General features: G+C 41.2%; 3 protein-coding genes and 1 long non-coding RNA gene across 5 annotated transcripts in view; 3 read left to right on the top strand and 1 right to left on the bottom strand.

The window, feature by feature from the left end:
- The window catches only part of LOC146556705 (immunoglobulin superfamily member 3-like), an 8,535-nt gene extending 4,770 nt beyond the window's left edge, over positions 1 to 3,765 (top strand). Inside the window, exons 7-11 of one of the 2 annotated variants that reach the window (XM_085249426.1) lie at positions 806 to 1,177; positions 1,278 to 1,661; positions 1,782 to 2,195; positions 2,677 to 3,069; positions 3,165 to 3,765. In XM_085249426.1, coding sequence (XP_085105552.1) covers positions 806 to 1,177; positions 1,278 to 1,661; positions 1,782 to 2,195; positions 2,677 to 3,069; positions 3,165 to 3,364 — 1,763 coding nt within the window. In that variant the 3' untranslated portion in view covers positions 3,365 to 3,765. Of the gene's footprint in view, positions 1 to 805; positions 1,178 to 1,277; positions 1,662 to 1,781; positions 2,196 to 2,676; positions 3,070 to 3,164 lie in introns of those variants that run through there. The other variant, XM_085249427.1, reaches the window with a different exon arrangement.
- Positions 3,766 to 39,846: 36,081 nt separating this feature from the next.
- igsf3 (immunoglobulin superfamily, member 3) lies at positions 39,847 to 114,132 on the top strand. The gene is made up of 10 exons (XM_085249106.1): positions 39,847 to 40,514; positions 40,604 to 40,761; positions 57,848 to 58,228; positions 85,968 to 86,387; positions 89,383 to 89,769; positions 95,859 to 96,266; positions 98,667 to 99,092; positions 109,842 to 110,252; positions 111,985 to 112,431; positions 113,598 to 114,132. Exons 2-10 carry the CDS (start codon positions 40,722 to 40,724, stop codon positions 113,846 to 113,848), a joined length of 3,171 nt encoding a protein of 1,056 aa, XP_085105232.1. The 5' UTR covers positions 39,847 to 40,514; positions 40,604 to 40,721; the 3' UTR covers positions 113,849 to 114,132.
- A 13,111-nt stretch (positions 114,133 to 127,243) lies between these two features.
- Positions 127,244 to 131,420, bottom strand: rpe (ribulose-5-phosphate-3-epimerase). Its single transcript, XM_085250048.1, has 6 exons — positions 131,231 to 131,420; positions 130,804 to 130,883; positions 130,587 to 130,726; positions 130,272 to 130,406; positions 128,019 to 128,105; positions 127,244 to 127,916 (listed from the first exon to the last, which is right to left on the bottom strand). The coding sequence occupies exons 1-6, from the start codon at positions 131,350 to 131,352 to the stop codon at positions 127,794 to 127,796; spliced, it is 687 nt and encodes a 228-aa protein (XP_085106174.1). The 5' UTR covers positions 131,353 to 131,420; the 3' UTR covers positions 127,244 to 127,793.
- Positions 131,421 to 135,955: 4,535 nt separating this feature from the next.
- LOC146556702 (uncharacterized) overlaps positions 135,956 to 138,878 on the top strand; it is a 4,595-nt gene continuing 1,672 nt past the window's right edge. The window contains exons 1-4 of the long non-coding RNA XR_014888974.1: positions 135,956 to 136,457; positions 136,565 to 136,657; positions 138,095 to 138,391; positions 138,520 to 138,575. This is a non-coding gene — a long non-coding RNA (uncharacterized LOC146556702). The remainder of the gene's footprint in view (positions 136,458 to 136,564; positions 136,658 to 138,094; positions 138,392 to 138,519; positions 138,576 to 138,878) is intronic.

The raw sequence follows: 138,878 nt of genomic DNA, 5'->3' as shown, positions 1-138,878 counted from the left end.
GTGTTTGTGTAGTACAAACTATTCAAGACATATGATATTACTTTCATTGTTCTTATTGAGTGGTGTGATTTGTTGAGCTTTTCTAAAACCACTTTGGGAAGGTTTAACTTTCTGTGAAGTATGATTTGTTGGCTCTGTCAAAACAGGTTTGATGATGCTAATGTTTTCATTGCATCTTGATGATGGACAGAATTACAAATGAGTATATCACAGGGGCAGCTCAGGATTAGCTGTTTCTTTGGACATATAAGTTATAGAGGCAACGGTGACCAGCATATGTGAAAAGGAGGGTAGTGGTTATAATAGGCAAACAATGCTGAATATCAGACTAATAGGCAGGATGGTAAAAGGAATTATTTTAATTTCTTTGCATTTTCATAACTATATGACAGGAGACATTAACACTCAGCGGGTAGGTTACACATTAACAAACCACATGCACAAATGGGGTTTTTTGCCAAGCCAGGCTTTCAGGCAAAAAAAGCTATCCTTAGAATGTTTGTGTTTGACTGAATATTTTGTTTTAGGGCAAATGTGGTTTAGGTTTCGCTTACAATTTTTAAAAATGACACGTAGCTGCATAAATATATGGCTAAAGCTGGCTAATGCATGCATTTATAAGCTTGAGACATAGATGTCATGACACATATTGGATGAAAGTCATTTTTGTGTATTCAAGCTAACCTTTTCTTTTTTAAAAGATGAAATGATGCATGATTTTTTTTCTTTAACACTAATGATTGCTTGATCACCAGCTTCTCCTTTCTTACTTGCTGTCACTGACCATTTTGGATTTTTGTATCAGACACGCTGATGGGAGTGTCTCTAATCAGTCGCAAGACTCGGGTGATTGTTGGAGAAAAATTGGAGTTGATGTGCCGGGTCAAAGGTCCACACATGCCGGTAACAGTGACTTGGAGCGTGCAACGTGAGGCTAAAACACCAGACACCATCCTGACACTTTCCCCTGATGGCACCATCAGTTGGTCTGCAGATCAGAACCACTACCAGCTACGAGTAGAAAGCAGAAAAACTGAAGTCATGTACTATCTGCTGGTCATTGGTACCAGCCACAGAGAAGGAGGAAGCTACCAGTGTAATGTGTCTGTCTTACTGAAGAATGTGCACAAGGAGTTGAAAGCATCCAATCAGCTTTCTGTGATAGTAAACAACCCAGGTACTGCCAGCTGCAGCCATTTTGGGGCATCATTAAATAGAAAGAGTCATTTTTTTCCTGTTTCCTCAGAAAATAATGAAAATGTTGTCTCCTTTTCTAGTAAGCAGGCTTGATGTGTCACCTATTCCTGCGTTGACAAGAACTATAAGCACTGACATAACAATAACATGCTCCATCGTCAAAAAAACGTCTGAATCATCACTCTATTCGATCACCTGGCTGCATGAGGAAAATGCCGGAAATAAGACCATTGTAAGCTTGGACCGGAATTCCATAGTAACGGAATCCCAGGTGGACCTGCGTCAGCGAATCAGCATGAGGCGCAGCAAAGGACCCACTTTTGAACTGATTATTCGGCAAGCTCGAATCTCAGATAAAGGTTTATATACATGCAAAGTGGGCGAGTGGCTTCAAGATCCTCGTGGTGAATGGTATCTGCTCTCAACAGTGTCCAAAAGCACAGTGCTAACAATTACTGAGCCTGGTGAATACATTTATTTTTCATTACTTTATTACTTCACATGCCATATACAGTAAGCACAAAAATAAATGAAACATGCCATTTAGAAATATATAACTTCATCTTCTTATTTCTATTTTCTAGCCCCCAACCTTCGTTTAGATAAGAAAGAGCAGCAGCTGACTGCCAAAGAAGGAGAGGAAGTCAAGCTCAACTGTAGCATCACCTCAGGAGCTTCTGGTTCTTCGGTTTTCTATCGAGTCATTTGGCATTATGCTGCACACAGTTCTTCTTTGAAGAAAGCCTCCCTGGTGGAGCTTGATCACACCGGCCTGGTGAGTTACCCAGAGAACAAAGACATCAGAGGCCTGCAGGAGCGGCTACGCCTGTCCAGACCCACTCAGAAAAGCTTTTACCTAAGTATTCAGAAAGCCCATGAAGAGGATAGTGGAACCTACTGGTGCCAAGTGGATCAATACCAGCTGGATAATGAAGCTCACTGGCAGCTGAAGGCCTCAGACAGTGGTGGTGCTATCAAAGTCAGTGTAAAAGTAACAGGTATGATCACAGTTTTAGAAGTGTTCTGTTGGAATGTTAATGTTCTTAATGTTGTAGCTTATGTTTGCATGGATGTTTTTCTCCTCCTCTTTCCTGATTTTTCCTGATTTTTTTTTCCTTCATTAGCCCTATAAGTCTTTAACACCCAAGGTGACATTACTAACGCATTCTAATCTCTTTATTTGTAATGAGAGATTATATCGAAAGAAGAGTTCAGATCAAGGAGCACGAGTATGTTTAAGAGCCTAGAGACAGCTGACATTAGTAAATCATTGGTGATTTGATCAGAACTGTGTCTATACTGTGAAGTATCTAAAAGTTAGAATTAAATATTTGGTAAGGTGAGAATACATTTATAAAACAACTGGAGAAAAACATTTTGAAAGGGTTTACATCAAGTTTCTCAAGAAATGGAATTATCAGGTCTTATCAGGTCTGATACCTTGTTAAACAAAAGTTTTATCCTTGTGCGTATTCACAGAAAACAATCTCTCTATTCCAAAGGAGGAAGCAGAGATGAATACAAGCAGAAACCAGGATTTGACTATCCCCTGTAACATCAACAAACAATCCAGCAATGAATCCAAGTTCCAGGTCACATGGTTTTGGCAGAAAGAAATAGAAACGAAACAGCGCCCCATATTTACAGTCTACAGAAACTCGACTCTACAGGACAGGTTTGGGGAGAATGTTCGCCTGAGATACGACCACCCTGACCCCAGCCAATTCAGCCTCACGTTCTTGAATCCTGGTCCTGAAAATAGTGGCCTGTATTTCTGTGAGGTAGAGGAGTGGCTGCCTTCTCTGTCTCGTGGGTGGAGAAAAGTTGCAGTGGAAAAGTCAGGGCATTTCAATGTCAGTGTTCTCACAGAAGGTAGGCATGTCTTGACACACTTCCCTTAACACGTCATTTTTCTCAGTAAATATCAAAAGATGTGGAAATACCTTTCTTTGTCTTCTTCTTTGCAGGTGATGCTAATGCCGATTCTGAATGTAGCACAAGGACTTATATAATAATAGCTATTGTAATTCTCATCGTCTTAGTTTTAGTCCTATTGCTACTCGTAGTCACAATGTGCAGAAGTAAAGGCTCACTGGGAAACAAGTCAGGGCCATCTCTCTGGGGTGAATCAGTGCCTATGAACACCAGTCGAAGTGGAGATGACTGAACAGCAGAAACTTTTTTTTGTTTTTTTTAAACGTACACATGCAAAAGTTTTCAGTTGGACTCCACCTAGTTTTAGACAAGTGGTCCACCACACTTGTTTCAGAACTCGAGGGGACTGATCTTTCCAAGCTGTTGCACCCAGACTGTTGAATGCACTTCCTTTGTACAGCGTTTGGACTCGGTGGAGACCTTCAAAAAGCAGCTAAAGACATTTTTATTTCGAAAATCTTTTAATTAGACCAGGGCTTGTATGATGTATTTATGACTGTATTGTGTTTTTGATACCTCTCTTGTGAAGCACTTTGCGACATCTGTCTGTAAAATATGCTACATAAATAAACTTTTACATTTACTTTACTGTTCTTTTACTTTCTGCCTTTACAAGTGTCCACTTTATTTGAAATAAACAAACAAAATTCATCTATACATGCAGCTTACATTTGTGGATCTGTGCAAAGTTGACAGCATAAAATTTGCTTGAAAACCCCACGTGGGCGTGCGACATCATCTGTGAGTACCAGGTGAGTGGTGCACACGTATTCAAGGTTTTGTGAGCGAGGAGAGGTGTTACGTGTAGTTTCTGACATTTGTATGCACAGAAAGGGTTTTTATAGAGAAAATTATCCATTTGTGAGCAGAACTTAACTTGTGCGTGAATGATGAGTATTTATTTAGGTTTTCATGTACTCATTTGTAAAACAGTTTAACATGTGGTCAGATTGCTTTGTATTTGTGTGTGGATTGGAGCACACGACTGTGAGTCCTCTAAAATTACATAAAAATCACTGTACATTGGTGTAAATCTTAGTCCTGTCAGCCTTGGATGTAATCAGGGCCATCCTCACACACATGAGGAGGTGCTCATTGATGAATTGAGAACTATATCTAGTTTTGATTATGTTAACTGTGAAGAAAACTGCCTCGCTTTTGTGTGGAGCCAAATATAGTTGAAATGCACAGGGGCACTAAAAGTGGAAGGGTCATCTCACACAAGCTGCTCTTTCAGGTCCACATCATCTTCAAGATTAACAAAGTGCATCAGGAGAGCCCCAGCATTTACTCATTGGTCTATTTTCACTCTACTTTTCTACTGGCAGAGCACCATTTGTTCCTTATTCTTTCTTTCCTTTCTTCGTGTCACCTGTATCTTTTTTTAACATTACTCATTGCAGTCATCTGTATTTCTCCTTTCTTCTTTTTACATCACTTCTGTCTACTGTCTTTTCATGTGTACCTTACTCATTCTGTCTGCACTGTAGAGTCAGTGTTTACCACCTGGAATGCACTGAGTTGATTGGCTGACTGGTATCACGTGGGATGGCTTAACTCGCATCAAGTTGGTCTGTGCATTTCTTCAGCCACCGAACCTAGATCATAACCTTCTGTTTTGGCTGTAGGTCTGTATAGGATAGCAGTCTGCCTGTTGGTGACCTCTGGCCAATAACAGTCCATGAAATAGCTCTACCGGTTTACTTTCAGTACAAATACGAATACTTTTGAAGAATAAAATCAGCACTTTGATAAACTAACATACCAAAATAAAATGTGTTGCTCTGCAAATACTCAGACTGCAATGCACTGTATATATATTCTCATATATTTTTGTATAAGTACTAGTGAGATTCTGAGTGTCTGCTGTTATTTGCCTTGGTTGTATGGTTGCTGCACTGGCACAAAACTGTATAAATCCAATCAAAATTTTAATGCTTTTCCTCCATCTGTCTCACACTCTCCTTCTTTCTCTCCTCCTCTTTCCTGACTCAATTTTTTTCCCTTCATCAGCTCTATAAATCTTTAACACGCAACCTGTGTAAGAAAATGGAATAGAAACTACTTTTTGCTTTTGAGGGAACAGCCATAGACATCAGATTACTCTCATATGGAGGGAGGCTCATGTGTGGTGATTGTGTACAAGTTGAGGTAAAACTTGCAGTGTTTCTCTGAAAGATGTGAGAGACTGAAAGAACACTCAGGAACTTTATGGCAGACTGTAGTTCTCTCAGCCCCAGAGAGATGATATTGTGCTGCCTTTGGTCTTGGGTTTTATCATCCTTTCACAGCCTGGTGGACTGGGCTCCTTGGTACAGCTACCCTTGAAAATTTTGTCTAATTTCACTCCCTTGTGTTTCCATGGCAATGCTTGTCAGTGCAAACAAAGAAACACTGAATTTGGGAGGCAATGCTTGTAACTATGCAGTAAAGGCTAGCAGAGGCAAAATCGCATCCACAGCAGCAGCCATTTGACCTCCGTCTTCATGTTATTTGTCTTTAATATGCCAATGTTTGAGTTTTTAATAAACAGTCAGTTCATACATCTACAGTACAATCCCTCTCTTTTCTCAACTTGTACTTTTTGCCTGCATGTAACTGAACACATTGAGCTGGGTATCGTTATTGCTGTCGGACTCATTCCAGACCTAATTTGACATCAGCTTGATGTACCGGCCTTCATCTGCTATGAAAGTTGATTTATGACAATTGTGCAGCCATTTTTCTATTACAACTTTTCTAAATACAGGAACAGCACTGCTGTGAACTTAAAACACACAAATGCTGTAGTGAAATCAGTGATTTAATAGCAGTAGGCATCCAGTGTCTGGCAAGAACACTCTTACAAAAACCAGTCTCTGTTCATACTCGTTTACATGACAAACTGGCAGTTGTACACTCAACAGTTATACTCTACAGTATCTGGTTTATCAGCATACCTGAATGGCACGGTGACACAATGTATTTTATTTTCACTTTTACTTCTGTTGATCCTGTGACCTTTCTAGCAACACCATGGGGACATTTTTGGTAAAATGTCTCCACAACAGATTTACTCACGTGAACCAGGCTCCCAGTAGTTGGATAAGATTTGGCGTTCATATGAAATAATTTCTGTCCTGTAAAACACACACACATGCTAAAAAGCACAAATGAGCCAGATAAATGATCATTTCTTTTTTTAAACAATAATACACAGAATAAACAGTGGGTGAGGGGGCTGAGTATGGAAAAGGCATCTGACAAAAAAGGTTTTGCCAAATCAAACATGTGGATCATCAAAATGAGATTTCCATACCAGATTGGTTGGAGCCCTGATTAAGGAATTTAAATGTGGGGGATATGGCTGGTATAGAGATAGAGACCTGGCTAATATAATTAAGAGAAGGGAGGAAGCTAATCTGTGTGCAGAAGATCGGGTGGCAGGGAAGCAAAACCAGGTACAGTGAAGAGGGATTCAAAGTGTTCTACCATAGTGCAGATAGGAAAACAAATAGGGTAGGGTATTCTTGAAGGAAGAGTGTACTCATGGTGTTGTGGAGGTTAAGAGTATCAGACAGGATCATGAGTATGAAGCTAGAAAGTGAATGGGGGATTTGCATTTATGCCATGCTACCAGATTGGATGGCTGTCTTACCTGTGACAAAGACAGCTGTACCAATAAGGTGATGTCTTCACTCGCACATCCTCCTCCCAAGTAAACAGAAATGATGATCCGCTCTCAGCCTTTCTCATATGTAAGGCACAACTCGTGTTTCTAATTAGCTAACAAGCTATGTGCTGTTCCACAAAGGGGCTGGCACAAAAGTAATATTAAAACTCACCACTTCGCTAGAAAATTGTGTATATAATATCAAAAGTAAAAATAATCAATCTGAAGAAAAACATTCCTCCAAAGCAGGGGGGGGTTAAGCTTTAGCTTTCAGCTATTGTTAAAACTGATCAATTTTATTCAACTCAATTGAAGTATCTCAATTTAATTATGACATGTTCAGTAACATCATGATGAATTACAAAGCAGCACTAACAAAAGTAATGGAATGAGAATGCTGAAAACAAACAAACAGTTGTTGATTTGCCGTCCTTAGATTAAGTTCTCTCCTCATGTAACAGTAACAGAAATGATGCATTTACAGGTAAGAATGCAGCAAGGAAAGATTAGATAGTAATCTGTAGGATGATTTTGAAAAAGGAAGCACATGAAGGTAGCTTCAATGATTAAATGGTGGGAAATGAAGAAGCAAGAATGTTGCACAGAGTACAGGGAGGAGTTGAAACACGCTCTGGGTTGCAGGAAAAAGTTATCAGATAACTGGGAGAGCACAAATGAAGTGCTGAGGGAAACTGCCAAGAAGGAAAGAGGACGAGGAGATTTGGTGGTGCAATAAGGAAGTACAGGAGAGTATTCAAATGAAGCGGTTAGCAAAGACAAAAGGGGAATAGTCACTAGATGAAGAAAGTAGACAGGAGTACTGGGGGGCTTATCCTTGAAAACACAATAAGTTTCTATCACGAAAGTTGTGGGGCGGGGGCCTTTCCCAGGCACCACAGGGCGAGGTGTACCCTGGAAAGGTTGCCAGCCTGCCACAGTGCCAAGGTTTTTAAAAGTAGAAACGGCTGCTAAAGCTCTTTATGCCTTTTCAAACATCCTTAAAATAACAATCAGAGGAGAGACCGACAAAAATTGAAAACGTTATTGTCTTTATTTTATGAGCACTTCATGTTTCTACATCTAAAAGTAAAGTTCCCCTCTATTTTCAAGCAGCCTGGTTATTGAATTGCCAATTTGAATATGACTGGTTAAAACTGCATGTCTTTATCTTCTCCGCCAGGTGGCACTATTGCGTCATTAATATACAGCATCATTCAAACAAATAAATTCAAGCTTGCAGAGTTTGCAGAAAGGGTCCAAATTTAGATGGAGTGGTTCTAAGCAGCATAATTAGCTACTTTCTCTCTCAAGCTGCCTTTGCAAGAATATGATCATGGATGTAAATACGTTTTTTAACTGAATCGACGAATAATCGAATCCAAAAAATCTAAAAGTTACAAATTATTTTTGTATTTGTATTTATTGTCAGAGAGGAAGTAGCTGCAAAGGTACAATCTTTGTGACAAGGACAGGGGGACTGGGGAAAATTATCTTTCTCTGAATTTGTCAAAAACTTGCATCACCTGCTGGAAACAAGCAAAGTCGTTGATTTAGTTTACATTCAGAGTTGAAAATGTCCAGCAGGTTTTATTTTTGATTTATTATATTTAATGCTAAGTCTTGCAATGGTCAATTTATGAGCTGGTCTGGGATGCCCTTCTCTCTATTTGATCCCCACTCCTTTTTGTCCCTCCAGTTTTTCCACTTCTTCGTACGTTTTCTCACGTCCAGTCCCACAGGCTTGGCAATTTCATTGGATATGTATCCTACGAATCCTTTTATTGAGTTCGGGAATGCACAGGAGCGATCTGAACAGGCCAAATCACAATATTTGCCGTCTTCCTCAACGGGACACAGAATTACATTTTCCCATTTGCAGCGGGAAAGGTTTCAGAGGGTTCGTAGCCTGAAGTGCAGGTAAATCAAGGTGTGAACAGACAGAGGGATTACACAGATTACACAGTTGCATTAACCAAGAGCTTGATCGCAGCGGAGGACGTACAGTGTTGAGCCTGAAGTTGAAGGTTCACGATGAGCTGTTTCCTGCTGTCTCTTTGGAGGGTCAGAGTGATGATCTGCCTGGGTCAACTTTTACATTGTGGTAAGTAGCAGTGAATTCCTGTAGTTGCATTTGAGCCTGGTTGATGATCATGAGGAGTAATGGGAAATGTCAGAATATTAACTATGACCAATTTATAAAAGTCCAATATGTAAAAATAGATGTAAATGAAGGTTAATGTCTATGATAATTCTAAAATGCCATCTGTGCTTTTTGCAAAATGATTTTCAAATTTTATAAAATGTCATTTAGCAAAAACAGAGTAAACTCACTGATAAATGTTCATTCCTTCTTGGTCTCCATAGTTTTAATATCAGTTTAATTGCTGCATGAAAACAAATTGGCTGTAAATTACTTTAAAAGTCTCGTTCATGAAGAAGTTGTAAAAAGTGTTTGCTTTCTTTGGGGAAAAATGATTTCCCACATCAAATAAAGTGAATCAAGCCAACATACCACAAAAAACAAAAAAGAAAACAAAAAACGAACAACAATAGGATTGGTTGAAGAAAATAGATGTAAGGAATGTAAGGAAAAAAACAAGCAAAAAAGAAACCAAACAACAAGATAATGTCACTATACTCCTGACAAGCTCGGTCTTTGTCTAGACTTGTACACATTATCTCATATAGTTTATAACAGGAACTCCCAATTTTCAGAAATAGAAAAATTGTGACCAAGATACAGATGACATTTCTGACAAAATGTGCAAACATTTTTTTAATCAGAATTACAATTAAATATATCTTTTTGAAAATATTCTTTATACCTGCAAAAATGGATATATCAATAGATGTTCAATGCACAGTCTATATAGTGTGCCATAACCTACAGTATATGATACTTTAATACTTATAAATACATGAGTGACACTTCAAAGTTTCAGGATTCAGATGACTTCATTTGTGTTTTGTCTCTGCTTTACTCAGAGTGAAAACTGAAGCACAAGCTGGGCCTCTGTATCGTGTGTTAGGCTCTCCCCTCTACATCACCTGCAGTGTGAGTGGCTTCAGAAGTGAAAACACTGACAAACATTTTGAATTCCGTATGACGAAGCCTTCAAACCCAGACTTTGAGATCCAAATCATCAGTTCACATGAAGATACTTTTGGATATTCTTCTCACCTAAGAAGGTTCTGGTAATTACACGAGAAACTGCATTTTGAACCATTTGAATCCTATGGAGAGATTTCTGTGATTATCCAAAGCAAGGGCGTAGATTTGGCATGGACGGAAGGGACGTGTCCCCACCAATATCCAGCGATTATTGAATTGTCCCCACCAATAATTTGATATCTTCGAGTAAAGAAAAACAAAACCTAGAGAAAGAAAAGAAAAACGATCTGTCAGCGTCTCATTCACCCAGCGGAGCAGAAAGAGCTAAATTACGTTCTTTACTGGAGTCCTACGTCATGTGACAAATATGGCCAATGTGATTGGCTGTGCCTTTCAGGGAGCTCTGTTTAGTTTTATCAGTGGCAAGCCTTACTGCTAATGTATCAGAGATGTTGGTGTACTATAACTGAAGTAATGTTGTTAAGTCCTTAAAGTCATATTCTTTTATTGTTTTTACTGTATATGAAGCTGTTTTTATTTTTGTATGATACCTGATTTATATGGAATATGGCTGAAGTAAACTAAAGCCTAAAATACTTAGTCAGTCATTTATTTAATAGTAATTTAACATTATATAATTCACATATAAAACTATGAATTGTAATTTTAAATGGTTTAAAAGCATGTAGAATAGCATATGTAGGCAAGTATATTTCTCCTTTTTTTTCTTTTTTTTTTTTAAATCAAGAAGCAAACACAAAAAGGAAGAAAAAAAAGAAACAGGGCAGGGTTCGGTGGTTGAATTATCCATCCCCACCAATGTCAAAACCAAATCTACGCCCTTGATCCAAAGTAAACAGAATCATTATAATCAATAACCACATAACCAGCGCATTTTTTCTGTATGAAAAGTGCTTTATAAATAAAGATTGATTGATTGATTGATATCATTGTTATGAAATGTGCAGCAGATATTAAGGGAGTGCAGAGAATGAACACGAATTGCTTTGGTGAGCACCAAAGCGATTAGTGCCACCATAAGGTGCCACCATCAGGTTGGCAATAAGGGTCTTAATAACCTGCCACGAAGCTCCTGAGCTGCATAGTTTGTCATGAACTTCCGAACAGCTACATCATTTATGACTTCTGTGACCTTTGACAGAGTCATCATCAGGTCAAGATTTCAATGTTTGAAACCACAAAGCTGCAAGAAAGGACATTCCCATTAGTGCTAAATACAAATATCAGCATGCAAATTCACAAAGAGACAGTGAACATGTTTAATATTAAATCTGATAACGCAACAGGATGGAAGCACAGATGGAAGTTGACTTTAGATTTCCCCACGTGTACCAGGCTCCCAGTAGTTGGATAAGATGTGTTGTTTGTATGAATTTATGTCCTGTCAAACACACACACATGCTAAAAAGCCAGATAAATTATCATTTCTTTCTTTAAACAATAATACAGAGAAAACCCCAACAATCAGAACACGCTCTTTGAGCCAGCACTTGGCAACGATAGTCCATATAAACAGTCCAGATAAATGTGTTGTTGTTTTGCACACGTCTTTCCTTGTTTGTTTCAAATGTGAATTTTCCTTAGGGACTATTGCAGTCTTTCTAATACTTTCTTAACATTTCTCCTCTTTTTCAAACATCCCAAAAAATAAAGCAACTAAAAGAGAGACTGAAGAATTTAAGGACACTGGGTAAAACTGTACTTCTTTTGGTTCTCCACCAGGTGGCACCATTGCATCATGAATCTACAGCATTACTCAATCAAATCAGTTCAAAAGGGGCAAACTTGGATTGGGGAATCAGATTAAATACCCACTACTACTTTATCTCTCAAGCTGCCTTGTATGAACATGGTCATGTTATGTAATTAAGTTATAAACTGAATCGATGTGTAATCGAATCAAGAAAACGTGAAAGATGCACATACAAAGTTACAAAGCTATAACTTAAAGCTAAACTTTAAGATTAGGACGGGGGGCAGGGCGGGGGTCTTTCTCTGGACATTCATGCTATGATTATAATTTATTATACTGATAATATGATTGTTTTTCTCTCACTAATAAATTCAAAAAGTGCACAGGAGGAATCGATTATACTGAACTGCAACACAACTGTTGCTGTCTGTCTCACTTTATGCCGCAGGGTTTTGTGGGGGGAGCCCACAGTGGAAGATTCAACACAGAAGTCTAAATCAAGGTGGGAAAAGGCGCAGACAGATTTTGATACAGCTACACTGACTGAGGAAATATTGTTGGGCTTGTAGCTGAAGGTTTGGATGATGAGCTTGAAAAGTAAAAATTTAAAGGAAAGAGTTAGTAAGTAGTGCTATTGGTGCTATTTAGTAAAATATAGATAAACACAGAATCACCATCAGTAAATATGTTGTCTGTGTTGTGTGCAACTTGCCTTTTCAAATTTTATATGATTACAACCCTCAGAGATTAAACTCCCTGTTTCATAAATGAGAATTCTTCTTTGGTCTCTATGTTTTAATATCAGTCTAACTGCTATATAAACTTAAATTAACTCCAAATTATTTTCATGAATCACTGTTTATGAAAAAGTAGCAATAAGTGTTTGCAATCGTTGGGGAAAACTGTTTCCTGCATGACGGAAAATAAAGTGAATCATGCCAACACGCTCTTATTACTTGCATTGAGAGAATCATGAACATTTTATTAATTTAACACCATGTTTTCTGAATCTACTGTAGGATTATCCTCTTCTTTAAACAGTAAGACTGAGCCTTGGAGCCACACTCCAAAAGAAAATGGTTAAGACATGTACACACTGCCTCAGCCACTTCTTCATGATGGTAAACCACAGTATCCTTAATAAAAAATTAAACATCCACAGGTTAGAAGCATTTAATTGATTTTACTCAGTCATGCTATATTAAAAACACATCTTGATATTGGTCAGCACATTAATGTTTACTTATCCTATAGACACCTGTGTGGATGTCTCACTGTTTTCATTTTTATCTTGATTAGAGGTGGTAGAGCCATCGTCTCCGTCTCTGGCAGTGGAAATCTCAGCACAGCCAGCAGCACTGCAGGAGGGGCAGGAGCTGATGCTGTCCTGTGACATAAACACAGAGGACGTGGAAAAAAGATTCTTCTCTGAAGCATGGCTGAATGAAAGTGTGGAGCTGGCTCTCATTGGTCCCACAGGTGTGTTCACTGTGGCGCCAGAGTACAATGTTCCTCAGAAAAATGTAGAGTTCAGAGCCGCCCGGACTGGGAACAAAGATTACCGTCTCATCTTAAAGCCTGTGAGAACTGAGGACCAGGGAGAGTATATCTGTACAGTCTGGCCTCAAGAGAGAGGCCAAGATGATACTTTTATTGAGGGAGAACCCAAAGACTCCAGCCCACAGCGGGTCAGAATTAACACATGCACATTGGGTTATTCAGGGTTTAATTCAGTGTACTTTTTACATTGTTAATTTTATCTGTTGTTATTAAGACTTACACAAAGCGTTACTTTGCTTATTTATTTTGTTTTCTGTTAGTAAAATTACTTTTTCACGAGTAACTTCTCAAACACAGCAGTACTATTTGTCTGGTACCTCATCTCCTCACAGAAAACAGGATGACAGTCAAAATGCAGCAGGCTGTAAATGTCACCGAAGGGGGCGGGCTGCATCTCTCCTGTAAAGTGGATGGGGTTCAAGGTCAGCTCTCTGTCACCTGGCAACACAAACCAACACCAATGGCCTTGTTCACCAAGATCATCAGTATAAGTCGGGAGGGTGTTACAGAGATAGCAGAGGAGTTCATGAGTCGCAAAGTGAGGGTGATGCGTCCAGCAGCTGATCCTTGAGCTTGATGAGGTCAAAATGTCCTGTGTACCCGTGTCTGGGCAGAAACCCAATAGCAAGACTCACAGCCAGGCACAAACTACCAATGTAACAGTGATTTTTATAGGTACGATGTGTCTCTGGTAAAACAGATTCAGGCACATGAAGTTACCCATTTTGAGTTAAAACAGGATACATTTTTGCATTGTGAAGGATGCAAAGCTATTTTATAGAATCACTTAATAAACATGGAGCTGAAAATGAGCGTAAGAAGCTATAATTAATCTCATATCTTCTTGCTGCAGCTTTGTTTCAGTTGCATAGCATTGAGAGTGACTCTCAATGCTGATCATCTGATTTAACTCCTTGTAAAAAAGCATATTTCCCAAAACCCAGCAAAATATGCCACCTCTCCTGGTCATCTTCTGGGCAAAGCTGATGTATGCACTATCTCTCTTTTTGATGTTGATGGAGTCATTTTTTATTCTGTCTCTATCCTGTCTGCAAGCTGCTTGTGTTCTGCCTATTGTTAAATTGTTTTTTTTCCCTCAGTTTGGTTGTTTACAAGTCCTCCTGAATTCTCTTTTATCTCTTTTGTCTGCCAGTATAACCCAGAATAAGTCTCACTGACTGGTCTGTTATTAAAGGTCTGTTAAACTAAAGTTTTACCCTTGTGCTTATTCACAGAAAACAGTCTCTCTATTCCAAAGGAGAAAGCAGAGATAAAGCAGAGGAACAAGAAAGCAAAATTTCATCATCCCCTGCAACATCAACCAACAACCCAGCCATGAATCCAAGTTGAGGTCACATGGTTTTGGCAGAAAAAAATCAGAAACTAAACAGCGCCCCGTATTCACAGTTTACAGGAACACAACTCTACAAGACAGGTTTGGGGAGAATGTTCGCCTGAGATACGACCACCCTGACCCCAGATAATTCAGCCTCACGTTCTTGAACCTTGGTCCTGAAAATAGTGGTCTGTATTTCTGTGAGGTAGAGGAGTGGCTGCCTTTTCTGTCTCATGGGTGGAGTTGCAGTAGAAAAGTCAGTTAATTTAAATGTCAGTGTTCTCACAGAAGGTAGGCATGTCTTAAGGCAATTATCATTAATGTACCTTAATTCAATGTCATTTCTTTCAGAAAATATCAAAAGAAGATCAAGTGGAAATACCTTTCCTTGTCTTCTTCTTTGCAGGCAATGCTAATCACATCTCTGAATGCAACATGAGTACCTATAAAATAACTATTACAATTCTCATCGTCATAGTCATGGCCATATTGCTACTGATGCTCAAGATGTGCAGAAATAAAGGCTCAAAAGGAAAGAAGTCAACTCCATCTCGCTGGGGTGAATCGCTCCCTTTGAACACCAATCAAGGTGGAGACGACTGAACAGCAGAGACATTCTTTCTATGTGATGCAATATATGCAAAAGAATTTAATAGCTTATCTTCTTTTAACTCATATTTTCCAATTAAATCACTCTTGTTTCAATTTATCTGTTCAGAGCATTTCATGGAATAGCTCTACCAGTTTACAGTGCAGCTGGGAATAATTTTAAAGAATAAAGTCATACCGTGGTAAACCAATGTGCCAAAATAAAAATGTGTTGCTCTGCAAATACTCACAGACTGCAATGTACTGTATATATTTGCCTATAAATGCTAGTGTGGATCCGAATCTCTGGACTTGCACAAAACTGAATAAATCCAATCAAATTTTTGATGCTTTTCCTCCATCTGTCTCACACTCTCCTTCTTTCTCTCCTCCCTTTTCCTGACTCTTTTTTTTTTCCTTCATCAGCCCCATAAATCTTTAACACCCCATCTGTTTTAGAGACTGAAATAGAATCTACTTATTGCTTTCACTTTAGAAGAAACAACTGCAGACATCTGATTACTGTCATACTGAGGAAGGCTCTTGTGTGGTGATTGTGTACAAGTTGAGGTAAAACTTGCAGTGTTTCTCTGAAAGATGTGAGAGACTAAAAGAACACTCAGGAACTTTATGGTAGACTGTAGTTCTCTCAGCCCCAGAGAGATGATGATGTTGTGCTGCCTTTGGTCTTGAATTTTACCAGCACTTCACAGAGTGGTGGACTGGGCTCCTTGGTACAGCTTCCCTCTTAACTTTACTGTAATTTCACTCCCTTGTGTTTCCATGGCAATGCCTGTCAGTGCAAACAAAGAAACACTGAATTTGGGAGGCAAATCAATGCTTGTAACTATGCAGTAAAGGCTAGCAGAGGCAAAATCACATCCAGAGCGGCAGCCATTAGAGCTCCCTCTTCATGCTCTTTGCCTTAATAAAGTCTCAAACATTTGCATATTAAACAGTCATTCCATCCATTTTTTTCTTTCATATTAGTGCTGCTGCATGCAGTGTAAAGTAAAAGCCCGGATTTACTAAAACAGTACAATCCTTCTCTTTTCTGAACTTGAACTTTTTGCCTGCATGTAGCTGAATACATTGAGCTGGTTATCGTTATTGCTGCAGTCTCGTTCCAGATCTAATTTGACATCAGATTGATGCTCTGGCCTTTGTGTGACATGAAAGCACTTGATTTATGACAATCGTGCAACCATTTTTCTATTACAACTAAATACAGGGAGAGGACCAAGGTTGCTTTGAAAGGTTTCCCACATAAATGTAAATTATAATAGCAATAGTAACAGTGATAGATAGTTATAGCAGACAGTAATAGAGATAAAACAGCAGCGGGCATACGGTGTCTGGTGCTGCGATAAATACGTCTTTTTGGGAAAAGAAATCAAAAGAGCACTACTCTTACAAAAACAACACCCCTGTGCTTACCTACATACATAAACAACGAAAAGCCAGTTGTGTACTGTGCCTGTGTAGTTTATCAATGCATGTGAATGGCACAGTGGCAAAATAAATGCTAATAAATCCCCCAAACTCTTATTTTCACTTTTACTTTGCTGATCCTTTGACCTCTTCTCTGGCGAAACATCTCCACAACGTTGTCATAAAATGTGCAACACATAATCATGATGTGCACAGAACACTAATTGCTGTGCTGAGCCCCTGACTTTTAATCTAGTGACAAAAACTGGATGCAAAATTGGATTTTTTCTTCTAGTGCCACCATCAGTTTCGAAATAATGACCTTACTAGCCTGCCTATCTGACAGATGAAGATTCCAGGTCAAAACCCCAAACCTGCAAGAAAAAACATTCACATTAATGCTAAATACAAGTGTCTTGCATTCTATTTCACTAACAGTCAGAAAGTGAAGTATTATATTCGTATTTTATCTGCTAAAACAACACAAATTTGAGTTGACATTAGATTTCCTCACCTTAACCAGGCTCCAAGTAGTTGTGTATGACGTGGTATTTCCGTAAGTGTATACATACACACACACACACACACACACACACACACACACACACACACACACACACACACACACACACACACACACACACACACACACACACACAGAACAAATGATCAAAGTTAGACCTAAAACACCCTCCTGAATGAGAGGATAATGTGTCCTGGCAGAGGTAGGGATATAACATAGGGAGGAGAGAGAGACACTCAAACTGCCATCTGCACAAATTACGTAACGCCTCTCATCGACACTGAAAGTCTTCTCTGAAGCACTGCCTCCTTTCACCTCATCTCGCTGAATCTCTTTGCTTATACCCCCAACTCCACTCTACTCCCTCATGACTCCTGTCTTGCCTTTGATATTCCCTTTTCTCACAAGAAGAGGACACAGCCTGACAGCGCTGCCTTCTGTTCCCAGTCTGAACCAAAAGCTTTCTCTCTCTCTCACTTGCAGACACTTTTCCCTCCCTCTCTCTTTCTCTTTCGCTCACAGTCTTATTCGTCAGCACCAGAGGGAGCTATTGTCACCCAGAATGACAGAGATCCACAGCAGTCATCCCGTCACCATAGAAGTGAAGTGCTGGCCAGCTTGTCATTGTAGCACCCAATCTGAAAATGTAAGACTTTGAAAACTGTCAAGTACTTTCTCTCCTTTCACTTGTTGATTTGAGGTCTCTTGGTGCTGCGAGCTTTGTGTGCAAGTTTTCTGTCTGTGTATATGAGAGAATAGAAGAAAATTGTCTGCAAAGTGGCAAAAGAGCATGAAGCAGAGAGACGTATAGTCTCTATAGCTGTTTTCACACATGCACTTCAGCCCTGAACTTTTTTAGACCCTACCCAACGGACATGCATGAGTGAATGCAAAAGATTCCGTTAGAAATGGCATTGAGCAGTCTTTAACCTGTCAGCTCCCTGCTCCATTGTAAAAATTGTGAAGGTAATAGTTCTGTGTATTCATACAGACTGAGTGCTTTTTTTTTTTGCAAGCCTCCAGCATACTTTACCCTAGCAGCACCCTCGCCTAAGCCAAACGGTGAGAATGCATCTGAAGCAGAGTGTCTCACACTGTCAGCTACATGAGAAACAGGGATAGACATCTGAAAAATTACCTCTTTCTACTGACATGGTCTGGAGTTCATGTGTGAAAATCCCTTAAGAGTCTAAGGATGTAATGCCACTTCAAGCTGCACATTGTCTTCTGATACAGCATTTAGGAAAGTACTTGCTAACGGAGTGTGACTGACAGGTCTTTTCACACAAGCACACAGAGTATTATCTCATTTATCCAGGCCCACCGCTCAACACACAGATATGTGGGCACACAAACTATATACAACTCTCTAAACTGTTAAGAGCTGTCTGCTTTTTCTTGTTGAGGCCTGATTATTATCCCCAGAGACTGTGCCGGCTGGTAGAAGGAGCTGGAGAGTCCAAAATAAAAACAGCTTAAATGGTGCAATATGAAGTAATAGCCTGTTCTGCTCCCTGTCAAGGGAGCTCTCAACAAACCCAGAACTCACTTTTTTTTCTTTCTTTTTTTTTTATTTCTCAGCTTTACTCTCACATACTGGAACTGCATGAATGAATACCCCAAAGCTGCTTTATCTGTGTGCCTCCTGTTATTATAGTATAACTTACCAGCGTGTGTCTGTCATGTTTGCCTGTCTACATGTATGTGCATGTGCTGTCACTAAAACCTTTAATCATGTTAGAAATAACTGAGCCTCCCCTGACAGTAGATATAAAAACAAGAACGAAAAAAAAAAAAAAAAACACATCCAGCAAATTCAAAGTTCATTATAACTGCACCACGAAGCATTGATTCATGTGTCAAAATGAACTTGAGTTTGCTTTTTTTTTTCTTGGCAGAATTTTTATATATTTATTTTTGTTATTGCTTCCTTTGTCATGCTGTTGGCGCATGAATAAAACAATGAATCCTAACTGACTCTTGATAGAGCATTTTTGTTCTTTATCATTCCATCTCGCCTATTCTCTACAGACCACTTCACTTAATCAGACATTCCCTTCCCACTGACAAACAAGAAATAGATTTGCTTTTTGGGGGATTATATGCTACATACCCTCCAGAGCTGATAAAATGATAACGCTTGCCCTGTCATTGTGCCTTTATAGGACTGCTGGGGCTTTCCCTCTGGTGCGAGCCTTGCAGCTACTCTTGGTTGTTATTGTGACTATCAGCATTCGTGCTAGAAAATGCACTGCTTAAAAAAACATTAAGGGACACGCAATCCTGAACACAAAGTCAGTTAAATTTCAGAGATATTCGTCTCTCCCATTAGGGAGCGTAAACCATTGTGAATCCATTTCAGCTGCTTAGGTGCAAATAAAAGTGGCGACAGGTTTACTGTAGAAGCAAGAACAAGACAACCCCTAAAAAAGGAAGTGGTTTTGCAGGTGGTAGCCACAGACCATTGTTCTCTTCCTATCCTAGCTGATTTTTCTCTTGTTTTTCTTTTTGCTGCTGTTTTTGTCGCAACTGGGAACATGAGATAGCACCTGCAGGTCACACAAGTTGCACAGGTAGACCAGTTCCTCCGGGGTGGCACATCCAGACCTGTTGTCTCAAGAGGGTTTGCTGTGTATCCTAGCACAGTCTTAGCAGGCACACCAGGACATATGCCACTACACGAGGAGAGCTGGACAAGGTCGACAATCCAGCGGCAGTATCTGCTCCTTTGTGTGAGGAGGAACAGGAGGAGCGCTGCGAAAGCCAAAAAACGTCCTCCAACAGGCTACTCATGTAGCGATACCATGGCATCTCCAGATGTTTACCACATCTGTCACATGTGTTCAATGTGAACCTGCTCTCATCTGTGAAAAGAACAAGGTGCCAGTGGCAGGCCAGCCAGTTCTGGTGTTCGCTGGCAAATGGCAATCAAGCTGCACAGTGCTGGACTGAGAGCACAGAAAGGACGTCGGGAGCTCGTGCCACCATCATGGAGTCTGATTCTGATAGCTTGGCCAAAAGTATGCAAGAGAGTGATATATTTGAAGTTTTACTGGGTTAGTGAGGCTCGACTGTTCCCTTAATATTTTGGGCAGTGTACTAACAAAAGTCTGATTAAATAAGGAGACAGAAGGCCCTTACTTATGAGATGAGATGTCATCGACGGCAAAAGTTTTTTACATTTAAGATCATGGCTTAGAAAGCCAGAAGAAAAAAAATGAATGCACAAGCAGATTTGTTACCACATTAAATTTGTCTCACCTATGATCGATCATTTAACCACGCACTATATACTGCATAGAGTCTGAGTATACATACATATATACTCCCTCAATTCTCTCCGTCACCTGCAAACTCATCATTCTGATTAATTGAGATTTTTGGCCAGATTTCTTCTTTATATTTCTTTTATTTTTTTCACAGTTCAGATTTTCTTGTGTATTTTTATTTCCTTGTGTTCTTAGTGGAGTTCTCCCGGTGTATGACCTTTTGTCTCGACGATGCACTTTGCCTGCTTCCTGCTGGAACTAGTTGTCCTACTGACTGCCTAATTTAGATCTAGGATTTTGCTCACCACTTCCTCGTCCTCCTACACTTGGGTCCTGTTCTCTACGAACCTTTACATCTTTAGAACATAGAAGCCAATCTAAAGCACCTCGAGATGACCGCTGCAAACACGTGATGCATAAATTCGACTGATTAAAAAAGTGTAAAAGGATCAGGGAAATTTAAAGAAAAGGCTCTTAGCAAATTCTAAACATTTAGCAAAAGCCAACATAATGGCACACAATTGGATTCTGACTGAAGTTATTAAATGAGAACTCTCTGTGGTGAGAAAATGGGAAAGCGGCTAAGCTGGTTCAACACTGTCTGTTTACAGTTTATCTGATCTCAATACTGACAGCAGTGCTACAGAGAAAAGGCCTCTTAGCTATAAGGGATGAGAGCCGAGAAAAATGTCAGCTGCCTCCAAAACATTCGTTCGCTGGTATCTCAGAGCGGGGCAACAAATGCAGCTATCAGGGAAGCCTATCAGCAGCGGCCTTCCAAGCTGGCACTCATCACCCTCTGGCACTCAGGCTTTCCTCATAACCACTGTCCAACAGGGTCTCGCATCCAAAATGTTTCCCTGAAAGGTAGCAAGGCGAGAAATGTCATGGTCAGTTTGACTTTGACTACATGCTCCAGCTTCAAATTTTCTTAGAGGAATGAGAATGAGATTGCTACCACCGTTTTAGGTGTTAGCTGCTAGGAAAATCTGGCACCTGTGGTGTCTGTTTGCCATCTTCTACCACAAATTATGTGTGAAACCTGTCTGCTGCTCTATGCAACTTAATATAGCTCCCTTTTACCGAATATATTTCTTTACGCCCTTCTTATTTATAATTTCAAACCCTATGTTTTTTCCTTCAGGAATACATAATTATTTTTTCACCATTATGTGAACCTACATCAAACTGAAACTCACACTTAAGAGATGCAAGAACTGTTTCCTGTACTCTCTAAATTGTCATAATAATTCAAAGAGATAAGCACAACGACAGCCACCTGAAACTTAAAAAAATAATAGAAACTTTCAGTTGCCCTTGCTGCTTATGAGCCACTCTATTCCAGTCTTTGTGGATTATTGTATTTGCCTGTGTATCCAAATTATGCAGCAAAGACTGAGATGACACAAATTGGCTCAAAGCTCAAATCAGACGGATCCATCGAGCAAACAGAGCCAATCTGATTGTATTTACTTTTTTCTTTACTTTAGTTTTGAACATTTGAGTAGCTGTGCATTGCCATCAGGACACCAACACCCCTACTGGAGTGGGATAATTGTGTGCTCAGAGGCACAAATGTCTCTGTTCTCCTCATTGGCATGTTGAATGTCTGACGATTCTGCGCTGTCTGAGCAATTTATTTACGCCATAATGCCAGTTTTGACGGCTGCCTCGCCTGTGACTAAGATGGCTGTGCCAACAAGCTGATGTCTTCATTAGCAGTGGTTTAGAAGCATTACCCCCCCCACCCTCCTCCCAAGTCACCAGAAATGATGCTCTGCTGCGCCCATCAGCTCCCATCAGCCTTTCTCTGCATGTGAGGCACTCCCCCAACTGCTGTAGCACTAACTCATGTTGCTAATTAGCTGACAAACAGTGCTGTTCCATGGAGGGGCTGGCATCTTACAACACATATTTGTATACATCAGCAACCGCATGCAAATATCCAAAATGTGCACTTACTTATGGAACTCAAGTATGCAGTGTCACATTCACATGGCAATAAAAGGTACGGCCATGTGCATTCATACATATGCACATAGATTTACTCAGTGTTTATAGGGTTTTTCCTTATTAAGTGTAAACACTATAGTTCTTTGATATTCAGTATATGCATGATCATCTCTTCTGTGATGGAGAATCTGATTACCATCCCCCATTTTAAATCACCCAGTGGCTACTATGGTAACCCACTCCTTGAGAATATTAAAGGTAAATGTGAAGAAAAAAATCATAAAGTAAATGAAACAGTTATTTATAACTGACATTTATCTTAGATTTATCTCATCTATGATTCCTGAGATTCCTTTGTTTATACCCTGGACTACTGGTCAAATAAATGGAGAAATATAAACCATTATATCTTTTAATATTTCTGTCACTGTCTCTTTCACTTGCACTGACATTTTGAGCAGCGGGTTGATGTGACAGTGAAGCATGCAGTCCTGTCAAACATTGTAAAAGTCTTAAAGAGCAGCACAGTAGAGCTTTGGGGCAGAGACATGATCTGGTCCAAGTCCACATGTAGGTATATCATATTTCCTAGTATATGGAACAGGATTACTCAAAGTCCTAATGGAGCTAAGAAAAGATCACATGATACCTTTATTACTTGTTTGTAATACATTCCTTCATTATCAGCTAGGTAAAAATGTGAATGTTATATTAGCTCATCTATAAATTCTATAGATCTATATTTTCTCTCTTTATTGTCATTATAATCCTTCCTGATTCACACAGGGAGGAAGGTTGGCAGTGCAGGGAAAGTTTGAATCGCTTTACATCTGTAAGCAAACTGCAATTAGAGATGTAAATGTGGTTGATTTTCTTTTTGCTGCTAATTGAAAACATTACTGATTGGGATGTGGCCAAGAGTGTAGCAGCTTGACAGTTTAGCCCACAGAGAGCATTTCAGCAGCAATTTCGACTCTCTCATTCAGGGTGAATTTCTAAACAAAGTTTAATTCCTTAGACACATGTCCTGAACAATTTAGACAAGAATAAATGTTCTCATCCTTTCTTTTCTCTTAATTGGAATTTAATATGGTGAATATGCAGACTAGTTATGTCATGGTCCTGGGCCATGTGGGCCCAGTATTCTTAGTTTTCATGTATTTTTGTATTTTGTTCTTTATTTAGGCCATGCTTCCTGGGTTGATCTGTTACGTTGTTCCTTATGTGTTTTCCCTTCGTGACTCTTACCCCCTGTGTGCCCCTCTGTGTATTTATGAGCCCTCGTCTCTCTTTGTGCTTTATTCTATGTTTTCCCCAGCCCGTTATGTCTACGTTCTCCCCGTGCTCTCTCTCCTCCTGTTTGAACCTCTGTGTACTTCCTGCTTTACTTTGCCCATCTCCCATCAGTTCACTCCTGCCGTGTCTTGTTATGATTATCAGTGTCACCTGTGTTCCCCGTGTGCATCCACTTCCCCTGATCATCCCTCATGTGTATTTAGTCTCTGTGTTTCGTACAGTCTGTGTCGCGTCGTCTGTGTTCTCACCTCCATGTTTTCACGGTCAGTCCTTGCAGTGATCATCATAGTCTGAGTTTTCTTAGTTTGTCGCAGTATTAGTTTTCCCAGTTTAGTTATAGTCTAGTCACGCCATCCCTGCTTTGTTTGTGCACTTTGTCTTCAGCCATAATAAAGGCTCGCTTTCTGTTAAGTTCACTCCCGTCTACTCACTTGTGTATGCACCTGGGTCCATCACACACACCACCGCACGGCCTGTCTCTGCAGACCGTGACAAGTTAGTTATTTACAGCTTGCCTAAGAGGGTTTTTATTTTACCCCCCAACCTCAACGGCATGAGAGGAATGTAAAAAGAGAATGCAAGGGAATAAAAATAAGCAACTTCAAGAAGAAGCTGAGCTTTTAAAATGGGTAAACTACTCTGAATTTACTTGAAGTAAAGTAACCAAACCAGCCAATTCATACATTCTGAGTCAAACCATTACTACAGCTATGAAGTGAACAACAAAGTTCTTTGGTACACTTCTGTCGGCTTTCATATTGTTTATACAAAATTCTAACACTATGAATGTCTAAATGTCACAGGAGACACTGAGACTCATCAGACCAGGCAATATTTTCCCAACTTTATGTTGTTCTATTTTACTGAGCCCGTGTGAATTTGGTTTCCAGTTCTTTACTGGGAGGAAAGACACCAGGTAGTGTCTTCCCATCTGCTTCAAGGTTAGACCTATTGTTTGTTCAGAGAGGTTTTTCTGCTTTTTTCTACTGTAGAATTAACGAGTTGTTATTTGAGCTACTGTAACCTTCATTTTAGCTCAAAGCAGTCTGTCCATCATTCTCCATCAAAAATGCATTTTCACCCAGAGAACCATCGCTTGCTGGATATTTTTTGTTTTTCTGACCATTCTTGGTAAACCCTAGAGAGGTTCGTGTGGGCAAATCCCAGTAGATCAGCAACTTCTGAAGCAATCAGATTAGCCTGTTTAGCACCAAAAACCATGTCATATTCAAAGTTGCTTTTGCTCAGTTTGAACTTCAGCAGGTCGTCTTGATCATGTCTACATGTCTGAATGCTCTGAGTTGCTGCCATGTGATTGGTTGATTAGATATTTACATTAATATTAATTTAAACAGGCATATCCAATGAAATGGCTAGCGATGTCAGCAGAATCAAACAAATAAATCTAAATTTAGCATACAGTTGCAACAGCAAAGAAAATTAATCTAAATGTGGTAAAGATGTGGGATAACCCAGGCACCTGAATTTATGATTTGTGTTGTTGACTGCAGGGAGAGTGCATGGATATGATCACATTTTTACTTTGCTTTAAAGCTGTGGATATATTTGATAACCTGTGTACAGTGGAAATAGCGAAATCTTGCACAGACACAGCTAACATAAACAGCTTACGCCTGGCAAATCTCAAACAGGAGATATGGCCCCATAGCATGTTTGTCATGCTTAGCCTCGCTTTTCTGGGTGAAAGTATTAAACCGACAAAGCTCATCCAAGTTTAAATCCTTGTCTAACAGCAAATGCTGTTGTTTAAATGAAGCATCTGTAGTATATTAGGGTTGTATTCGTGCTGGACAATGTGCCATAAATATATATTGTATATTATACAAATAAATCAACCCAGCATGAACATTAGGTTGTTCAAAACCATAATGCCAGTGGTCTTTAAACACCTTGGTGAGGGCTGGGATGCAGGTTTCACCGTAAAAGAACTTAGAAGCTTTTCATCCTGAGCATCTCTCCACCACAGCAGGCCCATTAGGCATCATGATGCAGTGTGCAGTAATTGGTATTTCTGTTGGTAAGCAGCTTCCTTATCCCAGAGCTCAGCCTCACGCTGTGCTGGAGACAGTCTGATATCAGAGCTGCAGAAAACACACGACTGAACCTGTACAGTGAGCAACATATCACTCCGATAAACACCTACCAGGATTTTTTTTTTTAAGACTCCAACACTTTACTAACAAAATTCAATCATTCTGTCGGGAAAGAATTTGTTTATTTTCCAGCCACACTCTGCAATAATATCCATATTGAACATAACAGCAATCCCTCCCTAAAAGGTAATGGCTTTTGGATATTATGAGCATAGTTAATAAAATGACCCTAACGAAGCTAAAGGGAAGTTTAGAAATTACAATTTTTAAATGGTCCGTGTCATCAAAATTGGCTGCTCACTTTCCACGAATGGCACAAGGGTGGTCGCCCCTTTGATGTGGTAATAGGCTGTTTTGATTTCTGTGTGTCAAGCATGTTTTAAACGGTGAGAGGCATTCCCAACAGCTACTACTTCAAAATCAATTAAAACCTTTTTGCTAACAGCCCTGCCTGGTTCAAAAGGAGGAAAACTAATTCTCTCACTCTTCCCTCCCTCTCTCTCTGCCTCTTTCATACTCATACACTCAGTCATTTGAAGAATGTCGAAGAGACGAGATATACAGAGTCCTGAGGGTCCTGGATTCAGATACTTTCTTTGCTTCGTGTGTGCAGTATGCTTACAGTAAAGCATGCACGTATGAGCCATGAGCTGAACAATGCCCTGTTCTTGATTTTTTTTACATTTTATTTTTTCAGTTTTTACAAAGGTTGAGAGCCTGTTTGTAAGTTTGTTGTTGCCACAGGGATTAAGTAAATCTACGGTCATTACCTCAGACAAAAGCTGAAAGGGAAAGGGGATTTTAGTCTTAATCCACCATTGATTGTTGCAACTAATGCTTATCACTTGTGCAATCCAAGCCAAATTTTTTCAATGACAATCTGATTAATTACTCATCTGAACTTCCTGTAGCATTTGCAAGTCCTTGAACTAACATCCCCTGGAACATTTAATATGCTTACACTAATATCATGTTTTGCTCATGCTGATCTAGAATCATATTTGCTCATTTAATCCTAACCTATAATTACCTTTAACTAGTATAAACTGTCATTATTTTCTTTGAAATAACACATTTAGTGCAAAGGGCTAACAAATCGAGTTGCAAATAGAAAATGTCAAGGCGTGCAAAGTGTTTTACGTTATGTTTCATTGGATTAAGGGCCCTCGTTGCCCTTAGTGCTTACAGTAAGAAGGCTTTGAGTTTTGAGGTGTATTTGGGCAAGATCAGATTTTGAGCACAGTCAACACATTCTTGTATGAGCCTGTATGTAGCCATGCATGAGTGTTTGTGGGTCTGCACAAGATGGTTACATGTTCATATTTTTGCACCCTTTCCCTCCTCCCTGCAGAACACTATTTCACCGGGAGCAAAAATACAACATTGTGTGAATCTGTTTATGGCTGTGGAGGGACATGAAAAGCACATGTGAACGTGACTAATCGATGCTGGAGCGAGGAAAAAGGGGAGCAGGCTCAAAGGCATGATCGGGAAGGCATTTTTGCATGCAAGTGATAATATGAGATAATGCTTGCATCAAAGTTGTGTTGTGGTTTTTACAGCTGATGTACGTGTATCCCTAAACGTCTGCGCACCATGAGTCTCTCTGTGAATGTCCGTGCAGATAAATATGCAAGTGTGTTTGTTTAAGAGAGTGAAGTGCATGACTCAGCCTGAGGTAGGCAGACAGCTCATGTTTCTTCTGCTTGGCAGGCAGCACAGATAAGATCGAACTGAGCTGACCATTTAAGAAGCCCTGGGCTTTACCTCTGCCAAAAAAGAAAACACGGCCGACTCAGAAATCCTTATCTGCAAATGCTCAACTCCCGTGTGACTGGTTTGATTAAGTATCAGTTCACAGATTCAGATGAACTCAACCAAAAAAAAAAAAAAATATATATATATATAGATATACGGACAGATAGATACTACAGTGAGACCGTGGTACTGTCATCAGTCTACCAAGTCAGATTTCACCACTGATGATGATGTCACATTGTTTTCTGGCTGGCACAGCCATGCCCTTGCAAAATTTGTAACTTTTGTGGTTTTAGGTTCAAAGAAACTCAGGCAGAGGCTTTCCCGGATAAGTGAATGCATTACTGAAATCTGGTTACTATTAAGTTTCCCCCTGAAAAACCTGCTAGGTTAATGCTGCCATCTGGGCCCAGGGCACTCTTGCAAAATAGTTTTTGGATCTCAAGAGTTTCACTTACAAGTTAATGATTAATAAATTAGTAGTGTTTGAATTACTGCACAGTTTTGTTTTGGGCTTTCTTAAATAATATCACGACTGAATATTATTTGCCTTATCTATGGTACAAGAATGGCATAAGAATGGCCATAGTGCTAAAGGCAGGTGGTTCCAGCCTGTTGGCTGGCTGGGTGGAGTATATAGATACGTCAACTTATGATTCAAGTTGTGTGTCACCTCTTCCGTTTGTAGTCTTGTTGTCACTTACTCATTGTCCGTTGGTATGAGGGAGTGGATAATTGATGCAACCTAGTAGCTCAGTGATAAACACACTGTCACCTTAATAGCTTGACAATTTAAGTCAGTATTCATTTTGCTTTTTTGCAGAGATAATGGATTGATGCTGCTCTCATCTTTGCATGCTAAACATCAAGCTACAGGCAGCAAGCAGTTTGCGTTTCTTAATATTGCAACCAGAAGCAGGGAGAAACAGCTCAGAAAAAGTTCACTAATTAGCTAGCACATTATGGCTTGTTTGTTTGGAGGATTAAATCATCTGTTACTTACTCTGCTCAGCGTGCTGGTAGGTTGGTTTTTTATTACCTTTTGGATGGAGCCAGGCTTTTTCTTATTCAATGTTTATGCTAAGCTAAGCTAACTGCCTGCTGGCTTTAGTCCTCTTTCATTTCAGGAGAGAAGTGTTTGATCAAGAGCAACCTCCAGGGCTGGAAAAAAGAACCACCGCTGAAGTCCCAAAAAAACAGATTTCATCAAATGTGCACTTGAGGCTGACAAAAATCCCTATTCAGTCCATTTTATTGTAAACTGCCCAACTTTACAACAGAGATAATCATGACTAAAATCTGATATATATATATTATTTTGTATTTTTTTACAGTCTGCTATAAGATATAGCAAGCATGATTTTGTTTTATTTGTGTTGCTGGATCATTTTAATGCAATTATCAAATGCTGAAACAACAGTCCATCTGCAAAGTCTACTTCAGTAGTGAAACACTAGTATTTATACTAAGCACTAATTAGCGGGTATCTGTGTCTGAGCCACGCATCTCTCTAAAACACTTGCTAGCATTGGTTTTGATAACTTGAGCCACCTCAGGCTTAAAACGTTCATTGTTGACAAGGTTTATAGCTAGTCCTGGATTAGGTGGCCCTGAAGCGCCCTTTAATTTTGCTGCTATAGGCTTAGACTGCAGGTGGACCTCCCAGGAAGCACTGAACACTTCTCCTGTTTTCCACTCCTCAGTTATTATATGCCACTACTGAATGCCATTCAGTTTTGCTTTCTCTCTCACACAGTTTGCATTTTAACTTGTTTGTTGTCTCTCTGTGCTCCTCTGCCTTTTGTTTCTCTCCACCACCCAACCAGTTGCATTAAGGTACGGACACAGTAGAGAAAACAGTGTTTATAGACCAAGGGCCCGTTCTTCGTACCTCGCTAAGTAAGTTAGCTGGATTTGATTGTTGACGATTTCGCCTGATCTTGGATCGTTCGGTTCCCCGAAGCTCATCCGGGACTTGCTGTCATAGCAACAGAGCCGTAAGCGTAAACCTGCTCGGGAGCAGGTTTACTTTATATAAACAGGATTAGATCGCGGCCACGCAGGTATGTCCGCTTCATTTATACGAAAGCAACAGCGATATTCCACCACTGTTTCACCATAAATAAATAACATCAATGTAACTAAAGACAATGCAGCACCTGATCCATTTATTGATTTCACACAGATACATACAGGTCATTTCCTAAAAAAGGGAAATGTACTATTAACATTCTATTACATGTATGTGATTATTACAGATGTAATTCATATTTCAGAGTAACAATTGCAAATTACTTTGTGTAATCAAGATGAGAGACCACGGCTATAAAAGCGAAGGTGGATTTGGGAAGCCTGTCGCAGCCATGTCCGTATACGCGAGCCACCCATTGCGGAAGGTGCAAGATTGATAAGGAGAGTCCTCAGAATCCAGCGTATATTGCGGGACAGACAGGATCCTTTAGCTCAGCGCGACAGTGTGCTCATAGAGAGATATCGATTTTCCCGTGAGGATACTATTTACTTATTTACTTATGTCCTTCAACGCACATATTAAACAAATATGTAAGACTGCTTTCTTCCATTTGCGCAACATCTCTAAAATTAGAAATATCCTGTCTCAGAGTGACGCTGAAAAACTAGTTCATGCATTTATTACTTCCAGGCTGGACTACTGTAATTCATTATTATCAGGATGTCCAAAAAAACTCACTGAAAAGCCTTCAGCTAATCCAAAATGCTGCAGCAAGAGTCCTGACAGGGACTAGAAAGAGAGAGCATATTTCTCCTGTTTTGGCTTCCCTTCATTGGCTTCCTGTTAAATCCAGAATTGAATTCAAAATCCTGCTCCTCACATACAAGGTCTTAAATAATCAGGCCCCATCTTATCTTAATGACCTTGTAGTACCATATCACCCTATTAGAGCGCTCCGCTCTCGCTCTGCAGGCCTACTTGTTGTTCCTAGAGTATTTAAAAGTAGAATGGGAGGGAGAGCCTTCAGTTTTCAGGCCCCTCTTCTGTGGAACCAGCTTCCAGTTTGGATTCGGGAGACAGACACTATCTCTACTTTTAAGATTAGGCTTAAAACTTTCCTTTTTTCTAAAGCATATAGTTAGGGCTGGACCAGGTGACCCTGAATCCTCCCTTTGTTATGCTGCAATAGATGTAGGCTGCCGGGGGATTCCCATGATGCATTGAGTTTTTCCTTTCCAGTCACCTTTCTCACTCACTATGTATTAATAGACCTCTCTGCATTGAATCATATCTGTTATTAACCTCTGTCTCTCTTCCACAGCATGTCTTTATCCTGTCTACCTTCTCTCACCCCAACCGGTCGCAGCAGATGGCCGCCCCTCCCTGAGCCTGGTTCTGCCGGAGGTTTCTTCCTGTTAAAAGGGAGTTTTTCCTTCCCACTGTCGCCAAAGTGCTTGCTCATAGGGGGTCATATGATTGTTGGGTTTTTCTCTGTATCTATGAAGCGCCTTGAGGCGACTTTTGTTGTGATTTGGCGCTATATAAATAAAATTGAATTGAATTGAATTGAATTACTTAACCAACTTGTTGACGAGGGGGTGCAGGACCACCACCTGTCTTTTTTTTTTTTGCTCTGCCCTTTTCTTGGTTGCTGTTATGAACAAACAGATTATTTCAGGGTCTCTTTCCAAGAGACGAAAAGCAATATAAGTGATAAACATTACCATTCTGTAGAATATTCTTATATTTCACTTTTACCTGTTCCCATGTTCTAGTGGGTCCTGTTGTGGCTCTAATGTGAAAGGGGATATAATATAACATATTATAATATAATATAATGTAATATAATATTGGATAATATAGTGTGATATGATAAATCTACCCTACCGCCTACTGGTGTTGGCCAGAGGGGCCGATGGCGCGATATGGCAGCCTGGCTTCTGTCAGTCTGCCCCAGGGCAGCTGTGGCTACAACCGTAGCTGCCTCCACCAGTGTGTGAATGTGAGTGACTGAATAGTGGCATTGTAAAGCGCTTTGGGTGCCTTGAAAAGTGCTATATAAATCCACTCCATTATTATTGTTATTATTAAATTACTTACGAGTTTAATTTGTCAGCAACTTTCTGTCAGCCCTCTCTCCTTGCTTTTGCAGCCTTTGCAGTGTTCCCTTGCGTTCTGATTAAACTCTGAAACTCCTGAAATCCCTCACTCAAGAGTTCTTGCTCTGCTGCCGAAAAATACCGAGCCGAGCGCGCTCCGTCGACATTTTCGCCGACCAATCAGAGGGTTGCCGATCAATGTTTCCACTATCGATGCGTAGCCCCTTTTACGACACCCAGTGATGTCACATTACTGCGTCCAGCTGTACTAATCGTCAACAGCAGGTGTGTTCGGGGAACCGGATTAGCGAGCTCACGGTTAGCGCGATGGTTTGGTCTTGGATGTGTCATTTGATCTTGGATGTAGTGAGCGACGTACGAAGAACGGGCCCCAAAGCACAACCATATGCAATCCAATCACCTAGAAACCGAACATGGTTCAGTTGTTGTGCTGACCAGTCAGTCAACACATTTACTCCCTTACCACCAGTTTATCTTGATCACATGCAGGTTGCTGTTTTTAATTGGACATAGGTCTTTGGTGGCTGTTTCTACCGGGGAACCTCTTCCTCCACACCACAACCCCAGTGATCCAAACCTCATACTTGGATTGTTGGAGTTCCCTTTTTAATATTACCTTTCACATAGAATTAAAAAAATGTCTCGAGATTATATTGTCGCTAACTCACATTATAAAGAAAATAAAGAAATAAAGCTTAACTAATTAAAAAATTAATTAAATCACTCATCAAAATATTGTCCCTTATTGCACGTAACATACAGCATGGCAGTGGCAAATATGCTAATATGCTTTTCTCAGTGGCTACATGGGATCTTTTAAATGCAGTGGGTTTGATTCCCAGCCATTGGCCATTGTGTCTCTTAGTACTTTGATGGAGTGAAAATCTGACTGGAAAAAGAAATCACAGGCAATGATTGCCAGAATTGTTTGCACCGCCCTTATAATACAAACAGGTATTAAACATGTGGCAAAATAAAGATACTGACCTGAAAGCATGCTGTTTGAGACAGAAGTAATTGCCATTTCACACTCACCAATTATATGCCAGCTTGCTATGACATAATTAGTACTTAATGTTCCTGCTGTCAAATTAACCCCTTAAACCACTTTCATGCACAGACCCTTTATTTAACTCTGGATTATTTGAAACCAATTTGACCAATTTACCAGTGGAACTGCTGTCAAGGGTAGGCGACATAACTCTAATGCTCACCATTGTTCCATAGAGATAATTACACACAATTCCCATACCTATACCAAAGTGTTCAGCCAGTTAACACTGAGTGCTGCATCTTTATTTCTTAGATATTTTTAAGAATTATTTTATTCTTTTCATCTGTTAAAAAGGCCTCTAAAAACCTGTTAAAATATGCAACAGTAACAATTATGGTTTAGATGACCAGCAGCAGACTAATACCCTGAAGGTAGAAGTGCTGCTCTGTTAAGCACATATTAATCCCATAATTATTGTTTTAACATGTGTTAGCACCTTTTCATAAAAAGTAAAACAGTGTTAAATGCGTTCAATGCCCAATATGTTAATATTAGAATGAGTTGTTCATTGTGAGACATTCAGATATTATTAGAAATCCTAAATGTGACTGCTACTTCTCCAACAACTCTGAAGAATAACCTGCAGTGTACATACAATTTATTGCTTGGTTTATACTGAATGTAGGTAGTAAACACAATATAGAGTAAAGGTAAATGATACATGTGAATGCAGCTCTCAGGATGATCCTCAGTGTCTATAAAAATTAATAAAATTCTGCATGGAGTGCTGCTCCTTTGTTACCAGCTTGGATAATGATGTGATTCAGTAATCTGGTGCTGTATTAACTCTGCCTCCAAAAGCCTTTATTGCCCACATGCTTTCTCTTCCAGCCATGAGTCATGTCAGTTTTACATGGGTTGTGCGGTGTGAATGAGTTACCTTGCTCTGCAAAGCAAATGCTCCAGTAAACGTGACCATGACAAGCAAATAATGTTTTGTAGCCTGGAGTTGATAGATAACATCTGCCTTTGTTGCTGTTACCCAACAGCAAAAAAAAAAAAAAAAAAAAAGAAAAGAAAAAAGGAAAAGTCTGTACCTGCGAGGGATGATGATGAAACGCGTGTGTTGTTGTGTAATGTCGTTGGTGTTTTGGGGCGGAAAGTCGAATGATTTCCCGAGCTCACCTTGATGCTCCTGCCTTCATGAGCTATTCCGTGAGAATATCTCGCCTGCGTGTGCGTCAGTTTGTGTGTGTGTGTGTGTGTGTGTGTGTGTGTGTGTGTGTATAAGAGAGAGACGGGCATGAACCAATGAATAATGCATGACATTCATCTGTGTTTGCATGTTGGGCAACACCCACATAATCAAGAAGAGAAAGAAAGACAAAGACAGACAGAGAGAAGAGAAGAGATGAATGCAACACAAATGCATGAAGCCTACTACAATTACTTTTAATGAAGATCCCAGAAAAAAAAAAAAAAGAGTTCTGCTGCCTGCATTGAAGAACGAGTGTGCACAGCTGTCCTTCACTGAGACACAGGAGGATTTTTTTTTTATCCACACTGCTGCCAGAAACTACCGTAATTGTATTTGACTTGTTCTGCTGCTGACAATGTGTGTATGTGAACACCTGGTGTAACACTGTGTAATTTTACCTACAGACTAGTCTAACCAGGCTGGCTGAAAGCATCTACTGTGGTGTCCAAGGATTTGTTCATTTTATTCAAAAGGAACAATCATGATTCATATATATATATATATATGTATATATATATATATATATATATATATATATATATATATATATATATAAAATTCCCCGCCTGCCCCTGCAGGCGGGGAAATCCTTCAAGCTCAGGTTGAAGGAGGCCTGGGAGCTTGAGGGTCCTGCGCAGTATCTTAGCGCTTCCTTAGACTGCACTCTTCTGGACAGAGATCTCCGATGTTGTTCCTGGGATCTTCTGGAGCCACTCACCTAGCTTGGGAGTCACTGCACCTAGTGCTCCGATCACCAATGGGACCACCATTACCTTCACCCTCCACATCTTCTCGAGCTCTTTTCTGAGCCCTTGGTATTTCTCTAGCTTCTCGTGTTCCTTCTTCCTGATGTTGCTGTCATTCGGAACCACTACGTCGATCACTATGGCCGTCTTATTCTACTATGTCTGGTTGGTTAGCCACCACCATTTTGTCCATCTGTATCTGGAAGTCCCACAGGATCTTAGCTTGGTCAATCTCCATCACCCTTGGGGGCATCTCCCATTTTGACCTCTGGACTTCCAGGTTATACTCGGCACAGATGTTCCTGTATACTAGGCTGGCCACTTGGTTATGGCGTTCCGGCTTAGCGTACAGCCTCAGGGTGCTGGACTTGGGGTGAAACCCTCCATGCATGGTCAGGAGCTTTCTTGTCTTGATGTCAATGGCTTCTATCTTCTCCTTTGGCCAGCCTATTATCCCAGCAGTGTTCCTGATCACGGGCAGGGTGTAGGTGTTGATAGCCCGGATCATGTTCCTACCGTTCAGCTGACTCCTCAGGACTTGCCTGACCCTCTGCAGGAACTTGGTGGTTGCAGCTTTCCTAGCGGCCTCTTCATGGTTTCCATTTGCCTGTGGGATGCCCAGGTACTAGTAGCTGTCCTCTATGTCTGCAATGTTGCCTTCTGGTAGTTCGATCCCCTCAGTTCTGACTACCTTCCCTCTCTTTGTTACCATCCAACTACACTTCTCCAGTCTGAACGACATTCTGATGTCATTGCTGTATATCCTGGTGGTGTGAATCTCGTTCACTCTTAGCATACAGCTTGATGTCATCCATGTACAGGAGGTGGCTGACAGCTGTTCCATTACGTAGTCGGTATCCGTAGCCAGTCTTGTCAATGATAACACTGAGGTTAAGGGGTAAAGGCCTATGCAGGACAGCAGTGGGGACAGAGCATCTCCTTGGTAGATCCTGCACTTGATGGTGACTTGTGCTATGGGTTTGAAGTTGGCTACGCCACATCCCCATTGAGTTCCTGATGAAGGCTCTTAGGGTCCTGTTGATCGTGTATAGTTCTAGCCATTCCATTTGTGGGGCATTGAGTCATAGGCCTTCTTTAATCAATCCAGGCAGTGCACGGGTTGGTCAGTCTGGTCTTGCAGTCTCGGCTGATTGTTCAGTCTACCAGTAGCTGGTGTTTTGCACCTCGGGTATTCTTGCCCATCTCTTTCTGTGCCCCACTCATTTATTGAGCCATGTGCCTGTTCATCTTAGCCGCTATGATGCCTGACAGGAGCTTCCACGTGGTGCTGAGGCAGGTTATTGGTCAGTAGTTGGAGGGGACCGGTCCCTTCTGGGGGTCCTTGAAGATCAGGACTGGCCGGCCTTCAGTTAACCATTCTGGGGGTCTCTCGTCAACTAGCAGCTGGTCCATTTGTTCTGCCAGACGCTTGTGGAGTGCAGTCAGCCTCACTGGCTGCAGTATTCAGCCAGTAGGCATGAACCATGTCGAGGCCTGGTGCTGTCCAACTCTTCATACTGGAGACCCTTTCTTGGATGTCTGCCACTGTGATGGTTACTGGACCCTGTTCAGGGAGGTTGCTGTGGTCTGCCCCCAGATCCACCCGTTATGGGTTGCGTCCTTCTCCCATATGCTCTTCCAGTATTTTTCAGTATTGTTCCAGCCTTGGTGGTGCTGTTCTTATATTGTTCCCCTGCCACTGAGAGTACACCTTGGCTGGTTCTGTGGAGAACAGCTGGTTTGTTCTCTTGCCTTCTATCTGTCCGGTGTACCTCTTTAAGTGGCTGGCCAAGGCTGTGAGTCGTTGCTTGGCAGTTTCCAAGGCCTCAGGTATGGACAGCTTCCTGTATTTCTTAGGCACCTTCTTCTTCGCACCTTTCTGCAACTCCGATAGTTGGCTAACCTCCCTCTGTGCTACCTTGATCTTAGCCTCTAGCCTCCTTCTCCATGGAGGGTACTGCCCCTTGTGGCTGTTCAACTTGTAGCCAAGCATCTCACTGATCACTCATTCCAACACACGTATAAGCACCAGTACATATTATCAAGCAATCATGGCATCAAAGCAAGTGTAAAGAAGCGAGGACATAAAGTCCCACAAGTAGAATGCAGTAAGGGAGAGAAATAGTCTAAGAAAGCTGAGGGATGGAAAAGGAGACAGAGATAGAATGAGATAGAAGGCCCAAAAATTTGGTAGCTTGACAGTCATTTCATATTAATACTCTACATTAAGAGCCCCTATGATGAATAATTAATCTGCTGGAAAATGTAGTGATTTGTGCTCCTGGCAGGCTAATGCAATGTAAAATAAAGCCCCGTGAGTGAGTCTGTGGATGTACACAGAATAAATTTGATGAGTACTAAGTTTGAGCATAAGGCTGTATATTTGCAGACCTTAGCTTGGTTTAAAAAAATAAATAAGTCATGCATTACATTTGGTTTATAACACAAAGGTAAAATTACATCTTTAACTGCACCAATCACTGCGTGGTATAATAAGAGGTTATCTGACAAAGCAGTATGCAATCTTTCAAGCCAATGTGAAGTGTGGCATGAGAAATTGAGTAGTGCAGTGACTCAACCCACATTAAATCCAACATGGAAGAGTGGCACTTGAATCTAACTGTTTTGACCAAACTGGAGAGCTTATCCCCCTTTTTCCTCACTTGAACCTGGGAGCCAAATATTACAAAACACATTCTTTTTTTTCTTTTTTTTTGGCATACAAAATGCTAGAGAACACTTTCTCTGTTTATCTTCCCCTCGATCTTAACCCATCTGGATTATTTCCCCATTCCCCTCCTGCTTCGCTCATTGTCTCTGTCTCGTTCCTCTTAGGGAAGCCTCTCAAAATAATTATAAGCAGAAGTAGTTTCAAAAGTTTACTGCACATGCTTTCTGACTCCATCAGCACCCCCCCCCCCCAAATTCCCATTTATGTCAAAGATCATTTAGGTAACCAGATTCAGTGTATCCTCTGTGTACCCCATATTACAGTCAGGATTCATCAGCAAGTTGGCTGGGTGCACATCTGATTCCATGCTATAATGGGACTCCTCTTTTCATATGCAAGTTTATTATCTCAAAAAGCAGCTTTCTTCTGTAATTTAAAGCGACAACGACGTCTGCGCGCCTGCATTTCCATTTAAAGGATCCAAATGTTTGCGTGCACGTGTGTGAGCGAACTGCCTCTTTTACACTATCATCTGTGCAATACTGACGCATTCATATGTTGCAGTAGGAAAAAAATGCTCAGAGAAACCTAATAAATCATTCATATATTTTCGAGACGTTGTATGAAAATCTGAGTATGATGAAATAAGTGAACAAAACTCCCTCGTTCCCCACAATGTGCCTCTCAGCCATACAACGTAACCTTGCTGACACCACCTCAATGGATAATGCCACAGGGTACTGAAATAGTAAGTCCATATTAATAAAAGTAATAATAAGTGGGCCTGTACAAGTGTCACACAGTGCGGAACAACTGAAAGATACTAATGAGAAAGCTGTGGCTCTCAAGGCATCATCTATAAGGGCCCTGTTATGAAGTACACATAATGCAGACTTCTCTGTTTCCATGGAGACCTATTGTGATCCCTAGCACACACTATACTCAACATGCCCCTCAAGCTTTTATTCTTCTATAAGCACGTGTTCGACAGTTGTGAAAACAGGTGCAATTGGGCCAAAGGTGAACTTGTCTTTAGCGCTGACATAATGCTAGGCTCAAACAATGCTACTCTGGCTTTAGCTGCCTGTACAAAAACGTGGCCTCACTTGGCTGTGCAATAAGGGCTCTGCGGAGAACTGAGCTAATTTTAAGTGTGGAGCAAAAATGTAGATCAGGAGTAACACACATGCCCTACCTAGCCTGCTCTTTTTGGATGTGCATTAACTCAGCAGCACTAGACCTGGACAAACCTTTGGAAAAGCTGAGGCAGTAGTCCACATGCTTCATAGCGGTGTTTAATCCCATTCTCACTTACATTTTCTTGGCAGCAGCGTCTGCTAAAGCCTTTGTTTGCTCTATAAGCAGTCTAAAAGATGTATCTTTTTTCCCTCTTAATATCATGGCACACAGAGGGAGAGACAAACAGATGTATTCTTCCCATTAAACTCTTGTCTTTTAGATGTCATGTTGCGGTTTATTGACGCACGTGTGCTCTGTAAACATCTCTCTGTCTCTGGCTGTTGTTCAGGGCCCACACCGTGTTCGTTAAGTTTCATTTGAGCTCAAATCCGAAGGCGAAAGAAGAAGAGAATCATTTTACTGCTTTCCAAAAAAAATTTTTTATGTTACATTCAGGCGGTTTCGGAACTTGCAATTCCCAGCTGATGAAGAAAATAACAGATGGGTCCACTGCAATTGCATTTTTTTTTTGTACGCACATGCAAAAGGCCTACTCATTTATTTATGTGCTACACAGGAGGGAGCTTAGAGTTTTACTAAGTTAGAGCTTTTTGGGCTTTTCAATTCAATTTTTCAGAGAGCAGCTCTCTCACTTCACAGCTTCTCACCCGAGCAGTTTTATTTCACTTGTGCCTGTCTCCCAGCAAACTCCCATTCACCCTGTCTATTTTAGATCCTGCTAATAATGGAGCAGCGTCACGAAAATCAATAAATCTGTGCTTATGTCAAAGCGATGCGTGGTTTATGTTCTCATAATCTGATTCAAAGAGGGATGGAGTTTCAACCCATGAAAGGTGAACTGCGTTTTTTTTCTCAGATATTTTTCTGCAGTTCCCAAACAGAGCGGCACCTCATTATGTTGATTGCCAGTTGTGTGTAACGCAGGTGGTGTATGGAGAAGTGGGGTGAGGGGGGGGAAGGAGAGGTACAAAATCTGTCTATAACACGCAGACTGCTTTGTAAATTATACATGAGAAGGCGACATTTGTGATCGGCGCAAAATAAACAAACACCATCAAAGAATAGCCTGATATTTTATTTTTCAAGTGATAATCATCGTGCGTTTATGCAGTAAACAGATGTTGCGCGAACAATTCGTGTCTACCTCAAAAAAGTGGTTGAACTCTACCCTGCAAATAAAAAGCTGGGAAAACTAGTAGCATAAGGGGCTTAATTGCCCTCCACTCCGATTAACCTATTCAATCTATCAACGGCCTGAACTAGAATTTCAACAAACAAATGCAAATGCGTCCTTGTCCCACTGCACCCCAGACCCACACGGCCGGGGCGTGGTTTTAGGGGTGGAGCAAGGCAACACGCTTTCAAGTTTTCAAACTGCCAAAGTGCTTGGTCAGGCAGAAAACAAGGAAATAACCTCCAGAGAGGAAAAGCAACGGGTTGGGTCGTTTCTTTCTGGGGATGAACTGCTTCATTTTTTTGAGCTCGTAAAATCTTTTAATAATCTTGTCAAGATTTAGACGCATAGTGTCTTAAATTAGCACACAATGCCCACTTGAATTGGCAGTAACAACTTCAAATCACTTATTTTGGGTTAGAGTATTGTGATCAATCTGGTGTGATTTTTTTTATACAGAGTATAAAGCCTTGCTTGCCTCATCTGGAGCGCCCGCCCATTGGGCTTTCTGCGGAGCGATAGTGGAGAGATTGATTATAAGGTCTACGGGATTTGCCGTGGAAAAAAACAGAGCCTGCTTGGACTGCTTGCTCGTGATCCTGCGCTCCCATCAGTGAGGGGAAGGAAAATTATCCGGGACTTATTCCAGTCTGACTCCCAAAACCGTCAGCACTCCCCGCCTCCCTTCGTGTATCCAGATACGCAGGAGTCACGCCGGACTTTTAGTTTTTACTGAGGAGGCTGCGAGTGCGAATCGCCTCCGCAGTCTCGGATGCGTAGTGAGCCGGTGCTGCGAGTGAGTGGGTTGGGTCGCCTAGGCGCTGGGCATACGCACACTTCATCGTCAGCGATAAAAGCAGATAGGTGAGGGTAAAGGCGAGAGGAAACGACATCGGAGGCTTTTTATTTATTTATTTTAAACAGAAGGACGTTGTAGAGAGGTGGGTCGCACATTTGGAAAGCCGCCAGCTGTGGATTTGACTCTCAAGGAAGCTTTTTTATTCTTCTTCTTGCCTCCGGGGTTTTGTAGACCTCCTTATTTTCTGGTTCAGGACCAGCAGCTGATCACACTGTCAGACGCCACCGGCTTCTCATCTAAAAGGAGGGGATATTAAAAGTGGATCAGCGGAGCAACACACACACATACAATGGCAACCGGTGCGCTCTTTCTAGTCTGCGCGCTGCTTGGTAAGTCATCTGAAAAAAGAAGGTGAAAAAAGCTTTGAGACTGCGTTTGTTATCTGATTTTTATTTATTTATTTATTTATTTTTATCAGTGCTCAGATTTCCGAGATAAAATCGGCATCTGCTGTTTGTCTGTCACGGCACACCTGTATGAGACATGTCAATCAAACCGCTTTACAGGCAGGGGAACTGGGCTAGTAGTCATTCTGAGTCAGGTGGAAGTAGACTACTTCGGTTAAATCGCTGCAATAATAACAGATGCCCGTGAACAGCTGTGTGTGTGTGTGTGTGTGTGTGTGTGTGTGTGTGTGTGTGTACGCGGTGAACTAGGTTAATGTGATATTTGGTCTTTAGTTAGAGACTAAGCTTATACAGTCCTGCAGTGTTAAATGGATTGATCATATAGGCAACCAGCTGCTGTCACCACACACACGTGTATCAATACATCCCCTATAGATGCACATAATATAGACACATCTGGATCTGTGCATAATAGATTCTGATGTCACCCAGTGCCTGCTCTGCTTTACAGTAAGTCATCATCATAAAACCCATTTGTCACTGTATGAGACCTTCCTGCAAATGCAAGTTTAGACACATTGATGACACACACACCACACACACACTGATACAAACATTCATGCAGACATCACTGCTGACACACACATATACATTTCATCCTGCCTGTGAACTGTCCCAAACAAACACCAGATGGCTTTTCTGTTCCTGGACTGGGTGGCCTGTCAGCACTGCTGAGGGGGGGCACAAAGGAGGGGGCGTGCGGGAGTGGGAGTGGAAGTCAGCCTGCTGGAGGCCCCCACTTGGCTTACCAGCCTGTGCCTTGCTTCTCATCCCCTTTCAGCACATCGTGAGTCACTTTCACTAGGATCAGACCTCTGTGCAGGTTTCCCAATTCGAATGTGAGATGCGCTGGCCTTCACACGGTCACAGTACAGATGAGATATCGGTGGTAAAAAGGGATAAGAGAGGGGTTTTCATGTTGCATAATCATGATTCAATTTGGAAGCCCTTTGAGGTGGCGAAGAAGCTTTTGGGTGCAAGGAGGGAGACAGTAACAACTGTCTGTGTGGCTCTTGTTGAAGTAACAGTGTTTAACATGATACTAATGCTATTATTGCCAACATTATCAGTAATGTGAACCTGACAACTGGGACGTAGTCCAAACCAAAGGCAGAAAATCACCACAACTGAAAAATTATAGACTCAGAGTAAATTATCTGGAACCAGTGTGTTAACAAAAGTGCAAATTCTCTGGCTCTGGCTCTTTAATTTGGAGTCTTTTCAGACTATTCTGATTGTTCTGTAAACAATGTCTGTGGGATTAGACTGCTAGTCAAACAAAAGCATGACATGTCTTTAGGCTTTGGTAACTTGTGATTGGTATTTTTCACTGTTAGCTGACATTATAAGCCAATCCCCCTCGAGAAGACAGAAAAAAAATATTGGGGTGGCAATCAACTGGCAAGCAGTCAAGTTCAGTTATTCCAAAATAGAAGTGGTAATTTAAATCAGCATGATGGCATCAGGAACTTTTTTAATTTTTTTACTTGAATCATTTCTGTTCACAATGATTTCAAATTCTATACCTGTCCTCCAATTTTAGAGCCATGAGAGCCATGAACTAAATAACTAAATAACGTGTCTGAAGGAAAAATATGCTTATATTTCATATTAGCAGCACTGGTATTGCTATATTGATAATGCATCACTAGCATATGCACTGCCACATACTTTCATATCATTTGTCTATCTGTCATCTACTTGCATACACAAGCAGCTGTGGTAGGTTAGAGGTACTTGTCTGGCGGTGTGTGATCAGCTGTGTGATTCATTCGCAGTGTGTCAGCAAGCACATGTTTGAACTTACTTTTTTTATGTTTTAGTGCTTGTTTGTTTGTGTGTGTGTGTGTGTGTGTGTGTGTGTGTGTGTGTGTGTGTGTGTGTGTGTGTGTGTGTGTGTGTGTGTGTGTGTGTGTGTGTGTGTGTGTGATAAGGAAGAACATAATAAAGATGGCTGACAGCTGTGATAGATGAAGGCTGTATCAGTCATTATTAAAGACAGAGGTGCCACTTACACATTCTTTTGGCAGGCAAATCTTATATTGGCTTATTTATGCTGCTGAGTTTGCAACCAGGTACGTGTGTGTGTGTCTGTGTGTGTGTGTGTGTGTGTTTATTTGTGGCACCAGGGTATATGATATAAAGCTTATAAAAGGAGTCCCCTGAAGGAACGAATATTTATTAGCTTTACAAACAGAATGTCTTCCTTCTCTCCTTCAGCGAGCGAGAAAGATGTCATGCTTTTGGTGTAAAAGTGTGTGTGCTTTGTGCGGGCATTCTTCTGTTTGTGTGAGTGTGTTTGAAACCGGGCAGCCAACTTGCTATCCAACATATTCCAGTTTATGTAACTAAACTGGAAGTGTGATATGTGCGAGGCTGTCAAGTTTAACTGCGAAATGCCTCAGTGGTTTCCGTTTACTGGGTTGATAGAAGAGCGGCCAGTGGATGCTCAGGTTCTGATGAGCTGCCATTGGTTCTGTTGAGCTCGTCTAAGAGCAGCTTCACACTGTTTAGCGCAAAATCCTGACGCCTGTGTGTGTGTTTCACATTTTGTATCTCTGTATTTGTCGAATATCTCTTCCAACTTGCATAACAAGATCTGTTTTTACCTTGTTCTCATGACACTTAAACGTGTTATGAATGAATTTGCATAAACCTGCATGAGACGGTTAGTTATGGGGATGGGAAGGGAGTAATACAGGTTTTTAACGTGTAGTATACCTAGTATAGCTATGTAACATCGATAAAATCAGGTCTCATATCAGGCACTACAAACTCTATACCAATGATTTATGTTTTAGCTCATCCCTTACAAACTATGAAGAAGTGGATCTATACTATAATGGTTTAAGCATTTGTGGTTTACACATTGGCCTATCAAGTGTGCTATATAGCTCAGATATGCTGGTCTAGCGGCTGCGGTGGGCCCTTAAGAGGGAGCACTTGAACGTAGCTTGCTACAAAAGATTAAACGTATAACCCTGCTGTAGCATCACAGTTTTGTGACTTTAGTGTTTTTCTATCTTTTTCTTCACCTTTTAATTTTTTTTCCCCTAACACATTGGCATGCTAATCATGTATTGTCTGCATTCATTTTTAAACACGGCCAAGTAGCTTTTCAGGTCTGACTACAGTAAATTGTCCTTACTGGAGTGTAATAATGGAGCTTCATTCACTCAACAGTCTCTTCCTTTTGGTATTAGGATTGTAAGGAAAACACATTAAAAAAAAAGCAGAAATGATATGCTTTGGGGAAAAAGGTCAGCAGAAATATGAAGTTTTAGTGGAGGAAGTAAAACTTTCAAAAGTGACGGTATGGTGGTGGTGTGTGTGGTGGCTGTTTTCTTTTTTCCTTTGAGCCATCTCCCTTCTTCTCTTATGAGGATTTTGATGCTATTTTTTGATCACTTGTTTCAAGCCTGTAGAGAAACTGAAACCATAGCCTGTTATCCAGGCTCATTACAGTGCTATTGATCGAAAAGAGAAAAGTTTTAAGTACTTGTTGTAGCACCATCAAACTTTGAGCTTATCAGCCGACCCTTTATCAAGCTGGCCCTCTAAAACCGGCCCAATCAAAGAAAATGAAGGTACTTATAAGCTCATTATCAGTTTAGACATATCTAATGTGTAGTGTTCCTTTTCCCCCCCCCCTGTGTTTTTAACAGAAATAGAAGGGCGGTACTTGCAGCCATTCAAGTGCAGATTTGATTGTCCATATGGTGCCGTGACAATTGTCGCAAATGCTTGAAAGTAGTTCTACTTTGATCTCATTTTTCATTCCAGACAAGCTCATTACAATGTTTGCATTTCTTAATGTGAACAAACTGTATAATTAACAGAGAAAGAAATTAGGAATCTTGCATATGAAATTGACTCATCAAGACAATTGCACATAACTGTTATAAGTGATGTTATGATGCAGGTTTCAAGGGGACCCATTACTTTCTTTTCCAGAATCTTTGTGTCATTTTAAATCACACCTCTTCAGAGTCATCCTCCCTTTTAAGCCAACTTTATTCTTGCAAACAGAAGATTTGAACAGCAGATACACTACTGTGCAAAAGTCTCAAGACCTCAGTCATTTCTCTATATGGAGACATGAAGCCAGACTTTCGTGTAGATTTTTTAAGGTGTTCTTGAGCAATTGTTCACCAGACTTTCTGAAGGAATTTCAAAGTTTTTCTCTGGACATTGGCTGTGTTTTCACTAATTTCAGTCCAGTTATTGTGCCTGTGTTGACTTTCAAGCTTGTAAGAATTACACTCATTATTTGAAATCTTGGTCTTTTTTACTATAATAATGGGTTCCCTTTGAGGAGAAGTAAGATGCTACATCATTGCGTCATTAATATAATAATAATAATAAATAAAATTGTCAAAAACAAAAGTTGTCAGAGGAATACTTGATTTACTGGAAAAAAAGTTTCTTTTTAGTAGAAAAATTGATAAAACCACAAAATGTTTCATGTTTTTTTTTTTTTTTTTCTGTTTTTAACCATCTCAACCATCTATATTAAGAGCAAAAAGAAAAGTCCTTGGATATTCATCTTTTATTCTTGATTCATTCAAATTATCCTTACAGAAGCAGTATTGTTACATTATTAATCATCATCATCAATTAATAACAATGCTTTTCATGAAAAATGGACACATTTGAAAGTAATCCTTGATCATATAAGTATATTTTCACAACACATCTTTTGCAAATGTAATCTTCTCTCATTAAACAGATTATACACATTGAATGTGATCCATTATACTCCCACGCTTTCAAGGACCATGCTAATGTCACTGATGCTGACTCAGGCATTTCAAATTTTGTTGGGATTCAAAGTTTGTCGTGCCACTCCCTGATGCACACCCCGCCTCTCCTCTGTCCCGAATAAGAACAACAGCTGAAAGCCCCCCACCCGAAAATTACGCGCATTACAGCTTGTTTGCGGTCAAACCAGTGCGTCCTCATGCTGAGCACCTTGAGTCAGCTGTTACAGCACGGGGGAATGCATTTCATGTGTGTTTAAGCCTCAGCTGACACAAGAGACAGTGCCGTCTAGACACTGAGGCAGAAAGCAATAACTCATCGGCTAGCTGTTTGCATAGCTGATCTATGTTTATGGTATGGGAATTTTTGGTGCGAGTCCCAAGATTTGTTCCTCATTATTATTATTTTTTTTCCTGCTGTTGTCGCCAGAGTCAGAGGACCAATTTCTCTCTGTTAGGGGGAATACGAGCTTGTGCAGCTGTCTGATTGCAGCGCTGTTTGCTCCCCTTGTTATTTTCTGTGCCTGCTGTATTCTGTAGTTGCACGCACGCTTGTTTGCATCATAAACACCAGACCCATCTCTTTGTGTATACCCATGACAGGATGCCTTTTGTGCTATTGTTTTTTCATATCATAACATTGTTGACTCGACAGAGGGGGGGGGGACTACCAAAGCAGAAACAAGACTGACAGCTTGGCTATCATCCACAAACTGTGTGATAAGTTCCCAGTAAATATTCATTAAAGTTGGGATGTATAATGACAACAGAAGCTATTCGTCGGTCAACATTATGACTGAGATGTCTCGTTAGGCATGGATCAATAGAGCTGCATGAGTGGTGTTTTGTGATTGTGCCAGTATGGAAATGTTTTGTCTTCTGGGAACTTCCTGTGTCATGTGTACCTAAAAGCAAGTCAGATACTGGCTGGTATGCATGTCCTCAGGCCAAGGAATTGTTGCCCTGTAGTAGACGCCAGTCTACTACCCATTTGCTCGCACCCAATTGTGACCAGAGTTTTCCTACAACACCATGACCTGGATGACTGAAAACCTTCACAGACCTACAACACCAGTGTTGTCTGTTGTCATTCGCCCTCCTGTCTGCATCGTCTGAGTGGTGAAAAGCTGCAATTAAACTCATGTTTCCTTCTAAGGGAACATCCAGAAAACATCAGGAAACTGAGCAAACTTCTAGTGCTCACAATACATTTAAAACAAAAGTTCCTTATATGTACCCCCACCTCCCCATGACCCACATCGGAGTTGTCTCTCTCCAACATGGGGAGATAAGTGACTGAAGACAACCAGAGTTCTTGTAGGAGACTTCCTGCCTGCCACGGCGAATGAGGAAAGTGGCTGGAGCTGGAGACAGAGAAGAGGCAGCGTCTGCTTTGTGTCTGATCTTAACTCTGCTGCGGTATCTCTGGTAAACTGTCAGGCCTTTCCTTACATCATAACTCTGCCACATTCTCATTCCCGGGCCTGTTCGCTTATTCACGCCTCAGATCCAATCTCGTGCTTTGCGATAACATCCCAACTACATCCCTTTAGCCATTGAGTTTGTAAACTGTTTAGGTGTTCTTTGGAGCTGATTTGCATACGTGCCCCTGCTTCTCCTCACTCACACGCTTAAAAGGTACTCCAGCATGCCTCCCCCTCCTTCTCCTCCTGCTTCTCCTCCTCCTCCAGTGAATAGCCCCTGACCTCCATCCCCCACTCATTTTAAACAATACTGTGCCCAGCCCACCCCTTCTTCAAAGAGCACTAATTAGAAACTGCCGTCAAGTGTGATCCAAACCAGATATTTATCTTTGGAGTTTCAGGGGAAGGTGCTAAGTTTAACAATCGCATTTAGTGGGTGTATTTACATGCACCATTCTTGCTTAGTTATAAGACCAACAAACCCCCACCCCAAATCCCTGGGGGTTTTGCTGACTCCTCCCGTTTTCTGTGTTAGGAGTCATGATGGCTGGTTGACAAGAGGATTCCACTTCACTCCTACACACACACACACACACACACACACACACACACAAACAAACAAGCACTAAAACATAAAGTACCCACAGTACTGAGTTGCTGTCCTTCCACGCTGCTACACTCCCCTGCTCCCTGCTTGATCCTCCACCCAAGCAGATCCCACGCGGGTGGGATGCACACCAGGCGCTGTAACTATGGCGACCACTCCCCCCACCCCCACGTCCTCATCGTCTGACAGACACTCATCTCTATGCCCGCGTTTAAAGAAGCACGTGCGCATAATTAAATGTCTATATTAACGTTTCTTTGCCTTCAACATTCCCCTCGCAAAAAGCGCTTGACTCACTTTACCGCTATGTTCTGTTACGGCGCTCGCTTTTACACATAAAACCAAAGATGTGCTGGCGTGTGTATGTGTGTGTTTGTGTGTCTAATTGCTTATGCATAAATGCATGAATTTACAAGCGCATGTCTTTCATTGCCTGAGAGGCAAAATGACTGACAATGGCAGAAAAAGTCTGTTTGAAGTAGAGTAATTAATAGTTAATTAGTTTTCTTTCCAATCTGCGGCTTAATGCACAAACGTGGGAACTGATAGCAAGTTGCCAGTCATACAAAAAAACCCAAACCTAACCAGTGTACATAAAGTAGACGCAGCTGTCAGGCATAATTGTACACAAGTACAAGATGGATAATGACCAGAGATAGCTGTGCGGCTTTTATAGCTACATTTTCTTTTGCGACAATTAACGTGAACATTCGACTCTTCTGTAAGAGTTAGTCACGACTGCATATATTGTGTACAGCTTTATTATTATTTATATATTTCCTTTAGTCTTATTTCTGGAGGAATAGCTTGGTTTGGGCGTAGCTCTGAGACCGCAATGCTTTGTCATTCAGACCGGGTGGGGGATGTGTGTGTGTGTGTGTGTGTGTGGGGTGGCAGGTGGGGGGTTGGGAGGAGGGAATCAGGTTGGTTATGACTGGGGGGTTGGGGAAGAGGAGGTTAGTGTGGTAGCAGGTGTCCACATAGAGTTAATGCATTTGGGGTGGGGTGTAGATGGAAGCACTAAGTGCACTGAAGGTGTGTTCGTGTGTGCACGTAGAAATGATTGGCCCAGACAGACTACCTCTGTCCTCTGTCCAGACGCCTTTGTCTTCCTCACAGTGACAAACAGTAGTTGGGATTATGGCTGTATTTGCCATGGAAAAATTGTCACTTTCAGCTATTAATGTAGACACCTCAATGTGGCACAGACGGTCCTCCTTCAAGTTCTGTTCATCAGTCTACAGTGACTGTAGCCATCTGTTACACTGTATGTGTTTACCCTGCCTTTCAGTAACCCAGATTCCATAATTCAGGAGTCGCACATTTCCAGAAAAGCATTTCAAACACCTGATGTGGACCTGTTATATTTATATAATTTCCAACGGCATATTTTTATTCTTAGACTCTGCTCGCATTATCTTTAATATTGTTGCAGCCCCTTTCCCCCTCCTTTTCAAGTTAACGGTCTTCTGATTGGCTTTCCCTTGGAACCAAGATGACCATATTAGGACGCTCTCTGTCATCATCTGTGAGCCAAGAGTAGGAAAAAATAAGGGGAACCAAACATTTAGGGAAGTTTGAAGCTTTTGGGTCACAGGGATTGCTTGTACATAGGCTGGTGTGAGTAACTGATACTTTGACCACATTAAACACCATCATCACCAGCAATTACATGTTACAGCAATTATGTCATGAGATGTGTTAAAAATCCAACTTTCTGCTCTTTTTTTTTTTTTTTTTTTTTTTTTTTTTTTGTGATATAAATCATAGAGTAAAGACACCTTGACTCATTAGCGATTCGGGAGTCACTGGTAAACAATGCTTTGGCGGGGAAAGAGTTTATGAGCATCCACTATTATACAGGTTTATGACAGAAATTAGGAAATGCCTGCATAATAGGTTCCTTTGAATTTGCTGTAGCCTTGGCTGGAGCGTGGAAGACAAAGCATTACTAGCCAGCTCTGTTTTTAATCATTATGCGCCGTTGTTAAGGAATGACCTTCACGCACACGTTTAAGGTTTTAATTAAATTTATATGTCAAGCTACTGCTCTAGCTGTGTATGTCACAGTAGTGACTGTGTGTTGATTATCCGTTCCGTATGATCTCTCCGGATAAAACAATAAAACTTAAAAGCTCTTTTTCCGACGTGGTCCAACAAGAAGGCGAAGCAGCTGAGGGTGTAGGAGGGAGGATGAAGAGGCAGCTGTTCTGTCGAGAAGGATAGATTATGATCTGCTCTGCGCTGTTGACACTACTGACGAATAATGCCAGCACCGGAAATGGAGAGGAGAAAATATGAATCAGCCCACACACTGAAAAATTACATTTCAGCTAAGCAGGCGTATCCTTAATGCTTGGTTCCATTTATAGTGTAGTGGCCACTCACACTTCGAGCATTCAGCACCATATTGACGCAGAAGTAGGAATTAGGAACCCCCCTCGGCTTCCATCCTGGTCTCACCAGCTGTTACGAGCAACAGCGCAGGTGAGGTCATGACTGCTACAGCCCAGGAGGCCCATAAATTAGAACTAGTTAGCATAGTGAGGCGCGAGGACAGCATGACCCAGGTGTGATTCAAAGCAGGAGTCCTAGTTTACACCGAGATTTGAGAATTGGATGGGAGTTACAGAAATGGAGACTATAGCATGATTGATTTGAATGCAGTGAGACTTGAATGGCATTTAAAAAAAAAAAAGATCTATTGTCTTTGAATCCAGATAGACTTCGGGATGTACTACTAACATCACCTCTGTCTCTTTACTTGACACATACAAAGACAAGATGGTGACATACAGTTGAACTGCTGTTCTACCAACCCCGTGGACATCCTGTACTCTGTCGTTGTCGCTGTGATTAGAAGTGTGTGGGTGTAATGGGCAGTTGTTGTAGCTGTTCGTCAGCAGTTGGATTGACCAGCCGGCCTATGTAACTGACCTCTCGTGGAAGACGTAACACTTGCTTTTTCTTTCTTCTTTTTTTTTTTTAGCCATCTCTCCCTATCACTCAGATGTTTGTTCGACAGTGCCTTGAGGGAAAACATTTAGTTTTTCACTTAAGTACAAAAGATAAGATGCTCCCACTTAATAACTGAGGCTGTCAATATTAAAGATTCTGAAGCTGGAACAAGGGTCAGAGGTTTTTAAAAACAGCCCTGCTGCAGCGACTTCTACAATCTGACACACGCCATGATTATCGCTGCAGGAACGACACGGATGGCAAGAGGAGTAAGAGGACGAGGCCTGAATTGCAATATTCGATGCTGTCTAGAGTCTCTCCAATACGATGAGAAAACTATAGGAAATAAAGTCGGGTATTGTCATCAATCTATTGCTGGGTTTACATTTGGATGATTACATAGTGCCATGTGGAAAGCCTGACAAGCCGAATGTTAAATTTATTCTGCAGAGGCAACGTGAAGAATTTTAGTCTGTTAAATCACATTTCTTTTGCACAGACACTTTCACGTAAGAGGCATTACAAAAATACAATTCGTGCTCTTTGCGGCGCACGATATGATTTAGCATGTAAAGGTTTATTTTGTTGGACAGTTTTGAGAAAGAAGCTAGAATTTGTATTGTGATCATACCCTTACTGACTGCTAATGTGCCCCTCTTGCATTAAAAAAAATCTCTCTTCATTGATCTTCTTTCCTTCTGTTTTGCCTCATCTTGGAATCTCTCTGTGTCTTTGGCACTCTTGCTGTCTCTGGTAATGATGTTAACAGGGTCAAATGCTTTCAGGGGCCTAAAGGGAGAAATATACAGAGTGATTTTGGAGTATGGTTAATGAGTGCAGGGAAGAGTGGACAGGAAAATATTCGTCATCGCTCTTTGGTCTTTATTTCTTTCTGTAACACAAATGGCAGCACATTATTTAGCAGCATGCCTACACACTCACTGGCCACTTTGTTAGGTACACCTGTTCAACTGCAGGTTAATACAGATATTTAAGTAGCCAATTGCATGGCAGCATTTAGGCCATGCGTTTAAACATGTGCACAACGGTAAGATGACCTGATGAAGTTCAATCTGAGCACCAGAACTGGAAAGAAAGGTGGTTTAAGCAACCTTGAATGGCATGGTTGTTAGGATCAGATGGGCTTGTTTGAGTCTGAAATTGCTGATCTAGTGGGATTTTCCTGTACCACCATCTCTAGGGCTTACAGAGAATGGTCTGAAAATGAGAAAATCTCAAGTGAGCAGCAGTTCTCTGGGTGAAAATACCTTGTTGATGCCAAAGCAAAATGGCCAGACTGCTGATATGAAGGCAACGGCAACTCAAATAACCACTTGTTAAAACCAATGTATGCAGAAGAGAATCTTTGAATACAAAAAGTGATTAACCTTGAAACAGACAGACTGCCACAGCAGAAGACTACACCAGACGCTTCACCTATCAGCTAAGAACAGGAAACTAAGGCTAGACTCACCAAAATTGGCCATTAGAAGATTGGAAAAATGTTGCCTGGTCAGATTAGTCTCGATTTCTGCTACAGCGTTCAGATGGTTGGATCAGAATTAGGCATTAAAAACATGAAAGTGTAGCTCCAGAGTGTACCCATCCTCTGAATGCTACGCCCATCAGGATATTGCATCATGTCACAAAGCTCAAACCATCTAAAACTGCTTTCTTCAACATGACAATGAGTTCACTGTACTCAAATGGCCTCCACAGTCACCAGATCTCAATCTAATTGAGCGCCTTTGGGATATTGTGGAACAGAAGATTTACATCATCAGCTCCTGAGGCAAAAGGGGGTCCAAACCCCAAGGTGTAAAATATATATTCAAAAGCTTTGTGCATTTTGTAATGTTCTGCAACCTGGAGGCAACCGTTCTTCCCCTTCCGCTCTTTTTTTCCCTCTGCTCCCCGTGTAATCCTTTGCTCTTCTTATTGCTGCCTTACTCTGGATCATTTTGAACCTCCCTTGGGCAAACTGGACACTGATGTAGAGCACTTTTTTTTATATGTAGCATGTTCATATGTTTAAGTCGTGTTTCGCTGAATCATTAGACGGTCCCCTGTTCAACTTTCCTAAATAGTTTTTGCCAAAAAGCATTGAGGTGAAGTTTAAGGGCCGGCAGTATCTCAAACACTGGCTATAATCCCAGTTTAAGATTCAAACCACTGTGCGCTAAACTAAAATAGTCACAGAACTTATTTAGTTTTATGCATTGCGTATCTCCCTGTAATATTAATAATTCATGCTAAGTTGCAACCTTATTAGTCAATATTTCATGATTTCTTGTGGTGGAGTTTACCAAATGATTGAAGGTGAAGTAAACACAAGTAAACCAACTTGAAAAAGTGGCAGCTGTGAAGAAAAACAAGGAACTCACAGAGGGGAAACAGCAGTCAGTGGGGGGAGAAGCTAATCAGGGAACTGAGAGGTTCAACTGACACGTTATTAAAATTAAATAATAATAATACATAAAGTCATTGATGCAATGGTGCAGAGGGTAAAAAAATAATTTTTTGCCTTTTTGAGGCTGCTTTTTACTCCTTCAGTTATAGAGATGATTTTCTTGCAGTGAATACAGTATCACAGAATCAGTGTAATGTGATGTCATCATTATTGTGGACATATATTGTCACGCCTTGACTTCTATCGCTACTGAAGAACAACAAAAAAGTCTTCCGTCTGCATCAAGAAATGATTGGAGCTATACAGTAGGGTTGTGGTAGAGTGGAGTTCACATGTTCTCTCTGTGCCTGTGTGGGCTCTCAGTAGGTTATTTTAACTGGTGATTCTAAAGTGGCTATAGGTACGAATGTGAGCGTGAATGATTGTCTGTCTCTACGTGTTAGCCCTGTAATCAAGTAGCGACCTATCCAGGGTGTACAGCTGAAATAGGCTCCAGCCCCTATGCGACATAGAATTGGATAACAGGTTAAGAAAATGGATGGATGGATGTTTGGAGTTGTGACCACCTTCTTCCACTTTAGAAACAACCTGCTTCAAGTGAGAGAAGTAAAACTCTTAACAAAACAAACACAGAAATATAAAAACCTCTGATGTGAAACAGCCAGAGCTTTTATTCTCGCTGAGAAAATCTGATAGTATCTATTCACTCCGAATAAGGCAATTGAATAAATGCATTTACAAGGAGTCTAATCTATTTTTTTTGTATTAGAGCAGTCAAGTGTTATGAATTCACAGTAATTTAACCTCATATATTATATTAGTAAAGCAAGGCTGACACCTCACCTTTATATCATAAACAGAGACATACTTTATTCAGTCCCACACTGGGGAAATTCACTTGTTACAGCAGCAAAAGGGAAGAACAGGTGAATTAAAGATGCAGATGGTTACTATATACAGTAAAATACACCAAGATTTTTCTTTTTGATATATACGTAAAGTACAGTGGAAGTGATAATAATATACATCATTTTTAAACAGTATTTATACTGTGTGGGTATTGTACAGCCTGACTGCGGTTGGGATGAAGGAACTACGTTAGGCTGATCCTCGTTAGGTTGCTTAAACTTTTTATGGGCGTCCCTGTGTGCACGTATAGAATATAATCTGTATTTACACGTGTGGGTATGTAATTAAAAACTGAAGCAAAGTGAGAGTCATTGATGGACAGCTCTGTTCTCTACATTAGCATGTGTTTGCACCGCTGTGAAAATGCCCTCTATATTACTTACGCCCTACAGTGTTTTTTATTATACACCTTTCAAGGTGTATAATTATCATGTGTCATAGAAGAGTGATGATGTGAGGTGTAGGTATGAATGAATGCGAGTGGCCTCACTGCTGTTTCCGCTGAGAATAAGACACTGGCCACGAATGATTGGATTAGTGTTTAACCCCCCCTTCTTCTTAGCTTAATCCTCTTTGCAGCTTTCTCTCTCTCTGTGTGTGTGTGTGTGTGTGTGTGTGTGTGTGTGTGTGTGTGTGTGCGCGTGTGTGCGCATTTGCAATCATTTGCTCCCATTTGCTATATCCTCCAACCGATCAACAGGAAGGTCAGCTTGCTTGTGGTCATTCTTCATCACCTGATGTGGGACACATGTTGTGTGGGAAGCAATGGGCCAGCTATGATGAGGTATGAGATACAGGAAAGGAATACCAGAGAAGGAAAAAGGTAGCAAAGCAGGACATCTGCGGTATGCAGAGATGGAGACGAGCGTTAATAATAGAATATCTGAGGCCTTGTTGAACAAATATGGACACTTGGAGATCAAGGCAGCGCAGCCAGAGGTGAAAAAGTTGGGAGATGGGGGGGCCTCAGGATTACTGTGGAAGGGTGGTGGAATAGAGCGATCAGTTGAAGGTCTGCAGGGTTTGGTTTGTCATTGTCATCCTTTCTAAACAGCCTGCAGAGCGATGGACACTTTGAAGTTTCACAGAGCTGCTTAAATCCTGCTTGAAAAGATGCAGAGAAGCGTGAGGCACAGAAAAGAGACAGGAATATCCAGAGAAAGAGAGACTGCAGGGGCAGGACGAAGGGGAGGGTTGATGATTGGTGAAACATGGAGGAAGGGAGTGAGAGTAATCAGAAATGAGGAGAAGCTTGTTTCATGAGGATGACAGGAGACAAGTGAAGGAAAGCTCTTAGTGCCAACACAGTATGAGTAGTATGGTTTGTTTTTTTGGGGTTTTTTTTCCTCCTTCTTTTTCTGGATGTATGAGTAATATGTTTCCAGCAGTTCTAGGTGAGAAGCTGCAGCGTGAGGAGCACTAATGCAGCAGTACAGACTTGGATTTGGGTAGACTGGGTGCCGCCAGATTAGCACACTGACATCACAGCAAAGAAACACTGGGGGAACCAAGGTCTGAGTCATTACTGATGGCTCCTGCTCTTACATACTACATTCCATGCTGTGGTCAGATAGATTTTGCCAGCACATTTCATTGTAGACGTTCTGTCTTGAGTGCTTAATGCTTTCTCTCTGTAGAAACATTTTTTTATATCAAGTAAAAGTCAGTTGCCAAATTTTTAACAGGTTATGATTCATTGCAGTGTGGTACAGCAGTATGTGCAGGTCCAAAAAGATGTGCAAAGCTGGCAGATAAGCAGAAAAAAGCTGACGGCACAGATTGCATACAAATTGGATAAACAAGTATGCAAGTTTATTAACGAAAATATAATAAATAATAAATGAAAACATGTTGAATTCCCTCTCTGACTGGTGTGCGCGGTTTATTAATCCATTTCTGTGGATCCTCTTCTAATTATTTTTCCTCTACCACATGACCCCCAGGGGGGCTCCACAGAAATCTGGGGATAAATATTTTGCTTAGTGACTTTTTGTTTTTTTTGAATTCCTTTCCATTTCCATGTTCAAACAAAATATGACTTTCCTAAATGGGTTGTGTGTTATTGATTGAATGTGTAAATAAAGCATTGTCGATGCGTTATGAAAAATGACTCAAGACTGCATTCGAAATGTCAATATGCTTATGACCCCCACACACACTGCTTACGAGTGCAGCATTATTAAGAGTGGAATTGGAACACTACTTTGTCATTTCAAGTCTTGTATAGTATTTCTATAATATTCGCACAGGAACGTAGCAAGGCTTGGTGACCTTACCGGAAGCTACAATGAGATTCCGAACTTTTATCTTGTTTCTATAGTAACACAATAATATCACAACATAATTGTGCTGTTTGAACAATTTAACTTGAGTTTTTTTGCGTTTTGTTTTTCATTTCTCTTTGAAGAAAAGGTCAACCTATCTACAGTGGCTGCTTTCATAATTATGAGGGCGTACAATTTTGAAATCCTTGCCTTGAGGAATGATTATTTTAATCAGTTTTCACTTCAGTCTAACTGATTTCATAGAGTACTAAGGTGAGGGACTCACAATAATAGATTTGTAAAACTTGTTCATTTGTGGAAGGTGTTCAGGAATCTCAGGAAGCAAGGAAAACAAAACGACACACGAGCCCCTCATCTAGATAACGATGCTTGCTCCGACTCTATTGGAAGTATTCTCCTACAGCAAAATCATCGTAACTTTTCCTCCCGTTCATCTACGTTTTGCGGACTCTGCGAGCACGATTTGCAAAAGGGCCTTTGTTTTTCTACAAGATTGACCTTGGACAGGCAAACATGGGTGTTAATGGACCTGCGCTCACAGTGAATGAAAGGACGGGTGTAGTGCAAGTGTGAGAGAAAGTTACTATGGTAAGAGTGAGGATGTTAAAGTTAAAAAGCTGTTCTAGTGAATTATTAATGCTGAGCATTGTGCCTACAGACACAGCCTCTTACAGACTTTCTTTCTTACATGCACACACACACACACGCACCCACACACGAAAACACAGCTGCAATCCCCAGTTGCTTGTGCAGACAGGAAACAGCGTACTTGTCACTTTGTCTGGATTTGGGGGTATGTGTAAATGCTCTGTTGTCTCTGGCCCCAATGAGAGGGATGTTTGTAGTTGTTCCCTGAATGGCGAATGTTCTCTGTGTGTGTGTTTGATATGTGTGGTTTTGTGTGTGTGTGTGTGTGTGTGTGTGTGTGTGGGTGTATAAGGAGTTAAGGCAAACTTCACATATGCTGAACGCCTAAATATAGGCTACAAAGAGTGATAATAATCGGTCTTGACAAGGGCTTGGTTTGCTCGCAGTTTGTTGCAGTCCCCTGTGATGGTTTAGTTCACTAATTATTTTTGTTTATAATGAGAGCAGTGTGTAGCCAGGAGGGAGATGTTTTAAAGCTACCTTCTTAGCAAATGACAGGCTAGTAGAATAGCCAACAATGTTGGTACCGGATAAATCTAAATTTCAACCCCAGCTGTAGTCTGTACAGCTTGACACGCATTTTACCAGCTCATGCTGACCTCCGTCCTGACTCCCAGATGGCTGCTTCTCACCACAGTGTAGTACAGCTGCGGTGGTGTCCTTGTGGGGAAGGGTTAACATGCGAGTGTGTGTGATTGCCGTGAGCGTGATTAGATTATAGCTGTGAGCTACTGTGATTTTTCTTTTTCGTTTTTCTAAGTGGTTACTGGTGTTCAGAACTCGTTCAGGTGAGTCTGTGTGCACACCTCGACCTTGGTAAGCACACCCGTGAATGCTTAGTTGCACATGTCACACTGTTTCTGTATTCCTGGGAGATGTGGGGGGCATAAACTCTGTTAATGCTAAATATTTAAAGTGCAGTTTTGTAACCTATGCTCTCTCTTTCCTCTCTCCCTGCCTTCACCCTGTCCACTCCTCCCTTGCTCCCACTACCTCTCCATCTCTAGCCGGTGTCGCTGTGGCTCAGCGAGTGGTAACGGTGCAGAGTGGGCCGCTCGTACGGACTGAAGGCTCACACGTGACCATCTGGTGCAACGTGACGGGCTACAAAGAGGGGACGGAGCAGAACTTCGAATGGTCCATGTACCTCCCTTCAGTACCAGACCGGGAGATTCGCATTGTGAGCACAGCTACGAAAAACTATGCCTATGCCGTATATTCCCAGAGGGTGACTAGTGGGGAGATCTTTGTGGAGAAGCTGAGTAGTGACTCAGCTGTGCTGCACATCACCAAAGTACAGGCCAAGGACCAAGGTCTGTTTGAGTGTTACACACCCAATACAGACGGGCGGTACCTGGGATCCTACAGTGCACGCACCAACCTCACTGGTGAGTCTCTAAGAGCACACGTGTACACACAGAAACAAGCTTATGCACACACACACACGCACTCAAACCACATCTCGGTACCACAGGTACTAAAACTGTGTGTAGCTGAGCATGAGCATGCAGCTAATGTGACATCTGTGATACGCATACAGAAACATAATTGGAAGATTTTATACTGAATTAGCATTCAGCTTAGGGAGAGGAGGTTTGCTTTGCACCTTTCAAACAGAGGTTCATTAGCACTAATCTAACCTTTGCAGCAGTGCAGTTTATGTGCCACTTCACAGATATACAGTACTGTGCAGAAGTCTCGAGTCACCCCTCATTTCTTAATATTTTGCTAGGATGGAAACTACGTGCAGCGATTTGAAACATGTACACATAACATCTTGAAAGTCAGCATTTGGTATGAACTTTATTCTTCAACACAGCCTTTCTTCTAATTTCTTTAAATAATCTTCAACAATAGTTCTCAAGGCATTCTTGAGACATTCAAAGCTCTTCTTTGGCTGCCTTCTGTTTCCATTTCCTGTCAAGATGATCTCGAACTGCTTCAGTAATGTAGTGCTCTAGGGAGGCTAGCCCATCGATGAACATGATGGATGATTTCCTCCTTTGTGTTAGGTGCCTTTTTAATGCTTGAATGATTCATAGGTCAGTTTTTAGTGGCTTAACAAACAAAAAAAAAGCATTCCTGTGAAAAAGATCGGGTACAAGAACTGGATGGAAAATTGGTGAAAAGGCTGGAGAACTTTTGCTCGAGAGCACTAAAAAAATACAAGAAAGTGTTATATCTTGGGACCCAAATATAAAGACATGTGGAGTGGCTTAAGACTTTTTCACATTACTGTATATTCTACTGCTTTCTGCTAGCAGAAATTTGAAAACTTTAATTTATTAAATCAAATTAGCTAAAAAAAAAAAGCAACAAAAAAACATCCATTTTGGCGTAATGATATAACAGTTTGATCAGTGACTGTTAGGATAATTATAATTGTAAAAAAAAAAGCACCTGCGCACACTGAAACATGCATTGAAAGACTTTCCCCTCCACTACATTGTCATGTATTTCCCACCTGTTTTGAACGGGGGGAAAACCAAGACGCATCCACACAGGTATTCCCACACCACCCATTTATCTATTGCCGTGGGCTCTTTCAGTGTACTGGCAGAATGTGAGACTGTAGCAGTCAGTAGTTTCCCCTCTCCCGCTCCTTATTTTCCGGAGTCATACACACATCTACCCAAAAGGCAGTACTGAAGACACAGCTGTCACTCCATTCCCCCCATAACTTCATGCCTTTATTTCTCTCACGACTGACCTTCCTTTTAAGGTCAAAGCAGATTCCGATGGGATGAAAGCACAGTATCACTGCGAGCTGAGAAATGCAAATATTTGCATACTTTTTGAGTCACCATTGCAAAGACATTGTTTGCCTAGAAGATCAATGGTTAGTTTAGCTTTCTTTTTCACCAAATAAGTTATTATTAGGACTTCAGTGGTTTGTATTTTCTAGCATGAGCAGTATGATCTGAATGTGGGGCAGGGCTCAGTTGCAGGGCACTGTGAAACAGCAGTGCTGATAGCACATAGTATTTATAGATCAGTGTGTGAGAGAGAGCTAGACAGAGTATGTGAGCGGAGGTGTTGAGGGACTGTTATCTGAGCCTCTTTCTGTGTCTCTAACCTCTTAACCCAGTTTCTAGGGTCAGGGGTACGCAGCAGGGTCTCCATTTCTTCCCCTTTCCTCTACTGTGCTTTTGAGTCCCTGTGTATTCCCCTGGCAGCTGTTTGCCTCCCTGGACCACTGTGAGCAAACAATACCTTGTTCTCCCTCCTCTCACCCTCCTATTTCTCTTCTATAGCACATTCGTCTGGCTTTCATACTGTCACGTGTCTGTTTCTATTAATCATCAACCCCGGCCCCTTTCTCTAATTTGATCTCCCTCTGATGTATTTAAAAAAACCTTTGCTGATGGTGCCTTTGAGGAATTGTGTTTCAAGGGTAGTGTCAAAGGATGATCGTAAGCAGGGAGTATTATGAAAGACATATAGGCATGTAGGAAGTGAGATAGAAAGGGAGACAGAAGGGATATGTCTGTGTGAGTGTCTGGCAGTGGGGTGGCTGGGTTAATTGTAGGGGAAGAAGGCTGCACAGTAATCTGTGCCCTGAGTACTACTGTATTAAGTCTTACTCAAGGTGATATGTTTCATCCACTGTCATCTTTCTGTACAAAGAGCAGGGAAGGGTTTTAATGTGGAACTTAACACTTGCTGCCTAAAGGGAAGTAGTTTCAGCCATGAACCTGCACATTATTCAGCACGATACTGTGACCTTTTGTTTAACATCCTGTATTGTCTATCAGATGGATACAACAACTGTGTGTTATTGACTACCTGAAATGGGATACCTGCTTCTCTTTTTATCTGAAAGGGGTTGTTTCTTTTTTTTAGGGAGGGGGTAGATAGAAAGTTTGACTTTTTTTTTATCCTCCATGAAGGTAAAGCCATTAATCAGCTGAAAAGGTTTCTCTGCTTGGTCCCAAAAGACCAATATTTCACCTGTGCAAATGATAATTAGCCACCACTGCACACATTCTGGATTATATCCACTAAATTATGGAATGGCTCCAAACCACGGGAAGATCCTTAGTATGTAGGAGAAAAGGTTAGATTTGACATTTTATTATTTTCCTCTGTGCATTTGGATTGGGAAAGCAGCTTGACTTTGACAGCACAATGTTCTTTCACACCTTTGTTATTTAGAAGTCAGATTCATCAGATTACATCATCTCGATCTAACCCAGCTCGGGCGTACATTACATATTTGAAGTAACTGCTGCATCCTTGAACATAAAGCAATCTGACTGTTGGAAAAGTTCTATAGATGTACACAAACTGTAGCATAAAATAAATGTAGATTTTCTGTTTATCCACTAATCAAAAACAGTCTTCCTGTATTTACTTTTGTTGCTTATTTCTGAGACACTTCAGGCCAGTAAGCAGACCGAGTGTACTTCTGTGGGACATTTGTTCACTTGGATTTGTCTTAGTGTGAAAGGATACGAAACCAAGAGGTTAAAGTGTGAAAACACCCTAAAAATATTTTCTTGCCTTTGTTAAACACACAAGCAGAAGTGGATTGTGATCTTGTTTTACATTTGGTTATTTAATGAATTGGTGGTACACTCATCGCAGCTACCCAACTGTGTTAAAATTGTCGATTTTTTTTTGTTGCAGGGTTGAAAATGTGTGTGGGATGTTTTAGAATTCTGTTAGTGAAATCAAATTTAGTAGTTTCCTATTATGATTCGAGTATTTGCTCTTTTGTGTCACCAATATGAATTTACTAGAGTCATGGTTGAAACATCATCTGTCTTTCTATTCAAGCATGTTGCTTATGATTTTAACTCCTTTAAAAAAACAAAAACAATCTACCATGCTTCTCTGTTTTTACCTTAGTCTGTCTTAGCCTGAGTGTTAAACTTAAGTACATCTAAACACTTAAGGGTTTATTACAGAAGCCTAATCACAGCTGTCTGCATGCACTTCACAGTTGCTGCAGGTTCTCCCACATCTGTGATGAGGTAAACGATTTAGTTTCTCTCATCAGTTAAACAGAAGCGCTGCTCACGTTGTTATATGTTGAATGCTCGCCTGCTGCTTTAAACCTTCAGCTTTCAGTGGGCGGCTCTGATGGGAAGTCTGGACAGCAGCAGATGTAAAGCTCCACATGACTGTTTGACAGAGCAATAATTATGATTCACACCGCTTTACTAGATTAGCAAACTGGGTTGAGTGAACCACAATTTGCTATGGTCATCACAATAGAGGGTATATGTCGCATAAATGCATAACCATTTTTCCCTTTTTCCTGTTTTTTAATCATGTGCTTTTACTGTAATAATTGTTGTTGTTGTTGTTGTTGTTGTTTATGCATGCTCCACTGTCATTGTCAAATATTACATAAGGCGTGCATTTAACCTGAGTGATGTGAAGCTTTTTAAAGTCAAAGATCACCTGGCATTTCCCTTTGTACACCTCCGTTCTCTTAAGTTGGAGGCTGACTAAGCTCAGTCTGTTTTACTTGGGTGTATGCTCTTGTGTGTGATTTTTCTTTCTTTCTATGTGTGTGTGCTTGTGCCTGTTTGACTTCCTCCTACACATCAGATTGCAGAAGAAAAGGACAACAGCCTGACATGGCCGTCACGGTTGTCCTTATCCTACGCACCAGCCTGTGTGCGAGCTTGTCCAACAACTAGCAGAACAACAAGCCCTCGCTGAGACATGCTGCTCTCCATATACCCTCACTGCCATAGAACACACAGGAGTCATTGTGCTGGCACATATACAGATTCTAGCCTCCATGTTTGGCAGAAGCCAGGACTGTAGTAACAGAGTAAAAAAGATGGGTAATCAAAGCCATGGTAAGTTCATGAACAAATGGCTTTCTGTTATTCGCCTTCTCTAAATGAGCGAAAAGAAGAACATGTCCATCTTGAGATGTGTGACATCAGAAAAAAATACATTTGGCAGCAAGCAGTTTTGAGGAAGTAAAAGTTTCAATATATGGTGTGTTGTTTTTTTTTTTTTTTTTTTGTTAAAGAAAAATAAAATAAAATAAGAAAAAAAAGGCAGACATAAGGAAATTGGAAAAGAGGGGAATAGGGACAGAAGGAGGCAGTATTGGAAATAGGTAGTGGAGCGATGCTGAAAAGAGTGTGTGACCAATAAATGATGAGCTCTTCGTCTCACTCCGATGTGATTGGTTACGCCTCCTAGAGGCATTACCCACAATACAACTGGTGCTATAGGGGTGCGTTTTTAAATAGTCTCTGCCTGATGTGACTCCCGAGGTTAATGCAGTTACCAACTGCCATGCAACTCCTAAATGCAATTAGCCAGCACAAATTGAGGCGTCTGAGAAGGAAAGAGGAAAAAGTAAAAGACTAGAGCTGAGACCTTGGAGATTCCCATTATTCAAATACCGTTGGGCAAAAAAACCCAAAAACAAATTCATAACAAACCACAGCAAAATACCCAATTTTTCCAGAGTTTTTATTTTGGTTATTTTTATGGCTCATATTTCATTTATTTAATTTCCTTATTTTTTTCTGCTGTGTATTCTCTTACCCAGCTCATATTCTGTTCTCAGGCATAAAAATGAACATTATTAAAAAACAAATAACCAGTATTTGAAAGCAAAATGAATCACTTTATAAGTTAAACCATGACTGAACAAATATTTAAAAAAAAGACTGCCAACATTGCATCTGTGTAAGTGAGTCCATAGGATGCTGAACACTTGTATTTCCTTTTCTATCTTTGTGCGTATGTTGCAGGCTCATTTTTTATTTTCCCAGCTTAAAGATACCGGTGTGTGTTTTGATGTTTTTCCTACATTGTTGAGTTTCCTTCGAGGCTATTTAGCGTGGTGCAAAGCACAGGTGAATGTCTGTTATCATTACAAGTCTGTTAGCCTGTTTCTATTAATCATAATTCCCCGTACACCGACCAGCCACAATAAACAGCTGATCTGTCACAGTATGGACTTCAAGACACTTCTGAAGGCGCCCTGTGATATCAAATACCAAGGCAGTAGCAGCAGATGGTCTCCTTCAGATGCATGTCTGCCATTGTGCACATTCTAGGAGTGGACGGGGTCACCACGGGTACTCTGATCAGTCTTGCGCTCATTAACTGTCACTTCCAGCAGTCTGCAGTCTTCTGCATGCTTTGCAATCTTTTTCTCTCACAGCCACATTTTGCTTTTAGCAGTTTGTGATGTTGTAGCTCTTCTTCTGACCTGCTCTTTGGAGATGTTTTGACCTACGTTTCCAGCTATAACCATTTGTCCCTTTAATGTCCTTTACAATTCCTCTTTAAATATGATTAACTTTGCTTCCTGATGTTTCCCAATGACAAGTACCGTTCTATTAGAACTAATAGTTAGTGAGCAGTGATCCAGGCACAGTCCAGATAATGAATTTATGCAATTATTGGTTTGCAGATTAAACCAATCTGCAAAAAAACATGTTCTGTCCATTGCAGTGCTTATAGGGTCTGAAGGGGAGCACTTCTTCCCCTTTGTTGACCCAGTAATAAAAAAAATGTGCTTATGTAGTGAAGTGATGCCCAACAAAGGTCATAATGTGTAGGGAAAGGGGAAAAGAGGAGTGTGGATTTTTCGAAGCATTGCTGAGACTGTGCACTGCTAAAAACATACGTTCCCAATGAGAGTGGCGGGATCATGCCTCTGCTGAGCTCAGCACTGTGCACGTGTCTGATTTGTGCGTTTCCCCTGCCTTTCTGTTCGCAGAGGATTCAATGCTGCCAAGCTGCACTCCTCTGCTTCACTTAATGGGATAGACAGAACAAGAAAATGTCATCTCACTATCTTTCGTACAAAGACACCCCCCCTCCCCTGTTTTCCTGTTCTCTATGCTGTCTCCCCATCTGAATCCCGCTCACTCCATCAATCTACAGAGTCAATTCCTACTCCAGACTTCAGCCCCCCCAGCCCATGTTTGTCATGCAGGTATATGGTTTTGTCAATACAGCTGTTCACTGAGCTTTATCACAGGAGAAAGCTGTAAGGGTGATTGAAGCGCAAGATTGTGGAGGAAATCTGTGATTGAATAAAGGCTGATGAGGAAAAATAGGATGAAAAATATGAAGGGAGGAATTTCTTTTTCTTTTCTTTTTTTAAGGGAAGAAGGGAAGATGAAGCCCTGTGTCGAAAATAAAAAAGAGTAAAATGTTTGCCTGTTTGGGGGAAAGGGGCGAGTAGGGGAGAGAAAGAGCAGATGAATAGACAGGGGAAGCTGTATCTCTGTGTCTCTTGGTATTGATCGGGAGCACAGGCCTGAATGTGACTGGAGCTTTTTATCTCTTTTGTCTCTCCTTGCAGTGACACCTAAATTTCTTTCCTTCCCCTCAGATTTGCCTTAACAGCCTTCTGTTTCTTTTTATAATTAGATTTCCTTTCCTTCCATTTGTGCACGCCTCTTGCACTTACACAGATCTTCTGGTCTTTGTGTGAGTCAACCAACACAGTGAAGGCATTCCTTTTGTGACCTTCAAATGGCTTTTTTTGGCGGGTTAAATTTGGTTTTCAGGCTAGTGCAAAGGTTGTCAAAGATTTGGCTAAAAAGTTAAAAGGAAAGGAGCTAGGCAATGCATTATGACTAAGTGTGTTCAGAAACAGAGAAACGTGTGTATGTGTGCGTATGCATGCACAAACTGGCTCTAAGCTGCCGACCAGGCAGGACTCCAGATGGAAAGAGATTTTATCACTGTGGCTGGCTTGCAATTTCTTGCACATCTCATCCACTTTAGCGGACGGGGTTTCCTGCTCGATAACATTACTGCCACTCTTACCCACCATACGCAGACACATTTATGCATGCACACTGGAAACGCAAACACAGCCACAGTCACACAATGTAGTGAGCTGTCAGTCAGGACAGATGTCGCACCCATAATTGAGTCTGAGAGGGATGGTGCTGTAGTGCTCCCATTGGAGCACACGCTTTCCACTGAACATCAGTGAAGAGGGCTTTAACAACCCGGTGGATCATCGTGTTAGACAATACAACCACTGAATAGAACATGTAGCACTGAGTATAATAGTGCTGCATAGGATACCTTGATTCTCTGTAGTCATGTAGGACAAGTCGGACTTTATTGTATGTACATGTGCAAACTGTGTAGTGGGTAGATAAAAATGATTCCGAAATTATATTTTCCTACCAATCTATGGCTCTTTAAAACTGGCAGTTAAGCAACTACATTTTAAATTTATCTTCAGACCTTTCCCAAAACAGTCAAGATCACATATGTCTTTCTGACACTAGGTACCGCTCTAAGATGCCTCTTAGGTCCTGCCAACTGTCTGACACTCGAGTGACTTTGAAACACTGAATAGACGCGTTCAGTTAGAAAGCAGTTTGGATATCGGACAAATTAATTGTGTACATTGCCAAAGTCACAGAAGACCAAACTAATGAGGTTGCCGATACTAACAGTTCCAACATTTTAGACTCAAATGCAAGCGGATCAAACACTGGAACCTGACTTCCATAACATTATTTTTAAAGAAGGGATCTAAAATTGGTACGGTCTAAGTAAACAGGATAACGACCCTGACTCAAAATAGTGTTAAACAAACGAATAAGAAGAGAATAGTTGTTTAAAAAATACAATCATGTTTTCTGTACACAGTTTAAAACAGCAATTTTATATTGGGAACATTATGATAGCTGGGCTCAGTTCACACCACTCTACCCTATTACAGTGAGTAAGATTTGGACCAAATCAGGTCCTGGATCTTGTAAGGGACTTGCTGTACCTGTGAAAACTACTAAGGTGCAAGATGGGCCAGCTATTGCTGTTACAAAGCTGAAAACCATCATTGCCTACAGACACATTTTGAGACATTCACTGCCTTGCAGATTTTGACTGTAACACTTACAAAAATATTAACGATGTCAGTGGTGCTCTGCATTTAGCTCATTGCCCTACACCACTGAGTTTGGCAGATGAGAAAGGATTTCGTGTGTCAACAAATTAGAAAACTATAAAATGCATGTTTGTATGCACACAAATGCATGTGCACGTGGATGCACATGCATTTGTGTGTATTAATGTTTATGTAATGGGCTCAAGATACTCCACCGTTCCTCTGGTTGATTTGATTAGCTTAGCTAAGCGCTAACCCTCAGGGGCCTGCTGCCTCCTCTGCGAGATTAACGGAGCACAGCCACCGTTTGAATATGAATTCATCATAAATATGGATGTGAATGAATTTGCTAATGAGTGGTTGTATTCACGTTGTTAAAATGTGTTGGTAAAGAGTGGAACTTCTAGTGTAATATCCTCGAGCAGTCACACGGTTCTGAGTGCGTTCCAGGATGCTTCTGCTCCATTGTTTAAAGTTGGCGGTTGGTTGGAAGCCTCATTTAAAAAAAAAAAAAAAAAAAAAAGGGGGGGGGAGGGACTTTCTCACTTCAGTAACCCCTTTTAATATGGATGCACACCACCATCCAAATGTATTTACACATTATTTTATGTACAAGAGCATACACAAATACTGGCATTTACGGCCTGCCATGTGGCAGGGCATGACACTTGCACAACTGTAAAAGACATAACGTGTCCTGTGTGTGCAATGGCAGAATAGTTGCATTGTTGAGTTACTCTTTACTCCACCCATATAAATTTTTCGTGCTCTGCCAACTAATCTTTGGCAACGATCTTACCATTTGTGCAGCACAACTGGCTGTAGTAGCAAGCACAGAAGCTACACTTCACGGGACTGGGCCTCCATGCTGATGGCTCATACATAGCATCAAGCATGTGGAAGAAAGACCACGCAGGATAAGAAGCTGTAGATTATGTTAAGTATCAACTTAATCAAAAGGCTCTAACAATGTTATCTGCACAGAGCAAGTTGACAGGGATGTTGCACTACTTTAAGTTTTCATGGGTAACCTTGTTGTTTATAGTTCTGTATACTCTTAGCTGTCCTTATTGACAGGCATATGCAAAGGACGGTTAAAGGAGATGGAGACTAAATGGATACCGGTTTAAAGATTAGCATCACACCCACCTCATTAGCATACTAATCACGGCCTCGTTATTTGCAATGGGAAACAGAGATTTAGTTAAAATGTCTGATGTAGTGGATTTGAGTGTAGGATGAATGCCACGGGCTATTTTTTTAAGTGCTGGTGTAGAAGTGAAAAATAAAAGTAGAGAAGCCCGGGAGGCTTAACTCAATTTAGTGAAGCAGCACCGAGGCAAGCAAGCTCATTGCCTTCAAATTCCAACTCGGGGACAAAACACTATCTTAAATCTGCTGTACAGATTCTAACAATGTGTACACACACACACACACACTTGCAAGTATCTAAAAGCTTTTGTAAGTACGGACTGACGCTTCACACATGAGCAGACAGGGGCAGTCGGTTTCTTCCTCTCAGTTGACCTCAGAGCAGACGACAAACATATGCTGCCACCTGTGCCCCGGTGCCTGGGTGGCCACCTTGGGATGTGTGCGGAAAGAAGTGGGTGTGAGCGTGTGGGTGTGTTGCATGTGGGTGAGAGAGAGTGAGAGGAGCAGGGCTGGCACATGCCTAATTTCCCTCAGTGCTGGCAGCTCATACAGACAGTTGCTCCCTCATCTGCTGCCCTGCTGGATGGTTGCCTAGTGATTGAGCACTGCCCACCTCCCTTTGTCACCCATCTCCTTCAGTGATACCATTTCTGAAATGGTAACAGAGCACGTGTACAGTTGCTAAGACTTTTCACCACTAATAGACCCTGACTCTGTCTCTAGCTTGATTCAATGTGGTGATACAGGAGCCACGAAGGAGGAGCCAAGCAAAGGCTCTAGATGACTATTCCTGGACTTGTATGCCAGTATATGCTTTTTAAGCGAGAGGGAGTATGGAACTGGCCAAAAAACAAGGCTTTGTAGTCTGATTAAAAAGCACTGATATCTCTTGCAAGGCTTATACATGCACATACACACACTAGAAAACAGAAATGGTCAGATGGCTGGGGCTATAACTGGTTCTATCCTCAGGGAAGTCTTTAATTGGTCACAGTGCTTTACCATCTGGGGCTGGAGTGACGATGAAGGAAAATGGTGGGAGCTCCTGTAAGGCAGGAGTAGAAAATGCAGCTAGTGCAGGACAGGGATGGAGCCTATTAGTTTTAATACGTCCACCTCCAGTAATATTGCAATCATAATATGCTTGATGAAAGCCGCTTGTAGTATGCAAGAGGAAAAGGTGCGTGAATAATTGCGCATGTTGTATTCCTTTGCCCGGGTGCACTCATGTGTGCCTGTAGGTAGACAGAGTATTGCGTGGCAGCATCTGTGTTTGTGTGTAGAAGTGCGCTTAACTCTGGGATGTTATTGGCCGTCAGAGCAAAAGCCTGCACATGTGCTAACAACCTTCAGGACAGTAGCAACGGATAAAAACTAACAAACCCTCACTGGGGTGGTGTCTGTTTATATTTCTCGTTTTCTGGGTGCAGAGTGTTTGCTGTAATTCATGTTATTTGAATACATGGCCAGATGGAAGATATTAAAGGAAGCGTATGACAGATGGAAAGACATATAAAGTTGGTCTTTAGCTGATGAAGAAGAGAAACATGGAGAAAGCGGGGGGGGAAGAGGAGGTTGATACCGAATCGGGAAGGGTGGGGTAGAAGGAATATTTCATGTGTTTAGGCATGATGAGTAAATCTTTGATGCTCTAAAGGATTTCAGTCAACGATAGCTTTGCACACAGCTCTTCTCAAACGCTCTTAGGAAGATTTGTCTTTCATACTCCCACCTCTCTTCAGACTACCCCTCCTCTCACGCTTTGCCTTTTAATCTCTTGCTTACTCTCCATCTTCCATACTCACTCACTCACTCAGGCTCATTTCCTGGCTGGTCCTCAGTAAGAGGTAGTGTCATATTTTGTGCGTATGTATGCGCTCGTGTGCCCGTGCGTGTTCCTGTGCATCTTAGTTAGTCTTAAATCCCCCTCTTCTGCCTTTGTGTAAACACCGTTTCATATTTGAAACACCGTGGATCCCTTTCTTATCGCAAAATTCAGCCTTTTAACTCTACGTCACCGTTCTTCCGCCACAATAACAAAGCCCACTCTTTCACTCACTGCCCGTCTTTCTTTTCTTCTCCCACTTTCTTCTTTTGTTATTCCACTCCCTCTATACCCGTGCTGTACAGCTCAAGAAAGTGAACAAATTCACATAAAGCTCATAAAAGCAAACTAGCGAGATACACCGGTGAATTTATACCAGACAAAACTGAAGAAAGAAATTAAATAAATGAGCAGAGAAAGACAATGAACACAGATGATTCCACACAGGAGCCCACATGGTACAATTAAGCAGTTAACATTAATTCATGCTCTGCGGCACGTATAATAATCCCGAGCATGCCTTCTTGGTTCTGAGGAAAAGATCTAAGTGTCTTTGAAAGAGGGTTCACTGTTGGGTTGGGGTGCTTGGATTTTTTTAAGGCCACAGTTTCAGTTCATTAAAAAGATCAAATTGAAGACATTTTTTAAAAAAAAATCTTTTTACCCCAGGCATAATCACTTGATCATTGCTGGATTGTAAGTTTAACTCCATAATTCTGATTATTATTTATATTGTTATTCATACTTTATATTGTGGTTATATTTCCAGCTCAGTTGAAAATCTTTGAGAAATCTTTTAAATACCGCAGCTTTCACCAGACTACCAGTGCTGTGTTCCTTTCTTAGACAGCGTAAAACATGGATGCAGCTTCCAGCCAGTCAAAAAAACCCCAAAAAAAACCAGTCTGTAAGTGTCTTAAACCTGCAGTCTATCTGAAAGCCTTCGGGTGGAAATAGCTGTGGCTGCAAAAAGACTTCCGATGTCTATGGGAAAACAGCTTCCTGACTTGACCTCTGTAAACAATTTCCTGCTGAGTTTATTGGCCTGTTTTCTGATTCTGATTCTGTTTACTCATTCTTAGGTTATAGCAATGAAAATTGATAACAGATTTTTTTATTCTGGGCATACTGCCTTAAAAAGGTGCCTTATCTGTTATAATATTCATGCGCATATTGGCCAACAATTTAATTGATAAAAACCTACGAGCAAGCAGTTTTACAGCGAAACCCGCTCCTCCACCTCACATCTGGTTTTTCTGTGTACTGCACTGACAGAGGTTTCAGAGTGGGACTTCAGAAACCAGTGGATGATGTTTTTCTTCTACTGTCTGTGGTTCCTGTTACTTTAGAAATTGGAGCTGGGAGGGATGCTGTTTTAGTAGTCGTAGTAGTAAACTGGAGTCTTCCAGCCCTCACAGGCACTAAACTTTTCTGCAGCACATTCACAAATAGAACCTTCTTATTTCTGCCCTTATTTAGACACACACCACAGCAGTGGTATTACACATTACGAGTTCGGCAGTTTTATTGGACAACTGTTTACATTCACTGCTGCCGTCTTCAACTGCAGTGTGAATTTGGACTTTAAGATCAAGATAAAACTTCTGATTTACCACACACGCCTTCACATTGATAACTAGTATGAGCATCATTCGCACAAAGCTAATTAGTGTATCACTGCTATTTCTCAAATGCTATTTCTCAACTTTTATGTACACACATGCTGTTTAACCAACAATAATGCAAGAGGCTCATAGTTAAAAAGTGATCTATTTTAACAAAAGCAGATAACATTTGTTCCATTTTAGCCATAGCTGTTGCATAACCCTCCTCCTGATTTGTCTCTGTTAACATTCATACACTGAATTGCTGCTCTTAACTTTTTCAAGGTGTGTATGTCCTAACACCTCTATTAGTCATGTAATGGAAGCTCAACTCGAGGAGCAATGTGGAGGCAGCAGGTGGGGCAGAGGTGTAGGTAGAGGGTTATTACAAGAAGGGAAGACTACAACTCACAAGCGACCGTGGACGTTTGTACTGCAAATTCTATCAGAACCCCTGTGGTTGTTGCACAGATGGCAGGAGATTCATGCTTTTGGAAAGCAACTCATGGTATGAAGTACTCGATTTTGATATTATTTTTTTCTAAATTTTAATGTTGATAAGCATCATGTCCGTTAGCGCTGTGCATGATTCAGTGACCCATCACCGCTAAGTCACAGCTCTGGAGGAAATGTTTGGGCACACAGAGGGAAATACCTCAGTCACTTATCCCCATCTATGTGTGTCAGAGAGCAGCTGTTCCCTCAGGCTTGACGTTCGGTGTGTTTAGGTGAGTTTGTAAGAGAGAGAGAAAGTGGAGAGTGAGAGAGAGTGTGAGAGACCGCCCATCTTTGATGTGCCTGTCCCTTCCACCTTTAGGTATAATGAGCTGAAATAGCTGCAGGGGCTTCGCTCTGTTTCTCCATGTCTGATTTCTTTTTGCACAGTGTCATATGGAGAGGATGCCACTCATTAACTAGTTTAGAATACACAAGAATTTAAAAAAAGAATTGATAATTATGTGATGTAAAAAAAAAAAAGAATAGATTAAAGTGGGATCGAGATGCCTTCCTGTTTTGAAAAAAAAAAGATGAGCTGGAGGAGAAAGTCAACTAAAAAAAGAAGGAAAATAAGTGATAATTAGGTGCTGACAAGCAACTTGTCTAACAAAGGAAACTCACCAGATCGTGTGGTGGAGAGGGCATAAGGGAGTAAGGGTTTATAGTGAAGGTGTTGGTGTGTGGCTAGAATGAAACTTGAGTGAGGAGAAAAATGGGACAGAGCCCAGACATGCATGGCGGAGAGAGAGACAAAGGAATGCTTGAGAGACCCCTTTATTAAACGAAGAGGCCTTTTTCCTTTCGGTCACCGTGACCTTTGTGTTACAGCGTATGGCACACATTGACGCTCAAACACCCACCCAGAGTGATGTTCCAATAGCGGTAGAGCACCGACTCCTCACTGAAAATCTCATAACAGCATCTGTAAGATCTCTCATATCCTCTTACCCCTCTCAGCTCACCCCCCTGATTTCTATTTCATCTCTCTTCACATTTTTAGAAGATTGGATTTGGTGTGATATAATAGCGCAGTGCAGAGGCCTCTTTGATTGGTCAAGATAGTGTGAGATATTCCACTCATAGTCGATAATTTGCTTTTCAAATCAGGCACTAATTTGTTGTCTGCTTTAATAATTTTTCTAAATGAGTTTTTTTACACTACAGGGCTGCAATTTGTCAGCTGTGATAATAAACAATGGTTAATGTATTCATTACAATATATGAATTATATTATTTCTGCACACTCAGCTCAGAACATGCAATGCGTTCATCTGCAGAGGATATAATGATAGTTAACAGAAGTTTGATACATTTCTTTTTAAACAGCACTTTGATGATTCAGAAATTCTGTGCGTGCTTACAATATGAGCCCAGAGATGATGTTGATACACTTACCTGTATGTGGTTGTAAACACTATGAAAAACATCATGTTTTCTGTTTTATTGAAATTATACTTTATATATTATATTGTATTGGGAAACATATATATATATACACACACACACACACACACACACACACACACACACACACACACACACACACACACACACACACACGTTCATTTTATTAAAAAAAACATTTACATGTCTCTGACTTTAGGTTTATCAACTATTTGATTTACAAATGTGGTGTTCAGACTTCCTGAGAACAGGAAAGCTGCACACAGGCAGTAGGACAGTACGCTCTCCACTGAGGAGCTGTAGAAGGCCAGCAGCAACTTCCTCAGGATGTGTGGCTACCGCTGGGCCTTCTTTACCAGGGCGTTAGTGAGATCACTGGAGATGTGGGTGCCCAGGAACCTGAAGGTGAAGACAGATTCCACTTGTTCTCCATATATAAAGAGAGAAGAGTAGACCCGTCTGTGTCTCCTAAAGTCCGTTATGAGTTCTTTTGTTTTAAGGATGTTCCGCTTCAGGTTATTTTCTGAGCCTGATGAGCCCGACCACGGTGGTGTCATTGGCGTGCTTGATGATGACGTTTGTTGGGTGGGTTGGTGTACAGTCATATGTGTACAGGGTGTAAAGTAGAGGGCTGAGAAGGCAACCCTGCTGGGATCCGGTGCTGTGTGACGGCGGGGGCCAAGTCGGACTGATTGAGGCTACGTCCACACTAATGCGTTTTTGTTTGAGAACGCATCACTTTCTCTCCGCTTTGGCCTCCCGTCCACACTGAGAAGGCGTTTTCCTCAAGGAAAAACGAACGCAGCGTATTGGAAACGCTCTTGAAAACGCATATTTCGAAACTGAGCTGTCCTGTCGCAGTGTGGACGCTCAAAAACGCAGACTTTCTAAAACGATGATGCATTTTAGTCATGTGATGCAGTCATGTGACCAATTAAACATAGATAGCGGAGTGCATTATACAGCAGTTGTTTTGATTGCTCTCAATTTTGACAGCCCTAAAAAAAGATTAATATCAGTCTATACATGCTCCAGATAGCTTTTCTTCAAATTCTTTAATTCTCACTCGCTTTTGTGCATGCGCAGGAATGGAACGTAAGCGTTTTCGGTTGTTTCAATGTGAACCCACAACTCTGTGAAAACGACTAAAAACGCTAGTGTGGACGCGTTTTCAAATCTATCCGGGCTAGTGTGGACGTAGCCTGAGGCCAGTTGGTTAGGAAGTCTGATCCAGGAGCAGCTAAATATGGGGGGGTCTGAATGTGGTCCAGTTTGGTGGTGATAATGTCTGGGATTATAGTGTTGAACACTGTACATCCTCATGTAGGTCTTCCTGCATCATCAGGCTGTGCTTTAATGACCTGGGTGCTTGGAGGAGTTTGTTTCCTAAGGGGGATGTAGTCAAGGATGAGGAGCAAAGAGAGACGGTCAGATTGTCCTAGATGGGGGAGGGTTGTTACTGTGTAGGCCTGCTTGATGTTGCTCTACACATGGTCCAGTGTCCTGTCTCCCTGGTAGGACACTTAACAGATTTCAAACCTACCTTATTAAAGTCCCCAGCAACAATATGGACACCCTCTAGGTGCTCTCTCTGCTGTTTACTGATAATGTCATGATCCTGGGCCATGTTGGCCCAGCATTCTTAGTTTTCGTGTGTTTTGGGTTTTGTTCTTCATTTATGCCTTGGTTTCTAGGTTGTTATGTTAAGGTTAGGGATGGGTATTGTTTAGGTTTTATCCGATACCAGTACCAAACTGGTACTTTTGAAACGGTGCCGGTGCTTAAACTGTGCTCAAACTGGTGCTCAAACCGGTGCTTAAAGAATGGAGAACAAAAAATTGGTCCAAAAACCTCTCATGTTCAGCTGTTTTTGTTTTTTTTGTAAAAAAGATAACAATGTTAGCCTTTTCTGCAGCTATAGGGGATTTATGGCATCACTCTTGGCTGGAAGCAGCGCTTAATCAATGGAAAAAACAAACTTTGTCCAAAAACCTCTCATGTTTAGCTGTTTTCCACTTTTTCTTTGGTCATTTTAGCTTTTTTTGGCCAGGATGAAGGGAGTACCTGCCATCAAACAAGAAGAAAGCCGCATGTAACTACAACTGTGTTTGCTAGTTCACCTTACATGCATTAATGTAATAACGCAGTTAGCCTACTCAACGTAAATTACACATAAACAACATTAAGCTACTCGCCCAGAGAAGAACAGCTGTTGCTGCATCATCATCCGTCATCATTTCTGCTACACTGGCAGGGCTAGGGGCCAGGACTCGCCTCCTCGGGTTTTTTGCGGATGTTGCTAACTCCGGGTCAGATAACAGGCACCACACCCGCAGTAGATATGCACGATGTGAGGTCTCGCAGCAAGCTATCAAATACAACGCATTTCTCGGCTTTTAACAAAATGCTATATGTCGCCAGGTGTTTCATCAGATTTGAGGACTTACCTCCTTTGCACTGCCGGTATCCCGGTACCCATCCCTAGTTAAGATGTTTCTTATTTGATTACCCCCTGTGTACCCCTGTGTGTATTTGTGAGCCCTCGTTTCCCCATGTTTTCCCCAGCCCGTTATGTCCGTGCTCTCTCTCCTCCTGTCTGAACCTCTGTGTACTTCCTGTTTTACTTTGACAGTCTCTCGTCAGTATGCGTCATGTTGTGTTCACTCCTGCCCTGTCTCATTATGATTATCTGTGTCAGCTGTCTCCCCGTGTGCTCCCACTTCCCTCGTTAACCCTCTGTGTATTTATGTCCGCATCTCCCTCAGTTCTGTGTCGCGTTCTCCTTCATTCATGGCTGTGTGTTTCTCTGTGTATTACGTTATAGTTTCCCAGTTTAGTTTGTATGGTTTTGCTCTCCAGCAATAAAGCTGTGAATTTTGAGTTCATTCCTGCCTCCGTGACTTTGTGATTGGGTCCTCATCCAGCCTGCACACAGCCGCAATCATGACAGATAATAAGTTGCATTAGGGTGACGTAAACAGTCAGTACTGCACGTTTCTGTTTCCTTAAACCGAAACTCCCAAAATTTAGTTGAGAAGCCTGTGTGAGCTGCAGATGAGCCTGTCAGTCACAGCTGTCACAGGACACAAATCTTTAAATCTTATTAAGGTAGAAATGATTTCCAAAATCACCAGCAGAACACTTAATAGATGACCCAAATTACTTTTTTCTTTTTTTAAAAAACAATTATTGATTTAGCAGAAAAGTATCACTTTTTTTAATAGGAGACAATTGGGGAAAAGATCAAGCAGCTAGTCATTGCGCTTCCATCTTCAAGACAGGGTAGTAACAGCTTGAGCACATCCCTAATCCCTAATTCTAACCCTTACATATGGAATCCAGTCTCATTAATCCGTATGCCTGAATTTATGTTGATGCTGATGATGCAAAGGAGTTCTGAAAGACTTTAAAACAGATATTTTTTAGAATGACTTTTTTATAAAGGAATTTTGTTGGGTTAGGAAAGTTTGCAAAGCCCTTGTTCGTTCAGTTTTTCCCTTAAATTTGCCAACACACCTTTTGCTACTGGATGGTTTTCTAAGCTGTTGCCACCACATGACCTGAAAACCAAAAACAAACCATGCTAGTAACAGAACAGGAAATATATTTCCAGAAAACTATTAAATTAATATTTTACATGGAACAAAAACTAGTAAAACAATGTTCTTTAAAAAATTCATGGAACAAAAAAGTATAGCACAGAAACATAATAGTTTCCTTGGACAAGATATTGTAGGCCTGTGTTGTATAACATATGAATATGCAAAAACAGAAAACAGAATGGGTGGAAGGAGCTTGCTCCATATCTAAGATTCAATTAAGTACAGCTCTCATCTGATCAGAAGCTTATGTTGTATTATGGATGTGCCCCCTGCTGTGGACCCAGATCCCAAAATGACAGGCTTTGACTCCTGTCTTCTTCTTCTTTCTTTTTTCCACATGCTCCCCCTCCTCTTGGATAAAAAGGGCTCTTGTGTGTCTCTTTTTCCCTTCCAGTCCTGATCCGTTCTCTGCCCTTGTTTCCTTGTTTTGTTCTGTATCGTGTCCTTACTATCAGTGCAGGCTCTTGGGGACTATATGTAGGCCTGAGTTCACCAGAGTTTGCTAGTTGTGCAGTGTTTCATGAACTTCCTTGATTATTTTTTCTAGACTCCCGAGAGAGTGCACTCGATGTGTTTTTGTTTGTTTGTTTGTTTGTTTTAAATTTTGTTTTGTTTTTGGTGCACTTGAATGGTGCATTGATACTACTTAAATATAGGCTACAAACACAATAATTTATTTATCCTGTTTTTTGTTTGCTTATTTTTTTACTTCTTGCTGTGAAATAACAAAGCATTGATGCTGATCCATGTGGTTGGCTGTATCAAGCAAAAGAGCATTGTCCCTTTGTTTGTCTTTGCTTTTTTGCTCTGTTTTCTTCTTTGTCTTCATCTTGCTGTCTTTCTTTTTCCTCCCACTTTACTCTCTTATCTACTCTCTCCCATTTTCTTAGTTGAACCTCTTCATCCCTCATTCTGACTCATCGACAGCTCCACAGAAAATAACAAAGGAGTGGAGGATGTGAATGGGCAGGATGTTGGGTAATAGGAATACGAAAGACAGGTGTAGGCACAGCTTCTGTATTTAAATCTCTTTTTCCAACTTCCTGACCCGGTATGCCTGCAACACAAGCAGGCATACTGGGTCAGCAAGTGACGTCTGTTCAGCAAGGAGGTTGGACTTGCATGAAGTGGAGCGGCGGCTCGCCCACTTGCTTTGTTTTCCTCTCAGCAGTACTCTTAGTTTCAGAGAGTAATTAACAATAATTACCCTACTGGCTTTGCCAAATGGCCATTTGCTTTGCAGCAACACATGCACGCACACACATCCACTCACACACTCACTCTCTCTCTTAAAGCTTTTACCCACTGATAAGTGGTAACCATTTCAGCTGTGTCTAAATATCTCTAGTGCTACGTCTTGCAGTACACTTGTGATTGACATACAATATAGTGCCAAAGGTATGTATGATCACACTTTGTTTGCTTTTGGGGTTTGTTTGTTTCATTTATTTATTTATTTATTTATATATTTTGGTGTGTGTTTATATAATTAGTTTCATCTTAGCTGTAGTCATGCTAGGGAAAATGATGATTTGTGTCCACAGCACAACCAAAATTATTGCGACTGTGTGCAATCACCTTAGAATCTCCCTACTTTTGAAAAGGTTAATTCAAAGATGACGACCAGATATCAGACCACGTGTAGTCAGTTGCCGTCTTCAAACCGTCTTTGTGGCAATAAGATGGCAACAGAAGAGCAATAAGACGGAGTCGGTCTACAACCAGTTTTCAAATGAATGGGGTCAAGTTGGTAATTGCATGCAATCTGTTTGTGATAATGTACTGTGATGAATTGCAAATCTGTTGCCGTCTGTTGCTAGTTACATCAGATTTATAGTGGAGTCTGTGGGAACTCACACCGGCGGACTGCACAAAATCCACACATAGGGCACAACTCCGAGATTGGGCCAGTTTTGCACTAACAAAAGAATAAACTGTTGGCTTGGCAGCATGCTGCAGCTACTGCGATAGGCTGATAAAAAGGAACAGCCACACTCTTGAGTTAGAAGGTCAACCCTAATCTCACCATCATTTAAAGCAGGAACGTGTGGTCCATGATGCTGTAAAACATGTTTTGTTTGTTTACAAAATAAACAAAAAAATAATGTGCTGTGCTGCAGGAAAGCATAAAAAAATCAAACTGTTTTCTTAGAAATCTACTTTAGTGTTATACTTATTAATTCTTTCGACTGACAACACATTGTGTGTTGCATTTAGATATTATTTCAAATTAAACACAGATGGTAAAGGCAAAATTGGTCAAATATCAGTAAGATAGGAGATTTGATTCCGGCATGTTGAAATATTTGTATTGCTGCATTTGACTCAGTGTCTGAAAAGGAAAGTGTGATGCTGGGAACATTGTGCCGAGACTAATCTAATCGCACTAACACAATCCAGCTAATAAATGCATTTTGACAGACACATGTTATGTAAAAGCGCCTATCGAAGGAAGTAAAAGACAGCGCGCGAGAGAGAGAGTGAGATGTTTTCACTGTGTGCTGATCTCTGTGTAGAAATATGACTAAGAGCCTAAAACACTGGAACTCGCTTGACTGTCTTTAAAGAAGAAAACAGGATGTATTCTTGTTTCTGTCTTGCATTGGGATTCTCTTCCTTTCTCTCGTCAATGCTCTGTGGAGTTCAGCTCAGTTCTGATATGTTTCAATAAAACACCAATATTCCTGTGGAGCAGAACGTGCAGTTCAGCTCTAAATGCTCAGAGGTGAGCACTGAGTAAAGAATGACGGGGCACAACTCACAGCTTTTAGCTATCCAACTGTGCCAGTTACGCACTCTTTCTGATAATATCTCCCCCTCTCATTCCAAGTAAATACACACTTTTAGCAGCAACTATCACACACGCATTGGCCGCAAAATAAGACATGCTGTTTGGTGTTACATTTAGTTCAATTTACAGTAAATTGCCTGCCACAAACCTTAATAACTGACATTTGGGTGTTTCGTTATTGGATTGAGCAGACCAGTTGCGCTCATTGGCACAGACTGACTCGACTGATTGCAACATGTTGGCAGTGTGTCTGCATTCATAAATTAGATGGCAATTATCTGTTTTAGGCTGATTGTAGTCAGTCAGTCGGACTGAGACAGGTTGCCGCGCAGCGGGTGACCTGGGCAATAACCTTGTAACCAAAACCCTCAACCTCTGGGTGACCAGCTGGTCTTCTCAACTATTTGCAATCTGTAATGACAACAGTGAGTCAGGCCTTATTACTAGCCAGTAATTCAATCCTGAACGGAAACTGTTCATTAGAACCACAGTTTGATCTTCCAGCTACACTTAAGGCATTGGGATTAGGAGCACAACACTGATGATGATGATGTGGGTGGGACAAGTACTACCGCTTCACTTTCCCACCCAGATTTTATCATGCAAACATGTTTCTGTAACGTTTATGACTCTGTACAATGCCTCAAAGAAAAGCTGAAGATGTCGCACACTGGCACCCATGATTTAAAAATGATATCTTTGTGCGTGTTTGCAGGAGTTATTTTATTTGCTGAATAGAAAGCAGGCCTGCTTTTGTGAGGACTGAAGATTTTTCTGTATCTTCCAGCATGGAGTGCTGAATGGTTGGATCTTTGCAATCCACAACAACTCTAATATATAGGGAAAAAGAACAACAACAACAAATGCACAACACTGCTGTTTGATTTGCCGTTGGTGCTTTCTTTCGGTGAGATATCTTTTCTGGTCCTGTTACTTCCAAACCCATCCTAAAATGTAAAGATCAGGCTTAATAAATTATCATCTATTTTTCCATGTGTCATCTTTGTGAAATCCTTTTCCCCATGGTGGTGTGTCCCCATGTCACCCCCCACTTCTATCTCTATGTGACTGGACTTAAAAGGCTAGCTTGGGGGATGACAACCGTCACTCACATCAGAGAGCTGAAAGAGTAGGAAAAGATCTGGAATGGAGGGAGATGAAAGTAAAAATTGCAGATGAGGTAAAGCAGGAAGAGCGTAGTTTTAAAGATTTATCGAGGATTGACAGCTTCGCTGCCAGTCAAAAAAGAAAAAGGATAAGAAATGCAAACCATCCACACATGAAAACCTTCATCTCAAAATGTAAGATTACCTGATTCACTGGTGAAAAATGCATTTTTTGGAAATCCAGTCTCCGTCAATGTTTTGCAGAGGGTGGGGGGTATCTGAAATCCTTCACAAACCACTGAAATGTTTATTCATCCTATGATAATAAAGGCTGATTTGCAGGGAACACATGCAGAGTGTTTTGCAGCTGAGAAATGACTGAATGTGATTTTTGATGTTTTGATGTTAATAATGAATTGAAATGAGTCACTCTCATCAATGTCAGCCTTGTATCTCTGGTAGTTTTACCGGGGTTAAAAGAGAAATTCTTAAAGTTTATGAATATCTGAAAAGATATTTTCTTATTTATAATATTTATAAACATTTAAATTTCAAATTTTAGTATGTGAGTGTTACATGTGTTTGTATTAATCCTATTTGAAACACAGCAGCTCATGAGTCACATTTCTATATCAAGCCACTCCTGAACTAGAGATAACATCAGAAGCATCTTATCCAGGCTAAGGAGAAATAGAACTGGACTGTTGCTCAGTGGTCAAAGTCCTCTTGAATGAAAGTAAATTTAGCATTTCTTTTACAAATCTAGGTCCCAAAGTCTGGTGAAAGCAGGGAGAGGCACAGTATACCGTCTGTTTGAAGTTCAGTGTGAAGTCTCTCCACAATCTGTAATGATTTGAGGTCACCTGCAGATGTTGGTCCAAAGTCGATGCACCATCTACCTGGAAATTTTAGAGCACATCATACTTCCATCTCCTGACAAACTTCATGGAGATGGCAATTTCCTTTTTCCAGCAGGACCTAACTGCTACCAAATCTTTTGCTGACCATGTTATTACTTTTACTATTACTGTGCTTGATTGGGGTAGCCCACTTGCCTGACCCCATGTGAATCTATGGAGCGCTGCCAACACCTAACACTGCAGAAGAGTTGAAGGCTGCAAAGCAGCCTGGGAAACCTCAACGGTGCCACTCTCCTTTGATGCCAAAATTGGTGGATGTGGTTCAGGAGGTAGAACAGGTTCCACTAATCGGTAGGTTAGTAGGCTGGCTGCTCCAGTCTGCATGCTAAAGTATCCTTGGGCGAGATGCTGAACCCCGAGTTGCTCCCAATACATTGGGTTTGAATGTGTGTGTCAATGTTAGATAGAAAGCTAGAAAACACTTAGACACAGAAAAAGTGCTTGCATGAATGTACATTGAGTTTAAAAGTGCTATATAAGAACCAGTCCATTTACCAAGCAATTTATGGTAGAAAATCCCCGATCAAGTACTGGAGTATATAAATGATAGGGGTGGACAACATAATCAAAATTATACCACAGCAGTTCAGGGAAACTTGTAATAGTGATATTTGTAGAGATACAGGGGGAAAAGGCTTGTTTTATTGGTGATTGCAGTTTACCGGCATAGGCTTGTGTAAGTGCAAAGAAAATTATGTGCATTTTACTGCCATTGACAACACACTGCCTATTTCGAAGTGTGAAACTATTGCCACAAGGTGCCGGTAGCAGGTCGCTGTACAATATTGTCACATAATAAATTTGAAATTAAAAAGTGTTTTCTAACGTGGCTTTTTGTGCAATGCAACCACATCTGCAATTTCCATCCATCCATAACTATCGAGTGCTCCAGAAATACTCGTCATTTGTTTAATTTCAGGGTCGCACATCACCTGCTGCTAGTATCTTTTGCTTGGGTGCCTTCATAGCCTAGTTGTATTCGGCAGTGTATTTTTGCTTTCAGTTTGCTGTTTCCACATTCAGGAACAGTTTTCCTGTTTGTATGAAAGTTTGTTCAAAGTTTTGTGCTTTGCTGGAGGTTGTTGAAGTTCATTCTCAGACATGGCTGGATTTTTGTTGGTGCTGTGCACGCAAGGGAACATTGATATTGTTGATATCATGAAGAAAACGCGTTCTTTTTTTTTTCTTTATCACACAAAACATCATGCTGGTATTATCATGGACAATGTGACATGGTAATTTTTGTTATTATTAAGTCTTTTCTTTCTTTTTTAAGGAAACATTTGAATAATTTCTGGTGATATAGTAGTGTGTATTTGTATGTATATGTATATTAATGTGTATTTTATTTCATTTTTTAAGAAATACTGTTATTTATCCCAAAAGCTGAGACTGTACTATTTTATTGTTGGCAAAACATTTAAAAAAATCAATAAAATAAAGACAATATCACAAAACTAAACTAGACACCCTTAAATGAACTGCAGTGCCTGTGTTCATTGTGATGAAAATACTTTGCCTGGTCCAAAAGTGTGGGTATTGATGTTATAACAGCTCAGACAACAACTGAGGCCTTTAACTTCTGAAGTGAAAAGAAGTCAATATTTTTCTTCAATAAAACGAGTTATTTGCCCAAGCGCTGGGCTTCGGCTACCACAAATTCTGCTTCTGAGCTGTGTGATCTTCAAGAAAAAAACACAGAATGTCCTTAGATTCATTTCTAAAGGCTCTTGTAATGTTTGCAGTTAAGGACCGAACAGGTAAAATAAGTCCTCAGAAGTGTGTGTGCATGTGTGCATGCACGTTTTTCTATTTATTTTTTTTTGTTTTGTTTTTTGCATGTATGCCAGAGAATGCCATCTCACGCTGTTCCTAATCCTTTGCAGATTGAGGTCAGTGGTACTATTGGATGATCCCGGTGTACAACTTCAGCCCGACTGCTGGAAAGGCTGAGATTGGCTGGTGTTATCTGATTTGTTCTGTCCTCCCGACATATCTGGTGTAGGGCTCCGATTGGCTCAGATGCCTTGAGATGAGGTCAAAAATATTAAATATGCCCACAATAAACGGGCCATCCGACAGGAGGAAGCAGCTAACTGCTTTCACCGTCCATTAGTGTGTCTACAGAAAGAATGTAAGTCGATTTCAGGATTGTGTTGGTGGGTGCGGTTGTTATAGTAACTAATGACTGTTCTCACAGGCCCTCAGCACCATGTGGGAGAGTTGCTATGGCAATGCCAGGTTGTAGCGTAGGTGTGTTGTGTGTGAGGTTGCTGTTCACTCATTGTTGACAGGAGTGTCAGAGTGAGAGGACTTTGCTACAACCAGTGTTTGAAGTGCAGAACTTTTGTGTATTGAAAACACCACAGAGCAAAGAAGAGATACAGGAGTAACTTGCACTGGATTATGAAACTGATGTCCAAATTAACTAACCAACTCCAAAATGTATAATCAGCTACTAATTTATATTTTAATTTCATCTTTGAGAATCCATCATTCAAACAACACAAATTTTAGAAGAGTCCCATAAGATCACACCAGAGTGATTCTGCGGAAGTTCATAACTGATAATATTTAACAATTATTTCCCAGCAGTTACCATCATTACCACTAATTGCTCTGTTTCTGAAACTGTTACAAATAAAGTATTTGAATATAAACACTAATCCAGGCTCAGTAAGATTCCCATGTCAGTTATTGTATTATTGCAAGAAACAAACAAATACATCAGCAGGATAGCTTTATTCCTGCCCAAGGCTCCCATTTGCATCCCTTGCTGCTAGGTGGTTTTTCGAGCACTCAATATGACCTCTAGTGAACTTCCAAATTACCTTGAATCAGACCTTGTCTGTGTTTTTGTAAGACACAAAAATGCAGAAACTGTTTATTCTCGTCTGGACATTTTATACATCTTTACTTAATCCATTTTCAGGAGGCAGTGTCTTATCAGATTGTGGCTCACCTGATTACTTTCCGTATTTTTGTGCCATTACTATCTCATTGTTTTCTTTTTCTTTGAGTGCTTTGTTAAACTCTGGATAACCATATATTGAGTCTCTCTCAAAATCCTCTTTGGTTCTATGCACTTTTGTCCCTCTGATATCTCTTTCTTTTTTAAAAGCAAATGACAGACATCACCACAGTGGCCTCTACTTGCATACATTCAAAATAATGCAAGAGTAAAGCTTTTCTTTCCCACGCATCTACACTTAGACGCAGCAAGTTACTGCGCAGAGGCAGACTCAAACATGCTGAATTGTAATCTTCACAGTGACATTCCCTTAGGAGCGTGAATAGCCAAACACAATGCACTTCAATTTTCTGGCTTTTAAGAAGTGGTCACAGTCCCTGCATGGCAAAGCGCAGAATCCTCTGTGTGAATTATTTACCCAATTAAATTTTGTCCAGTAACCTTTATTTCTAGCATGATCCGCCCCCACCCCCTATGACTGACCTTATTGCCTTTTGGTGTTTTTGCTCGTCTGTAATGGATTTAGTTTTGGAAGCTCAGATCTAATGCTGTCTCTATTTCAGTCTTCCTGACACACATACATAAAGTTTTGCTCTGGTACCTATCTAAAAATACCTCTTTAGCTATTTCAGGTTCCCTTTTAAAGGCTATACATGTTTATTTCTGTCAGTGTGTAGAGTCACTCCATCTTCCTTTCTGAAATTATCACATTTTGATGTATCTTCTGCTTCCTTGCACCCCCCCTCTCTCTGATCTCTTCTGTTCTCAACCATCTGGCTTGGATCCCATCCTTTTTATTCTCAGTTGTATTGTAGATAGAAGGGGTTGGGCTGAATTTATTACAGTAAATTTCGGTCTTGCTGTTTTGTATATTTACTATGCGTGATCCAAATGTTCCAAAAGTTTAGTGAGACACTGTAAGATTACATTTTATTATGTTTTCTGTAGCCAGCCATATGGGATATAATCGGTCTGAAAGAAGTGCCAGAGGGGTCTCTGGAGGATTCTGTCTGTGTGAGATGGAGAAAATACCATCACCACACAGTAACATGTGAAAGTCATATATGGAAGAGGAAATGGAGGGCAGTCACCTCAGGGAAAAAAGCAAGGCTGCATTTACACCTTTTCTCACAGTGCATAAAATTAATAGCTAACAGTGGAATGGACTTTATCACATGTATAATAGCTGAAAACCCCCCAAAATGCTTTTTTGGGTGTATTTGGTTTTCCTTTTTAATCAGCTTTCTATTCTTTAAGGTCTTTTTTTTTTTCACAGAGGTAAAGGGTTCATATATTATTTAAGGAAGCAGATGATGCTATTCTAAAACTGAGTAATTACAGAATAATTACCATTATACACGCTAAGTAATAATTGCCCCTGTTCTTCTATTTGTTTTTCAGTTATTGCTGACTCTTTGACAGTAACAGCTCCGGCCCAGACTTTGTCCAAAGTGGAAGGCGACACGCTACAGCTTACCTGCGAGGTGTCTCGGACCACAGTGCAGCACACTCACTTGTCAGTAGGCTGGTACTTAAGGTCCCCAGAGGACCCAACCGCCCCACCTCAGGAGTTAGTCACATTGTCAAGAGACTTCGTTTTGCGCTCTGGGGGGCCGTATCGGCAGAGAATGGCAGCGGGGGACCTCAGGCTGGATAAAACTGGCGCTACAGCCTACAGGCTGACCATTCACAAGCTGCAGCCAGTCGACCAGGGGCTGCTCTACTGCCAGGCTGCTGAGTGGATTCAGGACCCAGATGGAAGCTGGTTTGCTATGACCCGCAAGCAGAGCGACAAGACTCAGCTCCGTATTCAGCCCACTGGTGAGTGAATTGTAAATGGACTGCTTTAAAAAAAAAAAAATTACCTTTGCATACACAGTGCAACTATCATTCAGCTCTCTCACTGAACCATTTATCAGTGGATAAAGCTGCCGTCCAACAAGACCGTTATACTTCTTCTCCATTAGCTTCTACTCAGCTCAACTCTACTCTGTTTCAGTCATTTTCCATTACAAGTGAGTACCACCGCAACGTTGGTGGGCTCGACACAGGTCGTTTGGAACCCCAGCCAAGTGGATATTAAAAAAGGTACCTGTTACCAGGTACTATCATCCAATGGAACACCCTAAAACAGAGGTGAGCCTGGTAGAGTTGGTACTAGTGGAACAGAGGCTTTAGAAACACCGACATGAGGAACTGGGGTTTGAACCACTAACCTTGTGAACCCTAATTCCCTTTCTCTCTGCGCCTCAGAGATAGGCCAAAGGGATCGTATTCTGTGGGAAAGAAAAGGAGGGGTGGTGGGCAGGGTATAGATATTGGTTAGTGTCAGTCCCCTCTGTCCTCTTGAGTGGCACACACTCATGCATGTGGGCCGGGTTTCACTGATTGCTGATCAGTATCTCCGGCTAAGCTCATTAGCTTTCTAAAAAGGGCTTAACTAAACCTCCGCAGATTCCCTACTTTTGTATTTGTGTCTGTTTGATGGGCAACATTACAAGCACATCCAAGAAAAATGTAACCAGCTCCAAATAGCGTGGGTGTTTGACACAGGAGACCTATGGCTTCCACATAAGCAGCTTCCCCAGCAACATGTGGCCCATGGTTCAGAAGGCAGAATGTGTTTTTCAGCCACTTCCTGCCAACAGTTTGTCCGGTGTTGATTGGGCTAGAATGCATTGCTATGAGAGAGACAGCTTTCTTTTAATGCTTCTGCCAAATGTAAAGGAAGAGACCTATGGAAAGCGGAAAGCATTATGGGAGTTTCCATCTTAGGGAGGTACTGCGGGGGTAGCAATAACAAGGTTTGCGTGATGTGCAAGTGTGTGGAAACAAAGAATGTGTTGAGTGGGCTCATATGATAATTATTTAATAGGCAGCCAACCTCTAGACCAAAAAGATGAGAAAAAAAGGCAGCTTAATATCTCATTACATGTCCTTATAGCTTCTCACCCGACTCGAGCCCATCACATTCATTGTCCTGCGTTCCACATACATAAAGTATCCCTTTGTATGCTTCCAAGAAAGGGCCAAAGAGATGGGTGATAAACTGCTTTGACATTAGCTCAGTTACCAAGAAAGCACGCAGTGGCGAATGTCTCATGCCAGTAAATCACTTCAAAGAGGAGTCATTTTGCTTTTCTCCATTAAGCATCAGATCCGCTCTGGACCAATGCGACTTGATGGTGCCCCAGATAGTCGTGCGTGGATGAGAAGGAGAGTGAGAACTCCGATGTAAAGCAGGTTTGTCAGATGAGCTCCTGCTACTTTAGTGAGGAGACAAAGGGCACAAAGAGCTCATCTCTAAACATCCTTTGTTACTCTCTGTCTTCCCTATAATATATAATGGATGCAGGGTTGTTGCGTGACAAAGAGAATAAAGCAGTTGCGTTGTGCGAGCTATGAATGTAACTGCTCAAACTTCAGTGTAATGCGTAAATTCATTTTGGTTTTCTTTCCACGTGCTTATTGCATGACGAAGGAGCCACTTGCACGCCTTAAGGCTGAACTGGTGTATGTGACGTTCCACCTGTCCAAGTGCATATTTGACAGAGAGCCAGGGAAATTTAGAAAGGAGAGGGAGCAGCTTCTCCATTAGACTCCTATTATAAAAGATGGAGTGGATCTCAAGACAGCCCCATCACTAGCTAATCACCCACTGCCGGCATCAGAGAGATGAGCAACAGACAGAATCTTAATGTACCTTTCACTCCCCCCCCCCTTTTTTTTTTTCCCACCATACCTATCTTTTTTGGTCTTTCCACTCATCTCCTCCCTTGTTCCCTTCTTTCACATACCCTCTTATTTTTCTGCAAACATTGCTCATCACTGCAGGTTTTTTTCCTTCCTCCTCTCCTCCTCACTTTGGCTGCTTGTGCTTAGCATTTACTTCTTTTTTTTTTTTCTTTTTTTTTTAAATTACACCCCAACATGAATATGTGTTGGCTCTTTAAGATGATCTTCTACCAGATCTATACTGTATTAAATTAAAAAAAATAATCCCAGTAATGAATGCTTAGAGTTTCCTAATATGTATTTAATAATATATTTGGAATTTGTTGCCAGCAACACATGGCAGAAGGCAGATTTATACACATTTATGTTTTGTATGTGTCAACAATATTCTCTTACCTCTCATCATAATTATCTCTGCGTAACTAGCTCCATACTAGGGGCAGGCTTTGACCTTTTCCACACGATTCACTTTAAAGTCTTTGTAATTACTGCTTGGGGCTACCAACTCACTGAGATGTTTTGCAGCTGTCTCCGATACGTACAGAACTCAGGATCTGAACATTAATATAACAAACAGACACAAATGCAATTGCACATGCAGAGACAACAAGCATGATTTGGCCAGGTAGGGGGCCCTACCAGTGTTTATTCTGCTCTGTGGTTTTAGATCATGCAGGAAAGCAAAAGCGTGCCTGACTGTTTCAAACAGCTAACGAGAATTTTAATTAGAAGTGGGTTTTTTTTCCTAATTGCAGAGGTGAAAACTAGAGAGGAGAGAGCAGGCCTGTCTGTTATGCCACTATCCCACCGAGTGACCTCAACCATCTCTAATTTATATTCTTTTTCTCTGCACGAGCTGATGCCATGTTATTGCCCCATGGCTTTCCTGAATACATCAAACCCCACCTCTACCACCCACTGCTCAGTCTTCTTAACCCCTTTCTCTTGGGTAATGCATGTTCAGCTTACCAAGAAAATGAAGCAGCACTGTGCGCTTCGGTTTCGAGCAGCTTTAATTGAAATCTCCGTGCATTTATTAGCCTTTAACCTTGTTGTTTTCATTTGTTTTCCTTTCTTTCAGACCGGGATTTCAGCATCCAGGTGAGCACGGAGCGACGGTCCTTCACGGCCGGTGAGCCGCTGGAGCTTCGCTGCACCATTGAGGCGCAGAATGTCCCCGAGCGTTTCTTCTCTGTGTCGTGGGTCTTCAGCAGCTCACCGGTGGCCGTGGTGGGCCCCAGTGCCGTGCCTAATCTGGGCCCCGATTATGTCGCCCGGGAGGCCGCCGGTCAAATGACTGTGCGCAAAGAGAGCGTCAACGTGCACCTGCTCAAGCTGCAGCACTTGCGCCCTGAAGATGCCGGCAAGTATATCTGCCGCGTAACAGAGCGGGAGAAGACGCCCACGGGTGACTTCATCGACCGCAGCAAGAGATCCCGCAATGTCCAGATCACAGTCCAGGCACTGAGTGAGTAATAATCTGTTCACTGAAGCCAGTTGTGTGGCCGTCCTGTCCTTAGTTGTCAAGTTCACTAAGAATGATGACATTTTGATAATGGCTGTTTTATCTTCACTTAGTCCACATGTAATATCGTGCTGTGATCCTCTGCTGCGTTTCTCTGCCACCCCACCCCCGTGTCCTGTCCTTCTAAGGGTGGCTATAACGGATAGCTGCAGAGGTTCTATTGTTAGCTGTGAGTAAGAGGGAATGGGATAATGCTACTCTTATTCCTGATTTATTTTCTGTTTGAGTGGATTGCTAAGGATTGGTAATGCAGCATTATGGTCCTTCCCATTTCCTTGGCTTAGTGGGGGAGATGGGGAGGGTGGGTAACACTATAGTAGGATAATGGAGAGCAGAAGAGTCCTGAGTGAAGGAGGCTGAGCTAACAGCCATGAAATGAAAGTGTGGAGAAAGAAAAGAAGCAGAGAATGGCATCTAGCTCTCCAGGGCCCTCTAAGTGGCTCCCTAGGCTAAATTAATGTGTTCTGCTGGGGCAAACCTCCTCAGCTGGGTTAAGCAGGGCTAGCCAATGGGGTGATGTCAGCCTTGCAGCTGATTGATACAAATATACAGTTAAACCTTTAAAACCTTGTTCCCAAATCACTTCTGGTGTTTTTTCTTCTACACACTCATAGCATCTGTGTCTGATGCTGCCTTCCCTTGTCTCTCTGTGCTACCATGCCTCTGAGGACTAGAACAGTGCATGGAGCCAGCCAACTGATAGCAGCATAATAAAACATAATGGCCACAAAGTAGTATCTCTGCTCAAGCAGCCGATGCTACCTTATTCTGACCGTTCTGCAGCCCCTGTTAAATCACCCCAAAACAATGGCCCAGAGCCTGCAGCAGTCTCTTGGGAATATCTCTGTATGGAAGGTTTGTTTTTCCAACAAAAGGCCCTAATGCCATATAAAGGATGTTTATAGGGTTTACACAAGATAATGTGCATGGTTATTGGTGGAGAACTTTCATGAAACACAGCAGTAGTGTTCGGGGAGCGTGTGTGTCGTATGCAGACTTTCCTTATGCCTCCTTTCTCTTACATTCAGGCACAGACACAAAGTTTGAAGATGTGCTTCATCACTTTAATTTGTGGAATTGGGGGGGGAAGCTGTTAATGGGTTGCGACAGGGGTTTATAGTTGATGATTTAGCGGCAGGCAGAGGTTACAGCGAAGGAAAAACAGGGGTAAACACTCATGACAAATGAATGTTGATGGATGGAGTTTACCTTTGCACTGAGAGAGGGAGGGAGAGCTCACTTGCCAGACTGAATCTCTATCATAAAGATGGAAGGGACAGGTGATAAGGTAGGGAAAGAGAGTTGGGGCTCTTTGGGATTGGAGAGAAAAATGCATTCTGTTCAGCACAAAGGAGAAGGAGCCGGTGGGTAAAAATTGAAAAAATTAAATAACAGGGAAAGGAACGTTGACTAGACCAAGAGATTTTTAAGGGTAGGCAGGCAGATATATCTACATGTTACAGTCTATTCTTAGCTGTGTAAGAAAACTATGAGCTGTTCAAATGAAAGACAAAAGTAAAGGATGAAGCATTTTCCCTTTTTTAATGTGAATCTGATAGAAATAAGAATTGAATTCATTTCATATTCACAGAGGACTCATGCTTATTAGGAGAGCCGGTGAGCTGAGAGGGAGGCAGCAGAGCTTGGCCTAAGGGAAGGAAAAAAAAATGTGAGAATTCTTAAGCCGCACCCCCCACGAGACAGCAGCACTAGCTCCGCAGAGGGGAGGAGAGCTTATGGGTCAACCAGAGCTCCGTGATGTTTGATGGATGCTGAAGTGATAGGAGTCTAGATAAAGCAGAAAAACAGAGCAGAAGAGTCAGTAAAGACTTTTATCCTTCTCCTCTGAAGTGCCACTGAGCCCTGTGATCTGAACCTTCTTTCCTGTGCGTATTAAGGACTTGGTGAACAAGCTTCACAAGGTTCAGGAAGAGAATCTCAACCCACACACACACACAAAACTTATCAGTGTGTCTACTGTGGCTGTCACTCTGATGTGCCTGGGGCCAGTTACAAAACTGCACTATCTTACCCTGACACATGCTTCCATACACACTCATAAGCATGCAAACAGACGCACACAGCACTTTTACAGTGTTGCACTCCAGGGAAAAGCTCAGCAATTTGATTTATTGCCCATGGCCACCTCTGCTCTCTGAATTGTTTGACACAGACAGAGTTATTCTAGCTATCTCTTGGATTCAGTTTGAGAAGGAGTTACGCTTTTGGATGAGTTCCTGTGTCCTAAAATCCGTATCAAATATAGTATCTAGATCCGATCACTTTTCCTTTTTTTTTTCTCTTGTTTTCTTTTTGGGGGGCTTTTTGTGTACTTCATCTTTAATTGATATCGTGGACATTTTGCCCTAATCGACACTTACACGTCATTATTTTCCATCATCTAGTTTTCTATGAGCACGGTGACTGTGCTGGTGCAGTCATAGCATTGATCTGTGTTTTATAAGCAGCCAATATTTTATCAGGATTGGGAACTAAACATAAATTATACAGTAATTTTCATACAAGGAAAAATATAGCAGACAGAAACCACAGGCTACGTTCCCACTAAAAACAATGACCAGCCCCAGTCTGTTTTTTTCAGTATGGAACTGGTTCCAGGTTTGGACCCAGCGCTGCACTAGTGGAAAAAAGATGAAAATGTTTTGAAAAACCTCTACTTTACACAAGTGTAGAGATTGCAGTAAAATTCTGGCATGGGAGTAAAATCTATGGAGAGAAATATGCCTAAAAATGCATATGCTATGATCCATAAGTGTAACGATTTACAAATGTGTACAGTAATTTATGAAGACTCACAAATGTGTGGTTCAATCCTTGCACAAATGTGAAGTAAAACTATTTAATTTTATTTACATTTATTTATTTATATTAATTTTTCCAGAATGAAGACTGATCATTTACACACAATTTTTTAAGTTTGGTTTCACAGCTCTGATCATTTTCTCTTTCAAAAAGCTTTCTGTGCATTTAAAAGTCTAAAAATAAAAATAAAAATATTGGGGAAATCCGTTTTTTAAATCTACAAATATAAGTCTTGGTTTTGGTATCAGTCTTAAAAATCTTATCAGTTGGTATGTAAGTAAGTAAGGTTTACTATATAGCACTTTTCAAGAACAAAACTCACAAAGTGCTTTACAAAACAGAAGTATGTATACACCAAGTTGGTTTGATTGCACTGGAATGGCTGGCGCATTAGCGTGTCAATTGAAACTAGTGCCAGCTACCCCTCACACGTCTTGATTTGATATACTTGTTAGCCTCATGATCAACCAGTCTTTTCCAGTCGAAATTAAAAACAAAACAAAACAAAACAAAAAAAAGATCAAAAGGGCCCGGCGGCTTTCAAGAGAAGTGGGAGGCAGAGTAACTGATCGCTAACATGAAAGGGTAAACCTCTTTGTCTTGTGTGCGGAGCCGATGTGACCATAATTGAAGAATATAGCACAAGATGACACTATGAAACAAAACGCCAGGACAAACAGCAGAATCTTCAGAAGGCAGAAGAGATGAAAAGAAGTTTGGTGTCATGGCAGACTGTGTTCACAGAAGCAACATTTCAAAGAGAGGCTGTTGTTAAAGCCGGTTTTATTGTGGCAGAAGCAATGGCCAAATCAGCCTGGTGACAAAGTGAGGAGGAATTTTTAAAGTGGTGCATATTTAAAGTGTGCAATCCCAGACAAAAAGTAAGCATTTTAAGTACTCGGAATACTGTTACCGATTGTCTTTGTGAGGTTGCCACCAATCTGCAAAAACAGCTGATGGAAAAAGGAAAAGACTTCGCTGCAAATTCCCTTCCTGTGACATGATTGATACTGCCCAGCTCTCGATCTTCACGCGTCGAGCTGACTCCAGGGGAACTGTTGGGAATTAAATCAATGCAATGGCACAACTAAGGGACAAGACATATTTGAAGAAGTAATCGAAGTGCGTAACTTAAATGAAGCTGCTTTGGGGGAGCGCCAAAGGAATGACAACAGATGGACCGCCTGCGATATGTGGTGAAAAGAGTGGCTTAGTGGACAGCTGTGTGGGAGAAGACGCACTGGTGAAGTCACAGTTTATAACTGCCTTATACACCAGTAAGTGTTGTGTGGTAAAACCCTGAAAGTGGAACATGGAATTAGCCCGATAACACCAACATTTATCATTACATGAACCAACGGTTTAAGAGATGATGTCTGGACATGAAGGCATGCCCTATCACACAGAAGCGTCATGGTTAAATGAAGGGAAAGTGCTGGAAAGATGTTTCAAGTTGAGTTTATGGAAAGCAAAGGGAAAGATGCCAAAGAGCTCGTGGATGAAAAATGGCTCTGTGAGTTTGAATTTTGGTGCGAAATACCAGTTCACTGTGGTAGGGGCAGCTTCAGGGGTAGGGCCATGTGATGATGAAACATGCAAGAGCTTTTAAAGCCAATCTGGCCCTGTGGGAAACACAGATGTTAGAAGGAAACCCGAGTCACTTGCTGTCAATCGATGATGGAGCAGATCTGTAGCGCTGCATTGCCCGTTGCACTTTTTGTTGAAAAACTGAGCAAACACAACTGCGCTCTCAGAGCGAGTTTTCTGACTTTGAAGCCCAGAAAATCAAGTTTGAACTTCTCAGCAATCCATTTGCAGTTGACTGTGAAAGAGCACCTATAAGCACACACACACACACTCACACAAGCTGCTCCAATGCTCTGCATGTTTGGCAGCACTTAACTGCATTTGGCAACTTTCCTCTGTGATAAAGACGAACACCAAACAGGAGTCTCGTTACTTGTGCACACGTTCAATCCATCCTGAAAATATTCACAGCACAGAACCTGAACCAAACACTAAACTTGCAGTTTGAAGAGAAAAACAACGACCAGGCATCTGGCTTAAGCTGTTTTGCATCACAGCAAAGTGTGGTTAAATATATATGCTTCTTTTTTTTTTTTTTTATCTTTCAACAGATTGATCATTAAAATGTTGTTTCGTTTGTTGGTGTTAATGAAATCAGAATAATTTTAGATTTCCATCATGGTCAAAACAGTTTTAATAGTCTGCAAGAAAACATTTTTACTGGAAATGACTCAGAAAAAAAGTGCATATTGAGAAAAATACATCAAAAATAAATTCTACTGATACATTCTTTCATTTTTTTTTCTCCTTTTCTCGTTTGTTTGTTAGACATAAGTGTTCTTAATTCTAAGCTATTGTAGGAGAGTTAGAGTTTGTATTTCTGTATGAATAATTCACCATAATAGAAATAATTATAATAAAAAAAATCACTTTAAGTCTGTTTTCTTCAATAAAATATTTACCATGATTTGGACGTAGCCCCTCTATGACTGACCTTGACAGTCCTTGTTGTTCAAAGGCCACTCATGAGTTAAAGGATGCTGATCAGCCACAACAATAGTACCACTGATCAGTGAAGTTAATGACATTCTGCTTTGTAATAAGATGAACAAACTTTGAGCCTTAACATTAATGGCCTCAATATGAAGCACCTTTAGCAACACAGTGGGGGAGCTACACAACATTAAGTAGGCAGATAAACTGTTGTGACTCGATGTATTAGAGCCCACTTGGAATTTGACCTGACAAACAGACTCTGATGAAAAGGCTGAAGAAAACTTTTCTCTGGTCTGATGTGACAGAAGTGCAGCTCTTTCGTCAGAATGGCCCTGTGACAGCCCACAGTTTAAAAAACCACAGTTAGAGACCTGAAGATGTCACATTTTAAGTCTGTTAAGACATGAACTTATTGAAAAACACTGCGAGCCATGCTGGATAGACTTTTGCAGAGTTCTGAATTTAGTAATCCATCCATCGCATCCATTTTATTTTGCTTATTGGGGGCAGGTCACAGGGGCAGCAGCCCAAGCAGAGAAGCGCAGACTTCTTCTCCCCAGCCTCCCCCTCCAGCTTATTAGTATTATTATTTATGTAAATGGGCGTGTGGATATTTTCTCAGTCAGCTTTCTCTCTGCATCACAACCAACTCACTGTCTATCTCTGTATTTTCTCTTCCCACTCAGAGAGCAACATCACAGTGTTCTTGTCCAGTAACTCCTCAGTGGTCCTAGAGGGTGACGTGATCCAGCTGACCTGCACAGTCCACGCTACCACGGGCCCCGTGTCTGTTGTCTGGCAGTGGACAGACAGCAAAACAGCTTCACTGACCAAGGAAGTGGCTTCCATTGATCGGGACGGCACAATATGGCATAGCCCCAGCTACAGAGAGCGTGCCAGTTATGGGGAGATACGCGTGGAGAAGGTGCGAGCTGACACATTCTCTCTTTCCATACACAACGCCTTACCTGGGGACAGGGGCCTGTACCGCTGCTCAGCCACTGAGTGGCTTCACACCGGCTCTGAATCTGAGCTAAACTGGGAGAAGAGTGAAGAAAGATCCGACACCAAGATGGTCAATGTCACAACTGTCGGTGAGCAATGTCATCCTAATCTGATCTGTATTCTAATATCTACAAGTCAGTGAGGCATGTAAATGCCCTGACAATTCCAGCATGTCTGTACACAGAATCAAAGGGACACACATGGGTTTTGTGATTTGCTAAAGACTGACAAATGGCTCAGGAAAAACATGGAGTCCACATGGTAGAATAAAGCATGTTTTATTCATGTACTGCTTAGGGGCTAGAGCTATTATGACACACACTCTCACACCACCTGCCTCATGTCAAGAGCAGTGCTTCCATGACACCCATGATAGACCCACACGTGCGCACACACACACTTGGATTAGCCAGAATTATTAGAATGGAAATGCAGTGGAAATGTGTTTCACAGTCTGTGGGTCTCCTCTGTCATTGCTGACTTAAGCTGAACATCCTCAGTACAGGCGGAGGAAGCCACTGGAGCAGAGCAGTGAGGCGCTGGCAGGGCAGGAGCACCGGGTGCAGCATGCACACACACATAGACACACAACTAACGGATTAGCTCCCTACAGCAGCAGACAGTGGTGCTGCAGAGAGGAGATGTCAGTTTTTAAGTGGCCATTTCTTAAGTTTGGGCAACAACAGAAACATTTGTTTGAGGAACAAGGGACATATTATGCAAATCCGAAAAAAGGAAGTCCAAAGATGTTCATCTTTCTTCAGTTGCACTTCTCGACAACCCTCTTCTCCTCCATGCTTGGCTTTCTAAATAGGCATGATAGCATGACGGTCAATACGTGTGTTATGTCTGATTTGTTTTGGCCTGTGTTTTTCCTCACTTTAGCTTCCAAAAGCATGTTTATTGGACCTAAACCTACCATGTGAATGGAGCATTTGATTTAAAAAGAAAAAGAAAATCTTACACTTCTGTTCCTGAGCTTAAAAGGCCAATAGTAGCATTTTCCGATTGAGACAAGGGGTATATCATTGGACATATACTGGACATTCAAAACTTGCATCAAAAGCAGGGTTTGTCCCACCCAGCCTCCGACAACAACAAACACAGGATTGATTACTGCTTGTAAAAGCAGTGACTGACAGTGTGGTGGGTGAAATTTCATGCGGCCACTGTGCCCATATCGTATTCTATATCATCCTTATTCACAATTCCCTTTGCTTCCTGACAAGACCTACTGAGAATAGCAAGTGGATGTCCTCTGGGACTTATTTAGTTGACTGGCATTAGGGGCCCTTATGGTGTTTCAGGTGGCACACATAAGCAGACAAATGACAGTGGAGGGTACATATTCACACACACGGTGTTCCAAACAATCAAGCACACTTTGTACGGTAATGGAAAGAAACACAATGTTTATTCACACACAAAAAGAGAGTTGTATGGGGAAAAAAATGGATCAGCGTGAAATCCTCTTTTCTGTCACTGAGGCAGACAGACTGTGAGGGGAAAATGGAAGAGGGTTGCCAGGCGATGAGAGATGGAGTGAGAGGGGAGAGTTATTGTCTGTTAGAGAATTATGGCCCCAGGCGGCTGTCCCAGCTGTAGCCAAGTCTGGACAGAAAGCCATTGATTACATCCTGAAGGACGCTGAGGATGATGACTGTCAGAGGACAGGAGAGGGTGAGGGACGGAGAGAAAGCAACGATGCTGTCGACAAGAACATAATGGAGAATGCGCAAAGTCTCAAGGAAACGAATTATCCGATCTGGCAAAAGTCAGACTTCATCAACATGTTTTCATTCCACCTCACGCTTTTTTTTGTTGTTGTTGGTGTTGTATCTGTGTATGACCATCTTTCTCATTTTCAAGTGCAATCAGTCACATTCAATGAGTGCCCTGAAATAGGTGCAGCAGGGCCAGAGAGAAAAGGGATTGTTTTTTTTTTATTATTATTATTGTTTATTTGTTTCACCCAGCCTATCTCTTTTCTCTCTCCCTCTCTGATCACTCTTGTTTTCCAGTGTAGGTGTCTGTTGGCAGTAATATAAGGAGTTGGGAGATTGTTTTTAGCTTAATGAGGATAGTTTAGACTTGGCAAGCAGTTGAGCGTAGATCGAACATCGGCGCTTAGAGGAAATCTCCCCCCTGGGTTTTCTTTGTTGCATCACCGTTAATTTTGAGGCGCTCTCTCACAGTCAAGCTTACAAATTCACACTCACGCACACACACAGCTGTCTTTTGACACCTGTAATGATGCTGGAGAATACTTGGAGACTGAGAAATGCTTTACCTGTGAACTCTTAGATAAGTATGGTCTTATTCAGCAGTGGACTTTCTTCCTCCTGGTACCTATGCTGAAACAAAAACTCTTTCCAGAATGTGATTACTTTTTAAACTTTATTATGTAAAGATTTATCATTAGTCAGATAAAAAGCCCATTTGACTGTGTGCCAGCCTAACTTTCTTTCCCCTCTTCTTCCATCATCTAGAGTCCTCCTTCTCGGTGTCGGCCTCATCGCGCACACCATCCATAACCTTCGGAGACTCCTTTGATCTCCTGTGCCTGGTCAAGCCCCGCCATAACCCACGCGTCCCCACTTCCGTCACCTGGCACTTTAAGCCAGCTGGAACAGAAATCGATGGCGAGGCTGAAGGAGAGTTCAAAGAACTGGTGACTTTCACGCGCGAAGGCACGCTGCAGTGGGGGGAGCAACTGCTGGGATTGGGCACCCGCACCACCGTGGACCGCTCCCACTCCCACACCAATTTCTGGCTGTCTGTGACCCGGGCCGGGCGCCGTGAGGCGGGCAAATATCGTTGCACTGCAGTCCTGTGGAGGAGGAACTACGACAACAGCTGGAGCAGAGTGGCCAATCGCACTTCCAACCCACTTGGCATCAGTGTCCTACAGCCAGGTAAAGCTGCAAGACTGTGTTGCCAGGTTGACACACATGTAATTGGAGTGGACACAGACCAGCACACAAACGGGGATAAACACAGATTCAAACATACAGTCACACACAGACACACACAGACTTATACACTTTCAAATAGGGTGAAGGCACCAGAGCTTAGAGGATTTCTACCTGCTCTAATTGCTCTTAGTCTGTGGTTTAGCCACTAATTGGAGTTTCTGTGGATGTCCTTGTGTGTGTGTGTGTGTGTGTGTGTGTGTGTGTGTGTGTGTGTGTGTGTGTGTGTGTGTGACTGAGTATGCAGGGCAGGGTGGAGCCTCCTAATGGAGCGCAGTGAATGGATTGCTAAATATCCCACAGGAAGAGAAAACTGAGTGAAGGAGGGAGGAGAGAAAGTAGCAAAGGACAGAGACGGAGCGAGAGAGAAAGTGTGATAAAGGGAGTGAGCGATCTGTCCTTGAACCCTTTTCCTCAGCGGAGGCATTAAACTGTCTATTCCGCCCTCATTGGCCTTCTGTGCTTCACAGGCACACTCACATGCACGCACAGAACCCATTCAGACACAGCCCAATTAGTGGCCGAATGCAAACAAAAAATCCCCACAAAGAAGCACAAACCCGCTTTGGCCCAATTTAGCCCAGTCTGATGTACCTTAACAGTACGATACTTCATTTATTCAGGTGAATTTACCCCTGGAAAAAAGCTCATCCTGCTGATAAAATAACCCACTATTTTCGTAGGATTTAAAGCAGTCCAACTAAGCGTTGTTGTACCTGCTGTACAACAGGGGATCCGATTTGTTGGATTTAGCAGGAAGAATGTCAGCGAGATGTGTGGGTGGGATGACAAGTAGGCTTTCAAGTGTTAAAATAATATCAGCAGGTTCTACATGTGACCGTGAACAATGCGTGCCTGCAGGCACCTGTTCAGGTGGGGATAAGTGAGATGCTGTATTGAGTTCAGAGGCACTTTGTGATGATCAACAGCACTTTTCAAGTCGGCCAGATGAATGTCGTTGCACGTATAGTATGAATAGTCTTTCATTCCGTGGTGCTGTTAATTCAGATGCTGTTGCAGAAAGTCATACTGCAACAGATGAAACTTTCTTTAGCAAAGCATCTTATGGTGAATGTCAATTTGGTCGTTTTGACCAAGTGTCCCACGCCCAGTAGAATTTCAGCAAAATCATATTTTCATCAGTACATCTTCTTGTCAGTCAGTACAATACACTGACTCAGCTTTCGTACTTGATCCAAGGTCAAGATGACCCAGCTGAACATCACCTCTCTTCCTGCTCTCAAACTCAACTCAGACTTAATGTCTCTCCCGCTGCGGTCCTCAGTGTAACCCACACATGCACCTCCAGATGAGTGCAGATGGGACTAAAACATGTAAGAAAGAAATACGAGCAATAAGAGTTCAGTTTTATTATCTAGAATGGAGCAATACATAATGCAAACATGTATTAAACAAACCTATAGAAGCACTACAGTGCAGAGACGGTGCTTTACTTGCGTGACTGATTCTGCTCTGACCTTAACCGCTCATGCAGACCGCGCTGCATCTCCGGCCCCTTCAAAAAGTATTTGGAAATCAACTTATCATCCTGAATGCTCATTTACCTCCTGCCCGTGCGCAGTTTACTTTGTTTATCCATAACCAGAAAAATGTAAAAGGACACAAACACACAGAGACAGACATTTCATAGCAATCAGGGGTCTCCTCCTTCCACTCTCTTTTCCAGCAGTGTCTGTCTCTAAGACAAAGTGATCGGTTAGCTTGGTAATACCATTAGTTACCATGACGATGTGATCAGTTATCGACTTCAATCCAATCAGTAACCGTAACGATGCAATCATTCTGTGCATGAGGGCACTGTCACACAGGGGAGGGCGAGCGACTGATTTCCTTTATCTCATTGGTTGCCAAAGCTTATTTCAGTCATGGTCATGCCGTGTTCGTGTCCACTGCCTCTTATGGGGTTTTCTATCTTCTTCTTCTTCTACATTTCTTTTTTTGGTTGTGACCTGCATTTAGGCCGATGATTCATTTGTCAAAATGTAGGACGTCTCTTTCTGCCTCACGCCTCTCCTCACCATCTGTTTTTCCTCACTGTTTCCCTAAATGTTAACCACTCCTGGCTAAATGAGCGGCTGGCATTTACTGTTCCTCTCCCACAGAAGTGGGATAAAGGAGAGTGTGTGTAATGAGGTGTGAGCAAACACAGCATCTGACCAGATACATAATTGAGAGACTTTAAACCATGCTTCCAGAGGTACTTTTTCAATATGTATGAGCTGCTTTGGCAGCGTACATACATACTGCATATGGGCATGCCGCACACCTTATGGTCAGCTTCTGCAAGCTTTCATGTTAATATCTGACAGGTTGACCAGCTTGTTAAAAATGTACTGTTAAGAAACCTTGAAATGTGGCTACTTTGACCTTTGACCTACTTTGATGTACCACTACATTCAAATAATAATAATAATAATAACATATTTATATATATATATATATATATATATATATATTTTTTTTTTTTAGTGGCTTACCAATGTATAAAGAATCACCCAACAGAAAAACAGTTTCTCTCAGCTTTCTGATGGTCTGTTATACCGCTATGTTTAATTCAGAAGAAAGGTACATGTGTGCCAAGCATAGGGAGGTTTGTATATGTGAAATGGCGCTCTTCATTAAAATATCGCTGAACTTCAAAAGCAGGGACTTAAAACTTGTTTGCCCTTGATCAACAGAAGAAAATAAAAATGTTGGAAGTCGATGAAAGCCGGACCAAACCCTCTGAGGAGTAGGCTGGTCAGCGTTATACACCGTCAAACTAGTGGGGTGTCTGTAGCCCAGTCCAAGCCTACATTTTCCAGATTTCATTAACAGTACGATGCCTGTCCCATGAGTCATATCAGACAAGTTCACCACCATATCTGCACACGCATACAGTTATTATGTTCATTGTGAGAGGCAACTCTGTGCAGCAGTTTGGCTTGAATTATCCACCATAGCCTACATGGAGAAAACCATCGCTCACATAGGAGCACAACCATCATCATCCTATACAAGAGCACAGTGTCTATGTGTGCGTGTGTACACACATTTGGAGGGGGGTTGTCTCCCTGAGCAAAAGTGTAATTATCTTATGATGGAACATGATTCCGTATTAGATCCCACAGCAGAGTATAGTCGCCAACAAACGGAAATAACATAAACACGCCGTGGCTATACAGCTTCACGTACAGTGGTAGTGATATTAGATTTCACCTGATTGAGTTTTCTCTTTGTATCTTTCTGAAACGCAATAATGGCAAACACATGTTCAGCATGGCAGATCACCGGGGAAGCCTCAGTCTCTCTAACACAATCTAATATCATCTACTCATAACGCAGACTACACACACACACACACACTCGTACGCAGAAAACACAAAACTAATTATGCTGAATCTTCCCTAATGGAACGAGAATTTAGATTAATGATAATTTGGGGAGATCAATACATTTTTCTCATCACTGTAGTGTGTGCGTGTGCACTTCTGTGCGCGCGCGTGCGTGCGTGTCTGGTATGAGGAGCGGGATATTAAGGCCGCCTGGTTATTGGCTGAGTTAGAATGATGATGGTGATGATGGGGTGGGGTGTCCCACTTAGAGTTTCTCCTCATCTAATCTCCCACACATGCGTTTCCCTGGCTACCTTTCGCTCACATGATCAAACATCGCAGTGCAGGAATGGATTCCTTTTTTATTTTTGCTTGTTCCTAACCTCCTCTCTTGTTTTGCTCCCTTGTGGTTGCGCTTTGAGTTAGAGAATATATTCCTCATACCGTCATGTCCCGCCTTGTGGGCCAGCAGTTGGAGATGCCGCGTGCGCCCTCCTTTCATGCCACTGAAGTAGTTGCCTCCCAGGCTTTTATTGATAATGCTGCCTTCACTGCAGTGACTGGAGATTGCTGCGTATCAGGGAATAGATGGGAGCTGTCTGTCTTAGGGCCTGGCCTGTCACCCTCATGTCTTCCTTTTCTTTCTATATTGTGTTCTCACTCTTCCCATAAGTATCTAATGTCCTCTTTCCCCTTTACTCTCACTTAGCTGCATGTTTCCCTGCAAACGCCCCCAGCTTCTGCCTCAGTCTTGTGATTTTCAGTATTTTATAATTTCCTTCTTCCCTCCTCCTCATAATTCTTCAGATAGCTTCTTCATCATTGTTAGTATCTCCTGTATAATAAGGATATGGAAGCTCTGCTTGTTTTTTGCACAATAGAGGCTTTACCACAGTGTCATTGCTGGTGACAGGGTTCTAAATCTTTTTTGTGCCCCTTTCTTTTTTTCCCTTTTTTTTTTTTTTTGTTGGCCTGCGATGGATGTAGTTTGGGATTGCCACAAGCTCACCTGAGGCAGAGCTCTGTGTACGGGGCTGCTGCATCCATTTCTGAAACACATCACCTGCCTCATCAAATGTGTTCTTTGCATATGCAAATGTTCAACGTGCAGTCATGGGCCATTTGTCTGCACACACGCGCATAAACGCGCAAGGTCGTGATGTGTGATAAATTAAGAGACTTTGAGGGGTGTGGTGAAACGGAAAATAATTTCCCAAAAAGGTTTTTTGATTAATCACGTCTGTTTCAGACATTCAAGGTCAGGTTCCCTCCGATCGCGTCTTCTTCTTTTTCACGCGAGCGAATCCTCACGTTCTCTCTCGTGCACTCACAACGGCACATTTTTCTGTCAAACCCAATCCAATCTCCGGCTCGTTTCCTTGTTCGGCCCTATCTGCCGACACAATGAGATTCTCTGTGTTGTGTCTCTCCATCTCTCATAAGCACCCGTGTGTGTATGTATGTGTGTGTGTGTGTGTGTGTCCTGCTGCTGCTGTAATTGAAGTCGTAACTCAGAGCTAGATACAGTGCTGCTGCTCCCCATGTAAATCAGCAGCTAATAGTAGGAGCGAGCAGAAAACGGCCCTGCAGTGCTGCCTCCTGAATACACACCCGCTCTCGCCCTCCTCCATCCTGCACTAACAGAATGGCCACTGTTCTGTGGTTTAATGTGCATAATGTGTTTTATGCTCATCGGCAGACCCCTTTCAAACACACACACAGGCAAGCATGAAGACACATGGCTCAGTCTGATACATCTTGTGCTCTCCCCTTTGTGCAAAGTTTTTCTGGGTCATTAATGTCCCGAACGTTGCCCTGACCCCAAGAGGATGCACACCTCTTGTGCATCCTGTTCCTGCTCTTCAGCCTGCTTACAACAGTCAGTCTTTCAGACAGGCTGGCAGGAAATAGGAAATGAATTTGGTTTGACATTGTGTTTTACAACTAGCTATGAATATATATTGCATGGGTTTGCCCTGTATGCGGATGTGTTCAAGGCTGTCCTTATGTGCAGATATCCCTATAATAGGCCCAGTCTTAATGAAATTATTCAAGGGGAGTTGTGGGGTAGAATTGAGAAGTGGTGCTATCCCTTTGACACAATGGGATCATAGATACATCATGGTCGTTAGCATAGACATTAGCCTCCTAGTTCAGAAGAGAAGCCAATTGTCAGTCGGGTGAAGCCTCTCCCTCGTTGTTTCTGACACTCTTATCTATGCCCCCGCTCACAGAGGTCCAGACAAGCTGGCATCTGTAGCATTGTATGTTGTGTGTAAAGTGGCAGGGGTTGGCAAGTAGCATCAGGCCAAAGCGTGCTGTCCTGCAGAGGATTGGGGTGTGTCTAAAGCCTTCAGTCCTGACATGCTTGGTGTCCTGGCTGTGGATAAGCCCCAGGCTGTGCTAAGGCTAATGCTAAAGGCGGAGCAGGCAGCCATTAAGACTATAAGTCCTCTGGAGTGGAGCTGAAGAGGCTGCCTGCTGCTTTTCAAAATCCCCCCAGGAGCATGTTCTCACTTTCTGTCTTTTACATCTCTCTCATCTTTTCCAGGCTCTCTTCCTCCCTCTGCACCCTCACTTTCACTTGTCTTGTGAATATCTGTTCAGCTGATGATTTATCCCTTAACTTTTCCATTTTTCTCTCATCCTGTCTTCTTTAAGAAAAAAATCTCATCCCTCTCTATGTTCGCCTTTTTTTTTTTTTTTTGCTTTTATTCATTTCTCTTGTGTGTGGCTCTTTCTCCCTGTCTCTTGCCCACTTTTTCTCCCTTTAAAGTGGAGGCATTATATTGTGGCCTAGTAGAAAGCTTGTCAGCTCAGTGGTCATTAAGTAATCATTAGACTATTAAAAAAAAAAAAAAAAGAAGCCAAAGTCTTAGGCAGAGACCCAGCAGCACCTCTGGCGTTCACACTTCATTTACTGTATGCCTCATTAAAATTAATGTATCTACAGGTTAGTCTGTTGAATATTCATGCAAGCATCAGGTGATTAGAGAGACTGGCATAAATGACTGTAGGGCAAAGAGGTTATGACTGATCAATACAAAGACTGTGATGAAGGCACACGACGAGAGGGTTGAATCAGATTTTTTTTTTAACCTGAAACTCAATGTATTAAAAGACTTCACCTAAAGCGGCGACAGCACAAAACACACACGCAAGAAGAAAAAAAAAAGGAAAATGAACTGCAATTTTCTCCCTTGACAAAGAAAAAAGGATAACTTTTTTTCTTTGATTTACCATCTCTAGCTGTATTCTCCTCTTCTGAGCGCTCGGCCGGGCAGTTTTGTAGATCCTTTGAAGTTATCCTAAAATTTTGTTATGAGCGTGTGCTTGTGTGAGCTGTGGTTGGTATGCTCTGATGTGCCACAGTAGCATCCTTAGCTGTACACTTCTCCTCCCCCTGGACTCAAACTTGTTTTCATCTGCTATGCTTCATAAACAACAATTGTGCAGTGCTGCTTTTGGGATTTGCAGTGCACTTTGCTATCCCCCCCCCCCCCCCCCCCCCTTTTTTTTTTTTTTTTGCATCAAAACTGGGCTGTTGTTTGTAGCCTTTATGTACTTGCCTCCACTGATGACTAAATGGAATAAAGACAGTTTTGTCTCAACTCTGCACTTTCCTGTAGCTATTAAACCAGACAATATCCGCACACATGGAGAAGGGATGAGATGAGGGTTCAGTGAGCCAATTAGTGTGACTCCACTGTGTGGATTTGTGTGTACTGTAATGACTGTACATGCCCAGCAAACTGCTGAAACACAGTATTTCCAGTAGAGCCGAGACAATTGTGGACTGAGCCGTGCTCTGTCTCTCATTACATCTCCATTTCATCAAGTAAAATTCATTTCAGGCTTTCTGTGGAGCAAAAATCAGACTTTTTGATTAAACGTTATTCAGTCCTGGATGCTGATGTAAGGTTTAACTGAGTTGTGTGTTTTTTGTTTTTGTTTTTTTATTTGAGGATGAGCTCACTGACATTCTTAAATATATCCTGGCCACCCTTGTTGATCATGAAGAAAGCGTTGCCCTGGAAACGGCAGGTGAACAGTGCAAGATGCTGTCAACGTTAATGCTCAAGGTTAAATGAAAAATTGTTATGTTTATTCCGTGAGTTTAAAGAAGAGAATTCAAGTGTTACTACATAAAGAATTCCGTGCGTTGCTGTTCACACCCGACTAACAACTTGACTGGCACGTGAACTAATGCGGAGCAGTGAGAACAAGTGTTTCCAATTACGGATTTGTCTTACTTCGTGGATGAACCCTTGAGGCTTATTAAAGAAACGCTGTAGCCAAAAACGTGTGATGACAGTTAAAAAAGGTATCGACAGCCTTGCTGACACACAAGAATGCAGAACTACTCTTGCTGTTTAGGGAATGCACATAGATGATAAGCATCCTTGTTAACAATCAACGCTTGAACTGCCTCCCTGTGCTGGTTTTCTTCCCACAACATAATGAATCTTCCCCCATCAGTGCTGCACATAAAAAAAGCACTGCACACTGTACGCACATCATCCTGAATTTTTAGCTCGTCTGCTGCTTGCGTCAGCACATGCACTCTTGGTAGGAATGGCTATAGTGTAGCTGACAGAAGGAACTTCGCTCTCTGTGGGAATGGACACGTGTCAGGATTTGACAGGCTGATCTGTGAAGTCGCTTTCACAGCATGAGGATTCTGCAGGGAGCGGAGACTTTTAAGATGTTTTGGCATATGAAAAGATGCATTTTCTTTCCTTTAATTTTTCTTTCTGCTTCTGTGCTCATTGTTCTCAGATTTTCTTTTTCTTCTACTTCTTTTTCTTTTTGTTTTTTTTGTCCCTTCAGTGTATGCTTGACTGAGCAATAATAACTTGTAATAGCTCATGATGCTACTTAATAGCTCTCAAATAATTAGCCTATTTTAGATTTTTAAACGGCATATCTGTAAACACTGATGTACGAAAAAAGGCTTTCAGCCCCCAGTTTTTCTCCTGGCTGCCGATTCAAACTTCAGAATGGAAATGGCAGAGAATCGCTTTGTCCTGTGCCAATCCAATCCTGCATGGTTCCACTTCAGGAGGTTCGGAAGTAATTCTCCTGAAAAAAAAAGAAAAAGAAAAAAGGATTGCCAGGATTCCACAGGGCTCTACCGCAATTCCGGATAGGGACATTGTCGGGCTTCCTCCCAAGTCTAGTGGGTACAGAGGTAAAGGGGCAATGATGATGACTAATTTAAGATGCTAGCTTTACTCTTACGCAACATGGTGGTCTCACAATGTCTTGTAGACAGGCGTCTTTTGAATGCAGCTAAACACACGCATACTGAATGTACGCGGCAGCTTTGAAATATTACAAACGGCTCTCATTTTAGCATGCGTGCCAATCTGTGGATAAGGATGAGCCTCTCTAGGCAGATGGCTATGACCCTAGGCAGTCAATCATTCAGTCAGTCATAGCAAAGCCTAGCGTGAGCTAGAAGGGTGCATGAATTTGGGGATACAGAAGGTTGTTTTACAAAGGAGAAACATAAAAAGGAATTGGGAAGCTTTAAAAGGAGGTCAGATATAGTTCAAGTTATCAAACAGGAAACAAAATGTACATGACAACTCATTAACATCGAATTAATACAAATGCACTGCATATTGCACATCATATCTGTTTTTATTTACAGTTTTGGGGTTTTTTTTACAGATATGCCTGACTCTCAAAGCATCAATACCCAAATTTTCCTTTGAAAATAAATTTTTCAATAAAATCTTTCTTTTAACTTTGGGGGGAAATGTCAAACTGTGCTTCCATCTCAAAATATAAAAACGGTTCGGAAATGGTCGGATGGAGGACAAGTGGAAAAAGAATATGGCTGTCATCCAGCATTTTATGCCAGCTTTAGGTACTCGACAGTTTTTGATGTTCAGTGGAGCAGATGCATTGCAGCATTGCCAAAACTGTAGGTTTGAGATCTATGGTGCTATTTGTGATCTCAAGTATATGATATCTAAGTATCAATTTTGGGGGTTTTTTGTGTCTGTTTAATCTTTATGTTATTAATTACAATAAAAACTGCATCTATAGATGCATTACAACAGGCAGTTTTTTAAAACTGCTGTTTTAATCCATCCAGAAATCACCCATGTCCTTTAGATAATGCTAGCTGATACCTCAAAATGTGTTTTACACTCATTCTGGTGTGAAGAAAGATGGCATTTCCTCAAGATGCATGTCTATAGCTGCTCACATGTATGGAATCTGTTTCCCTGCACACGAGTTCTACCAGTCAAATTGTTGTTGTGCAGGCAAGATGGTTAAAACTAGTTATAGAGGTGGTGTGCCAATTCCACTGGGAAAAACCGCTAAAAAATAAACTATAAATGCAAAACTATGCAGACCTGTTTGGCTTAATGTATGAATATTTGATTGCTTGTAAGTACCCCTGTTGTTATGATTGTTGAAGACAGATCTTCACTGCATTATAACAAGTATTTTCACGTCTCATGTAAATTACAGAAGCTCTTACATCATGAAAAAATGTGCTTTTCACGACAGGAACGGAGAATTATGAGGTGCAGGTGGACATAAGATGTATGAAAACACACAATTTCTGTCCTTGTGTTTTCATACATTCTATGACAAGGATGTTTATGTCTACACGCATTTTTGTGGTTTTCTACATACTTTGCTCAACTAATCCCTCTCCCCCCAGGCATTTGACAGTGGGACTCTGGTTGCGGTCACACCTGATGTACCTGCAACTAATCCTATCGCACAACCAATGTCACTGTAACCAATCCTGTCACAGCACTCAGGGCAGCCTCAGTTCCTTCCTGACATCCCAGTCACACCTCGCTGTCGTCTCCTTCCTCTCCTATCTGCTCTCTTCCCTCCTTGCTTGACTTTATAAATGGATTCCTACTTCGTTTACTTTCTGGCAGACTGACAAGACGCCCCCCCCCCCCCCCCCCCCCCCCCAACTGCTTTTGTCTTATATCTTACTTAATAACGTAGCCCTACTTTGCAATCCACCCCACTACCATTCACCCTTGTCTCTTCTCCTGTTCTGCATCTTATCATACATTTTTACTTTGATACCAGCAGACCTCCCATCCCTGCAGCTTTGGTTTTCTTGACATTTCCCTCTCCTTCCTGTTCCCTTCTTTCTCTCTTTCTTCATCAACCGCTGCACCCACCCACACATCACTATCTTTTCCTCCCCTGGTGCCACCAGAAATAAACCTAGCAACATGTCGTCTGTCACAAAACAGAAATTGCATTGTGTACCTGTCACCAGCGCTCACATTTTCCTATACCCATAGAAATGACTGTCTGCTCCTTTTCCTTTTCTCCCTTTTCCCCCATCTCCCTTCATTCCTTGCAGAGAGTAAGCTGAGAGTGCAAAAGAACAACCAGTCTCAGGTGTACCTGGAAGACAGCCGTGTCAGGATCAATTGCTCCATCACCTCCCAGACCAACCAGGACTCCCAGCATACCGTGATGTGGTACGTGAGACGAGCGACCGGGTCGGAGGCTGACGAGCTGCTGCTGAGGATCGAACGCTCCGGGGCCTTCGAATATGGCGCCTACGCAGATGAGGAGAGACTGAGACGGCGTGTGCAGGCTGAGAGGTTGTCACCCCGTCTGTATGTGCTGACGCTGAACAGGGCTGAAAGCAGCGATTCTGGCACGTACTACTGCTTGGTGGAGGAGTGGCTGAGTGACCCAGATGGAGTCTGGTATCGACTCTCCCGGGATTCCTCGGGGTTCACGCAGGTTCTGGTCAGAAAACCAGGTGAGCAAGCAGTGCTTTTCCCTTTAACCAAATCCATGTTTATTCCCACTGCAGCGAGGTAGCAGCTGCCACTTAAGCCCTACATTTTGTGATCCTTTAAACCACTTAACCATTGTTAACTCAATCCTTCCTCCAACTTGCTTTCCTCCCTCTATGACATGCTATGTCTCACTCCAATGACCTTACACCTGCCCCAGCCAGAGCTCAGGTGGAAAAAGATGGATTGAAGTCATGCCAGCTGATGGAAAACCCTAATCCTCTTGTCCAGAATTCAAAAACTTGAGCTTAAAGCTATGATGTTCCAACTGCCACCTACACTCTGACATCCCACCTCATTACAGTTATTTTAGGAACTCTCCCACTTGTATCTTTTTCCTCTCCCTAACTTGACTAACTTCCTCTCCCTTTTCTCATTTACCTAAACCCTCCTACTCTTCATATACAAAGAGATTCTTTGTCTAACCCCATAAATGCCAATAATAACTGAACAGTCCTGCTGAAGGTGACTTTTCAGGCACTTGGGGAGCAGTATTCATCTGCCAGGTGTGCTGTTTACAATGCAGAATTTATATCATTGATCAGGCATCTGTCCAACTAGAATGTGAGGATGAAAACACCTGGTGATTAGCCCGTAGAGTAAGAAGTGCTTACAGTACTATGTTTTTAAGTTGAATCTGGTCTACCAGTGCATAGCTGAAGCACTCAGCTACTCACGCAAATGAAAATATTTTGAAATATGCGCATCGTATACAAGGCTTGTTTTGGGGAGACTAACTCGTCCCTTTCATGCTTCAGAGAGTTAACACAATATATGTGGAAACTCATCATGCAACATGGACTGTAACTTTTATTATTCATGACCCTATAGATTTCAACTTTTATGGACATGTAAACATCTTCATAAGCTAAATATAAAATGTGGTATAAACTTCGTAGATGTTCATTAAGGTGTTAAAACATTCACCCAGGAAGTCATCCAAAAATCTGCCTGTCGAGAAAAAAGATGAGGGGAGACGTGTGCCAGAACTCTCCTTTTTTTCCCCCTGCTTTCCTGCTGTGCTTTCTGCTTCTCATTATACTTTAACAAGGAGACCGTTCCAAACTGTGTGTGAGATGAGTCCAGGCATGCCAAGTCTGTACTGTCATTTTTTTTAAAACTGCAGTGGAACTGGGTCATAGTATCACCCCTGAAGGACTGTAGTATAACCGCACACCAGACACAGTAGCCTTGGGGTAGGATCCAACCCTGCTGGGAAGCTGAAAGACTAGTGATAGCTCTGGGCAGCGCTCTGAGATTTATTTATTTTTTCCTTTTTGTTTGTGCATTTGGGAAGTTTAGTGTCCCATTTTCAGAATCATTTGCTGTTTTGTAGTATTAATTTCTTTGGACTTGTTCAAATTAGAGCAATGACTGGCATTTATTTTGATTCATTTAAAAAGAACATCTCTTCATGATTTTATCAGTAAAACACTGAAATACAGCTACCGAATGCCAAACTGACAGCAAAGAAAAAAGAAAATCATCATCACAGAAGCGTTTTTTGTATGGGGAAATAATAATATAATATTAATATGCTGCTATTCTGAAGATCTTCAGAATAGCAGCATGGTAACCTACTAATTAACTGATTTGTTTGTTTTGTATTTGAACTTGAACTAAGCTGAAATTATTAGAAATTTCTTGGAGAGCTTCAGGGTCTTCAATTTCTGTTTATTTTCCGGACCCCTGCAGAGGTTCGCTTGCAGGTTGAAGAACTGGAGTCAAACATGACTGTGGAAGAGTCCGGTCCAATCCGACTAGGCTGCAGCATTCCCTCACAGTCATCCCGAAACTCCCGCTTCTCCGTGTCCTGGTATGTAGAGCGCCCTAAAAACGACAACAATGAGGATCAGCCAGGGGAAGAAGAAGGAGACCGGGAGTGCGTGTTCTCCATTGGACATGATGCCGTTTTTGGAAATGGAAACTGCAGCCCCATAGAGGAACCCGGGCCAAATTCTCGCTTGCAGTTTGAGAGGATGGCCTCTGATCAGTACAGCCTGACCATTCAAGGGGCCCGGCCAACAGACGGGGGCCGATACTACTGCCACGTTGAAGAGTGGCTGCTCAACCCCCGCAACGTATGGTACCGCCTGGCCACCAACAATTCTGGGTACACTATTGTCAATGTATTACAACAAGGTAAGCTCGTAAAAGACAGAATCTTTTGATCTGTCGTGACACTGAAGATTGCATAAAGCTATACTTTTATCAATGGCTGCCTTCTAACAGCATACTGGTAATTTATTACCAATTAGCTACTGCTTATTTGGAAATCTAGGCTTATCGTATGTATTGTCACACTGTGCAGTCCTAATATCTCCTAATATGTGTTTTGGTGCAGGCAAACGGAAACTAATAATAAGCAAGTTATGCAGCTCTTAGTTACTTTTTTTTTCTCGTAATTTCTATCTTGTGGGATCTGGCTTCCTCAGTTGCAATTAACAAGTAAAAATGAGAGCCAGACATGGCCGCTTACTGTTTAGCACTGAAGCGGAGTCATTTACAGTGTCAAAAGCTGTGCTGGTATTTAAAGCAGTAAAATAAATCAAATTACAAGGCTCAATAAATAAGAGAAGATGATTTAGAAGTGCAAAAAGTGCAAGCTGTAAGAGACCTGCACTCTGTATTTATCAGTACTCAGCTATGTTTATTATTAACCCTCTGAAGTCTGACTCACATTGTCCTGTTCGTTGGTTCCCCTGGTTTCATTGTGTAAAAATGCTTGCGTAATCTCATTTCTAACGAGTACAATCTGGTTATATACATCTTTTATTCAGTAAATTCTAGCCTATTCAAATGTGCTGCAGTGACGCCAGGTGAACTTCTAAAAGTTTATGACTACAGACAGAAAAGAGAAAAACTCTGAACGTTCTCTATTTACAGTCATTAAGGTCATTTTGTTTTTCTCCATTACAGAGGGCCACATCATTTTCCTTACTTCCAGATATATACACGCTGATCAAAAAGGCACTGAGCTTATCTAGGAAAAATCTAAGTTCCTTCTGTTTTTGCCAAAACTTGGTAAAACTATTTTTAAAAGCCGGAAATCCTGTTAATTATTGTTTTACACAAATTCTGAGAGGTGTAGTTTTCAATTTCTTTTCCCCCCCACTTATTCTCACATAACCACATATTCATTCATGTGACATCATAGCAGCTTACATATGCTGATACAGCAGCTTCTCAGGTGGAAGAAAGAAATATAATATGTATGTATATATATCAGTAAATGGTGATATTTTGACACATAAATGAGAAACTTTTGAAAGAATAAAACAACTAACGTGTTTATTTTCTGCCAACAGTGTCCACCGTCCAGTCAGTGGTGTGCTCCAATAGCTCCCTCTTCTACTTTGTCTTTTTTTATCCCTTCCCCATTTTTGGCATCCTCCTCATCGCCCTGCTGCTAGTCCGCTACAAGAGCCGCAACAACAGCAAGAGCCAAGAAGGCAAGAACGGTGCTCCCTTACTGTGGATTAAAGAACCTCACCTCAGTTACTCTCCCACCTGCCTGGACCCGCCAGCTCTCAGCCTGCACCCCGGCTCGGTCGACTAAGCAAGGGTCCTGCCCGACTGCCTCGCTTAAATCGTGGATTTAGCCTACACTATGCCAGGGAGCAGATCTGGACTCCACCTTCAGACCTTACTGTCGTTCACTGCTGTGTTGAATTAGTCAATCAGTTGATCAGTTTGAAAATTCACACCCTGGTGGCTGTCTGTTTTATGTTAAAAAAGTGTGTGTGTGTGTGTGTGTGTGGATGAGGTTGTGTCTAGTGTGTAAGCACAATTAACTGTGCACGTGCAAAGTATGGGAAAGGAAGTATCATGAGGCTCTCTCATTTTCTTTTTGTTTTGTCTTTTTTTTGTGAATCTTAATTTCTTAGTTGCATCTTTATTACTCTGAATATTCGTCTATTTTTCAAAAGAGTGCGGGGAGGGAAAAAAACTGTGCACATGAGATCACGGGCCAATTTAGGAAGAACATTTAAGAGAAGGAACTCTATAATCAACTCTGGCATTAAGAGTATGCCAAAAAAAAAGTCTCAGCACTGATCCAGGAGCAGCTACAGCCTTGCCCACTATGCTGGTTGCCATAGTGATGCTTTGCGCCCACTGACTTCGTAGCTGCCGACTTGGTTGCCAGGCTGCATAGAGACAAAGGCTAGGACACACAAGTCTGTGTCCTAAGTGAGGATGTGTGTATGTGTGTTGGCCCACCTGCCTTCACAATGAGTTTAGCTTGGCAGACAGAAACAGGTCCTGGTGTGCCACTTAAACACTGCCAGACACTCTGGCCTTAGTGGGAGACTGTCCCACTCTTCTTCTCCCAGAAAAGAAACTGCAAGCGAAAGAGTGGGAGATGGGGAAATTATGGAAAATAAATGAACAGCTCCCTCCTGCTGAGGATATATGTACTTTAACACAAGTGATTTTTTCTCAGTGCCAAGTCCTCCTTATTTCCTCAACAGCTACTCGTTGAAATTTTAAAGAGGGTGGGGGGGGGGGGGGGGGGGGGGTTCAAAGGCAGATTGTAAATACGTCTTCTTACCTCCTGCTGTGGATTTATGGGACTTGTTGGCAAAAACAAAAGAAAAAAATGTACTTATGTTGAATCAGTTGAGTTGTCCTGGTTGAATTTCCACATTCTTGATTGAAATTGAATTCTTGCACATTTCTTTGAATTCCCCCGTACGACCACGAAGTCCTACATCTTTAAAAGATATCAGATGCATATTTTTTTTAAGGGATTTGTATAGCGCCACACTGAAGATTAAAAATGTGTAGATGTATCATAAACCACTAAACACATTATCTGCACATCAGAAGACCAGTTTATGATGACAAATGTTTGACTTTTGTGATTATTCTAAGGTTGTTGTTTTTTTTTCTATTTATTGTTTTATACTGTTTTGCATAGCTTTGTAAGATTTTCTTTTTTGCTTTGAATTTCAAAAAAGAAAAAAACTGCTTCTGCTTGTGTTGCCAGGCAACTGCACCAAGCACATATGTCAATAGCCTGTGTGTTGACAATGTGGTAGAAGTAGAAATGCTAGATTTGTCCTGCGCATTTCATACCAGGTTGTCAAGTTCGGTCAGTGTCAAAACACTGTATATCTATAACTATAATGAAATTTACTGTGGCTTTAAATATACAATAGTTGACCAGGCAAGTCACAAAAATAGATTCACGTAAATGCTTATTCAATTTTTTTTTTTTTTTTTTGCTTGAGTCGCATTTATTTAGTGAAGTGTGATGTAACACCTTAGGTAGGATGTTTGGTCAAAGACAGCGGAACTGTTTAACATGTCTTCTAATCAAGGATTCTGGCTGAAGGCATCCGCTTCAGCTCCCCTGACGCAAGGGAGAAGGGTTGAAAACCTCTGTTGCCTTCTCTGGAGTGCCAGGGGAGGTGTGAAATCCTCTATCCAATGTGGGCCTAACCCCCATTCACTGCCAGACTGGACATGAGAACTCTTGAGAAACGTGACATTATTGTCGTCTCAGTCGTGTCAACGTGTATATTGCATGACAATATTGCAGGAGGAAATTTGATGTTTTGTAAACTTCGAACTCTGTGAATTGTGTTCGTGTGACAGAGCCCAGCCCAGCCCCTCCCCCGCCCCCGCCCCACCCCAAACTTCCTGACCCAAGAGTGAATACGAAGCCCCGGCCCCAGTCATCATTTACGATATCTGACTGCCAATTCTACATGCCCTTTGAGCCTGTGAAATAGATCATTTCAAGAATGGGTGTTGTGGAGACTGTGTTTGATATTTATTGCTCCTATTCGTCTTTTTAATGCTTTGCTTTTATGCAGCATTTCATTAAACATATTTATGTCAAGAAAAAAAACAACAAAAAAGAAGCTACAAGTATGTTTCCTATACTGTGACACGAGCTACACAGCTTCCTAGTTTTTTTTTTATTTTCTCCAAATGATCCTTTTCAAGTAGACAATACCATTTTAATCTGAGTGAGGCTGGGAGTTAGAAATGTGATGCATGTGCAGCAAATACAGCTACAACTAACCTGATCAGTGTCATAACAGAACCTGGAGCATCAACTAGCCGTCCATCTGTTATTATGCATATGCCAACATGATTGGATAAACACATTTTTGCGGATCATATCCTATCCCGGGTCAGGTGCAAGGTGCTCGGGGGAGAAAAAAAGTGCCACACAGTGGAAATGAGACAAGTAGTACCAGCTCAAAGGCCAGCAATACAATGAGGCAACATTTTGATTTTTGAAACTAAGCAAATTCTACATGCATAAAACTGGCCTGTTTTGTATACATAGCAAATGACTTCCCCTTTTTTGCATTATGATTTCTCAATGGTCCTAATTTTCTAAGTGTTCTCTCACATGCGCTTGCCTAACAAAGACCTCGGTGGTCAAAATATTGCCTTATTATTTTTGTGTTTGTTTACAACTACATCTCTTGACAAGATTTAAAAAAAAAAAACTCACAACAGGAAGGAAGTCAGTGACATAAATAACTGGTGTGGTTTGACAAAAATGGTTTCCACTTCTTATGGGCTTGCGCTATCGTCAGCGCTAAATCGAAAGCTGGGAAGGAAAAAAACAAAAAGTCTACATGAACTCATTTGTTGGTTGAGTGATTGCCTTTTATGAATCTCAGACATTTCCAGGGATGCTGGATGGGTAAATGGTGCCCACAGAACAGCTGCTTTGGCTTTAATGTGTAAATCCCACAATCTGAGACTTAATTCATGCAACATTAATTGTATCTTTCTAGACTTTAGCCAGGAAGTGGAGGATGCGGTTGTGGTTTTTCATGTCACATTGCTCACTACCATCAATAGCGCTGTACACTCAGTCTCTAGTGTTTCTGTGGTAATAATATCACCCATACCTCCCAAGATCTCTCCACACATTCTGACAGTCTTGTAGCTGTGTTTTGAGGGCTGCATGTTCTGGCTGTGTGCTGGTTCCGGATTTAGGTGTAAAACAGTGTGTGTTGATGTGTTCAGTTGAACCAGTGATGCTTTATTTTCACTGATGTATTTTTATATGACCATGGTTAATTTATTTTTCCTTATGTTATTCTATCGAATAGTTACCATTGTGACCATTGAAGAGACACTTAGCTATTGTCAGTTTATTGCAATAAAAATACATTGATTGCCTCTTCCTGTTTTGCTTCCAACCATATACATTTTGCAGAGTTTGGAGATGCGTCATTAAACCGATATATCTATCAGTTCTTTTCACAACAGTCACGACTTGCTGAGCTGCTTTCTACACCCTTGCAAAACATCTACATTTTCTTTAAATGATACTAGCACTATAGGAGGCATGGTTTTTGTTCAGTTAGTGTAAGATTTTTGTCCTTTGCTGGGCAACAGTTACTGTATTCTGTATGTTCTGTGTTCATTTTATGAATGTTTATTTATTCATTTGAGTTTGTGCATAAAAGGAATTTAATCATCATGTTAAAGTATGTATGTAGATCGATATGTTTTTGGACCCTTTTTTTTTTTTTTTGTAGGTTCACCTCTGTATACCATTACAGTGAATTTTAACCAAACATTCAATTAATGTGATTGAAGTGCAGACTTTCAGCTTTATATCAATTGATTTATCAAACGCACAGCATTAACAGCCAGTTTTATACAAAGTCCTCGATTGTCAGATGCTCAAAAGAAAGTGAACAATTGACAATCGTTTTTAAATTATAATATATACAAGGTATGAGGTCCAACAAGATGTAAATATAAGTGGAGGATGAGGAAAAAAACAAATCTAACACTGTTGTCAAAATCTACAGTCAAGAGATGCTTTGCTGAATGGAAATACAGATTTTACAACAATGTGCAAACCACTGACTAAAAGATTAACTTGTACCAGAATGATGAGAAGAGAAAAGGGTGGAGGAGACAAACTGCTCATAGTCTGAATCCACATTATCTCAAACATGGTGGAAGCAATGTGATGGCCTGGGCATGTATGACTGCCAATACCAGTGAAAGTGATGGGATTAACTCTGAAGTTTACAGCTCTTTGCTCATATTCAGCTGCAAAGCTGATTTAAAAAGTGCTTCACAGTCTAAAGGGATAATGACCTAAAGCATGCTGCATAACAACCCAAGAGTTTATGTGATGTTCTTCAATGGCCAAATCAGTCACCTGATCTAAACCCATCAGAGGATGACTTTCAGTTACTGAAGACAGAACTAAAGGCAGAAAGATGAGCAGCTATCCAAAAGTGGATGCAGTAAAGATCTAGCAAAGCATCTTTGCTAGATCAAACAAAGGACCAAACATGGCATTGGGTGATGTCCATGGGTTCTAGGCTTCAAAAGGATTGAATACTTTTGTTAAACCTCTTGAATTAAAGCTGAAACTCGGCACTCCAATCACATTTATAGTAAAAACATGTTGCGGTGGTGTACGGAGAAAAAAATTACAAAACTTGTATCATAACTGTGGTGGATCTTGGAGATCCTCACGCAAATTAACCAGCAACTTAAAAAAAAACAAACACTTCTGCAGTTACATAACTCCAACACAGGTGGAATTTCTCAATCTTTTACCATCACTCCATCAAACACTGCAGCAGTAAACTGTCTTCAGTCAGTCTATGCCATTTGTTTTTCTCCCAAATTCATATTTACCTGTTATAATGCAAAGGAATACCCAGTGATGCCAAGAACAAATTCTGAAATTATCTCCATAAAGCATGGCCACAGAAAAAGAAAGGGTGAGGGAAAGAAATTGTGGTTTGGTTTTCATCTGGTTTTGTTATTCATGCAGATTCTCAACTTGCCTGAAAGGGAGGCCACCGTTAAAGATCTGTTGATGTAGATAGCTAGCACACACTGTTAACACATTGTTGGTTGTTGGGTGTTTTTTTGTGTGTGTTTTTTTTCTGGCAAACTGTGTCGCAACCTCACAGGATGCAAAACACCAATTGTCCCCCTTTGAGCACTATTTCCCTGTCCCAGTTCCTTCAAGATTTCTGTGCTGTCTGTCTCCACTTTCTCAAGCATTCCCTCTATGAGGAAAGATGTGTTTTGCATACAAGTTACCAATAATCACAAATCCATAGTTCTTGCAGAGAATCTAGACACCTAAGGGCACACTTGGGCAGACAGTACTTAACGATCCAGAGCAGCAGGGCAGTAGTCGGGCAACTATATTATGATTTATTACCAATAGAAGAGAGAAAGTGCTGGAGAAAATGCAAAGAAAGGACATTTTCTCTTCTGCTTGCACTATGGTGAGCTTGGATGCATAACAAACAAGGACGGGGATAAAAATGTTTGAAGATGGATACAGATCATGTGTGAATTTCTGCAGGGAATATTCGCCTGTGTGCAAAAACATGTTAGCTTAATCACGGAGCTTAGTATCTGCTACAGACAGGTTGTTTGGTTCTTAGAGAAGAGACATAAGGGAGGCAGAGCTACAAAATTAACACCCTGTAAAGGGTGATTGGTAGATGAGGACTGTGTACAGCTTGTTGCACTCACTGTTGTATGATACCACATTGCTTTGTGTAGTATGACTCACTCGGTGATGTAAGGCTGAATCAGAAAGAACGGGCATGAAATGTTAATCTGCACATTTACTTCTCGAGACATTAGCGTGGATGATGGACAAGAGGCGGTAAAAGTAGAAAACAGTTGTGCCACCTGTACTCTTGAAAATTGCACTGTAATTTGCTATTGATGCCTCAGCAGCAGTCTTTAATCTGTGATCTGTATAAAAGCTGCTTGAGAAAAGAATCAATAGCTCCATTCAAAACGTGTTTGTAAAGGTTGTCCGTTGGGGGGGGGGGGAAAGGTCAAGAGATTATCATGGACACTTACAGACAAATGATGTACTGCAGAAGACACCTCTACTGACAAACCAACAACAAAAACCCTGATGGCCCCACATCATTCATTATAGATATAAAACATTCAAACACACACTGAAATATTCTCATCTTATTCCTAATTGATACACACAAAATGAGTGTACTTCCACTGGTTCGGCTAAGATGAAGTAAACTGGTGCTAAGGTTGCTGCAACATTCGCTTGGGACCCCAGCATTTAGCCTCTCAATTCTCAGAGGAAGCCGGGAGATTCAGATGCAGACCTAATTAAGATGAGCTTTTAAAGCTTGATGGATCTAATTGCCTTGCAAAATATTTGGTTTTTGTGAAGAAAAAAAAATGAAGAAAGTCCACTTAATCTCTTGAGCTTTTCAAAGCACACAGGACTTTTGACTATGAGAAGGTTTGTTTGCTAGATGTATTTTAGAACGAAGCTTTAGTGAGCGGGAAGAGCAGGGGTGAAGGTAGCGCTGAGAGAGTTTTTAAAAAGACTAGTGCTACCCATTTTATGATGCTGGAAGTACAGCGGTGGTAACATACAACAAAAATAAAGGTGAAGCTTTGCTATATACACATTTAGTGTCGCATTTACACCATGAAAAGCGCCTAAATCAAGTGCGCTGAGGTTGGCGGGAGCATGTATTGCACAAATTTGATCAGCTTTAAAATCATTTCGTTTAAAATAAAAACTGTGTCAGCCAGAGGAGGCTGCTAAATAGAGGCAGAGGAGATTTCTCCTCGTCTGTTTTCTAGAGGCATGAAGGAGATCAAAACATGAAAGAGTAATTGCTTGAAATAAACTATTACCCAAATTTCAGTATAATTTATAGATTTTTCCTGCTCTTTAGACATAATCCATTGCAATTTTGATTAAAATGTTTGTTTTAACCCCTGCAAGGAAGGCAGGAGGGGAAACGACAGCCTGCATTGTATGCATGAGTGTGTGTACATTGAATATACAAAGGTACTGGACCACACCTCTTAATCGTTGATGTTTTTAGTCCTGTTGCCATGGGGGTATATAATAAACCAGGCCAGGCAGTTCGGCTTTACAACAGTTGTGAAAGAATGTGTAGCTCTAAAGATCTCATGTAAGTTCAGTGGCTGTAGTTGTAGTAAAATGGCATCATTGCAATAAGGTCTATATATTTTCCTAGATATCTCGCAATCAACTGTTAAGTGGTTTTATTGCAAAGTGAAAGTGTTCAGGAACCACAGCAATCCAGTCAGGATGTGGCAGATAAAGCTGACATCATGCTGAGGGGCATAGTCTATAAAAGTCGCCAACACTCCGCTTACTCAATAACTGCAGAACTCCAGACCTCCAGGCATTAATATCAGCACAGAAATTGTGCCCTAGAGCTTCATGGCATGGATTTCCATAGCCAAGCAGCTCCTGTAGATGTAATGTGTAGGTGTCTCAGCACTTTTCTGCATATACTGTAAGTATGCAAGAAGGAGCTTGTGTTGTCCTTCTGAAGGGAGATCCTGCATTAATTTAATGCATGCCAAGACATGCACAACAGTGCACCACCAGAAAACATCCTCCCTAACCAATCAACAGCCACAATACATTATTGATATGACAGTATGTTACTGATTCTCTGTACTACACTCTGTGAGTGCAATGAATGTTTGTAGAGACATAGAAGCAAAATACATTTAGAATTATAGAGTCATGATTTCTGACTTGCAAACAAATTTTGCTTGCAAATTAGAAATTTCAGTGGAGTCATTTCCTTTTTCATGTTTATTCCTCTCTTCTTTTTTTTTTTTTTTTTTTAGTGTTAGCTTGCAACTTGCATTAACCAACTGAGCAGTTAGCTTGTTGTAGCAGAGCTGATGCATTTTTGGCATAATGTACTGTGTGCTATGTCATCATTTGCTGGCTTCTACTGTCACAGCTGAGACTGTTATGGAGGGGCTTTAGAAAACAGCCCAAAATTTTCATGTGACCCTTTTGGACAGTGCATATAAAAAGATGGACATACCCCGCCATTTTTAAACTGAATGTGATGAGTAAGAGGCAGACTGACTGAATAAGAGAAGGACAATGCAAGCTAATGGGGTCATTTAATGTAGAACTGAGCAATATGTTATATTTCACAAGCTAAAAAAAAAAGAAGAAGTTATTATTAAAATGTTTTCTGAGGTTATAGATCAATTTAGCCAACCAAGCACAAGACTCGCCTCCTACTGGACATTTGGAAAAATGCATTGCAGACTCAGACGCTACATATACAGATGGCAACACATCAAGCATTCCCATCAAGAACTCAATAAATAACAGTTGTAATGAAATCTAAAAGACTTAATCTAACTTAATCTTTTGTTGAATGTTAAAATGCAGAAATAGAGTAAGTTCCCAGCTAGTGTAAAATAGCATGATAAGTTTGTTTTCCTCCTCTCCAGTTTTCACCAGTCCCCACTAATGTTAACATCAGGGAAGTGCAAAAATCTGTGAAATTGTCATTTAGGTCTCTAGGGTTTGTTCTCTAGGGTCTAATTATAATATTTCATGGCAGTCTATCTAGTAGTACCCTGAGACCAGGCAGCTAAGACAATAGGCCTTACATATAGTTATAAAAAAAAAAAAAAAAAAGAGCTATATGCAAGCTAATTGTCACCTTCCAGAAAATGCATTATTTCACACATCAGTAGGCCCTATAGCAGGAGCTGAGAGGCAACGAGGGCAACCCATACCTCCATTACTATCCATTATATCCATTATACATTAACAGTATATTCTACAAAGTAGCCCACCTTGCTGAGAGCTGAAGCAAAAAAGATCTTTTGTAAATTTATCTTAGGCAAGATGTTTTTAATTGTTAATATAATGATGCACATTCAATCAGATGAGCCCTTTATGCATAAGTAAAGTTGGTAAACAGCAAGCTAATCAGTGATGTGCATCTTGTTCTCCTGTGGGATGCCAAGTAATTATGAATGAGCAGGAGCGGGCAAAGCGAGTTCACTAATGTGTCTTTAGTGCTGAAGAAGACTGGAGGAGCAGAAAGATATAATTCTGCTATACAATAATCCCAGAAAAGGAGGAAAGAGTGAAGAGGCAAAGATGGTGCTGCGGGGAATAGATGGAACAAAATAAATGGCAGCAGAGAGAAGAGTAGGAGAGGAAAATACAGAAACATAAAAAACATATTCCCCTGTGACAAGCTAGCTACTTCAAACGGCATCTTTGGATGAGCCAGTTGAGTATTTGACAGCATGTAGTAGGCTTTCCTATCTTGTTTTTCATCTCTCGTGATCATGCATATGGTAAGAGATACCGGTATCAGAATGTCTGAGACCCTGGGGTAAAATTTCCAGATGTAGATGTAGATACTCGTACTCAAACCAGGTGTTAAAGCAAAACCCTGTTGTGGTAATGTGTGAACTGCAGTCTATCGAGACATGTTCTGGAGGGACATGCTGTTTGCTGATCTGACCACCTTCACTGTTTGGTTGTACACCCTGTGGTACTCTGTTGAAGTCTGCAAACACCTCTGCCAGGCATTGAGACATTCAGCTCTCTGAAGATCAAAAGCTCCGTGTGGTAGGACTCGACTTAAGCGGTCAAAGAAGTGCAGGAGACTGATGCTGTCCAGTGTAGCAAGTGATTTATTCACCATTCTGTGGCCCAAGAATATTTACAAAGAAACAAATAAGAAACTCAACTCTATAATTAACTCAATTCAAATAAACATAACTGAACTTAAATCAACGGAAATTAAGGTCAAACTGCACACAGCTACACTGACCTGAACCCTTCTTCTGAAACACCTGAGTTCGTCTGCTTAAATAGTCCCCTTAATCAAACACTTTCTCCTCTGGACTATTCCATTCAGTAGGTAGGTGAGATGAACATGATTATATTCATCCTCTACTACTCCTCTTGACTGGCAACATAAACTCTGGTGTAATCAATACATATCACAACATTAAATCTATTTCTTTATAAACCCTTTAAAATCAACTTTATTAAATTATAAGAATTCTTCCCCTCCTGCCCTTGGTCTCTTCCTGTGACCTCAGATGAACCCAGACGGTATAAAGCAGGAAGTAGAACTACATTTCCTCCTTTTGCTTCTGGAAGACAGGTAGGTAAAGGTAAGTTCAAACAATACAAATTAACAGTTGAAATAAATAACATGTTAACTTAACAAACTTGCATGAATTGATTTAAACCAAGATGTTATATTATATAATCTGTAAAAGTGCAGAAGATAAACAAACCCGGGATAGTAGATGTTTGCCTATTGCAGATTACATGTGAAATATGGTTAAATCAAAACAAGAATGTTAACTAAGAATGTAGACAAATGGTCTTCTCACCCACTTTGTCACACTCCGCATGACGGCTGTCTGAATCATTTTTTTAGTGTAAAATCGTTTTGTGGACTTTCAACACCTGCTCTCAGCCATTCCCAGTGTGTGGTGTGTGTGTCCATTGTTTTATTTTGCACAAGGCCAGTAGCATGCTGTGAAAGGCATAGGTACTTTACATGTGACTAGGACAAGCCAAGGGCTGATTGATCTGGGACCATTCTTTTCTGTGCTCCAGTCATTCCCACATCTATTATGGCCTTTAACCACAAATAACAGTACCTCTGGATGTTGTTGTCATGGCTGACTTTGATCTATAAGTTAAGGGCCAGTATGTGAGGTGTGTGCATATGTCCCTCTTTGAGCATCCTCTAACCCCCGCGAACCGGTTCTGTCCTTGTTCCCACTGCTGCTGCCGACATTTCTCTCTCTCTGCTTTTAAAACTTTGTAACAAATCAACAAATGGCATGTAGATAGTGTGGAGAGTGAAACAACAACTGTCAATTAACTAATAATGACACTACGACATGGCTTAAGTAGTGTGGAGCATGTGTAGGTGCTGCCGACTCACTCACATTGAATTGTCTCTCATTTCCAAGTGGCAGCAACACAGGCATACAAAACGGCTGTCATCCTCTATTAGAACAGAAATCGGTCACAGTAGATTCACCCAATAATGCGCAAACACACATATAATACACAAACTCAACTGTAACACACTCGCACAGTATGCAAACCTCTATATACACGTGTCCATCGACCCTGTAAGCAAAGATGATGACATTATCTGCCGTTATCTGTGATGTTAAAATAAAAATACAGATTTTTAGGCATCAATATTTCAGCAGCTCTGTGAATTGCCTCCAAGACATATACTGCATTATTAAGAGTGAGCTGCTTGCAGTTTGAAGTATGTCATGGGTGATTCTCATTGACAGGAGGGATTCTTTCAGCAGATAAAGAGATGAGAGAAACCACAGATATATCTCTGGTCTTTCTGGGTGTGCGGGAAAAACAAGGTTCTGGTTCTGGTGATTCAACAAATACAATGCTACGTATCGATTCCTGGAAACACATCCTGCTCGTAAACTTGCATTTCTCCTTGTTCAAACAAATCAGACACTGGCACCACTGCGAGACAGTAATCAATTGAAAAATAACAGCCCCCTTTTTTCAGTGTAATGATTGAAACTGACAGAGCAATAAAAGTCTTTGAAAAGCAGTCAAAGGTTAAAGCAGTGTTGTCGATATGCAGAGAGACAGACGGCTCCTCTTATTCACAGCAATCACTCTGTGTCCAATTATCTGCTGAATTTGTAGCGTTGCTGTTCACACTAGTAAGCCTGAACACACCATAGATTACAGCGCAGAGTTTTTAATCTGGAGGCTTGTAAAATATTTGTTCGTGTTTACAAATGAATAAATATACCCCTGACTATTTAATCAAAAAGGTTTTTGTCCAAACTCGCCATCTTGTGTACAAATGGGAGAGGGGGGAAAAAAAATCAGTGGAAGCCAGTCACGCAGCTTGGATCATGTACTCTAGATTTTCTCTGTGAAGGAGCCATTAATCTCCTTCCACGTGAGTTAAAAGAGCTGTGGAAAATATACCCAGTGACAAGCAGAAGTCTAACACTGAAAACCTGAGTGAGGATTAATAAAAACAGACTTAATATCAATAGTAGAAGAGATCGAGCAGGCTGCTGCAGTGAAATGTAAGATTTAATTGTCGACATATAACACAAGGTTTTATGACAAATTCAAATTTTGTAAATGTATTGCACTAACAAAGAATAATAACTAAATTGCCCGAGGAAACAAACTGCTCCGGAGTCTGGTGGTACAGCATTGGATCCCTCCTCGTTTTGCCAGATGGCAGCAGGGTAAACAGGCTGTGGTGGGTAATTTTTTTTTAGTATCCTTTGAGCTGTATGCAGATACCTCACTGTTAACAGTGAGGCTCAACAGATGGATGCTGGTGAAAATCAAAGCATTTTGTGATGCTTCTAGTTAAGTTGCTCTCCACTGCTCCTGAGTAAAAGTTAACAAGAACTTGACATGAAAATTCAGTTTTCTTAAGAAGTACAGTCACTCCTCAGTGTCCTTATCCAGGCAGGTGTGTGCCGGCAGTGACAGGTTCTCTGTGATACTCATTCCCGAGAACTGAAATATGTTCACCTGCTGTTCATCAGCTCCACTAATGTAAAATGGGGTTTGAATTCAAGATTATTGCTGCAAGATTAATGTTTAAGGAGCACCTTACAGTTCTGTCTCATTGAGGCACCACCACCCAGTACGGCTTTCTATTGTTATAGTTTGTCTACTTTGAGGCCGGACGTGTTGTGCATTGAAAAACTACTTTGGTTGTAGTGTGCTGTTAAATGTAGACTTCTAATCTGAATGAGTCTAGCCATTCATTCTCCTCCAACCTCTGACACAAACACACCCAGATAACTGCTGCTCACTGGATATTTTTGGACCCTGAAAACCCTAGAGTTGGTTGTGTGGGAAAATTCCAGTAGATCGGCAGTTTCTGGGAAAAAAAAAAAAAAAAAAAAAAAAAAATCAGACCAGCCACTCTAACACCAGCCACCACACCGTGTTCAAAGTCACTTAAATCACTCTTCTTCACCGATTCTAGTTCTTTATGCCTAAATGCTTGAGTTAATACAATGTAATTGGCTAACTAGGCATTTGTGTTGTTAAGCAGTGTACCCAATGATATAAGTACATAATGTATAATACACATTTATGGTCAAACTGCAAAGAACACACACTTCCTTTCACTTTTAACTTTTTTAATCTGCAAAATCAAATTTCATGGTTTGATTGAATGGTGTACAATACTTCTACTCAGTATAACAGTAAATAGCTTGTGATTTCAACAACAATGAACGAGTCAAAATTGGATTTTGTGATGTATGAACCATGATATCTGGGCCATTTTATTTCTGTGATTCATAGGGAGAACACAGTGTAAATCAAAACAATACTCAGGAATGTTTACAGAGTTTCTCAGAGTAGCATTGGCTCCAGTCCTGAAATAGATGTTCCTATGCTGAGGTGAGACTCGTTTTGAGTTAACTATTCAGGAGACTGTGGCAAAAAGGATGAAGTTCAAGTTTTAGGAGGCACGACGCAAGTTCACTCCATCAAAGTGATTTGGATTTGGCTGTCAACACACACCCTCCACTGAAGCCCCCTGTTCAGACTTGGACCCTCAACCTCTAATCCAGAAATGTCCATATTGATTCCTTTCTGCTGGCTGCTGTGGTGGTGTTGCTGGGACAGGTAGGTAGAGTGTCGCTGTGAGGACCATAAATAGAACATCTCAGCGGTCCAGCGAGCGTTTCTGGATTGCTTCGGCCACCACGGTGCGCAGGAGGGCGATGACAGAACGAGGGTCATCACTGCCAATCACAGCACTGCCTGACACAATCATGTTAGCCCCTGCCTAGAGCAAATGGGAGCAAACAAAATGTAAGAAAACCTAAAAGCATATACATTTTGATTTTAGACGGTTATTTGATTAGCCTGTCGTGTATGCGTCGTTTACCTCTGCACACTTGTGAATAGAGTCAGGACCGACCCCTCCGTCTACTTCAATATCTAATGATGGGAACTGACTCCGCAGCCAGCTTACCTGGGTCACACATACACAGAAAAGAACTCAAAATGTGCCAAATACAATTTTCACAGATTAGTAGGAGAGCAAAGGCACACAATAATGCCGGTTTAATCACATGCACCCCCCTTCAACAAGACTGCAGGCCAAACAAAACCACTATATTGTGGTAAATATCTGCTTCAATAATGACTGAATAATCTTTTCAGAACTGTCAACAACCAACAGTCTGCACAAATCATACAGAGTGTGCCTTGGATCAGTGTTTTGCTTTTTACACCAAATTTTCACCCACACAAGAGGTCCTCCTCAAAATGGAACACACAGATTCATCTGAAAAGCATCTGTACGTGATCACTACAAAGGCCCGGCAGCACTCATACACCACATACTTCACATATACCTGAACCCATTGCACTGCTTTTTTCTAAGTGTGCAATGCAATATTTTGTATCAGCCTGCTGTGGGCTATGCTTGTGGAAAACCAGCATTGCCCACAGCAGGCTGGCTACAAAGAATAGTCATGGTAAAATACACTAGAAGTTCTAAGTGTTTACATACCAGGACATTTAAAAAAAAAGATCTGATCCTTGCTTATAATTATTTTAATACAAGCTCAGGTGAGCAATATTACACTGCATATTATACTGTGTCATTATTCATTTAATAAAAAACAAAGCCAAAATTTAGAAGCAGCGTGTGACAATGATTCAGTAGTTTTTAGAAGCACCTCTAGCAGCAATAACTTGAAGTTGACTGGATGATTTTATCATCTCTTACAGTGTTGAAGGACTTTTGGCCCATTTTTCTTTACAATGTTGCTTCAATTTCTTGAGGTTTGTGGGTAATTTATGTGCAGCTCTTTTAAAGAGCCCACTGCAGCATTTCAATCAGTATGAAGTCTGGACTTTGACTGGGCCATTGCAACACCTTGATTATTTTCTTTTTTCAGCCATTCTGTTGCAGATTTGCTATTGTGTTTCGGATTATTGTCCTGTTACATGACCCAGTTTGGGCCAAGCTGTAACTGTCAGATAGATGCCGTCACATTTGACTAGAATACTTTGATATACAGAGGAGTTCATAGTCGACTCAGTGGCTGCAAAACAAGTCCAAATTATCACCCCTCTGTCACAGTGCTGATAGTCAGTATGAGCTGTTTGTGCTGATATGCGTTTGGCTTTCACCAAATGTGGCTCTGTGCACTTTGGCCAGACATCTCCACATTCGTCTCATCTGTCAAAAGGACACTGGTCCAGAAGTCTTGTGGTTTGCTCAGATGCAACTTTGCAAAGATGAGCTGGGCTGTCATGTTCTCTCTAGAGAGAAGAGGCTTTCTCCTGGCAACCCGTTCAAACAACCCATTCTTGTTCAATCTTCTAATTTTACTGTCATGAACTTTCTCACAGAGGCCTGTAGAGTCTGAGATGTAGCTTTTGGGATTTTTGCAATTTCTTTGAGGATTGCACCCAATAACCTTGGGATAAATCTGCTGGGACATCAACTAATGGAAAATTGACAAGTGCCTTCAATGTTTGCCTTCTATGAGCAAACTTTCTCCCTGTAGAATAACAGACTTCAAATTGTTTGGAAATGACCTTATAACCCTTCCCAGATTGATGGATAGCAATAATCGTTTCTGTAAGATCATGCTGTTATCCTTCCTCCTAGAGAATTAACACACACCTGAATCCTCCAGACCAACAAATTAACAAAACGTCCACTTTTACTTTTTGATTGTTTTATCATTTCACACTTACTGATGGTCAGTTAATGAAGTGTGTTTAATTAGCCGCTCCTGGCTGCTACGTACCCTCTTAATTCATGTGGAAGCACTATGAGTGCATGCTTTCTTTTTACCATGATTATACAGTCTCCTGTGCAGTCTTTAATGCTATGACCATTTACTATGCATTTTTATTTGGATAATTTTAGGGGTAGTGTACAGAGAAACGCACATTGATTTTTTAATGCATATTCCTTTAATTTCCTTTCTTAAACTTCTCAAATAAGACAAACAATGACCTCACACCTCATATGCTAATGAAGAGTATAGAAACTGCACTGTGCTAAATTGTAAATTCAGTAAGTATGATAAATCCAATTTGTTCTGTTGTGGTTATGTGTAATACTCTTTTTTTTTTTTTCAGAAAGGTCATTCTTCCATCTTTGCTTAGTCCTTACCTTGGGCATCATGTCTTCCATAAACTTTTGTCCCCCAAAACCAGGTTCAACAGTCATTACCAGAGCCATGTCGATCTGGTTAGCCCAGGGAGCCAGCTCTTCAACAGTAGTACCAGGCTTAATAGCCAAACCCACCTGTAATACAAGTGAGCGAGGGTCACTTTAACACTCGCATGTTTATAACAAATGCCGGGGTTTTATAATTCCCTATCACTACAATTATACAATTACACTATAATTATGCAGATGTCTTTATCGTCAAGGCAGTGAATAAGTAAAGCAAGTCTGTCTCTTCTTTTGGGGTCTTTTCCTCACCTTCATGCCACTCTCTCTAATCTCTTTAATGAGGTTTCCAGGGTTGGTGGTGGCCTCTAAGTGGAAGGTGTACTGATTGGCTCCTGCTGCGGCCATAGGCTTGACCCATTGCTCAGGCCGAGACACCATCATGTGCATATCTGCAACATTCACACTGTCCCAATACTGTGCGGCACAACAATACAATAACAGTGATTGTTTTATCATTAAGTCTCACCAAAGAACGGGTCTTGGCCTACTGACTTCCTCAAACACTCCACCATGGGATGGCCAAACGTGATGTTGGGTACAAAGTGCCTTAAAGAGGAAACAAAGAGAAACTTTTAGATTGCAACTGTTGTGCTCTTCATCTTGCATAAAAAGCTTACACTGACGTCTTGCGTAAGTGTGGAGAAAGCTAAAAATGTCAAAACTACCACGGAGAAGTATAAGGCAATAACACTTTAAAGACAGTCTTGTAATAGTTTAGCACCCAAAAAGTTTTAGCCTTCCATTTAAACCAGTTACAAAAATATCGCCTGCCCGGCTTAACTTTTGACAAGCTAGGTTGTTGATGTTAGCCAACTTTGGCTCTCAAGTACTGAGCTTGAAATTGGCTTGCTAGCAGCTAGCACAACAGGTAAACTATATGCTAACCAACTGACCCATCCATGACGTCCAGATGCAGGTAATCCGCCCCACACTCCATCATCCTCACACACTCGCTGCCCAAACAGGACAGGTCGCTGCTAAGGATGGACGGACCGATCTTCGCACTGTAAGCCATGCTGCTAATGCTGTATTTCTCTGCGTGCAGCCTGACACCTAACAGGACAAGCTCGCCGTACCGTAAAGCTCAACTTCCGCTGATGACTTTCAAAATAAAATCCAAGAACGGAGAGCGAAACGTCTGGCGTCGTGTCGTGGAGAAATATGTAGCTAGGCATCATAGACAAGCTTCGAAGATATTTAGGACATCATGCAAGTCTGTGTTTTATTCTAAGAAGAAGTTAGATAAACGTGTGACTGTCTTTAAGACATATGTCTTTTCATTTGTGATATTCTTCCCGTCGATATATATCTTCAAAGTATGTATTATTGCATTTTTATGCTTAAACAAGCTAAAGGCAACTATCCAATTTTAATAAAGTACTAAAATTATGAATGAATAAAGACGTATTTTTTAACATCTTAACTTTTTTCAAAAACTTTCCTGTTTTGCTCTAAGTGTCAGTGGGTAGTTTGATAACTTTCTCTCACGTTTTGTTGTCACACTTCCGCCTTCAGGTTAAGACAATGTGTGCATTTGGACACTAGATGGCGCAGAGCTCATAGCAACGAGCTCCTACATCTATTAGTGGTTTTTATCTGAACAGCAGAAGGCTGATCGGGAAAAAGAAAGATCACAAAGCCTCTTAAAAAAAGAAGAAGAAAAAAATGGTTGAAAAACAAAACAAAACTATAATAGTTATTTCCCCCACAATGTAATAAGTAGGTGCAACAATTTCTAGCAAATCTTTTTTTCTTTTTTTTTTTTTTTGGGGGGGGGGGGGGGGGGGGGGGGGGTTTGGTATAGTTTTAGAACAAGGCAAATCCATTTCCTGAGACATCACAACAGATAATTATGCAAACACAAAATAGTAAATGGGCTGCACTTAGATAGCTCTGTTCTACTCGATTTGCACACTCAAATTGCTTTCTGACTGCAAGCCTCATTCACTCATTCCTCACACATATGCAATACAAACACTTTTTCTATGCCTAAGTGCTTTGCCTAACATTCACACAGACTCGCATAGATGCATTGGTGGCAACTCGAGGTTCAGTATCTCGCCTAAGGATACTTAAACACGCAGACTAGGGGAGCCAAGGATCAAACCAACGGCCTTCCAATTAGTAGACGGCCTACTCTACCTCCCGATCTGCAGCTGCCTCAGTCGCTTTGAGTAATTGGATGCTGCTGTAAAAAGTAATTGGATGCAGTAAATAGTGTAAAAAGGCCTGAAATTGTTAAGTTGTTTGTAACCTTTCTGAATTCTAATTGTTTAGCATGCTTTCTGCTCCTGTCTTTTTCTCTGCAATTGACCATTGCTTTATGGTTGAATCTCTCTTAGATTTAACAAGTTTATTCTTATGACCTCTCTCTGTCATAAATATATGTTAGCGTGACTCAATCGCTAGTTTGAAGGCATTAATATAAGTCTGTCTGTGAAGAAAAGTTTGATTGAGTATTACTGAAAAAGGCTGGCTTCCAAGTAAATGAAACAATCCCCCCCCCCCCCCCCCCCCCAAAAAAAAACAAAAAACAAAAAACAAAAAAAACCCAAATACATGTATGTCTCCTAAAAACCTGACACCTGCATAGAAAACTTAAGTCTCCAATAATGTGTTTACATGTTACATCACATTTGGTATGCCCCCATTCATGGTTAGTTGGCACAAGTTGGTATAGAAGCTTAAATGAGTTATAATTCATCTCAGTTAACTTTTAGCTCCCTATTGTGTGATTTGTTTGTCGCTTTCACCATTCTGGATGCAGTCCCCTAAAATAGTTTGAATATTTTTCCAGATGACTGAATAAGCTGCTGTGATTTATAACGAGCAGAAAGCTGAGCTAGCCTCTCTGCAGCACTCTGGAAGCCACAAGAGTTGCGCTGTTATACCCAGATAGGCTCAACAGAATTTGACATTTAGGAGTTCTGGCCAAGTTTTTGCATTACCACTGCAGTAATGGAAATACTAGAGGCATGGCTTATCCTGATTGACATGCGGTCATGATACACACAGATTCTAAGAAGGGCTCAGGCAGGATACGTTTGTGCCGCAGAGAAGCTGGGGGCCTCAAGAAACTGAAGAAGGCATCACAAAAATGAAGCTTTGAGGTTTGAAAACCATATAATGGGCTGGTGCAGTTGTTGAAAGAGGCGTTTTATTGGTCGGCTCATACAACAGTCCTTCACAGTTTTTCTCTGTGCAAAGTGTCTCACTCTCTCGAGCCGTTCTGATGAGAGAGGTGATTCACTGCAGCTCGTTAAGTGATTTAGAAAAAATTTAAATTTAGGAGTGCTTGAAAAGTCTCTTTCTACTTGGGTCACACTCAAGGTCAAACCACTGCCGGCAAGCCCAGTTGATGAATTTGTGTTTTAGGTTGAAGAGGCAGTCATTCTTTTTCCTGCAGCTGACCAAAACACAAAATGAAAGAAAAGCATTCTTACTTTTAAACAGCTTTAACACCATGCACATACTTTCAGCCAACCATAAGCCTCTGTTTACTGGGGACACACACCTTTTTATGGTTAAGAGGAGGAGGGACTGCTGAGGAATGTGACTTGCAGTCATTTGTCGGATGTTTTCAAGCTGTACTTGTTCATTCTTGACGTATTCTTAAAAACAAAACAAAAAAAATTGAAAAATCAGCTTTGTATCAGCCGCATAATGTCACATATTATCACATGCATATCAGTGATTATGCACTACATATAATGCAATTTCTCAATAAGTATTTTGAGAAATAATATTATTTTCCCAACACATACAATGTTCATGTTGTCATATTGTCAAGTTTTTAAGATACATTGTAGTCATCTACAAAGCATGAATGAAGCCATGAGCCATGTTTGTTTGCTTATAATACCACGCCATCTCATCTTACCTACTTAACACTAAAGTGAGAGGGTGGACCTCTCCACACACTTCAAAGCACAATTTATTTCAGAGTCTATTTGGATGACTGAAAATCCTCAAATGCCCGTCTGTAGCCTCCTCTATATTTTCTACTTCTTCATGGTGAGTGATCTCAACAAGCTAGTGGATGAAAGTTCCCTTGTTATATGCGTTCCTGCATCTCACTTGCCTGTGAAGACTGTTAAAAAATGTCTTTTCAGCAGCACATCAGGACAATTAGGAGCTGATGTGGATAAAAGCTGAAGACTAATCAATTCCATTCCCTGGTCTAGTGAGTCAGTGTGTGTCCGTCATATTTATAGTTGCCATTTTAAGAAATTTCATGGTTGGACAGTTACAGGAATTAATGTTCTTTGTTTTTCCCAGTAAACTTGCCTCACATCGGCATTCAAGGTGTCAACACTTTTTCAGTAAGTTGGCATGCGGCTTCATTGGCAGCAGTAATAACGATACGTCCCTGCAGATTAGGACTCTGGTGTTGAGGTTGCTAATTAACTGGCACCCAGCAGTGTGTGTTCCCGAGCATGTCTGAACGTGTTTAAAGAGCTTAACAGTCTTCTGAGGTAAATCATGTACCAGAATTAATTATATACAGTAGCAAATCAGAGGCAACCTCAGCTAATGCCATCATACTGGTAACACAACATAATAGAGACAGCCTATCCTATAACAATTAATCATCTGCAGGAGGGATGGTGTGTTCATAAAAGAAAAAAAAGTCCCTCTGTTTGTGTTTTAAGTACTCTTCCAGATATCGTATGCACATGCACATTCAGCAGCACATATGCATGTTTACGCATAAGCTGGGTTTGTGACCCTTAACCCTCCACAATTAAAACCAGGAACACAAATGGTGACCATGCTGCTCAGTGTTTTATCGTTTTTCCTGTTCTGTTGTTGATTATTAAGAACTTGGTGCAACTCCAAACCTTTTATGTATCATCTTGATTGTAACCTTCCTCCTTCTTCTCGCTAGGAGTTGAACTCTAAAAGCCTGAACAAACAAACAGGAATTACCCTTTTTGTGATGGTCAGAAGGACAGTGTGGAACATATCTTTTTAGCCTCTCCCTTCCTTGGCTTTATGTCATCGTGGTCGGGGTCCATAAGTGGAAAGGGAAGGGTGGGGTGGGCGCTACCTCCCTCGGCTAGGTTAATGCTCCTGATCAACTTTGTTTCCTTCTTTTGTGTATGTATCTTAAGTTTAGACACGTTACAAGGATGCTATATGTGACATGTGGGCAAAGGTACATTAGAAAAACAGTATATCAGACAAAAACAGCTTGAGTAATTCTAACAAGCTTCAAAGTCAATATTTGGTAAGACCACCTTCATTCTGCAACACAGCCTGAGCTCTCTTAGGCAGGTTTCTTCTCATTTCTTTTTTTTTTTATTTGCCTGTCCCGTTTGGTTCTTTTGCCATCAGAATTATGGATGAGGAAAAGAAAAGGGAGAAAGGAAGAGGGGGAAAAAACAGCGGAGAAGAGGGACAGGGATAAAGGGCAAAAAAACAAAAACCAACTACTGTAACTAAGCAGACAAAAAAATACATATATCAATCACCTGGATCACCTGTTGAGAAAGAAAAAAGAAAACAAGCAGAAGAAAAAGAGAGGAATACAATAAACAACATCACGATGATATATGGGAATATAACAGTAAATACTAAATATTAAACATTATTGTGCAGCACGTAATATCGACAGTGCACAGTGTGCTTTGAGGTAGGAGCCAAAAAGGGTGTAGTTTGTGTGTGTGAGCACCCGTGTGTACACCTGTGAGCATGGACGCGCTTGTTTTTAAAAGGTTCCTTCATGTAATGATCTGCTAGAGGGTGTGGGGGGGCCACAGCCCCGTCCTCCAGGGCATGAAGCAGGTATGGAGGAGATCAAAACTCCAGACATCCAGAGGCCCCCAGAACACAAGAGACCAAGGAAGACCAACAGAGGGGCAGCTGCACCACTATCCCAGAAAGAGCTGAGGAGAGTCCCAGATGAGGGGTCGCTCAGCAGCCGCTGAGCAGAAGCCAGGGGGGGTTGCAGTGATGTGCCCCTGAGCTCCGCCGGCAGCCAGCTGTGCCAGAGTGACCGAGCCCCAGGCCGAGAGGCAGAGGGCACCCCACCCTCGAAGTCTTCTCATTTCTTTAAGCTGTCTTCAGGAATAGTTCTCCTTTCAAAGCTCTTGTCTTGATGTATTCTGAGTCAACCAGGTAAGGAAATCCCAAAAAGTTCATTCTGTTCATCTGGACATAGCATTTCATCACCCATCCAAGTGATAAATCAACTTTTTGGATCTTTTGTTCTATTTTCTGTCAAGATGATCTCACACTGCTTCAGTAATTTTGAAGTCTGTGCTCTGGGGACGCCTATCCATGGCTGGCGGTGTTCCATTGTGTGTTTTTCTGTCCAGGTATGCTCTTATTGCATCAGTGCAGTGTGTTTGGGATCGTTGTAATGCTGAAAAGCAAAACTGTTACTAATCAGATGATTTCCAGTTGGTATTAAGTGGTGGAAATGCTGATGGTATTCTTCTGCATTCAAAATTTCATCCATTTTGACAAGAGCCCCAAAATGACTGGCTGAAAATCACAGCAGTGATTTTGCAGACGGCTGTAGACACTCACTGTCATACATGTCTTCTCACATCCTGTTATATAATAACAAAGATTCAAACAAAAGGATTAATCACTACATAAGACCTGTTGCCACAGATTCTCAGTCCAGTTGTTGTGCATTTTGGCATACCTCAGCCTTTTCTCCCTTTTTCCTTTCAGTAAGACTGACTTCTTGACAGCCACCCTTCCACTGAGACCATTTTAAACTATGTCTTTGGCCTTCAAATTATGTGTTTGTGCAACAGGCTATTGTAACAAAGTGCCTAAAGATACAATTTAAAATTGGCTCTTTGCTAATAATAAGTCTGTTATTGTAGACATAACACTGGTTCCCTTGAGTTTGGTGCCTTTTTATGCTTGAATGATTCATAGGTCAGTGTTAAGTGGCTTAACAAACAAAAACATTCATTTGAAAATGGTCAGGTACAAAGACCGGACTGAAAATAGTGAAAAAGCAGCCAATATTAGAAGCTCAAGACCACTTTAAAAATGACCAAAAAGTCTGGCTCCTTGGGAAAAAAAAAAGAAAAACAGAAATGAGGGGTGTGCACAGGATTTTATTTAAACAGCATCACCCGGCATACGTCATGGTTTGTATTCTTTGACATGACCTTGGCATGTGTGCCCTGACCACAGCACACTTCCTAGCACTAGTGGCAAGCATAAAACAGTAATTGCCTGTGAAAACCCCCTCTAGGGAGAAATGCAATCTTCCATGAGTCGTAATTTAGTGCTTCATGCTGGACTTGTCACTTCAAAAGACCAGAAGTGGGAGCATATTTTTTTAAAAATAATAGCATGGGGTTATAGGAGAATGAAAACACATTTATAAAGAATTTTTTTGGTGATTTAATATCAGTAGCCCACAGAGAGGTTAATCTAAGCAAAGATCACCCCCTGACTTCATAAAAAAATGTAATCCACCTGATTTAATCTTTCATATTTGAAGTCTGGATGCAACAAAACACTGCCAAGTTTAATATTTTCCCTCAGTGTGTGCCTGCAGAGTGCAGGGGTTTGGTTTATGAAAACTGTAAATCCACTTCTAATAAAAATGCTTTCCAAGATCAGTCCTATACTATATGAGCATTCCTTTCTTCTTCTAAAAAGGTACACGGTCCTGAATTTAGTGTGCCAACTTGTCCTCCAGTTCTTCATAAAGCAACTTGTTTTTGTATCCATATTCTGCCTAAACTGTGAATTGTGACTATTTTCTCCTCTGTTGAAAACAGATTAAATGTTAAAAGGAACATCAGCTGCTAAGCATGACTCAGCTGTGGAGAAAACTCTTTGGCACTGAGCGTCCATTTCCTTTGGACAAAATAAGCTTATTGCGAAAAATATTTGAGAACCATCACTATCGCATGATTTAAGTGGGAGGATGGATTCTGACCCCATCTGGTGCCTTGAACAGCTGCTGGACCCACTGTGGAGCGTGCTAAAGAGCCAAGCAGTTTAGACAAATTCGCCCAAATCCTTTTTTCTCAGCGAGGAGCAATTTAGGGATTTCAACTGCAGCACAGGGAAAGGTAAGAAAAAAGAGTGAATATATATATATATGCAGTTATGTGTGTGTATACAAGTTCAACCACTTGTTCACATCTTACGTGGACGCAGACGCTAACTGTCTGTGACATTTTCTCTTCCTGTCGTTCAGGTCAAATGCTCTCCTGACAGGATTTTGACTAGGATGGCTCTCCAGGGAGGAGAGCAGTAAGTGAACTATGTCAAACTGCCTAAAACAATCATTTGTGAATTTTACTACTTTAGTGGTGGAAAAAAGAGCAAAAAATATAAAAAAGTTTTTAAACCAAAAAGGAAGCGGAGTAAATTTTAAGACTTCAAGATTTTATTTTGTAATATTTGGGAACAATTTATACATTAAAAAAATATAACACATTAAAACATAGTGTGGATCTGAAGTGGTTTGAACTGGGCCTAGAAATCAGTATAATTACCTCAACATAAAACTATAAAAACTATGACTAATATAACCAACTATAACCACTGTCTCCA

Source organism: Mchenga conophoros, linkage group LG16 (assembly GCF_057382185.1).
Source record: "Mchenga conophoros isolate Kocher_MC1m ecotype Shallow Benthic linkage group LG16, M_conophoros_male_GT1.1, whole genome shotgun sequence".
Taxonomy (NCBI): Eukaryota; Metazoa; Chordata; class Actinopteri; order Cichliformes; family Cichlidae; genus Mchenga; species Mchenga conophoros.
Note: the sequence above shows the minus strand (reverse complement) of the source record. Positions and strands in the feature narration are given on the sequence as shown.

Coding starts and splice junctions, on each gene's coding strand:
- igsf3 (XM_085249106.1), top strand. CDS start 40,722: ATGGCAACCGGTGCGCTCTTTCTAGTCTGCGCGCTGCTTG. Junction 40,762..57,847: donor TCTAGTCTGCGCGCTGCTTG/GTAAGTCATCTG, acceptor CTCCATCTCTAG/CCGGTGTCGCTGTGGCTCAG. Junction 99,093..109,841: donor CATCAGTGTCCTACAGCCAG/GTAAAGCTGCAA, acceptor CATTCCTTGCAG/AGAGTAAGCTGAGAGTGCAA.
- rpe (XM_085250048.1), bottom strand. CDS start 131,352: ATGGCTTACAGTGCGAAGATCGGTCCGTCCATCCTTAGCAGCGACCTG. Junction 130,407..130,586: donor TTAGAGAGAGTGGCATGAAG/GTGAGGAAAAGA, acceptor CTTGTATTACAG/GTGGGTTTGGCTATTAAGCC. Junction 127,917..128,018: donor CTATTCACAAGTGTGCAGAG/GTAAACGACGCA, acceptor CATTTGCTCTAG/GCAGGGGCTAACATGATTGT.